This window comes from Anabrus simplex, chromosome 7 (genome assembly GCF_040414725.1).
Source record: "Anabrus simplex isolate iqAnaSimp1 chromosome 7, ASM4041472v1, whole genome shotgun sequence".
Taxonomy (NCBI): domain Eukaryota; kingdom Metazoa; phylum Arthropoda; class Insecta; order Orthoptera; family Tettigoniidae; genus Anabrus; species Anabrus simplex.
Window position 1 is genome coordinate 56991752 of NC_090271.1, and position 125051 is coordinate 57116802.

At 43.4% G+C, this 125051-nt stretch overlaps 1 protein-coding gene across 1 annotated transcript; it reads right to left on the bottom strand.

Annotated features, from left to right (window-relative positions):
• Positions 1 to 50014: 50014 nt before the first annotated feature.
• LOC136877691 (uncharacterized) lies at positions 50015 to 111276 on the bottom strand. Its single transcript, XM_067151902.2, has 2 exons — positions 110757 to 111276; positions 50015 to 50352 (listed from the first exon to the last, which is right to left on the bottom strand). Exons 1-2 carry the CDS (start codon positions 111274 to 111276, stop codon positions 50015 to 50017), a joined length of 858 nt encoding a protein of 285 aa, XP_067008003.2.
• Between the last annotated feature and the right edge of the window lie 13775 nt (positions 111277 to 125051).

A 125051-nucleotide genomic window follows, 5' to 3' on the forward strand; every position in this document is an offset into this window, starting at 1 on the left:
TATGAATATGAGAAACAGATTAGAGTAGATTTAGGATATAGTAGTTACGTAGAAATGAAAAGATTAACACAGGATAGGGTGGAATGGAGTACTGCATCAAACAATTCTATGGGCTGATGAACCAAAGAACAACAGTAAACATATTCAGGGAATTTGGAGGAAATTAAAAATTCAGGCTGGACATATTTTTGGAAGCTAATGGGAACAATATGGGAACACCTAATCGATGCCTGCAGAGCTGTAAATTAGCAGCCACAAAATAGCTCTCACTGAATAGAAGGAGGTCAGTGTGACAGATGAGGTGTGAAGGCGCTGTCCGTTCCGGTCTGCCTTCAACAGATCAATGTGTGTCTCTCGAGAGTAACAAACAACAATCTGCTTGAGTCTCATAAATCTATGGAGATAACGTCCACAGGGATAGTGACTCAACAACTCAATCCTCGTCTCGAACTAGGATTTAACACATTCATCGCCAACACACTTTTCGGGAACTTTGAATTACTTCAGATTAATAGGGAGATGATTATTTCTTTCTATCGAAAATGTGAAAATCCTCACAGGGCTGTGTCCAACAAGATAGAAGTACGGTACAATATTGTTCCTTTTTTAACTTTATTTTAAATAAGGGACATGTTTCGTCTCTTCCTTGTGAGACATCTTCAGCCTAAAAAAATTTATATAAACACATGATACTCTTAACACTAAAAAACAATGACATATCCTTAAAACGTTAAAGAGTCAAGTTGACTCAATCTGTGACATGTAAACACAGTTTTAAAACAGTTCGTGTCGTTAAAAGTTGTCTTAAGACCAATTACTAAATGGGGAAAGTCCCATTGAGTTTTGATACTCAAAATAAAATGAATATGGTGATCGCAGCGTTCGTCCGCCTCTGTGGTGTAGTGGTCAGTGTGATTAGCTGCCACCCTCGGAGGCCCGGGTTCGATTCCCGGCTCTGCCACGAAAATTGAAAAGTAGTACGAGGGCTGGAACGGGGTCCACTCAGCCTCGGGAGGTCAACTGAGTAGACGTGGGTTCGATTCCCACCTCCGCCACCCTGGAAGTGGTTTTCCGTGGTTTCCCACTTCTTCTCCAGGCAAATGCCGGGATGATACCTAACTTAAGGCCACGGCCGCTACCTTCCGTCTTCCTTGTCTATCCCTTCCAATCTTCCCATCCCCCCCCCGCAAGGGCCCGGTTCAGCATAGCGGGTGAGGCCGCCTGGTCGGGGTATTGGTCATCCTCCCTAGTTGTATCCCCCGACCCAGAGTCTGAAGCTCCATGACACTGTCCTTGAGGCGGTAGAGGTGGGATCCCTCGCTGAGTCCGAGGGAAAAACCGACCCTGAAGAGTAAACAGATAAAGAAGAAGAAGAAGATCACAGCGTTCTAAAATCGGAATTAAATCTTGAAATTAGGTCGATTTCATCTCAAGTTCGAAGCTTGAATACGTATATTCTATGTCTGGTTGAACAGGGCTTGTATTTTAGCTGGAATTACTCAACATGTCGGATTATTGGTGTATGAAAGATTTCTCCGCCCTGTTTATTCACACAGAGCCACGCACGAGCCAGCCGGACAAGAGAGAGAGATAAACAGGGCAATGAAATCTATCATACACCAATAATATATGGATTGCGCGAATTGTCCGGATACATAATCCGACATGTTGAGTAATTCCATTTAAAAACACAAGCCCTGTTTAACCAGACATATATAGGGCTGCAATCGGCTAGTAATAGCCACACGAAATTATATTACCAGACATATACGTATTCAAGCTTCCAATCTGAGATGACATCGAACTAATTTCAGATTTATATCCGATTTTAAAACGCTGTGATGATCATATTAATCTTATTTTTAGTATCAAAACTCAATGGGGCTTTCACCATTTAGTAATTGGTCTTTAGACAATTTTTAACAGCACGAACTGATTTAAGACAGTGTTTACCTGTGACAGAATGAGTCGTCTTGACTCTTTAACATTTTAAGGATATGTTGTTGTTTTTTAGTGTTAAGAATATCATGTGCTTATCATAATATTTTAGACTGAAGATGTCTCACGGGGAAGAGCCGAAACATGCCCCTTTTTTAAAATAAAGTAAAAAAGGAAGAATATTTTACTGTATTGTAAAGGTAGAGTCACTCAATTATTAAGACTTTCTATCTTGTTGGACACAGCCCGGAGGCCCCGGGTTAGATTCCCGGCCAGGACAGGGATTTTTCTCTCGACGTGAGGGCTGGTTCAAGGTCCACTCAGCCAACGTGATTAGAAATGAGGAGCTATCTGACGTTGAGATGGCGCCCCCGGTCTCAAAAGCCCAGAAAAACGGCCGAGAGGATGCGTCGTGTTGACTACACGGCCCCTCGTAATCTGCAGGCCTTCGGGCTGAGCAGCGGTCGCTGGACAGGCCAAAGCCCTTTCAAGGGCGTTCAATGCCGTGGAGTTTGGATTTGTCTATCTTGTTGAGGCTGGCAATACGGATTAATTATGAAATTTATTTCTTGGGGGCCGTGTCCATGTCATGGCCGCAAGTTATGACGTAATATACGTGTCACGTGGTAGATAGTCATTACTAATCTGCAAGTGTCAGATTCCCTGTGAATTGTTTACCGGTACCTGCTCTTTTCTTAAATCATTTCAAAGAAGTTCGAAATTTATCGAACATTTCCCTTCACTAATTTGTCCAATCCTCTAACTCCTCTTCCTATAAATTAACATTTACCCCAATTTGCCCTCTTGACTCCCCCTGTGCGTGGAGCGGTAGAATAACACCCACGGTGTCCCCTGCCTGTCCGTAAGAGAGATTGAAAAGGGCCCCAGGGGCTCTTAACTTGGGAGCGTGAGTTGGTGACCACACAGCCCTTTAGCTGAGTCTTGGCATTGCTTCCAGTTACTTTGTGCCAAGTTTTCACTTTCATCTATCCTATCCAACTTCCCTTCGTCAACTCTTCTTCTTTTCCAACCCCGACGGTATTAGAGCACTCGAGGCCTAGGGAGTCTTTCATTTTCATGGCCCCTGTCTTTCTTTGGTCGATACCTTCATTTTTGAAGTGTCCGATACCTGCCGGTTGTTCTTTCTGATTAGTGTTACATAGAGGATAGTTGCCCAGTTGTACTTCTTCTTAAAACAATAATCACCATCACCACCAATTCCAAATTATCTTCCTCATCCGTGACAAGTCCTCGGTAAGCCTTTCGACGCTCAGCACTGATGAACTCTGACAAGCCACTTTGTTTTCTCGAACGCATTTTCAATCATTTTGATGACATTTATCGTCCATATGTCACGACAGTTGAAGGAAACATCTTCAAAACACAACGTTCTCAATGGTCTCTATTTGATGCTTTTAGGCATATGATTGAAAAACTCGCCGGGATGAATCAAACAACACCTCAGACGAGTTGCTACCGTGTTACATTCAGTGTTATATAGGTATTGTTATGCACGTGGCACGGTCATTTTCGTACCTCAAGATGGTAGTTTCAAACCCTATTGCCGGCGGCCCTGAGGGTAGTTTCCTGTAGTTACCAAATTTCTCATCAGGTAAATGCCGAGGATTAGGGAGGTCAATTGAGTAGAGATGGTGGGGGAGGGGATGTTCGATACCCACTTCAGGCATCCTTGAAGTGATTTTCCGTGGTTTCCCATTCTCCTACAGGAAAATGCCAGGATGGTACCCAACTTAAGGCCACGGCAGATTCCTTCCCTCTTCTTTGTCTATCCCTTTCAATCTTCACATCCCCCCACAAGGCCTCTGTTCAGCATAGCAGGTGAGGCTACCAGAGCGAGGTACTCGTCTTGCTTCCCAGTTGTATCGCCGACCCAAAGTCTCACGCTCCAGGACACTGCCCTTGAGGCGGTAGAGGTGGGATCCGTCGCTGAGTGCGAGGGAAAAACCAACCTTGGAGGCTAAACGTATTAAGAAAGAATAAATAATAATAATAATAATAATAATAATAATAATAATAATAATAATAATAATAATAATCATCATCATCATCATCATCATCTGTTTACCCTCCAGGTTCGGCTTTTCCCTCGGACTCGGCGAGGGATCCCACCTCTACCGCCTCAAGGGCAGTGTCCTGGAGCTTCAGACTCTTGGTCGGGGGATACAACTGGGGAGTATGACCAGTAACTCGCCCAGGCGGCCTCACCTGCTATGCTGAACAGGGGCCTTGTGGGGGGATGGGAAGATTGGAAGGGATAGACAAGGAAGAGGGAAGAAAGCGGCCGTGGCCTTAAGTTAGGTACCATCCCGGCATTCGCCTGGAGGAGAAGTGGGAAACCACGGAAAACCACTTCCAGGATGGCTGAGGTGGGAATCGAACCCACCTCTACTCAGTTGACCTCCCGAGGCTGAGTGGACCCCGTTCCAGCCCTCATACCACTTTTCAAATTTCGTGGCAGAGCCGGGAATCGAACCCGGGCCTCCGGGGGGTGGCAGCTAATCACACTAACCACTACACCACAGAGGCGGACAATAACAATAATAATAATAATAATAATAATAATAATAATAATAATAATAATAATAATAATAATAATAATAATAATCTCAGGATCTCCGTGTTTTTCTTTCTTTGCTAACAACCCAATAGATTTAGCTAGAAATTGTCTAACTTTTTGGACATGTCTTCCTCCTCACAATTATCAACTCGCCACTCAGAAACGGACTTCCGCTCCCCGCCAGATATTATTATATTTCCAGGCAAAGCAAAGTTGAATGAAGGCTCCTTTGACTTTGTTGACACGGCTTTCTCAATAACGTATTGATTCTCATCTCGCGACTTTTGTATCACTCTGCCGAGGACGGAAGGGATATTACTTGCCCGCTTGACTGCTTGACTGACTTATACGCGCTCCTTTATTTTTCCCTCGTGTACTGTGAACATGAAATAAAATTTCAGACAGCTAATCTCTAGAGAGTTTTTTTTTTTTTCAATTCGCTTTACGCCGCACCGACTCACATATGTCTTATGACGACGATGGGTGTGAGATTGGTGTGAGAATGGAAAACCATCTTCAAGTCTGCCGACAGTTGGGGTTCGAACACACTATCCCCCCGATGCAAGCTCACAGCTGCGCGCACCTAACGTCATGGCCCGGTAGATGGTTATTGGACCGTGTAGAACTTGTCACCCTCCAGCCAGGAACACGGTTAGCCCAGCTCTAGAGTAGCAGTGTTGACCTATCGATGCGCTATTATTCCTTAATGTAGATGTTCTAGTAACATATGCCATATACGAGGGTTGATTCATAAGTCACGGCAACAGCTATTCTTTCCCACTTGCTGTATTACCGGTCACTGAAGGGCCATTGAACAACTCACAACCAAAGGAAAGTTTGTGTAAAAATGTAATAATCAATCTCCGCTATTATTCGCCGTACGGTATAAGAGTGTAAAACGTAAAATGTCATAAATTATATTTGAAAAAAGCTATTTAGACTGTCGAACAGTCAAGTTTCGGATCGGTTGCCGGCGTCACTTGTTGCGAGACGCAGCTTTTGCTTCATTCAAAAGGTGACATTAATAGGCTGTGTTAATTGTTCGTGAAGATCCACCTGCAAAACGCCCGCGGAGTCCCAGAAAACGGTTGCAAGCACATTTCTAGCAGATGGGCGTGTTTTGGCCTTGATCGGACCTGCTTCTTCTCTTCGCCGCCACTCCGTGCTTGCTTGCTTTGACTGTGGGGTGTAATGATGCACCCAAATTTCATCACAATTCACAACACGACGCAAGAAAATATCTCCTTCCTCCTCGTAGCGACGTCTCTAACAAACTTCCTGACGTAAAGATTTTTCTTCCTGGTTGAGGAGACAAGGAGCCCACCTGGCAGACAATTTTCTGAATTGGAGTTCATCTCGGATGATGGTTTGAACATTTCCTTAACTTATCCCTACGGCTAAAACAATTTGCGACATTTTTATTCGCCGATCTTCACCACGAATGGCAACAATGTTGACTGCAGTGACGCTTGTCCGCGGTCTCCTTTCATGAGGTTCACTTTACACAGCTTCTCTTCCTGCCACAAATTATTTAGCCCAGTCATACACTCGGGTCTGCGAAAGTGTTTCTTCCCCAAACTGTGCGCGGAGCCGTCTCCACATTTCGGAAGGTTTGGTGCCCTGTTTTGCGAGAAATTTGATAATGATGCGTTCCGCAACAGACGTATGCACCTCTTGCTTACTCATGGCATACTGAAGCAGCCTAGCTCTCCACCCCACCGTCTTTCGCGAGCGCAAATCCCTTCTCCAGACACCTTCACCAACATCCTGGCAAAGCCCCGCCTCAGAATTATTACTAATAGTAGCTGTACATTCAAATTCCCGCTTATATTTAATCCGCCTTGGTATAAATATTACACTATAACATACCCATAAAAACACAATATTAAACAAGGAATCAAATACATACTATTGAACAAAGAATGAGATGTTTCGTTCTTCAAAGAACATCATCAGATTCTATCAAATCACATTCAAATGTTTCAAACATTTATGTTTATTTCTGCTTAATACTTAGGAACTTGAAGTCTAGAACTTACAGTATGTGTCACTGTTATTCGTACAGGCTTCAGTTTCTTATCGAGTCTCGTATATTCACAGTAACGATTGGAAAACTTAAATAAATCGTACATTACGGGCAAAAACATGATTTGGAAATGATAATTCGTTAGTCAAAACCATACTTATCTACATACAGGCACGAAGATTTTATATGAATATGCCGGCATCGACAAACGGGTGTACCAGTTGTATTCGTACACATGGACAGGATGAAGCGCACAGTTTACTTGCGATGCATGGAAAAGTCTCAGTGACGGCATACGACTAGTCAAGTGTGTTAGTCTCCTTCCTAATGTATCTGTGGTGGACATGGGTAGTAGTGCAGAGTTAAGTACGGAACTTAAGAACACTGTGTATATCAACTGCCACTTCAAGGATTTTCATTACGAAAAATTGGAGAGCTGGTCAATAGAATACATTCTAAGGTGCAATATGTGGTTGATAAATGTAAATAGACACTACAATATTAAGAACACCCCAAGGAAACCCAGGAGAAAGTGTTTAACTGAAAGGAAAGAACATTTTCTGTTCGGCTGCTAAAGTCAGATTCCAAATTAAGTACACCAGTACTGATGCAACTCACGGAGGAACGACGGAAAGAAGATCAGCAACTCCACCATCCGTCGGATCCTGTATCGGCATGGGTACTAGGGAAGAATTCCATGGAAAAAGGCCATTCGTAAGTTGAAAAAACAGACGGCTTAGACTGACATTCGCTAAGGAGCATGTGTATAAAGAGAAATCATTCTGGAATGACGTTATTTGGTATGGTGAGACAAAAATGAACCTATTCGGGTCAGATGGCATCCACAGACTATGGAGAAAAATTGGTACGGACAATTATTTGGCAAATACACTCCCAACTGTAAAATACGGTGGGCTGTATGTTAGCCAGAGGTGTGCGTAACATATATTTCATTGACGGAATAATGAACAAGGAGGGCTATAATGCAATCCTATGGGAAACGTTAAGCAGAGTACCGAAAAAAATGGGGTTTCCACCTGTTTATATGTTCCAGCATGATAATGACCCAAAACGCACTGCTGACATTAATATGACATGGTTGATCTGGAATATTCCTAAGCAGTTAAGAACACCTCCCAAGTCTCCGGATTAAAATCCCATCGAAGATCTTTGGGCTACGTTAGAGAGGAATATCTGTAGTGTACCATTACGTTACATTAGCGGCCGTAAATGTCATGGAAACAGTGGACAAATATGGCGTACAATAGCTTCAGGCAATGTGCAAATGCACAGAGTAGAGATATAGTAAATCGATATCGACCGGTCGCAAAGAAAAGAGTCTCAAGATTAAATAATGTTGGACCATAAAAAATTTGAATGGAACCGATTCTTGACTACCTTGAGAAAAGTTACGAGTTGAAGAGGATCAGCACAACTTACTGAAGGAAAAGAAAAAGATTAGCGCAACGTTAAATATTAAAGTAATAATATACGGACATCGTTGAGGACTTTATCTGCAAAATATCGGCAGGAAAAACGAAGATTTGAAGGAGAATATTTATTATTGCAACAGCCAAATTCAGAAGCAAAAAGAGACTACAGCCGAGTCGAACATTGCCTAAATCAATATTTTAGCGGCAAATTTATGCTAAGGAAGGCATAATTTATTGTTTCCAAGTGGGAAACAACATCTGTTTAGGCTAAAGAATTAACAAAAAGTAGGCCGAATTATCAAATTAAGAAAGATATTTACGACCAATACGAGAATCACAAGGCAATTTACGTATTGAATAACCTACTATTCACCAGTGAAATATGCATTCTACCATGTATTTGTTGTTTTATCATTTCATGAAAACTGGTGACAAGATGGAGTCAGCTTAAACAGATGGAATTGATCGCTCAAGATGAAATAGCTCAAGCCAAGATTCCCAGCCGGAGCCGCAGATGACGTAATCTTTGGACTGCAAGGGCTGCCTGTTCCAAGATGTCCTAGACCAGGAGAAATCCAGCAGCAAAATCCCGTTACGAGATAAGTATTATGAGTTGCATCGTATTGAATTTGAAATCAGTTGATGAAAAATATTTCGTATGTGTGCAGGAGTGCTAGATATAAGAGATTTAGTGCCAATGAGCGGATACTAGAGTATAAATGCCAATTATTAACCGATGATATGTGCCAATTTCTGCAGTATAACTATGGTGCTTATGAGATAATTTTAGGTTAATGGAAACAAGGCAAATACTTTAATATGATAATACCGGACAGCTTGCTGTTTTCAGTGAGAAAGTCGATAGTGCTGCTACCTACATGGCTTGGTGTGACCAACTCTTCAATAACATATTGTCATCTGTATGATTCTTGGCGCACTGCCGTGTTGTTTATAATGTATCAGTGTTTGTCACTAAATAATCTTACATTGCAGTTATATTCCAAGAAAAGTGTTATGCGCTGAACAAATTACCCACAAGCTAATGGGCATGGGAACTGATAAGGACAGCAAGTATTAAAAAAGTTATGACCTCGCATCTGTGTTGAGGTTACATTCTATGACCCTTATATTAAGAAAATCAATCAAATACTCTACTGAAATGCTAGTGGGACGTAACAACAATAATATTAACATATATGGAACTCTAGTATACTCAAACTTGAGGGTCCACATTGTTAAACAGTACCATAAATTTCACAAACGAAAACTTGTGGGCCTGTAGCGTAATGGTTATCGCGGTAGTCTTGAAACTGAAAATTGAAGGCCATAAGTTTCGAATCCAGTCATTTTTTACTATAAGATAATAATAATAATAATAATAATAATAATAATAATAATAATAATAATAATAATAATAATAATAATAATAATAATTTTCTTTACGTCCCACTAAGTACTTTTACGGTTTTCGGAGACGCCGAAATGCCGGTATATAGTCCCCCAGGAATTCTTTTACATGCCAGTAAATCTACTTACACGAGGCTGACGTATTTGAGCACCTTCAAATACCACCGGACTGAGCCAGGATCGAACCTACCAAATTTGGATCAGAAAGCCATGGCATCAACCGTCTGAGCCACTCAGACCGGCGTAAGAAAATTCTTCTTCTTTATCTGTTTACCCTCCAGGGTCGGTTTTTCCCTCGGACTCAGCCATGGATCCCACCTCTACCGCCTCAAGGGCAGTGTCCTGGAGCTTCAGAATCTGGGTCGGAGGATATAACTGGGGAGGATGACCAGTACCTCGCCCAGGCGGCCTCACCTGCTATGCTGAACAGGGGCCTTGCGGGGGCATAGGGAGATTGGAAGGGATAGGCAAGGAAGAGGGAAGGAAGCGGCCGTGGCCTTAAGTTAGGTACCATCCCGGCATTTGCCTGGAGAAGGATGGCCACTTCCAGGATGGCTGATGTGGGAATCGAACCCACCTCTATTCAGTTGACCTCCCGAGGCTGAGAGGACCCCGTTCCAGCCCTCGTACCACTTTTCATTTTCGTGGCAGAGCCTGGAATCGAACCCGGGCCTTCGGGGGTATTAGTTAATGACATGAACCACTACACCACAGAAGCGGGCAAGACAATTATTTCAGTGTATTACAGGCATAGGCTTGAGCACCAGTCCAACTAATTTAATACGTGTGTATGGTAATGCTTCATGCATAAATTTGTGAAAGAGGCTTTAGGAAATTCTGAACACTTCTTCCTTGTCAAGAACATCCTAGTTCACTCACCGTAACCCCAATGTATTATGTATTTCTGTCTTCAGAGGTAAAACAGAAAATTCAAAGTACAGCAAAAACGAGAGACCAGTGTGAGCTGAGTTCTCCTGTAGCATTCGGGAAGATCGGCCTATCGAAGAATAAGAATACGAAGAAGAAGAGAAGAGGAAGAAGTCAAAATAATGGATCAGAACTCCTGTTCCTTAATTACAGCTTCTCTTTCCCAAAATTGCAATAAATCATGGATGTTGTTAAGTTATCTGCCCGCTCTGGCGCTTTGGCTGAATGGTTAGCGCTTCGTGCCTCCCGTTCTTCATTCTTCGGAGCGTTGGATCTCTTCCATTTCCCTTCTGATTAGTGTTAATAGAGGATGGCTGGCCAGTTGTACTTCCTATCAAAATTAATCACCACCACGGAAAGGTCAGCGTACTGGCCTTCGGTTCAGAGGACCCTGGTACGATTCCCGACTGAGTCGGAGATTTTATTCGCGTCTGTTAATTCCTGTAGATCGGGGGCTACGGGTTTGTGTTCGTATTCATACGCATCTTCAAATATATACAACATATCACACGAGAAACAACCACAGAAACACGAGGTAGTGAATATATATCCCTCCACATACGATTGGTGGTAGGAAAGGCATCCGGCCGCAAAACTAGGCTAAGTCCATATAACGTCCTTCGCCAGGCTAGAAAAAACTGGAGAGAGTAGGTAGTTGTTAAATATTTCCCCCAGAGGATGGTTGGATCCTCAAACAAATGCTGCTTTTAATTTTCAAGACATAGCGAAAGGCACGGGTAACATAATGCTCGTTTGGAGGTTTATGAAAGAGGCATTTCATATTTTAAAATGTCATTCTTAATTATTATGATTATTCAATTTATTATTTTAACAAAAATATTTCCATTGAGTGTAGTGCATTCCTCTCAACTGTAGCATAGACGAGTATGCAGTTCACACCAACACGCTAGATGTCACCACCATCGCTGTTCGCACTCGACTCAATGCTGTTGAGATAGAGCTGTCCGGTATTGGTGTATTAAAGTATTTGAACAAGGTCAGATTGAGCACATATGCATGTGTAGTGCTAATCTATACGAGCAGACCGTGAAACGTTAAACCAGTTGTGGTTGTGGAAAATGCATGCGAGATACGAGACGTAACCTAATATTTGAGGTCAATATGAGTTGAAGTCATGGCCAGTATGATAATTGAATAATAAGGAAATGTTGAAATATTACGGAGTTGCAGTGTGTGAAAGAATATTCAGGCTATTAAGTATTTCTACCGTAACACAGAGGTTATTTAAATGGAGTTAAATGAATATGTTTTTAAATATGGAGGTATATATAAAGGAAATGGAATATTAATGTGGCAAGATGTAGTTAGAATGAGGAGATATGTTTTCTGTTCGTTGCATGAGTAAGGGATAGCTGATTGAATTGCGAATTCCTGTGTTACATATAATATTTATATTAGGATTAGCACTGCAAGTGAAGGATTCAGGCCATGTTAAGTTGAGTGTATGACTTGAGCCAAACATAATATGTGTTGTAGTGACTTTCGAGCTAAGGTATTGATAGGTTACTTGTTTGTTATACGTTAAGTAATATAAATATACAAGAATAAAATGGAGTCTCGCATGTATAAATATTTGAAGTTCAGCGCGTCAACGCTAATATGAAGAACGGTTTTCTTTGACAAAATCTTGGCACAGCGAAGAGATATTTGAGAATAAGTAAATACATTGGTATATGATTAGGAATTCGTGGCACGATTTTCGCAGGTTAGACTGACTTACTATTATATCTATGGCACTCTGTAGTAAGGATATTTGGTTTATTATGTACATATGATGGTGTACAGTTTTAATTTACTCAATTTTGGCTATGATAGGAATGTTAATAACTGCATTGGTGTTTTTGAACCCAGATTTAAACAACGTAATGCTTATCTCGTAACGTGATGAGTCAGAAGTGAGAATCCAAACAAGTATCCAAATAAATTCAGACAAATAGACCGAAAAGAAAGATGAAACCTAAATGATGCCCCAAAGACAATCCCAAACAGTAATAACAGGAAGATTTTACACTCCCCTTTGATGAATAAAGTTTTGGTCCCTACCTTTCCCCATGAATCAACTTAAATACTGAAAATATGATATATTATTGAAGGTTAACGTAAATGTAAACAAATATAATGGTAATTTAAAGATTTTTCAACTATGTTTATCTCAGAAGTCAAGAATTTAAGAATGATCTTTGTAACTTCGTATGATTTTCTTTTCTTTATTGCCGATAGATGCATTGATATTCCACTTTATAATATATTAGCATGTTAATAAACTAGATATAGTATTAATATTGCGTTTCTATTCCTAAAGTAACTTATAGTACGTAGTAATAAGATAATATATGGATCAATTGAGTTTGTTTATGCCGAATACTAAGCGTTGATCAGGCAATTTCCTAAATGTATGGAGACTGAATGACTGGTTGAGCATATAGCTACTCTTCAACGGAATCTACGACTTATCTAAAGTATATGGGAATACAATGAAAGTAATTTACCCTGAGAAACGAATATGCACCATATTGTTACTGCTCGTGTTCATACATGATATCCCAGTTTTCATGTAAATTATCTGTAAATGATATACTACAGAGTCTAGGTATGATTCATTACCCGATGTTGTGAATTTCGTAGCCGGAGCAATGTTTAAACAGGTGTATATTTACTTAATGCTCCAACGCGGCGCAATAGAGGAAGTCACCGCGGGAATATTAATAAACCAATCGGTGCAGTAGGAAACGTGTGCGTACGAAGGAGGAATTTAAAAGCGTGATTCTTCAGGAATGGCAGAAAATCAGCTCTGAAATATGCAAGAAATTAGTGTATCTATGCGGCGACGATGTCAGGAAGTTAAAAAATTCTAGGGGACATTCCACTAGATACTAACAAATTTCAGGAACCCTTTACTTTTTGTTTATTTCAAGTGTTCAGTTTGTTTGTAGGAATAGGAAAGATACATGATTATGTGCGCGCTTTTCTTTATTAGAAGCTGTATGTTCTGTTAACATGGTTGCATACAGATATAGTAGATATATGTTTTCTGAAGGCTTTTTTGAATATATGTTCAGTGAATAAAATCATTTTCAGTTTATTATTTTCTGGCAGTGCGTTGAGGTACTAAAGCAAACAGCCCGTACGAATAGAATAGCTACATACTGTGTCTTAATTATGCCCTCCTTTGTCCCTAAGCCAGCATTTACAGCGAGGTTTCTAGAACAGCCTCACTCTCGACTCTGCTAAATGTAACTAAAGTTTTCCAGTCTGTCGAACAAACAAGTTCAATATAAATATCACACTATAACATACCTGTAAAATACAGTAACAACACTATATACCAACGACTGCAAGAAGACTGCAAACAGTTTTTTGAGATGGAGAACAGACAATGGTATAATGGTAAAAATGTCCGACTCGTTGGCTGAATGGTCACCGTACTAGCCTTACGTTCTGAGGGTCCCGAGTTCGGTTCCCGGCCGGGTAGGGGATTTTAACCATCATTGGTTAATTCCAATGGCTCGGGGGCTGGGTGTTTGTACTGTCCCCAACATCCCTGCAACTCGCACACCACACATAACACTATCCTCCACCACAATAACACGCAGTTACCTACACATGGCAGACGCCGCCCACCCTCATCGGAGGGCTGCACTCGGCTAGAAATAGCCACACGAATTTTAATTTTAATGGTAAAAATATGTGAAAAGACAGGTTGTTTCACCAAGAAGAAAAGTCCTCTCAATTACTGTGTTGATGGGGTGATAATACCTCATGGGTTCACTATAAGTACGAGGGCTAATTTTTCTTCAACCTCCGATCGGTCGCGAAATTCAAACCACAGTGAGAATCCGACAAAGTGTTGTACAGACGTGTTGCGCAGTGTCTCTAGTATGCCTGTCGGCGTCATCACGACACACTAGTCAGTTCTGAGCACGTAAACATGCCTAGGGCAATAGAGTCTCCCGCCAAGTGTGAAGTGTGTGCTGTCATTAGATTTCTTCATGCTGAGGGGTACAATGCTGCCGAAATTCGACGAATGAGAAATGAGTACGGTGGAACGTTCACGAGTGACAGCGAAGTGCGGCAAAGGTGCAAGAACTTCGGATCTGGATGGACAGACGTTCATGATGCAGGCGGTCAGAGAAGAAAGCGAGTGTCAACCAATGATCTTATTCAGGGAGTGGATCAGGCGATTCGAGAAAATTGCATTGCACCCCTCAGCATCAGCCAACGGCCGTAGCCGTGTTGAAACACCGGATCCCGTGAGATCTCCGAAGTTAAGCAACATTATGCGTGGTCAGGAGTTGGATGGGTTGCCACGCGCTGTTGGTAAGGGAATGGAGGAGCGGAAAGGAACTGGCCACCCTACTGCACGTAAACTCCGGCTCAGGAACACCTCTGCGGAGGTTCGGACCTGCCTTCGGGCAGACCTCAGCATGAAGAAATCGATTGATACCACGCACTTTACACTTGGCGAGAGACTCTTATTTTCCCAGGCATGTTCATGTGCTCACTGCGCGCTCAGAACTGACAAGTGTGTGGTGGGGAGGCGGTCGACAGGCATACTAGAGACACTCCGCAACACATTTGCACAACGCTCCATCGGATTCTCACTGTGGTTTTAATTTCGCGACCGATCGGAAGTTGAAAAAAGGTAGCCCTCGTATGTAGGGGCTAATGTAAGGAGCAATGTTCATTCGGGTAATCATATAAACAGGATGTACTGTAAATAAAGGTTATATTGTTATAACGGTATTTAGGGGTTGAAGTAACGGTGTAAAAGAGAGGACGTACAAGTCTCTGGTGAGACCCCAATTGGAGCATGGTTCTAGTGTATGGAACCCATACCAGGATTGCTTGATTCGAGAAATGGGAACTGTCCAGAGGAAAGCAGCCCTATTTGTTCTGGGTGATTTCAGACAAAATAGTAATGTTAGGAAAATGTTGCAAACTTCGGCCAGGGGAGAATTGGGGTTAAGGAGATGAATTGCTCGACTAAGTGGTAGGCCTGTCTTCCGAGCCGTCAGTGGAGAAATGGCGAGGAATGCCATCAGTAGACGAATAAGTTTGGGTGGAGCTTTTAGACGTAGGACAGATCGTAATATGCAGATAAATTTGTAATTCAAGATTCATTTACAGTAAGGGGAATTGGAAAAATATATCAAGGGAGATGTTCGATTGATTTACAAATTTTTTGAAATCACTTAAGAAAATACTAGAAAATAACAGATAGGGACATGAGTGATAGCACTAAATGCAGACCAGTGTTGACTGATTAAGCGTACTTGAATTGACTATACAAATAATTTATATGGCCTAACGTACACTCCGTTTATCCCTGACTTTACATACCGAGTTTCAATAGTTTAAGTGAATCTTTGTCCCCCTAATCTCATGAGAAAACAAAGTAGGAGGTAAAACAGTGGTGGTGATGATTATTGTTTTAAGAGGAAGTACAACTGGGCAATCATTCCTTTTTTCATCGCTTTTCCCACACCTGTGGGGTCACGGGTGCGAACTGTGTCGCATATGTGGATTTGGCCCTGTTTTACGGCGGGATGCTCTTCCTGAGACCAACCTTATATAGAGGGATGTAATCACTATTGCGTGTTTCTGTGGTGGTTGGTAGTGTAGTGTCTTGTCTGAATATGAAGAGAGAAGTGGTGGAACAAACACAAGCATCCAGTCCCCGGGCCAGATGAATTAATCCGAAGCGATTACAATCACCGACCCGAACGGGAATCGAACTCGGGACCCTTTGAAGAGAAGGCCTCAAGTTGACCATTCAGCTAATGTGTCGGACGAAATACAACTGGGTATTAACACTAATAAATTCGCACTAGTATATTTTTTCCGCTACATGTAAAGTACAGAACCATGGACGGACATGGTTTTGAGCTTACAAGACGAGCCAGTGCAGATTCTTGGGTTGTTCCCGTCTTACACGCCAATTATAGGGAATGTTGAGTTGGACCCATGTTCAGCTCGGAGTGAGTGTCGAATTGCCCCCAGTAGTCACAACTTTTGGAAATCATTTATAATATAAGAGGGTAATCCCAAAAATAAGGTCTACTTTTATATAAATACGGAACTCTGATCGTGTAGCTGTTGGTCACAATATTGTGAAGAGTGTTTCCCGCGCTCGCATATAAACATCCGCACGCCGCGCTCAGGCACTCAGTCTTGGCTTGACAGCCGTTGAGAATGGAGCTCCCGTTGGATGTTACCGCCAAGTGCATCGATGTCAAAAAAGTGGTGTAGAGAGTTTGCAGCCGGTCGGACTGAAATTCACGACGAACAAATGAGCGGGAGACCGTCAATTTCCGTCGAGACAGTCGTGAAGGTTCTGAGCAGATCATGCGTGAAGATCGGCGGATCACCGTGGATGATCTTTGCACTTTGGTTCCTGAGGTTTCCCGAAGCGCCGCTCACAGAAATTTAATGGAAAAGTTGAAATACCAGAAGGTGTGCGCAAAATGGGCGCCAGCACCGATGACGTGGTGAAAGATGAAGTTCACAACTTCCTGAACTGCATGGTGGCGAGCTGGTATGACATGGACATATAAAAACTGTCACAGCGTCTACAAAAATGCATCGACCGAAATGGTGATAATGTAGAAAAATAGCTAACTGTTCAAGCTATAAAATTATGTAAAATTGTAGAAATAAATAGGTCTATCTATTTATAAAAAATAGGAGACCTTGTTTTTGGGATTACTATCGTATGATCGCCTATGTGGTGTAGTGGTTAGTGTTATTAGCTGCCACCCCCCTGAGGCATGGGTTCCATTCCCGGCTCGGCCACGAAATTTGAGAAGTGGTACGAGGGATGAAACGGGGTCCACGCAGCCTCGGGAGGAAAAATGTGTAAACATTCAAAGGACATTCAGATAAACACGAGCGGCTGAACATTAACAAATGGAGAAACCTCAGCCATCCTCGAAGTGGTTTTCTGCGGTTTCCCAATTCTCCTCCAGGAAAATGGCACCTAACTCAAGGCCACAGTCGCTTCCTTCGCTCTCCCTTACCTATCGCTCCCAATCTTCCCATCCCTCCACGAGGCCCCTGTTCAGCTTAGCACGTGAGACCGCCTGGGCGAGGTACTGGTCCTCCCCCACTTGTATTCCTCCGACCCAAAGTCTCACGCTACAGGACACTGCCCTTGAGGCAGTAGAGAGGGGATCCCTCGCCGAGTCCGAGGGAAAAATCTACCTTCAAGGGTAAACGGATTAATCAAGAAAGAAAGAAAGAAAGAAAGGAAAGGGTAAGAAAGCGCCACAAGCCCTAACTTGGACACTGCTAAATTCAAAAATAAATAAAGTTAAAAAATTGCAGTGTGAAGACTTGGAGGATTTGGAGCATCTTATGTGTACTTCAGTTCGACCCGCCAATTCCAGGAACAAGTCCACAGAATGTGCTTTGTGAAGCATTTTATTTCGTTCTTTCCGAGACCCTACCCTAATACGCTGGTGGATAGGGTAACATTTCTTACATTCCGTCGGTTTCACTTATGAAATATCAAGTGGTCGTATATTTTAGAATGTAAAGCGGTAACCACATTTCTTGAATATTTTCTCCAACATAAAAGTGACAACGTGCTTGCTGTACTCTTATTAAATTCTATCCGCTTGCTTTACTCAGGGAAACAGGCAGACGTGGCTACTCACGGCATAAATTCACTCTTGTCTGAAGCAACACAATTATTTCACAAGTGCTTGCTGATCCTTCGTTTCTCCGAAGGGGACAATGTCCTATTATGCCCGCTAACTCAATTTCGAGCGTTTCAGACTTTCTAATGAATGTCACTACTTCAAGTCTCCCCCGCTATGAGTGGCTGACAGCCAAGAGTTCGAGATGACCAACTGAGCTGGCTAAGCGGCAAGTGTCGTATAACTGTAGATTTGCATTGGAGAGGTGGTGGGTTCGAACTCCACCATCGATAGCCTCAAAGACTTTTCTATTGGCGTATGGCTAACAAGGAGAGGCCAGACTCTCCGTCCAACCTCTTTCAACGACGGCTATTACTAAATATTTTCATTCCTCCCCTGAGCGGGGGGAGGCGGACCTCTTAGACGGTGACGCCGTCTCTCAGGCCGGGAGATTTGTTACGGTGAAGGAGATTCTGGGAGAAGGTGAGGGGGTTGGCGGCCGTGGCCTATACTAGGAACTGTCCTGGCATTCGTTTCAGTGCAGGAGAATGGAAAACCATGGAAAACCATTCTCAGGACAACCAACGGTTGGAGCCAGTCGTGAGGTCCAGCCCTTTCCCGTCTAGCGAATACAGAGGCGTAGGGCCACGGTTGGCCGTTCGGAGTGCAGAGCTGTCGGATCACGGACCAGTCGTGGCCACTTATGGGCCAAGACCCACTCTGCATCTACCGCCCCGATTACATTGAGCTTCGATGTACCTGTTGGGGGACACTCAATAGTAACTCGTGCAGAAGGGTTTAGGTCAATACGCTTTCGTTTCCAAAAAATTGAGCTCAAATGTTATGACGCGGGATCTAATTCGGACCAAGAGGAGATGACATAACACTAAAAGGTGAGCAAATTTTACTTCAACATGTCAGGTCCGCAACCTAATAATTTCGTAAAAATTGATAAATCCCAGATTTCAATGCAACACACAATTATATACCTGGAGAATTACACCCCAGTCAACCGGCCCGGAGGCCGAGTGGTCAATAGTTGTCTGCGAACCTCGGAGGCGTCAGTTGGGATCTTTCTGCAGCTATATTTTTCTGTACATTTTTTTAATATTTGGCTTTACGTCGCACCGACACGGATAGGTCTTATGGCGATAATGGGATAAGAAAGGGCTAGGAGTGTGAAGGAAGTGGCTGCCGACGGTGGGGCTGAAACCCACTAACTCCTGAATACAAGCTAACAGTTGCACGCCCCTAACCGCACGGCCAACTCGCTCAGTAAAATCTATTAATAAATTATTATTTGAGGGAGTCCGCCTCTGTAGCGTAGGGGTTAGCGTGATTAGCTGGCAACCCCGGAGGCCAAGCGTTCGATTCACGCCTATGCCAGGAAATTTGGAAACAGGTACGAGGGCCGGAACGGGGCCCACTCAGCCTCGGGAGGTCAGCTGAGTAAAAGAGGGTTCGAATCCCTCCTCAGCGTTGGTTTTCTCCCGGACTCAGCGAGGGATCCCACCTCTACTGCCACAAGAACAGTGTCCTGGAGTGTGAGGCATTTATTCGGGGATACAGCTAGGAAGGAGGACCAGTGCCTCGCCCAGACGGCTTTGCTTACTATGATGAACAGGGGTATTGTGGTGGATGGGAAGATTGGAAGGGATAGACAAGGAAGAGGGAAGGAAGTGGTCGTGGCCTTAAGTTAGGGACCATCCATGCAGTTGCCTGGAGGAGAAGTGCGAAACTACGGAAAACCACTTTGAGGATGGCTGGGGGAAGGACTGACTCTTCATCTCTTCAAATTTTGTGTCAGAGCCAGGAATCGAACCCGCGCGTCCGAGGGTGGCAGCTAATCACACTAACCACTGCACAACAGAGGCGGGTATATAACTTGTACAAACATAATTAGTCCGCCTCTGTGGTGTAGTGGTTAGTGTGATTAGCTGCCACCCCCGGAGGCCCGGGTTCGATTCCCGGCTCTGCCGCGAAATTTGAAAAGTGGCATGAGGGCTGGAACGGGGTCCACTCAGCCTCGGGAGGTCAACTGAGTAGAGGAGGGTTCGATTCCCACCTCAGCCATCCTGGAAGTGGTTTTCCGTGGTTTCCCACTTCTCCTCCAGGCAAATGCCGGGATGGTACCTAACTTAAGGCTACGGCCGCTTCCTTCCCTCTTCCTTGCCTATCCCTTCCAATCTTCCCATCCCTCCACAAGGCCCCTGTTCAGCATAGCAGGTGAGGCCGCCTGGGCGAGGTACTGGTCATTCTCCCCAGTTGTATCCCCGACCAAGAGTCTGAAGCTCCAGGACACTGCCCTTGAGGCGGTAGAGGTGGGATCCCTCGCTGTGTCCGAGGGAAAAGCCGACCCTGGAGGGTAAACAGATGATGATGATGATGATGACAAACATAATTATATTTTGTGTTAGATAGTTTTGCAGTGCTCACTTCCTGCAGCTAATCATAGTGCAGATATTAATTCAGAGTGGAGCAGGGCGATGGAGTTCAAAAGGATAAGAAGAATTTAGCTGAGCGTACATTCGATCCACGGATCTCCGGGTTATGGGCCCATACAGGTCCACTGCCCCATTCTGCTGCATGACCGTCTATCACTCGTAGCGCTATATCCACCAACAGACAAATTAAATGAGATTAACAAGAATTTCGCCGAGCATGGTTTTCGATCCACCGACCTACTTGTTATGGGCCCAGCACACTTCCAGTACTCCACTTTGCTGCATGCCTGTTTACCACTCGTGGAGCTATATACCAGCCCTCAGACACACTAAATATTAACAAAAATTTAGCAGAGCGTGGTTTCGATCAACGGACCTCTGCATTATGGGCCCAACACGTTTCCACTGCGCCACTCTGCTGCATGCCTGCCTACCCCTCGTAGAGGTATATACCAGCCCCGACTCTCAGACATATTAAACGAGATTAACAAAAATTCACCAGAGCGTGGTTTCGATCCACCTACCACTCGGCTTTTGACCCAGAATGCTCCCACTGCGCTAATCTACTGGGTCCCTGGCGCCTCCTCGTAGGGCTATATACCTTCTCCGACTAACTCAGGCACAATAAATGGGATTAACAAGAATTTAACAGAGCGTGATGCCGATCCACGAATCTCTGAGTTACGGGCCCAGCACATTTGCACTGCGCCACTCTAGAGCTTTATACCAACGCCGAATAACTAAGACACATTAAATGAGATTAACAAGAATTTACCACAGCGTGGTTACGATCCACTGACCTCTGGGTTATGGGCCCAACACGCTTCCACTGCGCCACAAAAATGCATGCCTGCATACCACTCGTAGAGCTATAAACCAGCCCTCATTCACATTAAATGAGAATAAAAATTATTAACACAGCGAGGTTTCGATCCACGTACATGAGGATTGTGGCCCCAGCACGCTTGCATTGCGCCACCCCGTTGCTTGCTTGTTTGCCACTCGTAGGGCTACATACCACCCCTCAGGCACATTAAATGAGATTAAGAAGAATTTAGCGGAGCGTGTTTTCGATCCACGGACCTCTGGGTTATGGGCCCAGCACGCTTCCACTGCGCCATTCTGCTACGTCCCTGCCCGCTCCTCGTAGAGCTATATACCTTCCGCGACTAACTCAGGCACATTAAATGAGATTAACAAATGCTTAGCAGAGCGTGGTTTCGATCCACGGACCTCTGGGTTATGGGCCCAGCACGCTTCCACTGCGCCACTCTGCTGCATGTCTGCCTACCACTCGTAGAGCTATAAACCAGCCCTCATTCACATTAAATGAGAATAATGAATATTTAGCAGAGCGTGGTTTCGATCCACGGACTTCCGGTTATGGGCCCAGCACGCTTCCACTGCGCTACTCTGCTGCATGGCCGGCCACCACTCGTAGAACTATGTACCAGCTGTGACTAACTCGGGCATATTAAATGAGATTAACAATAATTAAGCAGATCGTGGTTTCGATCCACGGACCTCTGGGTTATGGGTGCGGCACGCTTCCACTGCACCATTGTGCTGCATGCCTGTCTGCCACTCGTAGAGATATATACCAGCCCCGACTCTCAGGCATATTTAATGAGATTAACGAGAATTTAGCAGCGCGAGGTTTCGATCCAAGGACCTCTCGGTTACCGACCCAGAATGTTTCCACTGCGCCATTCTGCTGCGTCCCTGCCGGCTGCTCGTAGAGCTGTATACCTTCCGCGACTAACTCAGGCACATTAAATGAGATTAACAAAAGTTTAGCAGAGCGTGGTTTCGATCCACGGACCTCTGGGTTATGGGCCCAGCACGCTTCCACTGCGCCACTCTGCTGCTTGCTTGTCTGCCAATCGTAGAACAATATACCGTTCCTCAGACACATTATATGAGATTAACAAGAATTTAGCAGAGCGTGGTTTCGATCCACGGACCTCTGGGTTATGGGCCCAGCACTGCGCCACTCTGCTGCATGTCTCCCTATCACTTGTATGCATGTCTCCCTATCACTCGTAGAGCTACACATAAGTACTGACTGACTCAGACTTCCGGTGGCTTTCTTTCTCTTGCAGTCTCCATACCAACCATGCACTTAAAAGTGGACTACATTTTTTTGGCGGGGCGTGGTTTCAATACGCGGGCCGTTCCCGTACTGGCATAGCACTTTTCCACCGCGCCATTCTGACGCATGCTTATGTTTTTCACACTGAACTTCGTAGCTCCGCTGGACTAATTTATGATATTAGAGGAACACGTGGGCCTCCTTTGAGGTGTAGTGGTTAGTGTTATTAGCTGCCTCTCCTGAAGACCTGAGTTCGATTCCCGGCTTTGCCACGAAATTTGCAAAGTGGTACGTGGACGGGAACGGGGTCCACTCAGCCTCGGGATGTCCGCTTTTCTCTCGTACCCAGTGAGACATTGAGTCATGGGATACAACTGGGGAGGATCACCAATTTTTTTTTTTTTGCTATGGGCTTTACGTCGCACCGACACAGACAGGTCTTATGACGACGATGGGATAGGAAAGGCCTAGGAGGTGGAAGGAAGCGACTGTCTCGTGTCAGCACTTCTTCGTCAGCCTCAGTTATGCCATTCCTGATTTTCTCTCATATTGCATTGTCATGAAGAACGTCTATTAACTGATTAGTTTTCATTTTTTATGCCTTTTGTATGCCAGTGTTTTGTAAACTTCGCGTGTTCCGTTTATAGTGGATCGATTTCATATTCTTCCTTAGCATTATGTCACACTTGGCTTGAACGAGTTTGTTTTCGCTGCCCGCATCAGGTCCTGGACAGCTATGACTGGATTTAATCTGGTTTCGATATCTCTGTCTGACTAATATATAATCAATCTGATATCGTGCATTATCTCCAGGTTTTTTTCCATGTGTATCTCCTTCGGACAGGTACATCAAAGAATACGTTTGTTATAACAATGTCATGTTGTTCACAAACTTCTAAAAGTCTCTGAACTTTTGTTGTCTATGTTGTTAAGTTTGGAATTTATTGTGCTGAGTTTATTTGGGTCAGCCTCTGTGGTGTAGTGGTCAGTGTGATGATCTGCCACCCGCAGAGGCCCGGATCCGATTCCCAGCTCTTCCATAAAGTTTGAAAAGTGATACGAGGGCTGGAATGGGGTCCACTCAACCTCGGGAGGTCAACTGAGTAGTGGGAGTTCGATTACCTCCTCAGCTATCTTCGAAGTGGCTTTCCATGGTTTCCCACTTCTCCTCCAGGCAAAGGCCGGGATAGTACGTAACTTAAGGCCAGGGCCGCTTCCTTCCCACTTCCTTGTGTATCACTTCCAATCTTCCCATCCTCCCACAAGGCCCCTGTTCAGCATAGCAGGTGAGGCCGACTGGGCGGGGTACTGGTCCTTCTGCCCAGTTGTATCCCTGATCCAAAATCTCAAGCTCCAGGACAGTGCCCTTGAGGTGGCAGAGGTGGGATTCCTCGCTGAGTCCAAAGGAAAATCCAACCCTGGAGGGTAAACTGATTAAGAAAGAAAGAAAGAAAGAAAGAAAGAAAGAAAGAAAGAAAGAGTTATTCAGCTTACTTTTTATATATTTAAATTTCTTTGATTACGAGCTTTATTTGAGCACAGTTTTTCTAACGTTTTGTATATGCGAAGGTGTCCTATGGCTATCTGTGTTGGTTTCAGTAATTCGTACTCATGGTAAATCTCATTTGTTCATGTTCCCTAATCCGAATTTACCAGCATATTTCAAGCTGTTATGTGAACCAACAGAGGCACTGAAATCGCCCATTATGACCAAATAGCCTTTATTTCATACGAGCTCAAACAAACTCTTCTGGTGTCGAAATGGGAAACCGCGAAAAGTCGTCGTGGAAAGTAGGGTTCAAACTCACCATCTCCCGAATCTCACATAAGAGTTACACACCACAAACCTCGTAACGTTGTTGCTCGGTGCAACATAAACTCCAAGTCATATAACGCAACTAATACTGAGGAAACGAGGTGTTCGAAAACTTGATCAGCTCCTCTAAAAGCAGTCAATGAACAATCTCTTGCTCAGTCTAAGCAGTAATCATCTTTGGACAATGATAATCGTATGCAACTATTAACCGTGTCTGCCTCTGTGGTGTAGTGGTTAGCGTGGTCAGCTGCCACCCCGGAGGCTCTGGTTCAATTCCCGGCTCTGCCACGAGACTTGAAAAGTGGTACGGGGGCTGGAACGGGGTTCACTCAGCCTCAGGAAGTCAACTGAGTGGAGGTGGGTTCGATTACCACCTCAGTCATCCTCGAAATAGTTTTCCGTGGTTTCTCACTTCTCCTCCAGGCAAATGCCGGGATGACACCTAACATAAGGCCTGTCCGTTCCTATCTTCCCATCGCTCCACAAAGCCCCTGTTCAGCATAGCAGGTGAGGCCCTCCTGGGGGAGGTAATGGTCCTCCTTCTTAGTTGTATCCCCGACCCAAAGTCTCGCGCTCCAGGACACTGCCCTTGAGGCGGGAGAGGTGGGATCCTTCGCTGAGTCCCAGAGAAAAGCCGACCCTGAAGGGTAAAGAGATTAAGAAAGAAAGAAAGAAGTTATTGTTGTATAGTTGGGGACAAACCATGACGACCTCAGTTCCTGGAAGCGAGCTGAAAGCCAGTAGTCAATCACACTCTACACCCTGCTGAGTTAACGAGCTCTAAGTGATCCTTGTTTGTTTTGGAGAGGCTGCCAAACCATTTTCTTCCTCACTCTCTGTAGTATTTACCCTTTCTTCATGTAGAGTGCATTTGCGTTTGGCAACTCTGGCTGCAGCAGAGATAGTAAATCCTATAAGTCGCTAATAGACACAGAGCTGTCGCTGGAATATAGTGGTGTGAGGCGAGGTCGTCATGATTTGTCCCCAACTATACTCCATTTATTTTGCCCTCGTATTAATTTGAACATTCCGTTTTCCTCTACCCGTACAGGAAACTACCAGACTGTACAGCTAAAAGTAGATTTGATGGATTTCATGTGCTAATTTTGGGTTCTAAGTTTGTGGTTCTACTGTAGAAGTGATTTCTTCTCCCATGTAAAAGCCCGCCATCGGCAACGGTGACGCATTCAGAAGAAAATCATTACAGACACTATCGTGTGAATACTGCTAATGATGTTGATAAGACGGAATTGTCTGCCCAGTGGCCATGGTTGTTTAGGCATGAATGCTGCATGGTCGGATGCCGTGATTTGCCGGTTCGAATCCCGTGAGTGGAATAACTTTTTTCCATCAGAATGTTGGCAGGCAGTGTAGAAGAGACGTTCCGATATACTAAAACATCGATATTTCGTTCGACATAGATAATTAAAGTATCGATATCTCTATGATATCAAAATAAAATATCGATATCTATTTATTTTCCGAGATACACTTATTTGAAATTATATTGAAGTTCTTTAAATTTAGAATTGCGGGAGTTCCAAGAAAAATAATATAATTAAGAGAATCAAATCTTTCTTTCTTTCTTGCCTGGAGGAGAAGTGGGAAACCACGGAAAACCACTTCGAGGATGAATGAGGTGGGAATCGAAACCCCTCTACTCAGATGATCTCCCGAGGCTGAGTGGACCCCGTTCCAGCCCTCGTACCACTTTTTCATATTTCGTGGCAGAGGCGGGAATTGAACCCGTTCCTCCGGGGGTGGCAGCTAATCATGCAAACCACTACACCACAGAGGCGGCTTTATTAATGCTGTTTAGAATATTAACAAGGTAATACAGTCTTGCCTAAGCCACGGACGAGTGAGGTCGCGTTGAGCGGAGGGTCCCGGGAGTGGGAGGTGTGGGTGAAAGTGCCGAGAGCTGGAAGGTTGTGGAGAAGTGTGCCGACAATGATTAGCATAGAGCAGTACAGGGCGACGGTAGGAAGATGGCAGGGAAGAATGAAGAAAGAAGAAATGAAATTAGGAAGGTGTTATACGGATTTGGAGAGAAAAGGTGAATTATTGCTATCAGCGGCGGTGATTTTAATTTTGCTATGTATTGGGGGGGTCGAATTGAACCCAGGCCCGACCCCTAGTAGAAATGAAGAAAGGGAAAATATGGACGCATTCAAAAGAGCTGTAAAAGAGGTGGTGGAAGAAGTTGGCCCTTTTGAGCAAATTAAAAATATGATTAAGGAACAAACCAGGGAATTTGAAAGAATGGAGGTATGGTTAAGAGAGAAAACGGAAGACATAACAGTACAAGTGAGACATAACACCGGAGAAGTGGCAGCATTAAGGGAAGAAATAGGACGAATAGAAAAGGAGAACTTGAAGCTGAAAATAGAAGTGGAAGCAAATACTTTATATCGAAGAAAGAAGTGCTTATTTATCTATGGTGTGCCTGAAGAGTTGAGAGAAGACAAAGTACTGACAACTTACAAAGTTGTGGACTTAATACAGGGGAAGTTGAAACTTAATTTTAGTGAAGTAGATATAGATGATGTGCAGAGGGTGGGAAAAATTAGGGGCAAAAGGCCTATCAAACTAGAACTGTTTTCTACGTTGATGGCTGATGCTGTGGTAAGAAGTGCGAGTAACATGCAAAGAGAGAAAATATGGATCAAGAGAAACGTTGGATGGGAGACGATTAGGAACGAGAAAATACTTAGAAAACACAAGATTCGTGCAATAAATCAAGGTTTGAGAGCGACTATTAAAGGGCAAGAGCTAGTGGTAGCAGGCAGAAATTGGAAGAAAATTTGGACTGTAAATGGACTGATTGACTTAGACAGGAGGATAAAAGAAGACGAAGAAAAAGTGAGTAGTGCAACGGAAGGTAGGAAAGTGAGGAGTGATATCAGTATTAGTATGGACTTAGAGATGAAGGCAAAGCGGGCTGAAGAAGAAGGGAGCAGTGCAGCGAGTAGTGGAGAGAATAGGCAAAATACAAGAAGTAACAGTGTAAGTGTAATTATAGGAAGTAGTTCTGAAAAGGGTCAAGAGAGACAGAGCGAGGTGCTAAGTGGAAGTACGATCAACGGTAAGGAAAGAGCAGTGGGCGGACAATGCAGGAGAGAGGCTGAAGAACAAAGGGGTAATGAGGGAAAGGAGAATGAGCAACAAGAAGCCGAGAGAGCTGGGTGTAGTGGTGTAGTTAGACAAGATCAGGGTATAAAAGTAAGTCCAAAGTTAACCTATGAGTACCTCGCACAGAATTTGAATTTGAGCAGAGGGAGAGATAGAAGATATACGGACAATATGATGAGAGCTAGGTTAAAAGTAGTAAAAAACAATAATATAGTGAGTAAGTAAGTAATTAAGGGCGTGGAGGCTGAAATGTTGTGATGGAGAAGTGGTATACAAGTTATGATATGTTAAAGGGTTGAAAGATGGTGTCGGAGAAGTGGTGGTATAATATGGTGGATGGCAGTTTGTTGTTATTTGGAGCTGGAGGAGTGATGCTAAATGTGGTGTTGGATAAGTGTTGTAATTTGGCTATTTGTAAATTTTGGTTCGGTGGAAGATGGAGTTTTAGGGAGGTAATTATGATGGGTAATAGGATGAATATGAGTGTATGGCAAATTGAGCAAATTATGATATGTTACAGAGTTTAAATGTGGTGTGGGAGAAATGGTGGTATAAGAGGGTGAAGTGTAGTGTTGGAAGTATTGAAGGCTTAGTATTTAAGTTATGCTATGTTATAGGGTTGAAATGTGGTGTTGATGGCTATTTAATTTTTGGAGATGGAAACAGGTGAGTTTATTATCATTTTGTATTGTATTGGTGACTGGTATAAATGCGGAGTGATGGCAGACGAGTGTGTGTTAGGGCTGATAGCCTAGTATTTATGATTAGGTGATGTATGGTTTGCTATTATGTGTATTGAGGTGGTTTATTTACGGATGATTGCGTGGGAGTTGGGAGGTGGTATATTGTATTGGTGTTTGAATTTTTGGAGCTGGAGAGAGGCGAGTTTATTATCATTTTGTAAATTTTTGGTTTGTTTGTAATATAGCGAGCAAATGTTGTGATGACGAGTGTGTGCTAGGGCTGAAATGTGGTGTTGGAAGTAGAGGTGGTAAATGTGGAAATGTGGTGTTGGAAAGGTATGGAGAAGTGGGGGTGTACTCATGAGTAAGTTGTATTGAATGTGATGATGGTATATGAGTGGGTGGTATTTGTGGATGTTGAAATGTGGTGTTGGAAAAGTATGAAGTGTAGTAATGTAATTTGGCTATTTGTAAATTTTGGTCTGGTGGAAGATGGAGTTTTCGGTAGGTAATTATGATGGGTAATAAGAGGAGTATGAGTGTAGGGTAAATTGAATAAGTTAGGATATGTGATATGTCTGTTAAATAGATTGAAATTAGAGAAGTTGGAAGTGGTGATATGAGATAGTGGAAAGCAGAAGGTGAGTGTAATTGTCGGAGAAGTAGAAGTGGTATATATAGAAATGAGGTGTTGGAAATGTGGTTATGAGGTGATGTATGGTGTGGTATTGAGATGGTTTATTTACGGCTGAATTCGTAGGAGTTAGGAGGTGGTATTGTGTCTGGTATGAGTATTGAATTTTTCAGAGTTGGAGAGAGATGATTTATGATCATTTTGTAAATTTTGGTTTGTTGGTGCAGAAGGGTCGAAGAAATATGTTGTGGGAGAGGTGTCGAAATTTCAATGTTATTATGGAGTGGTATGACGGAAGGAAATGAAATGAAGCAATATTACCGAGGTTTTGTGAAAGTTGTGGTATGGTGGATTGGAATGTAATGACGGAATATTGTTGTTATTTTGGCTGGTTTGGTATGTAGTCGCGTAATGTTGCTGTGGTAGTTTATTTTGGAGTAGGTCAGGGAACAATAAAGCTGATGTAAATGCTGAAGGTAAACATAGGCATGGTTGGCCTGAGCACACCAAAGCAGAGTAGGTCAAACAGAAAAAAACAATGGCGGTGTGGGAATGTGCTGAGTAAGAAAGGACAGTTGGTGGAAGGTGTAATCTTGCTCCGGGATCACATATGTGATATATTGCAAGTAAGGCAAACGGTTCATAGAGGGAATCTACCGTTGGCCAGTTGATTATTAATATTATTATTCCTTTATTATTATTATTTTATTATATTATTATTCCTTTATTATTATTATTTTATTATATTATTATTATTATTATTATTATTATTATTATTATTATTATTATTATTATTATTATTATTATTATTATTATTATTATTATATTATTTGTTTGTTTATTTATTCAGCTATTTATTTAGTTGTAGGGTGGCTTAGGTAAGACTCTATTGTGAACATGTATTGGGGCTAAACGCCTGTGATGTTCATCAATAAATTGTACTTGTAACAAGGTAATTTATCTATTTCTTACTGGGGACTGTTTTGTATTCTTGAATAAACTGGAAGTAAAGTTCGGCTATGTCTTTAATACTTGTTCATGTCAAAGGGTAGAGAGCATTGATCTTAGTATGTTACCACGAAAATTAAAGGGAAAACGAAAAAAACTGACTTACCTGGTTTTTCCCCGGGATGAGTGATATGTGCTGCGGGTCAGTATTCCTCACACAATATTATCATATAGAGGTTTCCGCAGGCGCAACGACGATATCTTGCGAAGACCAGGCTTTTGGCATGCAGTCTAGTGATCAGAAATTATATACCACCACCTCTCCTACCCTCCCGGCCAACAGTCTTCTGGTGAAATTCTTTTCCACCGAAGGGATTCAGGCGTCTCGACGATCACGGCCACTGGACCATCTGGGTTCGGAGCCCAAGACGCTCCTCTGCTCAACTCTCCAGGCATGTAACACTCATACATTTTAAAGTTTCCTGTTTCCAGCTATGGCCCTACTTGCTGCCAGCATTGACAGCCGATGCTGTAAACTGTGTCTGGCCGGTGAAAGTACTGCATCCTACACTTCCTCTGTCGAGTGATAGATATGGTTACTGGTTTCTCACCAATACCACCGCAAATTTAATCACGGCCATTGCATGTGGGATTCTTGAAATGAAAAGTTCTGTCTCTTTGATTAGGTTACCCCATAAAACTAAAAATTCATGGTTATGGTCACAGTCATATTAACTCTTAAATGCATGATATTTTAAAAATGGACATATTCTGCCGGGGGTCCATGTGGAGTATTAGCATAATCACTCTTCCGATCCCCCTGTGGGTGGGGGCGGTAGAATAAGAACCACGGTATTCCCTCTTTGTCGTAAGAGGCGACTAAAAGGGGCCCCAGAGGCTCTTAACTTAGCAGCGTGAGTTGGCGAACGCGGGGTCCTTTGCTGAGTCCTGGCATTAATTCCACTTACTTGTGCGAGGCTCCTCACGTTCATCAATCCTATCCGACCTCCCTTGTACAACTCTTGTTCTTTTCCGACCCCGGTGGTATTAGAGAACTCGAGGCTTAGGGAGTCTTTCATTTTCACGCCCTTTGAGGCCCTTTACTTTCTTTGGCCGATATCTTCATTTTTCGAAGTGTCGGATACCTTCCATTTTTCTTTCTGATTAGTGTAATATAGAGGGTGGTTGCCTAGTTGTACTTACTCTTAAAACAATAATCACCACCACCACTCAATTTTCCGACACAATTGTACCATGGCAACCAGTCTTAGTCTACGTATGCTATAGGTCAGATACGTAATCTTGTCACTGTACGCGTCCCACCTGTTACTAAAGAGCTTGAGAAAATCTCATATCAAGAAGACCCCGTTCTACTCCTCTGTCCATAATTAAAATCCTTCGACTGGCCGGAAAACGAACCAAGGACCTTGGAAAAGACAGGCACGCTACCTCTGCACCACAGGGCTAGCTAATAATAATAATAATAATAATAATAATAATAATAATAATAATAATAATAATAATAATAAGTGTACCGGGAGGTACACCTCAACTCCGTTTATTCAAAATAAGGGCCTTAATAAACTCTTCTATCGACCAAAATGTGAAAGTGCGACTACATTAACTTGAGACTTCAGTCGGAAGATGTCACCACTGAAATACTAAGTAATTGTGTTATTGTGAAGTTTCCTAAACTGATTGAATTTCTCCTTATTTTGTTTTGCTACGCATCAAGAAGTTTGGACATTTTTCCACAGATGTCACTACCAAAAAAATATGATCATGCACTCTGGTGTACGGTGGAATAACTTAAAGAAGTTTCGTATTTCTAGGTTTTCATAAATGAATCTATATTCATTTATTTTTGGGTTGGCAATACTTCTTTCCCTTTCCGCCCGTTTTGAATCTGGCCAATCATGAATTTTTGTAATTAATTTTCAACCAATCCCGCATTTCTTGTTCACTTTGAATTACCCAATAAAAATTGAGAGGGTGTGACCAGATTATTCCTGAATTCTCTCGAACCTTGCCTGAGGGTATATAAGTTGCGGCTTTTCGAGTTTCCTTGTCAATTGATCGCCGTCTTTCTAAGTATGTGTGTTAAGGCAGGAGGCGGGGCGCCTCTTTCTTCGGCCGGCAGAACATCTACCAGGTAATGGCCACATAAATTCTATCTTTCTTGCTGTCTCCGCAACTTTACCTGAGGGGAAGGTCCGAATCTTAACTATGTAACTATTCTAAAATATAAATTTTCTTTCGGCTAATGTAAAACTTCGTAAAATCTTTAACTGTAAATCGAGGATAGAGAGTGAGTTACCCTCTCGAGCTCCCCTTCATCTTGGTTTGAGGTGACTACGATTTCGCAACCTTTCTTTCCTGTAATGTATTACAGTTATTTCCATGCGCGCCACCTCAGTAGTTTGGGACTAGCCCCGGTTTCATCGGCCGAGAGCCCTGTAGATTTTAATATTTCATTATCTGAGAGCGCAGTCTATGCCTCCGTTCTGGTTGTGTTCGGGCCGTTTATTTAACCTGTTTTTTTTCACAAAGGCCCTGTAGGTTGGGTACTAGATACCCCTGTAAAAAATATTTCTATTTGTAATTTGTGCCTTGTGAGGCCAGAGAGAGTAACATTTTGATGTAATATTGCCTTGAGCGGGCTGTAAGAAACTGAGAGCGTGTTAGCTCTTTTCAAAGTTTTGTAATAGTAAAGAGTGCCTCTGGAAGGCTAGATATTGTATTTAGGGAGCAAGTGCTCTTGAATTAGGGGATTTCTGCCCTTGACTAAATTGTTCCTCATTTTGAATTGAAATTTTGGTATTGAGCTCGTAGCTCAGGAATTGTAAAACTAGGGGCTTGAAGCCCAGAATTGTTAACGTTCTGAATCTTGGATTTTTCCAAATCTCTTTTCAAGATTGGCATTGTACCTGATTTTTTTTTCATTGTGACTTCACCTAGTGGAAATTTGTTAATTTTTTTAACATTGAAAGAAATATAACCTTTGTTAAAATTTTAATTCAATTCTTGGTATTGTAGTTAGAACCGTTCAAACCCGCACCTTCTTTCACCATCTCTGCGTTCCACAGATACCCCGGAATAAATAATAATAATAATAATAATAATAATAATAATAATAATAATAATAATAATAATAATAATAATAATAATAATAATAATCGACATATAAATTAAGAGTTTTGTCTGTACAATGCTCAGTTATGTCCATAGTAACAAGGAAATTCACTTTTTACTTTTCCGTAATGTCTGTCCGTCTGTATGTATGTACACGCATCACGAGAAAACATATGAAGAGAACTTAATGAAAATCGGTATGAGTACAGTATGAAGTCACCGAACAGGAGCTCTCATTCCACACAAACAAGAGTACAAATGAATATAACATTCTGCTTGTCATCGTTCATAAGATTGAAAAAAATGCTAATGCTATACGCCGCGCCGCTTACTTGATCGTTGACAGTTACTAGCACTCAGTAACGTAGCCAGCATCGGCCGATTGGGGGGGGGGGTTATAATTACAAAATGATGACAGAACGTAATGAATGTGCGTGCGCGCGTGTGGTGCGTAAACATGAGCGTCATTGTGAGGACACTGATACAAGTGAATTATGTTGATATTCAGATTGCAGTACCGATTTCTTTCTTTCTTTCTTTCTTTCTTTCTTTCTTCCTTAATCCGTTTACCCTCCAGGGTCTGTTTTTTCCTCGGACTCAGCGAGGGATCCCACCTCTACCGCCTCAAGGGTAGTATCATCTGGAAGGCGAGAATTTAGGTCGGGTTATAAAACTGGGGAGGAGGACCAGTACCATGCTCAGGCGGCCTCACTGCTATGCTGAACATGAGCCTTGTGGAAGAATGGGAAGTTTGGAAGGGATAGGCACGGAAGATGGAAGGAAGCGGCCGTCGCCTTAAGTTAGGCATTTGGCTGGAGGAGAAAAGGCAAACCACAGAAAACCACTTCCAATATGGCTGAGGTGGGAATCGAACATACCTCTACTCAGTTAACCTTCCGAGGCTGAGTGGACCCCGTTCCACCCCTCGTACCACTTTTTCAAATTTCGTAGCAGAGCCGGGAATGGAACCTCTGAGGGGGGGGGGGCGGGGCAGCTAATCACACTAACCACTTCACCACAGATGCGGACTTACTGTTTACTTTCTTTTTTATAAATATCCATAAGGGGTTTTCGAACCCCCTCTTCCGACTACACCACTGCTAACACTGATACACCTAGAAAGTGTTTCATTCTGTAGAGGATTTGTAATAAATTGATTACATTCTTCTTATTATTCTTATTCTTTCTTTCCTTCTTTAATCTTTCTTCCTTTCTTAATCTGTTTACCCACCAGGGTTGGTTTTCCCCTCGGACTCAGCGAAGGATCCCACCTCTACCGCCTCAAGGGCAGTGTCCTGGAGCTTCAGACTCTGGGTCGGGGGATACAACCGGGGAAGATGACCAGTACCTTGCCCAGGCGGCCTCACTTGCTATGACGAACAGGAGCCTCGGGGGGATGGGAAGATTGGAAGGGATAGACAAGGAAGAGGGAAGGAAGCGAGCGTGGCCTTAAGTTAGGAACAATCGCGGCATTTGCCTGGAGGAGAAGTGGGAAAGAACGGAAAACCACTTCCAGGATGGCTGAGGTGGGAATCGAATCCACCTCTACTATGTTGACCTCTCGAGGCTGAGTGGACCCCGCTCCAGCCCACATATCACTCAAATTTCGTGGCAGGGCCAGGAATCGAACCCGGGCCTCCGGGCGGTAGCAGCTAATCACGGTAACCACTACACTACAGAGACGGACATTCTTCTTCTTATGATCTTAAATTATTGACTTGTGTTATAAAATTCTGTTTTTTTTTTCTTCTTCATCATCTGTTTACCCTTCAGGGTCGGTTTTTCCCTCGGACTCAGCGAAGGATCCAACCTCTACCGCCTCAAGGGCAGTGTCCTGGAGCTTCATATTCTGAGTCGGGGATACAACTGGGGAGGATGACCAGTACCTCGCCGAGGCGGCCTCACCTATGCTGAGCAGGAGCCTTGTGGGAGGATGGGAAGTTTGGAAAGGACAGGCAAGGAAGAGTGAAGGAAGTGACCATGGCCTTAAGTTAGGTACCATCCCGCATTTGCCTGGAGGAGAAGTGGGAAACCACGGAAAACCACTTCCAGGATGGCTGAGGGGGGAATCCATCCCCCACTCCCTCTACTCAGTTGACCTCCCGAGGCTGAGTGGACCCCGTTCCAGCCCTCGCATCTCTTTTCAAATTTCGTGGCAGAGCCGGGAATCGAGCCTCCGGGGGTGTCAGCTAATCACACTAACCACTACACCACAGAGACGGACAAATTATTATTATTATTATTATTATTATTATTATTATTATTATACCTCGGATGTGTAGGTGGTAATAGGTTAGAATGTAAAGTAATTTGGTTTGTAGGAAGTGTCATGCAACCCGTTGTACCATAATGTAGAAAGATTAGCATAAATTAAAGGAGTTCTATATGCTGTACCCCTAATATCTGTGCAAATCTCATAGCATACCGCTGTACAGTGTAGGGTATACTTGTTACTGGCTTAAATTAGTTTGCATTCTAACCTATCAGCACCTATTAATCATCATCATCATCTGTTTACCCTCCAGGGTCGGCTTTTCCCTCGGACTCAGCGAAGGATCCCACCTCTACCGCCTCAAGGGCAGTGTCCCGGAGCTTCATACTCTTGGTCGGTGATACAACTGGGGAGAATGACCAGTACCTCCTCAGGCGGCCTCACCTGCTATGCTGAACAGGGGCCTTGTGGAGGGATGGGAAGATTGGAAGGGATAGGCAAGGAAGAGGGAAGGAAGCGGCCGTGGCCTTATGTTATGTACCATCCCGGCATTCGCCTGGAGGAGAAGTGGGAAACCACGGAAAACCACTTCGAGGATGGCTGAGGTGGGAATCGAACCCACCTCTACTCAGTTGACCTCCCGAGGCTGAGTGGACCCCGTTCCAGCCCTCATACCACTTTTCAAATTTCGTGGCAGAGCCGGGAATCGAACCTGGGCCTCCGAGGGTGGCAGCTAATCACGCTAACCACTACACCACAGAGGCGGACAGCACCTATTAATCCGGACTCTAATTATTATCTTAAACTGTTGCTTGTGTTATAAAATTATGGTTCATTATCCCTAAATATTTTGTATCCCAGGAATGAATTTGAGATAGTTAAGTTGTTACTTTTCCTGAAGAAGCTAGCTTTTTCCTTCTATTGCACAGGGTCTTGGCTATGTCTATATTCTTTCATTCCATTCACGATTGCAATAACCACGCCCAGGCTGAAACACGAGTTTGACAGGCAGTCTGTTTTAGTGTCTTACAACCGCGGTTAGATGGCAGCACAACCTGATGTCCACCACCAAGGTCTGTCTAGGGAGGTCAAGTCACGAATGCTACTTATGGAGCCGCCATATTGGGTCTTTAAGCGAGCGTAACCAAAGGCAAGTGTATTCGAATTTAGAGGATTTCGGTACCGTACACTGAAATAAAAACAAAATACCAACCAATTTTGATAAAGAATTTAATTGGGCGTCTCCTGGCCATGTATATATAACTGTATAACACTTAAATGATATGAATACATTCACAGCTATTTGAATAGGAAGATAATTAACAGAGCCTGATATTCTATTTTTTTTTCTTTTTTGAGAAACAAGAATCAACAGAAAAGCTCATGTTCTTCTCTTTTACTTCCTTACAACTTGGTCTTACTGTGTTTCTTATATCATCTGTCAAATACGTAATCTTATTGACAGAAACATAGAAATCTGTACACCGAGCTCGATAGCTGCAGTCGCTTAATTGCGGACAGTATCCAGTATTCGGGAGATAGTAGGTTCGAACCCCACTATCGGCAGCCCTGAAAATGGTTTTCCGTGGTTTCCCATTTTCACACCAGGCAAATGCTGGGGCTGTACCTTAATTAAGGCCACGGCCGATTCCTTCCCACTCCTAGCCCTATCCTGTCCCATCGTCGCCATAAGACCTATCTGAGTCGGTGCGACGTAAAGCAACTAGCAAAAAAAAAAAGAAAAAAAAAAGAAAAAGAAAAGAAATCTGTACAGTATCTGTGTCATATTATGATTACCGGTACATGAAATACTGAACTTGAAGTACTGTATTTTAAGTACTAAACGACGGTTGTAATAAATTACCTTCAGCGTTTTCTTTATTAAGAGAGTAATTTCCGATACTGCGTTTCTAAAAGGTTACCCCAGTATGTTGACAAACACTGAATGCCTCTTGAGTTGAGTGCATTAAATTATGTATGGTAACTGTTGCTATCCATTCGTGTGGTATTTCTTTCGGTTCTAAGGCAAAAATATTCTGCACGTATACAACAAGAGTGATGTTCTTACCTACTCTTAACTACTTTATTGATAACCCAAGCAGCTATACAGTACAAAGTGGTGGTGGTGATTATTGTTTTAAGATAAAGTACAACTGGACAACCATCCTCTATAAACACTAATCAGAAGAAAACAAATGGAAGGGGACCAAAACTTCGAAAAATGAAGGTTTCGACAAAAGAAAGATGAAGGCCACAAAGTGCGTGGAAATGAAAAAAACTTACTAGGCCTCGAATGCGCTAATGCCGTCGAGGTCGGAAAAGAACAAGTGTTGACCAGGGCAGGTCGGATGGGCTAGAATAGTGAAAGCAATGTCAAGACTCAGCTAAGGGCCTCGTAGTCACAACCCAAAATAGATTTCCCCCCGTAGGTGGGGGCAATAGAACAACAACTACGGTATCCCCTGCCTGTCATAAGAGGCGACTGAAAGGGGCGTCAGGCTCTCCTAAGGAGGGAGCGTGTGTTGGCCACCATGGGGCTCTTAGCTGAGTCCTGATATTCGTGCATATAATAATAATAATAATAATAATAATAATAATAATAATAATAATAATAATAATAATAATAATAATAATAATAATAATGGTTAAGAAAATTAAAGCCATTGGTAGACGCGATTTCATAAGAAATAGAAATTCAGTCACTATTAAGTTGAGTTAACCTAGGTTAGGCTATTTTAGGGATTACATTAGGATATAATGTTAGGCTACGGTACATTAAATTACAGTAGTTAGTTAGTGCGAGTGAAGCGAGTGTTGTGATTTTTAAGTATTTGTCCAGCCATATAATGTACTGTACTCTATAGAGCATTTAAGATGAATGAAATTTAGCTGTCAATAATAACTACAGTACAGTATAAGACTGCTATTATCAATGCAATTGTTGTAATGATGGCCAGCTGGACATAAATTGTTGGTTTGAAGTGATAGGCTATTGTTTGTTGTGATTATAATTGGTAACTGAACAGGAACAAGCATTTCAAATATCTGTGAAACATTTCTACGTTGCATGTAGGGTTAGAATAATACTGTCTGTAGTTTACATGAAAAGGAATGGAATGAAATGGGGTTTGGTTTTTAGTGCCAGGAGCGTCTGAGGACAAGTAATTTGCACTGGAAGGGTCATGTTGATGACGTTGTTGGGAAAGCATACAGATCGTTACATGTCATAATGAGGCTACTTAAAGGATGCAACAAAGAATTAAAAGAAAAAGTTACTTAAGTATGGTTCGTCCATTATTGGAATATGCAAACAGTGTTTGGGATCCTCACCAAGAATACCTAATAAAAGAACTAGATGGTGTGCAGAGGAAAGCAGCAAGATTTGTAACAGGGGATTTCAGGAGAAAGAGTAGTGTATCAGAAATGTTAAAGGAACTTGGGTGGGAAACTTTAAGTAAGAGAAGGGAGAAAAGTAGACTTATAGGATTATATAGAGCCTATACAGGAGAAGAAGCATGGAGAGATATCCGTGAGAGGCTTCAGTTGGAAAATAATTATATTGGTAGAACTGACCACAAGTACAAAATTAGAAGGAATTTTAGCAGAAGCGATTGGGGTAAATTTCCTTTCATTGGGAAGGGCGTGAAGGAGTGGAACAGTTTACCAGGGGTAGTGTTTGATCCTTTTCCAAAATCTGTACAGATATTCAAGAAGAGAATAAACAACAACAGAGATAATAAATTAAATGTTAGAGGGCATTCGACCAGTGCAGGATATTGTAAATAATAAATGTGTGTGATTAAATTAATTCCATCCCCTGGTCTAAGTTGTTTGGACAGCCCAAGTAGGGGACTGCCTGTAGGGGTGAAGTACAGTGGGGACTTCGAGGGCCCTGGGACCGCTACGGTAGCTGTGAAGGCCCTTCAGGAACTCTGAAAAGTGGTGGCAAAAGGGGCTCTGGTTAAGACGCAGCAGGTCGTTATGCTACTTAGGTTCCAAAATGGGTAATATATAAATATGTAAATAAATTCAATGTTAATTTTAATCTTATACCAGTTGTATAGTATTATTAGAAGTAATTTCACATACCGTACTGTATATGAGTTGACTATGTTTGTAAGATATTATAAGTAGAATTTTGTAAACAATATAAATTTATTAAGGATGATGTGTGTGTTTAATAGAAAAAATTATTAGCGTAAATTGTATAATATTGTATTCTAGGAAAATTTTCTTCGTCTCCTGTTAATTTAAAATTTAGTGCTTGACAATAATGTATTTTAGTGTACCATTTGCCACCGAGGTAGACACCTCATTTGCAAATAAAGAGATTTTGATTTGATTTTGATTTTTGAAGTTCGGCTCGCCAGGTGCAGGTCTTTTGATCTGACTCCCGTAGGCGACCTGCGCGTTGTGATGAGGATGAAATGAAGATAAAGACGACACATACACCCAGCTCCCGTGCCAGAGAAATTAACCAATTATGGTTAAAATTCCTGAACCTGCCGAGAATCGAACCTGGGACCTCTGTGACCAAAGGCCAGCACACTAACCATTTAGCCCTGGAGCCGGACACATGAAAAGGAAATTTTCATACACATCAATACTAGTATTACACATTTCCTGTTACTTTTCTTGCTTGTTTTGAAAGACAATTCTCTTTCTTTGGGAGGTTTCCTATTATATGTCAAAGACTTAGGTGGATTAGGGACTTTGAAAATTGTTGGGATGGAATTCCACTTGAGTAGTTTCCGTCCATCTGCCCTCTTTAGTTCAAATTGCGATTCTTCAAAATGATGCTAGAAGAAAATACACCGGGCGAGTTGGCCGTGCGGTTAGAAGCGCGCGGCTGTGAGCTTGCATTCGGGAGATAGTGGGTTCGAACCCCACTGTCGGTAGCCCTGAAGATGGTTTTCCGTGGTTTCCCATTTTCACACCAGGCAAATGCTGGGGCTGTACTTTCATTAAGGCCACGGCCGCTTCCTTCCAACTCCTAGGCCTTTCCTCTCCCATCGTCGCCATAAGACCTATCTGTGTCGGTACGACGTAAAGCTACTAAAAAAAACATAATTAGACCTATAAATATAAAACATCGTTCATATAAACATACTGTTATTCAGGAATAATACGAATGTATAACTTCACTAACCTCGCACAAAAAGCAATTATCTGTAGGTTGCCATTTGCCACGCCTACAGTTTTGTACCCATTGAGCTCTCCTTTGATTATCTCTCGGGAAGCGAAACACTCTAATTCTGTCAGTTGTCTTATTTTGACAATTTAGTGCGGCGCAGTATCCCGTTTTCCTTCAAAATACAAGTAATAACTCACATTATTACATCGGGCACGCCCACGTAACAACGATATTTGAGACCCAATATGGCGCCACCGCAAAGGATTGTGGTAGCGTGACCAGACCTCCCTAGACAGACCTTGTCCACCACATTAGGAGGAAAGTGACTGTAATATTGCATCAGCAGTGCTGTTTCTCCTTATCTGAAACAGAATACCTAAGACGCTGTAGCAGAGTGGCGCAGTGGAAGCGTGCTGGGCCCATAACCCAGAGGTCCGTGGATCGAAACCACGCTCTGCTAGTACTTTTTAAAATGTAGACTTACATTACATAGAAAGAAGATTTTAAGACGCTTTAGTGTTTGGCTAGAAGGAGTATATCGCCGAGGATATTTAAATAACGAGAATGTTTAATGTCTCAACTGCCAGATAAAAGAGGAGGCTAGATTTTGCAAAAAGGTCATTAAAATGTGAAATAGCGGTTCAAAGTTAGGCAAAAATTGTTCTCTTGCCGAACGGAGTGTCTCAGGCGGTTGCGGCGCTGGCCTTCCGATTCCGACTTGGCAGGTTCGATCCTGGCTCATTCCGATGGTATTTGAAGGTGCTCAAATACGTCATCCTCGTGCCGGTAGATTTACTGGCACGTAAAAGAACTCCTGCGCGACTAAATTCAGGCACCTCGGCATCTCCGAAAATCGTAAAGGTAGTTAGTGGACGCAGAGCAAATAACATTATTAAAATTGTTCTAAGAATGTGCCGTCACACGTATACTCTGTTATAAGATGGCGCTGTGTTGACTTGCGCGCTCAGTTGGAGGGTAGCTGTCGTTGTGAATACATCGTGGTCAGTTGGATAGAACAACAAATTTTCTCGAACATTACTTTACTTTAAATGTTGCGACCAGGAACTATCCCAGCACACTGGGCAATTCATTTATTGCCCGTAATAACACTCCCGAACTTTTAAATTACGCATTAGACCCGAGTTGTTTCCCACACTCCAAGTATACTATTGAATAACATGAAAAAAAAAATGAAATGGCGTATGGCTTTTAGTGCCGGTACCTAGTGTCCGAGGACAAGTTCGGCTCGTCAGATGCAGTCTTTTGATTTGACTCCCATAGGCGACCTGCGCGTCGTGATGAGTATGAAATGACGATGAAGACGACACACATCCCCAGCCCCTGTGCCAGCGAAATTAACCAATTATGGTTAAAATTCCCGACCCTGTCGGAAATCGAACCCGGGACCCCTGTGACCAAAGGCCAGCACGCTAACCATTTAGCCACGGAGCCGATTGAAATGTATTACCTACATAATATTTGTCTTCTTCTTCTCCTTGAACTCCAGGGTCGGTTTTTCCCTCGGACTCAACGAGGGATCCCACTTCTACCGCCTCAAGGGCAGTGTTCTGGAGCTTCAGACTCTGGGTCGGGGATACAACTGGGGGAATGACCAGTACCTCGCCCAGGCGGCCTCACCTGCTATACTGAACAGGGACCTTGTGGAGGGATGGGAAGATTGGAAGGGACAGGCAAGGAAGAGTGAAGGAAGCGGCCGTGGCCTTAAATTAGGTACCATCCCGGCATTTGCCTGGAGGAGAAGTGGGAAACCGTGGAAAACCACTTCCAGGATGGCAGAGGAGGGAATCGAACCCCCCCGTCTACTCAGTTGACCTCCCGAGGCTGAGTGGACCCCGTTCCAGCCCTCTTACCACTTTCCAAATTTCGTGGCAGAGCCGGGAATTGAACCCGGGCCTCCGGGGGAGGCAGCTAATCACACTAACCGCTATACCATAGCGGCGACACTTATTGGCCGTACTATTACTCGTAATATTACTCGCGAACTCTTAAATTATATACGGTAATTTATTTCTACTATCACAGACCCATACTACACCAAGTTATTTCCCACACTCCAAGTGTACCACTTACTATTGAATAAAATGTATTACCTACATAACATTTGTCTTTTATTTCTAACTAGCAGAAGTAAGGGTTATCAGAAACTGGCTTGAGTTACTCATACGGTTATGTCTCAAAACTCACGGGCTAAAATTAGTTACAAATAGTATCAAAACTCACGACTACAACCTGGTAGCTAAGGTAAACATTCTAATGAGTCTCAAAATTCACGACTCCGGACAACAGTTGCTTGCGATGCCCGCACGAGGTATGAGGTGCGCGGTGACTCACGCTTCCCTTACGACAGGCAAGGGATACTATGGGTGTTATTCTAGCACCCTATCCCACAGGGGAAAAACAATGGCTGGTGAATGAAAGAGACCGAGGTGTATTATTATTAAAATATTTTGCACCGGACGAGTTGGCCATGCGCGTAGAGGCGCGCGGCTGTGAGCTTGCATCCGGGAGATAGTAGGTTCGAATCCCACTATCGGCAGCCCTGTAAATGTTATTCCGTGGTTTCCCATTTTCACACCAGGCAAATGCTGGGGCTGTACCTTAATTAAGGCCACGGCCGCTTCCTTCCAACTCCTAGGCCTTTCCTATCCCATCGTAGCCATAAGATCTATCTGTGTCGGTGCGACATAAAGCCCCTAGCAAAAAATATATATACTGTATATATATTTTGTTGTTGTCTTAAAGCTAATATAATGCGTTTTATACCTTTCACATAATAATGACGTGTGGCCTCCGGGAAGGTCTGGTGCAGGTCTTTAGAGTTGACGCCGTATGGGTGACCTGCACGTCTGTGAGGATGAGGCCCTACCTAAGATGAAGTCTAATGCTGAATACGGCACGAATACCCAGTCCCCGAGCCATAGGAATTAACTAATGAAAGTTAAAATTTCCGACTCGACCAGAAATCGAACCCGGGAGCCCCTGGACCCCCTGGACCCATTTGACCAAAGACCAGCATGCAAACAATTTATGCATGCAGCCGGACGACATAAAATTAAAGTATGTATATTGCCCGCTGCTAGTTAAAAGAAACTGTCAGTTGGTAGTACTGGGCTTAGTTGCATTATGCGGTCAGAAAGCGGTATTTACTTGAATAACGAATTTCATTTAGAGATATTAAAGAACAAGAAAGTTAATTCACTCATTTAGTTTCAACATTTGGAGATTCATTTGGAAAAAAAAAAGCGTATTCCTAGAATTCATCGATTCGCTTATTTCAATAGATTGTCTACCTGACACACTTAAACCGAAAAAAATATACATGACGCATCCGATTATTCTGTGCGATATAACTGAATGATATTTGAAACTCATTCGATTATTTAAATGTATTATTCATTTGATTATTTAAATAATCAGATGGAAGTAACTCGATTATTAAAAGTATTCCATTATCCCATCACTAATAGGGTGGACATTTATCCATTCAAAGAAGAACTGGCTCTGCTCGTGAGGTTTAGACTGGCTCAGGTGGAGAAACCTGTTCTTCCTAATCCTCTTCCTGGAATTCGTGAGTGACTTCATTAGATATTTATATCACTGATGTATTTATTTAAGTACGTAGAAATTATTTGTCATGTTAGAAATTATAGTGTAAGTATACTGCCGCTAGATAGTACCACAAATATAAATATTATTGAATGTACTTGTTTGATCCGACATTTCGTAACTTTACAAATGTGTACCAATTATGGGTGGCAAATCTCGCGGTTGTAGAACCCATGAGCTGACGTTGCCATTTTTACGGCTTGTCATTTCTTCATCGGATTCCTAGAGCAGGGGTAGTGTGGTGCCAATATCTCCATACCGGTTGGTTTTATGGTCTTAAAACATGGTTTTCGGCCCCGTACGGCTTGCCGAATTATGTTCTTTGCGTCAAGGGGCTTGAAATGAGCTTTGTCTCGTCCCTGTACGACAAATTCTTTATTTTATATATCCCCCGTCAACCCCCTCTAACTGTTTTGAAAATTTAAAAGTAGCCTAAGTTACTCCTTATGCCATCAGCTATCTGCCAGTGAAAGTCCTGTCAAAATCGGTCCAACCGTTTCGGAGATTTGCCGGAACAAACAGTCAGACAGACAAAAATTGTAAAAAATGGTTTTTAGTTATACGTGCCGTATATACTTTAATATAAACTTAGTAAAATGCTGTTATTTTGACATTACAAACAGAGACTTCAATTTTATTTATTTGTATATAGAGAGAAGTAAGTCTACAAAACACTAAAAACGCTGCAGCCGTTACCATACTGACAGCCTACCGCTATATTTTTTTCTTTGCATGATGAAATTCCATCGCATGGGTTTCTCTGTCACTGTTGGCGAAGATGTGTGCTAAATGCGTCGATAAACATGGCCAGTAAATACAGTTGAACTTCATTAATGCGGACTTATTGAGATTCTACGTTGTCCCAATTAATGAAAGTCCGGATTAAACAAAATAACTTATGAAATGAACCATGGCACATACACTTAAGAAAATTGAAATTGCAACAAGTTGAAAGCAATGGTCGTTTGTGTTGATTTTCAAAATATGGAACGATGCCATATAGGTATGTAAACGGTAAAAGTTTCAGACCCATTGGATTGTTGCTACTGCTCTCCCCACGTGATTGGTCGCGGAGGAATCAACTGCAGTATACGGACTCTAGTGTAGCATAGTTGACTTGTAGTCTGTGCAGTGAAGTGTTCCCCGTCAAACATGCCTCGACGACAGAGAAGAGCACGCTATTAACAACTGTCGCCGTTTGACAGAGCTCGGATAATTGGACTGTTTGAGGCTGGATTATCGCTAAGGACTGTCGCTGCACGTATTGGCCGACAGGCATCTACGGTACAACATGTATGGCAGCAGTGGTCAAATTAAGGTACCCACACTCGTAGACCTGGCACAGGCCCAGCACGACAGACAACTGTGAGAGAGGATCGCCGCATCATTCGGATGGGCCGGATGAAACCCCATGCAAATGCCGCGCAAATTCGAGCAGGTGTGGCACCCCACGTTACACAACAAACAGTTGGTAATCGCCTGCGTGAAGACGGCGTACGAGCCCGTGTCCCTGCAGAAGGTGTTCCATTGACCCCACAACAGCGACGTGTAAAGCTGGCCTGGTGTCGAGAAAGATCGACGTGGGTCGACGAATGGCATAGGGTCGTCTTTAGTGATGAATCGACCGAGCTCGATAGCTGCAGTCGCTTAAATGCGGCCAGTACCCAGCATTTGGGAGATAGTAGGTTCGAACCCCACTGTCGGCAGCCCTGAAAATGGTTTTCCGTGGTTTCCCATTTTCACACCAGGCAAATGCTGGGGCTGTACCTTAATTAAGGCCACGGCCGCTTCCTTCCCACTCCTAGCCCTTTCCTGTCCCATCGTCGCCGTAAGACCTATCTGTGTCGGTGCGACGTAAAACAACTAGCAAAAAAAGTGATGAATCGCGCTTCTGTCTTGCCCGCAGTGATCGCCGGAATCGTGTGCGCCGACCTACCGGGGAGAGGGGCCGCCCGGATCTTATTGTCGATCTTATTGGCCAACACCAAGCATTGTGGTCTGGGGAGCTATTGGCTTTAATGTGAAATCACAATTAATGCTTATTGAGGGCACTATGACTGCTCGACACTACGTTGATAGGGTACTCAATCCAGTGGTTGTCCCTACGACGGCGAACATTGCTAATGAGATGTTTCAGCAGGACAATGCCCGGGTTCACAATGCACGCATCTCCAGAGAAGCTCTCCACGACATCACAACCTTAGAATGGCCCGCCAAATCCCCGGACCTCAGTCCTATTGAGCATGTGTGGGACATGATGGGTCGACAACTGGCCAACCGTCCTCAGCCACCCACAACTCTGGAACAACTGACCCGTGCAGTACAGCAAGCATGGGCCACAATTCCTCAGGAAGCGATCCAGGGGCTTATTGACTCAATGCCTCGACGAATTCATCAATGTATTGCAGCTCGTGGTGGGCACATCCTGTATTGATTGTTGTCCAAACATGCGGTCAGAGGGACCTGAAAGTGTAATCATCGAATCACAACCAAACACTCGTCCTGCGTGTTCAGTTGCAGCAATGTAGCATCACTCCTTCTGGGTGTTGTAATTTCTATTTTCTTCAGTGTATTTGAACACTCTATTCAGTAAAAAGAACGACATAGTACAATACTTTAAATGTTAGAAATTCCTTCTTTCTTAATCTGTTTACCCTCCAGGGTTGGTTTTTCCCTCGAACTGCCTCAAAGTCAGTGTCCTGGAGCGTGAGACTTTGGGTCGGGGGATACAACTGGGGAGATGGACCAGTACCTCGCCCAGGCGACGTTACCTGCTGTGTTGAACAGGGACATTGTGGGGTGATGAGAAGAGTGGAAGGGGTAGGCAACCAGTGCCTCGCCCAGACGACCTCACCTGCTGTGCTGAACAGGGGTTTTAGGGGGTAGGGGAAGTTCGGAGTGCATAGACAAGGAAGAGGGAAGGAAGCGGCGTGGCCTTAAGTTAGGTACCATCCCGGCATTTACCTGGAGTAGAAGTGGGAAAACACGGAAAACCACTTCCAGGATGGTTGAGGTGGGAATCGAACTCACTTCTACTCATTTGACCTCCCGAGGCTGAGTGGACCCCGTTCCAACCATCGTACCACTTTTCAAATTTTGTGGCAGAGCCGGGAATCAAACTCAGGCCTCCGGGTTTGGCAGCTAATTACACTAACCACTACACCACAGAGGCGGTGAGGTTCTACTGAATAAATCTTGAAAAGTGTAACATACCTACATCGTGGTATATTGACATAAAAGTTAAGGACATAACACATTCAAGTTATGATAAGAGAAAGAAGAATCGAGAGTTGTACCCTATGGTGTAGTTGTCTGTCATTTTTTAAATATTATCTTCTTAGTTTTCATTTCCAACCGTGAAGGGGTAAGGCGGGTGGCTTACAGAGTGACGCCGTCACCAGCAAGGTGGTGATTTGAAGTGTGATAAAGCCTGGAGAAGTGACCGGCTGTGGCCTGTAGTAGGAAATGTCCCAGCATTTTCGTAAAAGTGAGAATGGGAAGCCACAGCTAACTACTGATACTTTTCCTGAAGGAACTAGCTCTTTTCGATAAAGTATGTGTCGGTGAAGTTTATTAACTGATGTATCTTAGAATTATTGGCGTGTAATAGAGATCTTATTGTCCGCCGGCGCTGTGGTGTAATAGTGAGTGTGATTAGTTGACACCCCCGGAGGCCCGGGTTCGAATCCCGGCACTGCCAAGAAATTTGAACATTTGTGCGAGGGCTGCAACGGGATCCACTCAATCTCCGGAGGTCAGCTGAGTAGATAGGGGGGCTCGATTCCCACCTCAGCGATCCTCGTAATGGTTTTCCGTGGTTTCGTACTTTTCCTCCAGACAAATGCTGAGATGGTACCTAACTTAAGGCCACGGCCACTATTTTTCCCTCTTCCTTGTCTATCCCTTCCAAACTTCCCATCCCACCACAAGGCCCCTGTTCAGTAAAGCAGGTGAGGCCGCCTGGGCGAGGTACTGGTCATTCCCCCAGTTATATCCCCCGACCCAGAGTCTGAAGCTCCAGAACACTGCCCTTGGGGCGATAGAGGTGGGATCCCTCGCTGAATCCGATGGAAAAACCAACCCTGGAAGGTAAAAAAAGAAATATTTTTGAGTTTGTCTCCCACTAACGACTTTTGGCAGTTTTCGGAGACGCCGAGTTGCGGGAAGTTATTTTACGTGCCAATAAACCTAACGACACACCGCTGACGTATTTGACTACCTACAAAACCCGCCAGACTGAGCCAGGATGAACCTGCCAAGTTGCGGTGAGAAGGCTAGCGCCTCGACCGGCTGAACCACTCAGCCCGGCTTTACCTATAAAATATGTTTCGATGAAGTTTAATAACTGCTGTATCACTATCGCAACTAAATTATTGGGTGTAAAAGGATCTGTCGGGGCTTTCGCTTTAGTGCAGGAGAATGGAAAATGGATACAATAGACTACTCAAGCAGATTTTCTACGAGCAGAAGAAACGCATCTTGGTAACCAAGCGGAAGGTGGGATAGAAAGTGAAAAGTCTGTTCGGGACAATAAATGAAACTCATTACTAATTCGAACAAAATGCAAGTTTTATAGGAGCAAATCACTGCCCGTATTTTTAATCAAATGTAATAAAAAGCTATAGCAGAGCGTGATTTCGATCCACGGACCTCTGGGTTATGGGCCCAGCACGCTTCCACTGCGCCACTCTGCTCCACGGAATAAAACGCTTTCGTCTACTTTAATAACGAGAGCAGATGGTGCAACAAAACGCAGCCAGGCCTAACGGGTTATTCTGACATCTTGTGCACCGCAACAGCCGAAATGCCGGAATTGTAATAGTTTCAACGCGGATACTACCCTTGTAAGCGATGGTGGTAATAATATTTCTTTCTTAAAGTTATACATAATTTAACTTCATATAAGTAAATTCACAATAGCCTTCTTTCTTTCTTAATCCGTTGGATTCCCCCCCCCCCCCCGACTTAAGAACAGTGTCCTGGAGCGTGAGATTTTGGGTAGGGCGAATACAAGCGGAAAGGAGGACCAGTACCTCACCCAGGCTGCCTCACCTGCTATGCTGAACAGGGGCCTTGTGGGGGGGGGATATGAAGATTGGAAGGGATAGACAGGGAAGGGGGAAGGAAGCGACCAACCCAGGCGGCCTCACCTCTCTTATGCTGAACAGGGGCCTAGGTGGGGATGGGAAGATATTTTTTTTACTAGGGGCTTTACGTCGCACCGACACAGATAGGTCTTATGGCGACAATGGGATAGGAAAGGCCTAGGAGTTGGAAGGAAGCGGCCGTGGCCTTAATTAAGGTACAGCCCCAGCATTTGCCTGGTGTGAAAATGGGAAATCACGGAAAACCCTCTTCAGGGCTGCCGATAGTGGGATTCGAACCTACTATCTCCCGGATGCAAGCTCACGGCCGCGCACCTCTACGCGCACGGCCAACTCGCCCGGTGATAGGAAGATTGGAAGGAATAGACAAGGATGAGGGAAGGAAGCGACCGTGGCCTTAAGTTGGGTACCATCCCGGCATCTTGCCTACACGAGAAGTGGGAAACCACAGAAAACGCCCTCTACTCACTTGGGTCCCGTTCAGGTCATCGTACCACTTTTCAAATTTCGTGGCAGAGCCCGTAATCGAACCCGGGCCTCCGGGGGTTGAAGCTAATCACACTAACCATTACACCACAGAAACGAACAATATTCGTTTATCATGTTGCAATTTACGTGGTCAAATATACAAGAGTCCATCCTGGAAGTTGCTTTCCGTGGTTCCCCTCTTCTCCTCCAGGCAAATGCCGGGATGGTACCTAACTTAAGGCCACGGCCGCTTCCTTCCCTCATCCTTGTCTATCCCTTCCAATCTTACCATCCCCCACCTAGGCCCCTGTTCAGCATAAGAGGTGAGGCCGCCTGGGCGAGGTACTGGTCATCGCCCCCAGTTCTTTCCCCGACCCAATGTCTCACGCTCTAGGACACTGCCCTTGAGGCGGTAGAGGTGAGATCCCTCGCTGAGTTCGATGGAAAAACCAACCCTGGAGGGTAACCAGATTAAGAAAGAAAGAAAATATACAAGAGGACAGGAACGCTAACTTGCGAATGCCAAATAAATAAATAAATTAATTAATTAATTAAAGAAAGAAAGAAAGAAAGAATCTCTACCATCACATGGCGAGAACTTCCAGGATATATGCACTTACCTAGTATCCATTGTAAGCCCGATAGGCCACATTATTGTGACGTCGTGAAGGGTAGTCTTTATAATGAGGCGGAGCCGCGAATCCGGGCCCAGAACTGAATTCAGAGGCACTGTCGAAGTCAGCACTGTATCCTGTGTGCACAGCGTGAGTGTGGTGGTGTGGAGGAGGCCTACAGTACTTAACGTAACTGAGCAGCCCAGGCAGGAGGACTGCCCCCAACACCAGAAGCTTCTTTATGAACAACACGCCTAAAAGTGTAGGCACCAATAAGGCCTTGATCTTGAAGGCGAGAGCCAGTGGCAGCAACAGAGCGAGCTTCTTCTTCTTTCCGCGGCCCTCTGAAACAAGGCATAGTAACAATCGTAAACACAGTACGTCATAGCAATTCGTTCCGTAACGTAAGGTGGTGCTTATTGTTTTAAGAGGAAGTTCAACTAACTCTAATCAGGACGAAAAACGGGAGGAGTCCAACTCTTCGAAAGTGCCACGAAGGCCATGAAAATGAGACACTCCCTAGGATGGAAATGAAATGTGGGGGTTTGGGAAAATCAATAAAAGTACTTGGAATATGGTGTTAAAAGAGGAGGAATATAAGAAAGGTATGTTAAGGATCTCCGTGAAAGTAATGGAGATGTTGGTGTCGACGAAATGAAATTGGCAGGACTCAAACAACACACGCTCCTAAGTTAAGAGCCCCTCATGTTTTGTGATTTCCTGTATTTATTTTGTATCAGTGAATGCTGTCTCACTTCGGCCCGAGTCCTTGGTTGAATGGTCAGCGGTTAAGGTCTTCGGTTCAGAGGATGCCGGGTACGGGAATTTAATCGTGTATGATTAATTCTTCTGGTCCGGGGACTAAGTATTTGTGTTTGTTCCAACACTCTCCTCTTCACATTCAGACAATACACCACATTACCAACCACCACAGAAACACGCAATAGTGATTACATCCCTCCACATAGAGTTGGCATCAAGAATGGCATACGGCCAAAAACAGAGTCATGTCTACATGTAGAACATAGTTCGCTCCCGCGATTCCCCACTTGTGGGAAAAGTGGTAGTAGAAGAAGAAGAATGGTGATTCACTTAGATGTATGCTCACATGCTCCAATACCTTTGAAATGTAGAAATAATTTCTATAATTAAATCCGTGGTAGCACTTCACTAACGGGGGTGCATGTTTAGGAATAGCCTACAAAAATGACGTGAAACGATATCTGAGAGATCTTTGCTTTATGCTTGCCAGGTACCCACCAAATCTCCCCCAAAATTATTCTTACATATATAGAATAAAACATAGACTATGCAAATGTATGAATTGTGGCCATTTTCTCTGTTTCTACTGAGCGAATGTGATGGAGAGCAGGTTACTATTGTGTCCGAGAGAACTCGCATCATGTCTGGGCGCAGGGCTACCAAACAGACGAGTTTGTAACTGTCATGGTGTGTGCCGGATGCGAGTACTGTATCCGTGATTCAAGTTTTGTCTACCAGAGGTCTGTAGACCGCTTCGTGGGTCTAACCTGGGTATTTTTGCTTATCCCACTGATCTCTTATATATGGATCGCTGATGGCAGCTCTCCGCTGCAGGAGAAAGTACGCCAAGTTGAGCGCGCAGTCCGCCATGTTGGTGTACCCATCCTAGAGCTCTCCTTATGGGGAAGCAATGATAATATAATCAATTTTAAATCACAATTAATGGCGCATTGGAATAATTAAAATATAGGGACATGTTAATTCAAAGCATAAGGATATTGGGAACACTGACACGTCATTCCGAGGTCAGTAAATCTCCGGAATAGCAATAAAAATGAGTGTATAATTAACGGCCGATTAATATTAACTTAGGTATTGAATACATGCAATTAGCGATCAGTAACGCAATACCAGTGAAAAACAGTTTCTGGAAACATTGCTGTAAATTGTATGCCACGAAATTATGCATTCTTTTTCGTATTTTGAGCCAAATTCTCAGTTTTTCTTTTTATTCATACAAAAATAGCCCAATTCTTCCTCTTTCAGAAAATGTTTTTTTAGTCATTCCGGCTTGTTTAAAGCTTGTAGAAGCCATTTAATATGAGCCCGCAGGCCCACTTCTCCTATAATGGCATAATGATAGTTTACTGTGTATTATTCGCTGGATATTTAAGTATTTCGCGGCGTATTTGCCGTAGAAGTACACCTGGGCATGCTGACAGTCACTTGTTTACTACGTAATGAATACAATTACGTTGTGTTAGGAAATATTTTTATTTGAACTGACGGAGAGAACGTTGTACCTCTTCCAAATAATACTCGATTTATATCTGCCACACATGTATACTTTGATAGTTTAAGTATATTATGTACCGTATTTCTATTATTATTATTTAGGAATTCGTATTTGTGTTAATCGTTGTAGTACAAGCATGGCTCCCTTGTTTGTTTATATTTTACTAACATGCAGAAGTAACATGTGGTTTCAATTCAGCGAGTGAAATATCTAGTGATTTTTCATTGATGTGTTTCATCTTAATTCCTTTGTAAATGTGCGATTTATGGCGTAGAGTTCATAGTGCGTCGTTTTAGTGTTTAGAAAAGTGGTAATTATAGCGTTAACCACGTGAGGTCTAATCACGCCACCGTAACGCTTAACTGATATGTAAACACATCCAAATATTACAAATATATAGTGATACTTAACACTTTTCATACAAAAAGGAAAGGATATATTCCAAGGGAAGAGCATTTGTCACCATCTTGAATAATTTAAATCAATTAATCATAAGGAGCACACTTAAATCGGGATTTAAAAACACTCCGTAATGCTCTTCTTATGGAAGACAACCTTGTTTTGCCCTACACCAGCTGATCGCTCATGCTTGGCCGGTAGAAATATAGGGAGCGACCTCTATATCTGTTTGTTTGCTCGAAGGAACTAAGCATAAACAAAGCAAGCGCGCTCCTCATGGTCTACTGCACCGTGCGCTTGCTGCCATCTTACTACGCTAGTCATCTTCTATTCGGCTTACTGCTACCCAAGCTACCAGCCATCCATGTATAGAGATCAGTGGCTTGTCCCTAGACCTATGGTGTAACCAAAGGAGAGCAATGGTCTTGCAACGCCGAAGATGGCAGCCTAGTGTAGCGTATTCTGACGTCGTGCGAGCCACGCCATTTTGGATTCCTAACCCACCTTTTGCAATCCCCTTAGTAAAGTTTTAGCAAATATATTAATTATAGAAACTGTATCGCGCAGCCTATAGATAATTGTTACATTCCCCCTAACTACTTGTCGCAGTGTTTGGATTAAGGCCAGTAGTACTACGTACATACCTGTCCTACGTCTTTCCCGTGGCACAGTCAAAGAAAAGCTGAATGTGTTATTGCGACATTAAACAGCTGTCTCTGTTTGATAGTTTAAATATATTATGTATCGTATTTGTATTATTTACATTTAGGAATTCGTATTTGTGTTAATCGTAGTAGTACAAGCATGGCTCCCTTTTTTGTTTATATTTTACTAACATGCAGAAGTAACATGTGGTTTCAATACAGCGAGTGAAATATCTAGTGATTTTTCATTGATGTGTTTCATCTTAATTCCTTTTTAAATGTGCGATTTATAGCGTAGAGTCTTCAGCGCGGAGGCTGGCTGGATCCCCAAACAGCACCAAGCACCAACAAAGGTTAAGCAAAACCGCAGAAACTGATGGCGGCGTTGTAATAAGGCATGATGAGGAGTTAGGCAGTTTGCCGTTGCTTTCCTCTCTGAGCAAGAAAGTGCTATTGCAGCATGGCCGATCCCACGAACACTTCAGCAGTTTTCATACTGCAACAGGTATAAGTGGACTGAGACTTCGGTAGAAGCTACACTTTGTTCTGGCTTGTGCCATGAGACAGATGGACTAGTACTTTCTTTAACAGGGAATAGCAACAAACTGGCAATGTTGTTGTTGTTGTTACTGTTTGAGTCATCAGTCCATAGACTGGTTTGATGCAGCTCTCCATGTCACACTCTCCTGTGCTAACAATTTATTTATTTCTACGTAACTACTACATCTACTCTAATCTGTTTGCCATATTTATACCTTGGTCTAGCCCTACCGTTTTTATCGCCTACACTTCCGTCAAAAACCAACTGAACAAGTCCTGGGTGTCTTAGGATGTGACCCCCTGTGGGTGGGGGCGGTAGAATAACACCCACGGTATCCCCTGCCTGTCGTAAGGGGCTCTGAACTTTGAAGCGTGGGTTGGCGACCACGGGGCCCTCTGCTGAGTCCTGGCATTATTTCCACTTACTTGTGCCAGTCTCCTCACTTTCATCTATCCTATCCGACATCCCTTGGTCAACACTTGTTCTTTTCTGACCCCGACGCTATTAGGTTTGCGAGGGCTAGGGAGTGTTTCATTTTCACGCCCTTCGTGGCCCTTGTCTTCCTTTGGCCGATATCTTCATTTTTCGAAGTGTCGGATCCCTTCCATTTTCCCCTCTGATTAGTGTTATATAGAGGATGGTTGCCTAGTTGTACTTCCTCTTAAAACAATAATCACCACCACCACCACCACCACCACCACCGTCTTAAGATGTGTCCTATCATTCTCTCTCTTCTTCTCGTCAAATTTCACCAAATTGTTCTCCTCTCACTAATTCGACGCAGTATTTTGTTTGTGATTCGAACAACCCATCTCAGGTGGTGGTGGTGCTAACACCACATTTTAGAAGCTTCCATTCTCTTCCTTTCTGAGCTAGTTATCGTCCATGTTTTACTTCCATACAGTGCCATGCTCGAGACGAAAGTCTTCGAAAACGTCCTTCTAAATCCTATATCAATGTTCAAAGTGAGCAAATTTCTTTTCTTAAGAAAGGCCTTCCTTGCTTGTGCTAGTCTGCATTTTATGTCCTCCTTACTTCTGACATAATTAGTTGTTCTACTCCCCTTCTTCTTCTTCTTCTTCTTCTTCTTCTTCTTCTTCTTCTTCTTCTTCTTTATCTGTTTACCCTCCAGGGTCGGTTTTTCCCTCGGAATCAGCGAGGGGTCGCTCAAGGCAGTGTCCTGGAGCTTCAAACTCTGGGTCGGGGGATACAACTGGGGATAATGACCAGTACCTCGCCCAGGCGGCCTCATCTGCTATGCTGAACAGGGGGGATGGGAAGATTGGAAGGGATAGACAAGGAAGAGGGAAGGAAGCGGCTGTGGCCTTCAGTTAGGTAACATCCCAGCATTTGCCTGGAGGAGAAGTGGGAAACCACGGAAAACAACTTCCAGGATGGCTGAGGTGGGAATCGAACCCACCTCGACTCAGTTGACCTCCCGAGGCTGAGTGGACCCCGTTTCAGCCCTCGTAACACTTTTCAAATTCCGTAGCAGAGCCGGGAATCGAACCGGGTCTCCGGGGATGGCAGCTAATCACACTAATCACTACACCACAGAGGAGGACTATTCTGCTCCAAAAGAAACCATGTTAATTTACTCCCTTTAAGACTTCATTCCGCTGCACTCCGTTGCTTTTGTTTTGGATTTATTTATTTTTATCCTGTACTCCTTACCCAAGACGGAGTCCATACCATTCAACAAGTTCTCTAGATTTTCTGCAGACTCAGATAGAATAACAATCATCATCATCAATGTCCCATTCCAGTCGCCCGGGTGTGGTTAAAAAACCTCCTCCACTCCTTTCTGTCCTCCCACTTTTCTTGCTCCATTACTGCCGCCACATCCAATCCAGTTTCTCTAATGTCCTTCCAAATCTGATCCATCCACCTTCTTCTCCGTCTTCCAACTGGTCTCTTTCCCTTAACTTCGCTTTTCAATCCCCTTCTTGGTGTGAAAATGGAAAACCATTGGAAAAAACATCTTCCGAGCTGCCGACAGTGGGGTTCGAAACCAGAATATCCCGAATTCAAGATCACAGCTAACTTGCTCGGTATGGTAATTACTGTTTTAAGAAGAACATCATCGGGTTCCGAAAATAACAAGAGTTGACGAGGGAGGTCGGATAGGAGAGATGAAAGTGAGGAGCCTGGTACAAGTACGTGGAAGCAATACCAGGAGTCAATTAAGAGCCCCGTGGTCGCCGAGTGACGCTCCCAAGTTAAAGGCTCCGGGGGCCCCTTTCAGTCGCCTTTTTCGACAAGGCAGGGGATATCGCGGATATTATTCTAGCGCCCCACCCACGGCAAATTCATGCGAGTAGCGGATATCGAGCTGACAAGGAGAAGCTTTATCCCGCACTCAAGGGACGAGCAAGGAACTAAAACAGCTGCTTTGTCCCGACCTCTACCATGCAAGGCTCGGACGATAGTAGAGGTAAATCTCAGATTTTTTATTTCCTCTCCTTGGATTGTGATTTATTTTCCAAAATTCCTTTTTGATTTTCTTTATCGTCTGTTATATGTAAACACTAAAATGGAGAGGGTACAAAGTGCAGCTTGTCTCACTCCTTTCGGAATTGCTGCTTCTTTTCCATAGAAACTGGCAACAACTAAAGGCCTTTGTGTGAGTCCTAGCAATTTCATTTCAGTAGCACCAACATCTCCATCCCTTTCTTACATCCCTCCTCTTGTAACATCATATTCCAAGTACTTTTATTCATCCCCCCCCCCCACCACACACACATTTCATTTCCATTGAGACTATCAGTCCCTCACCCGACACGGGGATGAAAGATCACGCGAGATGACAATCAAGTCATTCCTTGCACATGAATAAGTTCTATCAGTCTGTGAATGTGAAAAAGGAGAGTTTGAATATAGAGCTAGTTATTTGTTCAAGTGAAATGAATTCCAGACCTGCCTCCATATCGTGTACCTCAGGAAAAGAATGTAATTTTGAGAGCTAGATAAAAAAATTCTCCTTTCTTAACAGCCGAGTATTCAACCATACCTGGTTTGTTCAGGTCCGCTAAGATCAATATTACCTTGTTAGAAACTTTCATACATTTTCAAAGAAACTGGGCAAGTGATCAGTTTAAATAATGCAAAATGACTCGTTAGGTAGAAATAGCACATACAGTGAGATGGTGGTAGTGGTGATTAATGTTTGTAAGTTATTTGTTTTAACTATTTGTTTTACGTCTCAGCGACACTGGTCTTACGGCGACGATGGGATAAAAAAAAGACTGGGAGTGGGAAGAGAGTAGCGTGGTCTTAATTATGTACCCAAGCATTTACCTGGTGTGAAAATGGAAAACCATTGGAAAAACCATCTTCAGAACTTCCGACAGTAGGATTCGAACCCATAATGCCCCGAATGCAAGCTCACAGCTGCGCGACCCTAACCGCGCGGTCCACTCACTCGGTGTTTTAAGAAGAAACAACTGGGCAACCATCCTCTATTAACACTAATCAGAGGGAAAATGAGGAAAAGGTCCGACAGGGCGTGAAAAATGAAAAGACTCGGTAGGCCTCGACACCTAAAACCATCGGGTTCGGGAAAGAACAAGAGATTATTATTTTTTTTTACAAGTTGCTTTACGTCGCACTGACACACATAGGTCTTATGGCGACGATGGGATAGGAAATGTCTAGGACTGGGAAGGAAGCGGCCGTGGCCTTAATTAAGGTACAGCTCCAGCATTTGCCTGGTGTGAAAATGGGAAACCACGAAAAACCATCTTCAGGGCTGCCGACAGTAGGGTTCGAACCCACTATCTCTCGGATTCAAGCTCACAGCTGCGCACTCCTAACCTCACGACCAACTTACCCGGTAAGAACAAGACTTGACGAGGGAGGTCGGATAGGATAGATGAAAGTGAGGAGCCTGGTACAAGTACGTGGAAGCAATGCAGGAGTCATTTAAGAGCCCCGTGGTTGCCAACTGACTCTTTTACGACAAGGCAGGGGATATCGCGGATTTTATTCTAGAACCCCCCACCCCTACCCATAGGAGTTAAGGCCAAACTCATGCGAGGCGCGCTTATCAGGCTGACAGGAAGGATAGGCTTTACCCGCACTCAAGGGACGAGCAAGGAACTACAACAGCTTCTTTGTCCGATCCTCTGTCCTGCAAGGCTCGGCCGTTGGTAGAGGTCAGAACTGCTGCTAGAGAGACACGTGATTTACTTGACACGCTCAGTGATTGTGATTAAAAAGTCCATAGTAGCCTCTTCATGACACGAATGTGTGTGTCTGTTGTGCAGTTAGTGGACGAAGAATAACTGGACCTATATTTTCTTTGTATGCACTGACCTACAAACGATACCTGGACACCGTCTTGCAACCCTTCTTATGTATTGACTGAGGAAGAGAGAGGCTACACCTACTTTTATCAATTCGGTGCTACGGCCCATACTTCACGAACTTCTATGGCTGCAATTAGACATATACTCAGTGACCGGATGGCCAGCTCGTTCTCTAGATCTCACTATTTCTGGGTAATTTTGAAACAGAAAGTCTATCGGAACAATCTGCGTACGGCTGAGGCTCTGGAAAATGAAACAAGGAGAGTGATAAGTGAAATATCTGAAGACGAATTACGACACGTGTCACAGAATTTCCTTCGAAAGATCTGTATAAACGAAAATGGAAATAATTTTCAGTAGCTGCTATGTAATTAGATAAGTAAAATCATTACCTGATTTTCATTTCCTTCCTGTTTCTTCTAATAACGAGGCTGTTTCCTATTTCCCTGTTGTTGAGGAGAATAGCGACTGTCTCCAGCGGGAAGGACTACACATAACCATGCACATACATACGATTCCGCATTATTCTGAAATTTGGAAATGATCGCAACATGTACGACCCTCTGTGAAAAACATTTCTTCTTATAGAACTTTGTCGAGGTCACTCGTCCCGTATCTTAACAGCCTCTGATCACATCTAAACGGTAAAGGCGCGCTCGGCTCACCCGTAAGGACGTGGGTTCCATTCACCGTCAGGAAGTCCAAAAAATTTAAGATACGAGATTTTCACTTTCTGAGGTGCATATGGTCCTGAGGTTCACTCGGCCTACACCAAAAATGAGTACCAGGTTAATTCCTGGGGGCAAAGGCAGCTGGGCGTAGAGCTAACCACTCTACCCCATCAAGTGCCGATGTTTCGAGGAGTGGAAGCCTTTCAAGGGCCAAGGGCCTTCATGACCTGTACGAAGATGACTTTCCTTTTTTTCTTCTTTTTTTCTTTTCTTTGTCCGGTCACATCTAAAAATATTTTGTTAATATCCTGGTAACTCCGATATCCAATCATCACCCTCATGGTCATTGCTATATGCTGACGATGACCTACTCACTGCTCAGGAGCGTCAAGATATTCTAGAGCAGTTTCGCACTAAGGCGAATACCGGGACAGTTCTTAGTACAGGCCGCGGCCGCCTACGCACTCACCTTCTCCGTATCACATCTCCTGGCCTGAGAGATGGCGTAAGCGTCTAGGAGGCCCGCCGTCCCCTTCAGGGACTGAATAAAAATGTTTTAGTAGTAGAATGAAAGACTAACAGCACACAGACTTCGACTAAATACCAAGAATACTAAGTGCGTGGAGTGCGATCCGCAGACGAATGGAACCATTCAGATAGATGGCCAAGATCTCAACAAAGTAAAACAGTTCTTTGGTCAACGATGAGCGTGACACTATTCCAGACGCCCGTGCAAGAGTAAATACGGCCTGCATGAAGCTGCGGCAAACTACTGGTGTTCTCTGCGATCGTTGGGTACCAGTCCATCTGAAGTCCAAGCGGTACAGGACTGTTGCTCGCCCACTTGCTCTGTATGGCTTTGAATGATGGTCAGTAACAGTCAAGCACGAACAAGCACTTCATGTCATGGAGATGCGCATGCTTCGCTCCTGAATACTGGCGGGTATTTTTATTCGCATCCACCCCATCTGGAAGCCCAAGAAGACATGTGTTATATTCATCTTGTTCCAAGCGATGCGCTTAATAGAACCAAGAGGAGATTGGCTTGCAAAACAGCGGACCCTGCTCCGCTGCGTGACAAACGCTAAGAAGATGGTGAAAATTATGATGACCGTATATTAAACGTGAATAATCGTCTTGGTGTACCGTATATTAAAATAATACTGACCGAGATTGATAGCTGCAGTCGCTTAGGGTGGCCAGTATCCAGTATTCGGGAGATAGTGGGTTCGAACCCCACTGTCGGCAGTCCTGAAGATGGTTTTCCGTGGTTTCCCACTTTCACGCCAGGAAAATGCTGGGACTGTACCTACATTAAGGCCACGAACGCTTCCTTCCCACTCCTAACCCTTTCCTATCACGTCGTAGCCATAAGACCTATCTGTGTCGGTGCGACGTAAAAAAACTTATAAAAAATAATAGTGAAGTAAAAATGCACGATCCATTAACGAACTCACAGATCTTATTAGCTCTTATCGCTTAGTAACGTGACAAAAGAAGGCGAGTTCTTTTAAATTTTGGGTCGGTAGATGCAGAGTGTCCGCCTCTGTGGTGTAGTGGTTAGTGTGATTACCTGCCACCCTTGGAGGCCCGGGTTCGATTTCCGGCTCTGCCACAAAATTTGAAAAGTGGTACGATGGCTGGAACGGGGTCCACTCAGCCTCGGGAGGTCAACTGAGTAGAGGTGGGTTCGATTCCCACGTCAGCCATCATATCCTCGAAGTGGTATTACGTGGCTTCCCACTTCTCCTCCAGGCAAATGCCGGGATGGTACCTAACTTTAGGACACGGCCGCTTCCTTCCCACTTCCTTGTCTATCTCTTCCAATCTTCCCATCCCCCAACAAGGCCCCTGTTCAGCATAGCAGGTGAGGCAGCCTGGGCGAGGTACCGGTCATCCTCCCAGTTGTATCCCCCGATCCAGAGTCTGAAGCTCCAGGACACTGCCCTTGAGGCGGTAGAGGTGGGATCCCTCGCTGAGTCCGAGATAAAAACTGAACCTGGAGGGTAAACAGATTAAGAAGAAGATGCAGAGTGGGTCTCGGCTCACAAGTGGCCGCGGCTGGTCCGTGGTCCAACAGCTCTGCACTCTGACCGGCTAACCGAGCAGGGAAAGGGTGGCCACGGCTTCACCGTGGCTCTACGCCATTTGTCTTCGGGAGACGGGACAGGGCTGGACCTCACGGCTGGCCCCAACCGTCGGCTGTCTTGAGAATTGTTTTCGTGGTTTCCATTCTCCTGCAGTAAGTTGAATGCCAGTACAGTTCCTAGTATAGGCCACGGCCGCCAACCCCCTCACCTTCTCCGAGCATCTCCTTCACCGTAACAAATCTCCCGGCCTGAGAGACGGCGTCACCGCCTACGAGACCCGCCTCCCCCTTGCGGGGAGGAATGAAAACATTTTACTCGTAGTACTAGTAGTAGTGTAGAGCCTCCGTGGCTCAGACGGCAGCGCGTCGGCCTCTCACCGCTGGATACCGTGGTTCAAATCCCGGTCACTCCATGTGAGATTTGTGCTGGATAAAGCGGAGGCGGGACAGGTTTTTCTCCGGTTCCTCCGGTTTTCCCTGTCATTTTTCATTCCAGCAACACTCTCCATTCTCATTTATCAGTCATTAATATATCACTTAGGGAGTGGCGACCCCATTGACCCCGGTCAATGACTGGCAAACAGGTTGTAGGTTTTCATTTAGTAGTAGGTAGTAGCTGAATTTTGTAATTATATCAGCCATTATTATGTACCATGTGCCCCGTTAGCTCAGTACTTTCTACTTACAAGTTTCCCGTATGCACTTTTTTTTTTTTTTTTTTTTTTTTTTTTTGCTAATGGTTTTACGTCGCACCGACACAGATAGGTCTTACGGCGACGATGGGATAGGAAAGGCCTAGGAGTTGGAAGGTACAACCTCAGCACTTGCCTGGTGTGAAAATGGGGAAACCACGGAAATCTATCTTCAGGGCAGCGGACAGTGGGATTCGAACCCACTCTCTCCCGGATGCAAGTTCACAGCCGCGCGCCTCTAACCGCACGGCCAACTCGCCCGGTGTATTCACTATTGACGAATGGGATATCTAATAACTGATTTTCAAAGGGGCACTACTGCCTGCAGGTAGGTTACATCAGAATACGAAGAGATAACAATCCGACGGATATTTCCCAGCGCTATCCGTGTAATGCGCCCCGTTGCGCTAGTAAGTCTCGTTTTGGAACACACAGCAGTAGGCTGGTATCTGGTACTGTACGGTAGAACTACAGTTGTTTTCAACATATCGGCAATGGCTGATGTGTTCAGTAACGATGAACACACAGAATAATTGTGATCTATGGAGAATCTGGTCGGAATGCAGCCGAGCTGTGTGCGCAAAAGATTCCAAATAGCCGTAAGGCTACTATACACGCATTTCGCCCAACAGACTTGCAATTAAGAGCTAGTCGATCGTTCAAGGCACACACCAGCAACTCTTTTAAATGTTCCATACATTTCTAAGCTAGCCAAATTAACTTATTTACATAATCCTTTCCGCAATGTGTTCTTTGTTTCAATACTCTCAGGCCTTTTTTTTTTTTTGTTTTTTTGAAAAATTTCCACACCGAATGTTGTAAGGGCTTAGGTAAAACTCTGCATTGACTCACATTAGCGCTCGTAATGGTAGAAAAAGGCAAACTGCTAATCTAATTGACCGGATAACGATGATTAAGGAAAGGATTGTGTCCGCCACTGTGGTGTAGTGGTTAGCGTGATTATCTGCCACCCTCGGAGGTCCGGGTTCGATTCCAGGCTCTGCCACGAAATTTGAAAAGTGGTACGAGGGCTGGAACGGGGTCCACTCAGCCTCGGGAGGTCAACTGAGTGGAGGTGGGTTCGATTCCCACCTCAGCCATCCTTGAAGTGGTTTCCGTGGTTTCCCACTTCTCCTCCAGGCAAATGCCGGGATGGTACCTAACTTAAGGCCATGGCCACTTCCTTCCCTCTTCCTTGCCTGTCCCGTCCCAATCTTCCCATCCCTCCACAAGGCCCCTGTTCGGCATAGCAGGTGAGGCCGCCTGGGAGAGGTACTGGTCATCCTCCCCAGTTGTAACCCCCGACCCAGAGTCTCAAGCTCCAGGACACTGCCCTTGAGGCGGTAGATGTGGGATCCCTCGCTGAGTCCGAGGGAAAAACCGACCCTGGAGGGAATACAGATTAAGAACAAGAAGAAGAAGAGGAGGATTGTAACTTTTAGGAATAAATAAAGAATATATTCTCATACTTCATTATATTTTATTTGCCTAAAATTCATAGCTCATATCCCTAGGCCGTTTTCAACAGTGAGTTGCTTGCCTGAAGGGTTAGAACTGTGGATTCTATTTTTACATTTCCTATTGCATATTTCTTGCCCTTCTTTTCGTTTTTTTTTTTCTTCTTACAAATAACACTGAATATGCACACTGAAACATTTACCAACAGAAATATTAGCACATACCTTGCTGATGCAGTTAATGGAAATAATATTTACAAGTTTTAATGATTAATCTTGTTTTGAATTGACTTCTGCTTTCATATTAAGCATCCCATTGATAATTAGTGCACCGGGCGAGTTGGCCGTGCGCGTAGAGGCGCGCGGCTGCGAGCTTGCATCCGGGAGATAGTAGGTTCGAATCCCACTGTCGGCAGCCCTGAATATGGTTTTCCGTGGTTTCCCATTTTCACACCAGGCAAATGCTGGGGCTGTACCTTCATTAAGGCCACGGCCGATTCCTTCCAACTCCTAGGCCTATCCTACCCCATCGTCGCCAAAAGACCTATCTGTGTCGGTGCGACGTAAAGCCCCTAGCAAAATAATAATAATAATAATAATAAGTGCTTGCGGGATACTTAGGCTATAAGTATAACATACAGGACTGGAGAACCGCCTGGTATGGCCTTTACAAAGGTGAATCAATGAATTGTGGGTTTCATTATCTTCGTAACTGTGATTGTGAATAACACATGAAATACGAGGTCGGCTTCTTCAACCTCGGATGGGCTATAAAAAGAAATTTAACATAACAAAATGACTTTATCAGTAAATATTTAGTAGTTTCATACTTATTTTTCCACATAATCGCCAAAACGATTTTGGGCATTTGTCGTATCGTGACACCAGCTTTCCGATGCCCTCTGCAAAGAAGTCTGCCGCCATAGAGATGATATGCGTCAGGACAGCCTCCTGAAGCTCTTCATTTGTACGCCACAAATGGAGGTTTACGACCAGTTTACGACCAGTGAACTTTCTACAGCTATCGCAAACATTTCAAAGTCTTGCCTAGGATACCGGAAACTTTGTTCACGTTGGGTCCCAGCAACGTTGACAAAATGAGGATGGTTGCCTAGTTGTACTTCCTCTTACAACAATAATCACCACCACTGAACATCGCAAAACTCAGCGGATGGCGTCAGTTTCTCACGCGTTACCATAGTGAGGAAAAAGCAAAAAAGTGAAGTCATCAACGTACAGGCCATGAAGGCCCTTAACCTCGGTACTTGATGGGGTAGAAAGGTTAGTTCTATGCCCGGCCGTCTTTGCTCCCAGGATTTAACCTGGTACTCATTGTTGGTGTAGGCTGAGTGAACCTCAGAGCTATGTGCACCTCCGGAAGTGGAAGTCTCGTTTATTAAATTTTTGGACTTCCTGACGGGGAATCGAACCCACGTCCTTCCGGGTAAACCAAACAGGGCTTTACCGCCTCGGCCAGGCATACCCTACCATAGTGAGGAGGAAGAGTTAAAGTCTATCGTTACCGGCGATGAAACTTGGGTCCTGTATGACATTCCAGAAAACAAAGAACAGTCTAAGCAGTGGATGCATCCTTCTTCTCCAAACAATCCAAAAACAATTTAAACTGACACTGAGCGATAGGAAAGCAATGGCTACCTTTCTTTTTGGGAGGAGGGGAGGTTACCGTAAAAGTGTTTTGTTAGTGGACGTACAGAGCAGGAGGCTGTCGAGGCGCACTTTACCTCACTGGCGGCAGACTACTTTGCAGAGGGCATCGGAAAGAAATAAGTATGAAACTGCTAAACTTTGAGTGATAAAATCATTTTGTTACGTCAATGTCAATTTTTTATAGCCCATCGGAGGTTGAAAAAGAAAACAGTCCTCGTATATCCAAAACATCAGCTGAGAAGTTTTGCCAGGTCCTCGCGCCAGATGGTGCGCATCGTTGAGTCGCGATATATCGCGAACTATCCCGTAGCTTTCTCTACTATTTTTGGTACTGTACTTCAGTCCCTTCAGTCTACTTGCTGTCTATCGTCATATTTCAGTGATAACAGAATTAGTACGGCTGTTAAGTACGTGATTCAGAGTTACCCGTGCATGGCGTCCTTCCGGTCAAATATAACCGCAGCCTCGTTTGTTTGCTGTATGGAGTTCCAATTATCCTCTTTTAATTGCTAGCAGAGAATAAAACTCACGTAGGTCTGTTTACCACTTCAGTAGATATTAATAATAATAGAAGTATCACCGTATTCCAATTAACGGACGTAATTGGAAGTCTTATTTGCAGAAAAACATTAAACGAGCATTCCATTTACGAAGTCATTTTGTAAGTTCCTTTTGTAGTAACATCGAATGTGACAACATATACATGGTTACTCTTTTGTAGATCTGAACAGTAATTGACTCAGTAATTGGTAGTATTTTCTACAGTCGGTACAGGGAAATCCATGGTTGTCTCTACATAAAATTGAGTTCGTTAAATACGGGATAAAACTTGTTCCTGTGAGAATATATTATCGTATAAGAAAGCTCAAATATTACGAGAGTGGCGTGAGAGTTCCCTGACTGTTATCAGTTCTAAACTGATGCAGTTGAGAAGAAGATGCAGTTATTTCGAGTGTTCTTCCAACATTTCACGGCGGATTTCTTTTTCAAATGCAATATTCAATGCATAGAATTATAGGAAGAATGATAGAATCATAAGAATACCAGTAACAATAAATGTGCAAAAACCTGAAAGTACTATATATGAAGATCCGCCAGAAGTTGTATTGTACTTCAATTGAATTCATCAAACTTTCTTTTTACAGCTTAATTCCATTTTTGTCCGCCTCTGTGGTGTAGTGGTTAGTGTGATTAGCTGCCACCCCCAGACGCCCGGGTTCGATTCCCGGCTCTGCCACTGAATTTGGAAAAGTGGTACGAGGCTGGAACGGGGTTCACTCAGCCTCGGGAAATCAATTGAGTAGTGGGGGGTTCGATTCTCTCCTCAGCCATCCTGGAAGTGGTTTTCCGTGGTTTCCCACTTCTCCTCCAGGCAAATGCCGGGATGGTACCTAACTTAAGGCCACGGCCGCTTCCTTCCCTCTTCCTTGTCTATCCCTTCCAAACTTCCCATCCCCCCACAAGGCCCCTGTTCAGCATAGCAGGTACGGCCGCCTGGGCGAGGTACTGGTCATCCTCCCCAGTTGTATCCCCCGACCCAGAGTCTGAAGCTCCAGGACACTGCCCTTGAGGCGCTAGAAGTGGGATACCTTGCTGAGTCCGAGGGAAAAAAACGACCCTGGAGGGCAAACAGATTACGAACGAATTCCATTTTTTTTGGGGTTTATTTTTAAATACTTCGCTTAATGAGAAGTCTTTTATCGTTTTCCCAAAACGCGCTAGAGAATCATTGGATGGAATATAATTTTTAGAAACTTCATGAAGCGCGCGCAAAACACGCCGTAGCCATCAAAAGAGTCTTGATATTTTTTCGCAACAGCACAGCTGCGATGTTTCTGTGTACCACTTAAAATGTCTTTTTACACCATTTTATTTTTCTTAGTCTTCAAATCTTTTAATTCAGGAGTTGGTCTGCAATTCGAAATATTCCTTTCTCACTAAATGTACGAGATCCTAAGGAACGAGGCTCTGTATAACAGTCACAATCACAGCAGAATACTTCGTCAGTTAATATAGGAGCCATGCTACGGGAATATAAGGGAAGGAAGAAGAACACGGTTTGCCTTTGTGTCTAACCGGCAAATAATGCAGAACACCAAGCACGACATGCTCTCACCGTGGTACTGAAGCTCACTAACACCCAGAATGGGTGAGTTTGCCGTTAAAGCGCTGCAGGCAATTTGTGGAGTTAATCGGAATCACTGAAGACGTTTTATGTATGTATTGTATACCAGTTCAATTCTTCAGCGCTAGATTGCAACCGGCAACCATAACGTTTACGACATGTTGTACGGGAATCTGATAGATTTAGATTGTTGATAGAAAATACAAATTATATGGTAAGGAATACACTTAATTTCTATTTTTCTGCATGTTTCCGACAGCAACACCGGTAACTAGACGCCACGCCCCTAGAGATCATACACTTTGAGGCCGAGAAAAGACACAATGTTACCGATATCGTTGAAAGGACCACACAATATCTAATTCACACTCACAATAATGGAAAAAAAAATTGTCCAGAGGACGCCGATGGAAATATTACTTTTGACTAGTAAGAACAGCACCTGTCTCTGAATATGAAGACAATCTATGGAAGATAGCAGATATATTTCACAAAGTGGTCTCGTGGAAAGAGGTAACATAACGATCAACTTAAGAGTGCAGGAAGGATCCGACTTAACGAATAAGATATCCTGAGTCCAACCAGCTTTCACTCATGTAAAGCAAAGCTGGTCTGAAAACAGACCGATGTAAAGATAGTTTCGTCCGGGAGCTGACTTCCATCTTACAGAATACTCTTGATCGCAACTGCAAGCTCACTGAATTGGATTTGCTGCACCTTGGTTCAATCTAATGTATTATACTACTATGCTGCGAGAACACACACCCTAAATACATGAAATCATCTACCTGTTCCAACTTTATATCACCAATCTGACATTCAATTCTCTTGGATTTCTTACCTACTGACATCATTTAGCATTAGAAAGGCTAATTTTCTTACCATAAGTTACTCATTGCGCATACAGTATTTTCAAGTTCAAGATATTAGACTGCAGGCTTTCGGCACAATCTACCATTAAGACCAAGTCGTCAGCATAGGCCAAACTCCTTACTACATTTCCACCTAAATGAATCCCTCCAGGCCAATTTATACCTTTCGGCAGATGATTCATGTACACTACGAACAACAAAGGTGAAAGATTACAGCCTTGTCTAACTCCTGTAAGTACCTTGAAGTATAATTTTACTTATAATAGTTACTTTTCACAAAACGTAAATTTTAATCGTAATTTTGTTACTTTCATTGACCTGTCTCAGTCTTGTCCTTGGCTTTGACAATATGAAAGTGACTGAGGTATGAACGATGCTAGTAATGCCATTCTTTATGCACCCAGTCCCTGTTATGAATGGTGAGAAAATGTTGCTCATACTGTAGGGTCGGTTGGTGCATCCATTTCAGTGGGCTTGGCAGACTGACATGTAATAGCAATAATAGCAACTTCTGGCTCAGTGAGGAAAGCAACGCGAATGTACACTGACTGACAGAGCAAATGCAACACCAAGGAGGAGTGGTTCGAAAGGGATGAAAGTTGGGGAAAAAACAGAGACGGCACGGACGAATAATTGATGTTTATTTCAAACCGATATGCAGGTTACACAATGCGCACGGCATCGACTCAGTAGGATGTAGGACCACCGCGAGCGGCGATGCACGCAGAAACACGTCGAGGTACAGAGTCAATAAGAGTGCGGATGGTGTCCTGAGGGATGGTTCTCCATTCTCTGTCAACCATTTGCCACAGTTGGTCGTCCGTACGAGGCTGGGGCAGAGTTTGCAAACGGCGTCCAATGAGATCCCACACGTGTTCGATTGATGAGAGATCCGGAGAGTACGCTGGCCACGGAAGCATCTGTACACCTCGTAGAGCCTGTTGGGAGATGCGAGCAGTGTGTGGGCGGGCATTATCCTGCTGAAACAGAGCATTGGGCAGCCCCTGAAGGTACGGGAGTGCCACCGGCCGCAGCACATGCTGCACGTAGCGGTGGGCATTTAACGTGCCTTGAATACGCACTAGAGGTGACGTGAAATCATACGCAATAGCGCCCCAAACCATGATGCCGCGTTGTCTAGCGGTAGGGCGCTCCACAGTTACTGCCGGATTTGACCTTTCTCCACGCCGACGCCACACTCGTCTGCGGTGACTATCACTGACAGAACAGAAGCGTGACTCATCGGAGAACACGACGTTCCGCCATTCCCTCATCCAAGTCGCTCTAGCCCGGCACCATGCCAGGCGTGCACGTCTATGCTGTGGAGTCAATGGTAGTCTTCTGAGAGGACGCCGGGAGTGCAGGCCTTCTTCAACCAATCGACGGGAAATTGTTCTGGTCGATATTGGAACAGCCAGGGTGTCTTGCACATGCTGAAGAATGGCGGTTGACGTGGCGTGCGGGGCTGCCACCGCTTGGCGGCGGATGCGCCGATCCTCGCGTGCTGACGTCACTCGGGCTGCGCCTGGACCCCTCGCACGTGCCACATGTCCCTGCGCCAACCATCTTCGCCACAGGCGCTGCACCGTGGACACATCCCTATGGGTATCGGCTGCGATTTGACGAAGCGACCAACCTGCCTTTCTCAGCCCGATCACCATACCCCTCGTAAAGTCGTCTGTCTGCTGGAAATGCCTCCGTTGACGGCGGCCTGGCATTCTTAGCTATACACGTGTCCTGTGGCACACGACAACACGTTCTACAATGACTGTCGGCTGAGAAATCACGGTACGAAGTGGGCCATTCGCCAACGCCGTGTCCCATTTATCGTTCGCTACGTGCGCAGCACAGCGGCGCATTTCACATCATGAGCATACCTCAGTGACGTCAGTCTACCCTGCAATTGGCATAAAGTTCTGACCACTCCTTCTTGGTGTTGCATTTGCTCTGTCAGTCAGTGTACCTCACTCCTCATTTCGCTTGTACGCCTCTTCAGTGAGGCCTAGGCCATTTGTAACAACTAATGGTGGAGCTGTTGAGGATCCAAGCAGCCTTCTGGCTGAGGACTGAACATAAATGCTGTAGACATCAAGCGACGAAAACGGTACGGCATAAAAGTAATCAGGCTGAATTACTTTTACCTGAGAAATATTTTAGTGATTTACAATTACGAATTACTTTTTCATCAAGTAATGAATAGAATTGTTTGCCTCTGTGGTGTAGTGGTTAGTGTGATTAGCTGCCATCTCTGGAGGCCAGGGTTCGATTCCAGGCTCTGCCACGAAATTTGAAAAGTGGGTTTGATTCCCACCTGAGCCATCCTGGAAGTGGTTTACCGTGGTTCCCCACTTCTCCTCCAGGAAAATGCCGGGATGGTGCCTAACTTAAGGCCACGGCCAATTCCTTCCAATCTCCCCATCCCCCACAAGCCATAGCTGGTGAGGCCACCTAGACTAGGTACTGGTCCTTCCCTCCAGTTGTATCTCCCCAACCCAGAGGCTCCAGGACGGAAGAGGTGGGATCCCTCGCTAAGACTGCGGGGAGAAACACCCCTGGAGAGTACACGGTTTTTTTAAAAGAAAATGAATAGAATTACAATTAGTTCAAAGAATACCAGTCTTTAGGAAATGTCATAAATATTCTGATTCGTTACTTGGTTTGCAAAATGAAGTGAGGATGTGAAAAAAAAATTGTCGACGGGTACACAACACATGCGTACTTATGGAATGTTAACGATGTAAATTTTAAAATTAAATTTAAAAGCATTTCTGTACTTGAATCTATCCTGCAAGGAATTCATACGAATGGACTGACATTCTATTAGGAATACCTACATTTACGAACTCGGGAAGGTAGAGAAAAATGAAATGTCCAGTAGTGGCCCGGAAGAATGCTTCAGCATTTCTGATTCCTTATTGAGAGACATATATCCCAAAACCAGGAGTTATGTCCTAAAACACACATAAAGTAATTAACATGAATTGTATTTCATAAAGGCGCATTGAAATTAAATGACTTCCTTAGAGTCAAAATAATTGAGCACGTGTGCACAATTTTTAGCAAAGTTTTACAATGTTGTATAAAATCTTGTGGTTGTGAATCTTACTAAGTTTCTGTAGATGTCGTGGATGTAAAGATGCATGTGGAAATATAAACGCTTGATTTGGTTCAGTTATTCGGTAGTGCAACCGTCAAATAGGTTAAAAACAAGCAAGGAAAGATGTTCCCCCAACTCCTCGGTAATTCTGTACATAATTCAAAATAAGCAATAGCTGGGTGCATTCCAACATCGGCACTCTTACAAGATTTTTCACAACATTTAAAGTGTCAATTCGGACATACGACAAAAAAAAAATAAAGGCACTAACAGCACACCAAACACTAACCATTCTATCATAATGAGAGACTTCATAAACACCATTAGGATTTTCTGCACACCAATAGCTAGAGTTATGACTGTTCACACGACCATTAAGATGAAACCAGAACTTTACGGTGTTGCAATCAGGGGCGAAGCGTCAGGGGAGACAGGGTAGACAGCGTGTACCCTCAACATTTTGTGAAAGAAATATTGTCTAGTTAATTCAATTACTTTTTAGAACATTAATTATTTCCAGATTCGTGGCATTATTGTATTCCCCGCTTTACTTATTTTCGTCTCACTTCGGCAATGCTAAGGCTCGTGCCAGTTACACGAAGCACGTAGGCGAAAGTAGACGCTGTCCATTCTGTGTATTTTCCCTTTGATTTTCAAAGCTTTCAGATAGAGCAACACTAACGCTATCTGTAGGTGCTAACTGCGGAACTATGACTTTCCTATAGCGAGATGTCTCCGCCCAGTAGACAGACTTACCAGCGTCTCGTCTTGCTCTCATTGGCTAGTATTTGGATCTCTCTTTTGAAGGTGCTCTTATTGGCTACTGTTGTATGTCCGGCGCTCTCTTCTCGCTCCGCCAGCCAGCTGTACGCGCGCCTGTGTATCATTCTGCTAGCTTCGACGCGCAGCCCTCAGTGCGCGTGCCTGACCATCGAGTGTACTATAAATAGGAGCTCCCTGACTGCTCACTTGCCCACTTGCCCCGGTGTCCAGCTCCAGAATACACCCTACGTCGAGCACGGAGGCTACTCCTCTTGAAAATGTGCTTCGACCAGGTGGACTGAATTTCTGGCAGTACGAGGTTTCACCTCTGGTCACCGCTCCCTTACCTGTTTCCGCTGCCTATGTTCCGTAATTCTTTTACAAGCCATTTTCATTCCCTAACTTATGCAAGCTACCTTAGTTTCGCTAGGTGGAATTTCTTCAATCAATTGAACTTGCTTTTTAGGAATTCAGGCACTTCAACAAACAAGGACTCTCATGAACATTTATGTTAGTGTGCCAGATAGTTCTCGACTATCAACGTGTCAATTCACAAAGACTATCTTTTCAAGATAGAAGTGTATATAAAGACTGCAAACCTGTACATATTGTATAAAGACAGACTTTTCTCAAGATTCAATATTCCTTTTGCTTCAAAATAAATTTCAGTTATTTGTGTAAATATTATAAAGTGAAGCAAATAAAAGTTGTGTTCTGTAAACTTCAACCTTGGTTACAACACAACTCTATGGCGACGAGGTAAAAAGCAACAAACTACACGTCATCAGCCCCAATCGCCAACTCTATAGCAACGAGGTACACACGACACTACAATTCAACAGGCCCAGTTGTCAACTCTACGGCGACGTGCTAAACAACAACGACACTCCAACCAGTTCTGACACACAGCTTACCTTACTCATTCTTGCACGCATCTCGCAATGGCTACTGCGGAACAACTCGCTACGGTCTTCCAAGCCTTACAGCAGCAACAACAACAGTTTATGCAACAACAACAGGCAGCATTAATTCAGGCTATTCAAGCTATTTCTGTCTCTACACAGCCATCAGCTATTCCTCCGTTCTCTGCTTTTGATCCAGCTAAGGAAGAATGGTCAGTTTATTTAGCCCGTTTACAACAGCATTTCATCTGCCATTATGTCACCGATGATCAACGCCGCCGCGCACTATTTCTTAGTTCGGTTGGCAATGCTACGTGTGAATTACTCCGTAAATTAAGTCCGGAAGAACACTTATCTGAGGTACCCTTCACGCAGCTCTTGGCCCGTCTCACGGAACACTATGCCAAAGCTCCTCACATAGTGGCTGCTCGCTATAAATTTTTTCAGAGCAGAAAGCAACCCCATCAGACACATACTGAATGGATAACTGAATTGCGTGGTCTTGCTAAACCCTGCCAGTTCATCTGCTCCAAGGACGGTTGTGGTTCATCCTACACTGATTCTCTCATTCGGGACATGATAATTTTACATACTCCTGAAAACAAAATACGTTTTGACGCTGTCAAGCAGAGTAACCCTTCTCTAGAAGACGTCCAGCGTATTGCTACGATTTATGAGCTGACTACCAAGACTGCCGCAGCCATAGCTTCTCCACACGAAGTTGCACAAGTCTCGCCTCAGGCCCGCAAGTCCTCTGCTACAGTGAACCGTACGGATAAGGCGCTCTCCACCAAGCATTCTCGCCAGGTTCCCTCTCGTAATGCTACACGGAAGCCCAATTCTAAAAGCACCTCGAGCCTCCTGCCTTCCTGCCGAGGTTGTTTCAAGCATCATGAACGTCGTAACTGTCGTTTTTTCAAAGCTACTTGTGAACGATGTAATAAACTTGGACACATTCAGACTGTCTGTCAAAGTTCGCTCCGCCCTGCTAAGACTACTGCAGCGCGCCGGAAGCATATACAGCCCCGCCAAGACATGGAAGTTGATCAGATCAATCTTATTCTTCCCACAAAGGATTCTCACAAAATCATCATTCCTCTATCATTCTCTGATCGATCTGTCGATTTTCAATTAGACACTGGATCACCTGTCTCTCTTATTAACCTGACTACCTACCACGACTTAGGTTCACCTTCATGCTCTCCAGCTGACATCCAGCTCGTGACATTTAACAAGAAGAAAATTGACATCAAAGGTCAAATTAAGCTTCAGGCTAGTTATAAAGGAATTCAGAAGGCCATTCCTCTTCTCGTAGTTAACAACTACACTGCATCAAACATTATGGGCATGGATCTATTTAACTTATTTGGTTTCCAGATACATGACAACATTAACGTTGTATCTACATTGCATCCTACTTCTGATGTTACCGCTCTCCTAGCGCAGTTTCCTGAAGTCTTCGACTCTCAGCTCGGAACAGCAAAAGACTATACAGCTCACATACAGCTGAAATCCGGAGCTAAGCCTCGCTTCCTCAAAGCACGTCCAGTACCCCTAGCACTTCAAGACCAGGTCATGAAAGAATTAGAAAGATGGATACAAACTGGAATTGTCGTACCAGTTACTTCTAGTCAATGGGCTACTCCACTCGTGGTAATCAAGAAACCTGATGGTAATGTTCGACTTTGTGGCGATTTTCGATCTACAGTCAACGCACAACTCGAAACCGATATCTTTCCTATTCCACGTCCAGAAGACTTATTCCGTCGTCTCTCTGGTGGACAATTCTTCTCTCGAGTTGATCTTAAAGAAGCATATCTCCAGCTACTTTTAGACGAAGAATCTAAGAAATTTCTCACACTCAACACTCCTCTAGGACTGCTCCAGCTCCAGCGGCTCCCATTCGGTGTTTCATCCTCAGCGGCTATTTTTCAGCGCTATTTGGCTCAACTCACCGCCTCAATTCCCGGTTGTGCTAACTACCTGGATGATATTATTGTTACTGGAAAAGATCATCAGGAACATCTAACCAATCTCAGCCTTCTTCTCCAGAAATTGAAAGACAATGGCCTACGAGCGAATCTCGCTAAATGTACCTTCTTTCAGCCTCAAGTTCACTACCTTGGACATATACTTGATAAGAATGGAATTCGTCCTAGTATACAGAATGTCTCCGCGATAGTAAACATGCCAGCACCTCAGAACCTCAAGCAGCTTCAGTCCTTCATAGGCAAAGCGAACTATTATAATAAGTTCATTCCACGCTTCGCTACAGTGGCAGCTCCATTAAACGCTCTACGTAAAAAAGGTGTTAAATTTCAGTGGACTCCGCAATGCCAACAGGCATGGAAAACAATCAACAACGCCTTAATTCAAGCTATACAACTCACTCATTTTCAGCCCGACAAGATCATAACGCTAGCTACTGACGCTTCAGACTACGGTGTCGGTGCCGTTCTCTCCCAGAAGGATCGTAATGGACAAGAACGCCCCATCGCCTTCGCTTCGAAAACACTTAATGACCATCAACGTCGATACTCACAGATAGAGAAAGAAGCTTTAGCCATCATCTTTGGTATTCGCCGTTTCAATGAATATCTTTATGGCAACCATTTCCTGATCATTACCGATCATAAGCCTCTCGTACACTTATTCCATCCTGGTAATAAGATCCCAGAGAATTCCCTCAGAAAGCTTCAAAGATGGTCCATGTTCCTTTCTGATTATTCCTATCAGATTGTATATCGAGCCACATCCCAGCATTGTAATGCTGATGCCCTCTCCCGCTTACCCGTTGGTCCTGATACTGCCTTCGATTCTCAAGAATCTGAATGTCTTCAGTTGGACATAGAACTTGAAGATACTGTATCCAGTTTTCCTATTGATGCTACCTGCATAGCTAAAGCTACGGATAAGGACAGTACACTTGCTACTGTACGTACTTACATCCGCAACGGTTGGCCTCTTCAGAGCACACTTCCTGCCCACCTGGCACCTTATCATCGTATGCAGCATCGTCTCACGACTCGTGCCGGAGTTGTACTACTAGAAGCAGGCACCATCTTCCGAGTGGTTATCCCACTTAGCCTACAGAAACAAGTTCTCGAGTTATTACACCAAAGCCATTGGGGTATCTCCAGAACAAAGCAACTCGCCCGTCAACACTGCTACTGGCCCGGTATTGATGCCGCCATCGAAAAGCTAATACGTCATTGTGAGCAATGTCAAACGAATCAGAACGCCCCGTCTTCTGATCTTGCTTCATGGCCTCCTGCTACTACTCCATGGGAACGAGTTCACATCGATTTCGCAGGTCCTTTCCTCAATTCCATGTGGTTAATAGTCATCGATTCACTGTCAAACTTTCCATATGTCGTGGATATGCATTCGACTACTACAACCGAAGCTACCATTCGTGCTCTCCAGAAAATCTTTACTACAGAAGGTTTACCGCAAGTACTCATTTCGGACAACGGACCTCAATTTACAGCTACTGCTTTTCAGAACTTTTGTACACATAATGGCATTCGTCATATCCTAGCACCACCTTTTCACCCTCAATCTAATGGTGAAGCTGAACGCTTCGTACAAACATTTAAAAGAAGTATGAAGAAAGCTGTCTCTTCAGGCTTAACTAAAGACCAAGCCTTGCTCCAACTCTTAAACACCTACAGAACTCTACCCGGCGCTGATAATATCACTCCTGCACAGAAGCTCAATGGACGACCTCACAGAACTTTACTTTCTCTGTTACAGCCTCTTCCGGCCCAGCATAAGACCTCACCAACGAAGTTCTCCCTCAACGACAAGGTCTACACCAGGACATTCAAATCCAACCCACTCTGGATACCTGGAGTCATCTGCAGATCTTTGGGTCATCGTCTCTACGAGATACAGACTACGGAGAAACGTATCTGCCGCCATCAAGATCAGATACGTCTGCGCTACCGCCCCTGTCCAGCCATTGATGCTATTGCTAAACCAGATAAATCTATTGCTGAAAGAGCTTTAGATCATTTAATAACAATGGGTTCCTTTCAGGACGAGACAGCGCCACTCCGCCCAGTTCCAGCTCCGGACAATACAACAGAGATATCAGCAGCTCCGCCCCAGCATCGCAGTCGCCGCCAGCGCCGCCGCCGTTTCACGCCGTACCGGCGTATTTAGGAGGGGAGGGTGTTGTATGTCCGGCGCTCTCTTCTCGCTCCGCCAGCCAGCTGTACGCGCGCCTGTGTATCATTCTGCTAGCTTCGACGCGCAGCCCTCAGTGCGCGTGCCTGACCATCGAGTGTACTATAAATAGGAGCTCCCTGACTGCTCACTTGCCCACTTGCCCCGGTGTCCAGCTCCAGAATACACCCTACGTCGAGCACGGAGGCTACTCCTCTTGAAAATGTGCTTCGACCAGGTGGACTGAATTTCTGGCAGTACGAGGTTTCACCTCTGGTCACCGCTCCCTTACCTGTTTCCGCTGCCTATGTTCCGTAATTCTTTTACAAGCCATTTTCATTCCCTAACTTATGCAAGCTACCTTAGTTTCGCTAGGTGGAATTTCTTCAATCAATTGAACTTGCTTTTTAGGAATTCAGGCACTTCAACAAACAAGGACTCTCATGAACATTTATGTTAGTGTGCCAGATAGTTCTCGACTATCAACGTGTCAATTCACAAAGACTATCTTTTCAAGATAGAAGTGTATATAAAGACTGCAAACCTGTACATATTGTATAAAGACAGACTTTTCTCAAGATTCAATATTCCTTTTGCTTCAAAATAAATTTCAGTTATTTGTGTAAATATTATAAAGTGAAGCAAATAAAAGTTGTGTTCTGTAAACTTCAACCTTGGTTACAACAGCTACCATCTTAGACATGCTTTTGATGTTATTAATTTGAATTTACTTTATTATAAGACACGTCTAAAATAAATTAATAATATTTAAATACGAAGTACAGTAAACTTACACCTAATAAATGAATGACAGCATCAAAACCCTTCAAGTACATGCATTTTCTTGCCCGCCAATATTAGTTGCGGTATTATAACCCCAACAGTCTTAATAAGGTACTCCAGAGTACGCATATGGAAAAAATTGCTTAACTTGATGCTGTATATTCCGTTAACGTCAGTTTCTAGTGAACGCGCTATGAGTGCATTTAAATGAATTAAAACGTATTTAAGGAATTGGATGACCAACCAGAGACTGTCTAACTTGGGAACTCTAGCTACAGAGAAGAAATTTCTGTGGAATCTTAGCAAGACGCCTGACTTCAAGACGAGAGTAATAGATATATTTGCCGAAATGACGGACAGGCGGATTAAACTCATTTTGAAGAATATTGTTTAAGGTGACTTGTACGAACAACTATTTATTTCTTATTTCTCTTATTAAATCTACATAACAAAGAAATATATTGCTATTTTTATTCCGAAAGTATGTTGTTATTTGACAACTCCCGTGGCCTATTTCGTCTATATTTAAAAATAAAGCAAGTGAACGTAGGGTTATAGGTTGTTATATGGTTTGTCTTATTTTCAGAGTCATTAATATAATACTGAATACAGATGTATGCGTCGAAAACGAAATTCCGTATAATAATATGATTAAAACAGTTTAAATGAAAGAAATCTCTGTCTACCCCCTTACTTAGTTCACGCTTCGCCACTGGTTGCAATGATAACTGTCGCACCATATTAACAGTTGAGATTCAGACTGGTGACTCATGCTTGCCAGGTCGAACACGTGCAGACTGCCTGCAAGGTCAAGAACTACGTGCGCGCCTCTCACACTGCAGCTGCCGTAGCGCCGAGTTCAAACACCGCGCATTCGCTCTGGGTTTAAATGAGAGACTGTATTAATAAGATTTTCTACTCTTCACTCTCTAGCTATTATCATGTCACTTGTACAGGGAAAGCTAGTTAAAAATAAGCTAAGCTAAGGTTTTCATTTCCCTCCTTGAAGGGGAGGGCTGGGGCACCTAGAAGATGACGCCTTCTGTCTGGCACAGTTTAAACTAAACTGCATGTCTCTCAGTTACGCTCCGAAAGGTGGAATGTGCGAGTGGGACTCGCCTACATCGAGACTGCGGGTAGGAGTTCACTGTACTCGCCAACCAGGTGGGTTGAGCCGGAGTGGAACAGAGTTTTGTTCATCTCTAGTTCATACCTTTCGGGGGCCTCGGGTTCAATTATCGGGCGAATCGGGGATTTTAACTTCGTCCGGTTAATTTCTCTGGCTCGGGGGCTGGGTGTTTGTGCAGATCTTAAATGTACAAGTTCAATTCATGAAGTCAATTCATAATTATTTTTATTTTATTTATTTATTTATTTATTTATTTATTTATTTATTTATTTTAATTTTATTACCAACATACGACGACTTTAGTCAGGTTTATGGAGTTTTTCTTCTTTATGTCAACCCAGTACTGTTTCATCCTGCCTGCAGTATCTGCTGGGTGGATTGAGTAGCTCAGTAGTTGCTGCTGCCGGTCCCAAGCCAGGAAAAAAGAGGAGGATTGGCTTAAAGGCGAAAATTACAGCCAGAAAATGAACATCTTGAGGCAATAAAGGGCACGACGGTTCCACATGTTAGTGGCGGTACCCCAATAGCGCCGGTTTCACATGTTAGTGGCGGTAAATAAATATCCTCTGCGGCTAACAACCGTAGTTGTAAATCGGAGCTTGCTCTACTTAAGGTTGAAGACCTTTGATAGTCAGATATGGAAAAGTCTTTTAGTAAAATAATTCCACCGTTCATCTATATCTATACTAATATTATAAAGAGGAAAAATTTGTATGTTTGTAATGAACAGGCTCAAAAACTACTGAACCGATTTTAAAAATTACTTCACCTATAGAAAGCTACATTGCCAGTGAGTAACATGGGCTGTATTTTATTTTCAAAACAATTCGAGGTGGGGGGCACGGGGGGATATAAAAATAATGGGCTAATATAGGAAAAATATCGAATTTGGCGTAGGCCTATAGGGATGAGACAAAGCTCAATTTAATCCTCTTGACGCAAAGAACAAAACTCGGTAAATCATACGGGCCCGAAAAACATGTTTTAAGGCCCTAAAACCAACCGTTACGGAGATATTGGCACCACAGTACCCCTGCTCTAGGAATCGGATAAAGTAATGAACTGCCGTAACCATGGCAACGTCAGCTCCAGGATTCTACAGCAGCAAAATTATCTACAATAAATCACAAAAACCTAAAATGTTACAGACATGAAAATTGATATCTGGAATCCCCTTTAAAAATAAAATAACACAAATATTCATTTTCAGAAAATCCACTTAGTGGGGGGGGGGGAAGAAGTGAGGAAGGAGTTGAATTATTTATATGAGGACACATATATCTCAAAAAATGAATATGTTACAGACTTTAAAATTGGCACTTGGAATCTCCTTTAAAAATGAACACACTTTTTTTGGAAAATCCACTTAAGGGGGTGAAGAGAATAAAAAGCGGGTGAATTTTAAAAATGAGTATCTTCTTCTTCTATCGCTTTACCCACACCTGTGAGGTTGCGGGTGCGAACTGTGTAGCACATGTGGATTTGACCCTGTTTTACGGCTGGATACCCTTCCTGACGGCAACCGTATATGTAGGGATGTAATCTATACTTCTATACTAATATTACAAAGAGGAAATATTTGTATATTTGTTTGTAACGGATAGACTCAAAAACTACTGAACCAATTTTAAAAATTACTTCACCTATAGAAAGCTACATTGCCAGTGAGTAACATGGGCTGTATTTTATTTTCAAAACAATTCTAGAGGGGGGGGGGTGACGGGAGGAGATATAAAAATATTAAAATAATGGGCTAATATAGACGAAATCGAATTTGTCGTACAAGGACGAGATAAAGCTCCTTTTAAGCCCCTTGACGCAAAGAACAAAACTCGGTAAACCCTTCGGGCCCTAAAAACATGTTTTAAAGACCGAAAACCAACCGTTACGGAGATATTGGAACCACACTACCCCTGCTCTAGGAATCAGATAAAGAAACGAAATACCTTAACCATGGCAACGTCAGCTCCAGGATGCTACAGCACCTAGATTATGCATGTACGTTTGGGCATAGCCGCCAACCAAAATTGATACACATATGACTTACTATCTGGAAAAAAAATAAACTGTTCTGTAAGACGCTCATAGTACTCCTTTGGACGGGGATGGAAAGGGAGTGAAGTATAAAAATAATAGCCCCGGAGATCTCCGTAGTACAGCGACCAGCAGTTGCCGACGGGCCTCCGTTTTTACGTACTGGCTTAGGTTTCAGCATTTTGCGGAGTCTGTTTCCTATAGTGTAGTGTACTTTTTATCAAATCATGGAGTAGTAGGATCACTGATATTATTAGTGCCGATATTTTGGTCCACTTTTACGATCATTGTAACCATGAAAACAACCTATATACTGTACACAATTGTCAAGATGGTGCGCCCATGACTTGAAAAAAATGTCTCAACATTTATACTCAGATTCATTATATGATGTGCAACATGAGTGACAAGCCCTGAGAATTATAATTCTCGATAATTATAGTAGTTTCTTTTATGCATCGCGTATTTCCTTGATCATTTGCAATAGTTACGAAATGTCAGATCAAACAAATACAGTCAATAATATTTATATTTGTGGTACTATCTAGCGGAAGTATACTTACACTAAACCTGCAGCTTTGTGAAGGGAGCAGGTATACCCAGGTATATCCAAACATGACAAAAGTAATTTCTACGTACTTAAGTAAATACACCAGTGATATAAATATCTAATGAAGTCGCTCACACCGATAGTATGAATAACTAAAGCCAGTTCCTGATAACCCGTGCGAAGAACGGGTACTTCTGCTAGTAATTAATAATAAGAAAAATACAGAATTGTAGCTTGGTGCATAGTTGATAAGACCAAAAGACAAAATTCAATTTTAAAAAAAAGTTCATTCCTACTTCAAGGACGGTAATCCCAGCTAAGCCTACGAATCGCTAAACAAGTATCTCAAGATTTAACCTCAGTTCTTTTCCACTTCTTGAACACACGAACGCCAACTTGTGAAACTGTGCAGTGTTAAGGCAAACTTCCGGAGAGGCTTCCATTGACTAAACAAACTCAAGGGGCCGGTGTACAACAGGTAATAACAAAGTTATGAACATCTGTGCTCTAAAAAAGAAGTGCCATCCGTGGTTATTCATTGTGGAGTGAAATAACGTCAGACCACTCATTTAATTTTCTCCGATGACGAAGCAGTGTTTCTGGTTTCTGTTCCGTTGAAGTGTCCTTCCTGCCATTTACCGGACAGTAACGATGCAAACGCTTTGACTAAAATCAGAACAACTACACCGGCGAATTTATGCATATATCATTGCTAACGGAGGGCATTTTTATCATTATTCATGTAAGAAGGAGTTTCATGTGGTATGCTGGTGCATTCTGTTCATGTGAGTTTCCCACGAAGAAGCTCGCCCCCCGCAATCATTGAAAATGGGGCCCTCCTTTCCTGATAATGAAAGTTACAAGTTTATTTCGTTGTACAGTGTTGTATAGTATAACAATGAACAACAACGACGCAACAATAATAATAATAATAATAATAATAATAATATAATAATTTAGTTTTTAAATCCGAAGGAATTAAAACAATACACTTAAATGGTACGAACACACACACACATAAGAAGTGCATATTCCAATTATAGTAACCAAAACACGCTGACTGTCACAATATTAAGAAATAATCTTGTTCCTAAGACCAAATAATTTACAACTCAACCGTCCATCGTAAGCCTACTTAGCTACATTGACTGCCCAGAGTTATAAACAGGCTCGAAACTTCAGTATTTGGAGTTTGGATAAACAGGGTGTCTTTGTTTTCGAATCTTCTCTGACTACTGGGTTCTCAGAACTGGCTAATTACTTCAAAAGCCTCGTTGATTATTGTGAGTGACAGCAAGGGATGGTTATTCTTAAAACAGGTTGGGAAACCCACTTTATTTCAGAAATAACTACCGTACTCCTATTGATGAGAGAAGCTCCGCACTACGACGGCCTAAGTTTGGAATAACCCTCTGTAATACAAATAATACTGTGTTATTTGTGCTGCAGCTTCATCAGTATGTAACATTATTCTTCAGGTACTGAATTAAGAAACAGTCATGGGCCCCTCACAAGCCATGGGCCCGCACACCCCGTGACGTCTGCGGAGTCCTTATCGCCGTCACTGTTAAAGTAGAAGTGTAGAGTTCTAACACGGAAATTATTTCCATACCCATGCCCATACAGCATTTTCTTCTACTTGTGGGGAATGTGTCCTGAAAGTTTGGCCTACCCTAAATGTTATACGTAACCTTACTTCCTGTTAATATGTTACTTTCCATAGAACTATAATTTTTTTATGGTGAGATATAAAATTATGTATCCAACTTCTGTAGCATGGACTTTTTCGCACTCTTTCTCCCCTTCTTACTTAATCTGTTTACCCTCCAGGGTTGGTTTTTCCCTCGGACTCAGCAAGGGATCCCACCTCTACCGTTTCAAGGGCAGTGTCCTGGAGCGTGAGACTTTGGGTTGGAGGATATAACTGGGAAGGAGGACTAGTACCTCGCCTAGGTGGCCTCACTTGCTATGCTGAACAGGGGCCTTGTGAGATTGGAAGGGATAGACAAGGAAGAGGGAAGGAATCGGCGATGACCTCAAGTTCGGCAGCACAATTCTATCCTCGCCGCTAGATAGGAGCTTCATCCATTCCATTCAAATGACTGGAAACAGGCTCTGGATTTTCATTTCATTTATCAGCATCACCAACCCTTATATGCCCCGTTCACGTTGGTTCGAAGTTCACTGTCGGCAGCCCTGAAGATGATTTTCCGCGGTTTCCCATTTTCACAACAGGCAAATGCTGGGGCTGTACCATAATTAAGGCTACGGCCGCTTCCTTCCCATTCCTAGGCCTTTCCTATCCCACCGTCGCCATAAGACCTACTGTTTCTATGTCGGTGCGACGTAGCCTAAACCAAATTCTAAAAAAAAGGAGAAGTACGACACAAGAGAAATCCAAAAAGAAAGTAGTAGTCTAATGGAATTTATTCGAACGAAGTCAAGTGATGAAGGAAATATTAGGTAAGGAAATGAAGACTTAAAGGAAAAAGATCAATATTCTTACTTAGGTAGTAGAATTACTAACGAATGCAGGAGTAAGAATGTTATAAAATGCAGACTAGCAAAAAGAACGAAGACGTTTCTTTTTGTATTTGCTCACATCAAATAGAGATATGTTTATTAGAAAGATGTTTTTGAAGACTTAAGTGTGGAACGTGGCATTGTACGGAAGTGAAACATGACCAACAACTAGCTTATAAAGAAATAGAATGAAAGCTCTTGAAGTGTTGAAGGTGAAATAAGCAGATCGAATCACAGATGAAGAAATGCTGATTTTAGTTACAGAGATCGATTTGGCGAAATTTGAACAGAGGAAGAGGTAGAATGACTGGACCACCCCGGTGAAAGTCTAATGGGGCTTATGGTTCCAATCTGTAGCTAGCTTCAGTTAGTTTCCGTCCCCGATTTTAGATGGCGCTGGAGGTCATTCATAACGTGTAGATAGTTGTAGAAAGGTTCTGTAGATGGCAGGCAAGTAGACATGAAATGAGCTATATTAATAATTAAGGGCAGTTTGTCTCGAAGTGAAGTATTTCAAGTCGAACGTCAATCAGTGGGCCCTTCTAAAAAAGAATTAGCCGCGTCACGTCAAGTTTTATGGAGATAATATTGCTGGATTGCACTGAATCCGACTTTTCCCAATCGATTAACCTTGTTCGAACTTATATCGATTTCAATCGATAGTTCCCATGATGCTACAGTATTTGTGTTGTTGAATTCCAAGTGCTCATGTGCTTGTGTGTAAATCTTAGTTCCTTGTGCTTGTTTATTTGAAATATATCTTCGCCAGTCCTCCTGAAATCCTGTATTTCCAGTTTAAGTACATCTCAGGGGCTGAAAGCTGAATGGTTCTATTATAGTAGTTCTATATATTTCCTGTCTCAGTGCATTTAATTCTGTTATTTTTATTTTCATGTGGTACTTGGACATTGATGTGATACCCCATTCTCGTGCATATGGTGTGCTCTGCCGTCTTGCTTTCGAAGGGATTTCTTATTTCTTATAATATCAGCTTTGTGTTAATATGTCAATCATTCATTTCAGGTTAAAGCTGCTTTGAGGTGTGTGGTATTTTGTCAGTTACATAGTATGCCATACGAACTAGGGGTATCAGATCATTATTTACAACATAGTAAGTGCTTGGAAATAAAAATATATATGAATTACAATGTATTGGGCATGGAAGTAGTAGAACTGCATTATTATCGACGGGGCGTGGAGGGGCGATGGGCAGGGGAAAGGAAGGGGAGGAGCTGTAAGCATACCCGACTGTGCGTCACTGCGCGATCTGTCGATAATAGCAGTAAAATAGTGCACAAAATGCGCACTGTGGCGCCATCTCTGATCGGGGACTGAAACTACTAGCGCTGAGTGGCTTGGTACCGAAATTTATCATTTCATCTCTATTCTATTCTATCCTCTTTGGACTGGACACACCTTGATATATCCAGTACTATTTCGCTTAGTTCATGAAGAAAGGACAGGGGTATAAAACCTCGGGGAAAACCAAGGCATGAATATGATAAACATATTGGAGTACAATAGATATACAATTCAGTATTACGTAGATATCGAAAGGTCAGAATAGAATGGATTAGTAAGCAGACCTGCATCAAACCAGTCTATGGTCTGGGACAACAACAACATACGTAAACTTATGCATGAACATTCAAGCACAAAGTGTTAATTCGTCTGTGCCATACCTACTGGATTTCGAGACTGTGTTCACCCGAGGGCTGCTCGATGTGATTGTCTGATTGAACTGCAGAGAGGTCACGTCATTTCAAATACGGATCAACAATATTGCCTGCCGTCAGAATACACAAAGGGGGCAGCCAATAAACTGCTCAGTAACATTAACACCTGAACTTATTGATCTGTGAAATAAACTTCATTAGCTTCTGTGTCTCACTGGTCATCGTCATTAACCTTCAGTTGTCTGCGTATTCTCATTTTCCACTCAACTTAACCCACAGAGAGCGACCCATATTCTCCTATTACCGACCCTATCCAGTCTGTGTAGAAGTGTTAATCAGGGCGGACAGTGTGGCTTTATGTTTCCCAACTGCGAGCTTGTTTCGTAGAAATAGTCCACGTTTCAAGCTGCGAATAAAACATATTATTTTCCAGTCCGCTGCGGTGAATTAAACAAACAATGAGAAAAATTCTGCACACAATAAAATCCTCATGAAGATTTTTCTCACATGTGCATACCAGTATCATTATTATTTTTAACTGTGTTTATAAAAATTTGCTTAACGTTGCACTGACATGGTATGGTAAAAAGTAAACTCGTGTCAATCAATCAATACTGATCTGCATTTAGGGCAGTTGCTCAGGTGGCAGAATCCCTATCTGTTGCTTTCCTAGCCTTTTCCTAAATGATTTCAAAGAAATTGGAAATTTATTGAACGTCTCCCTTGGTAAGTTATTCCAATCCCTAACTCTCCTTCCTATAAATGAATATTTGCCCACATCTCATCCTGAGATTGAGCAGCCCCCGTTAAAGGTGAGCTGCACGTCCATTTTAACCACATACCAGCACTCCTGCCATTCTTAAATTTCTGGCAGTACCGGGAATCGAACCCGGGCCCCCGAGGACGGCAGCCAATAACTCTAACCGTTACGCTACGGAGGCGGACAAACTCGTGTCCTCATCCCGAGGTGGTGCAGCTCTTTTCAGGCACACCCCCATTGGAGGTGAGCTGCGTGTACCATTTCAACCACATACCAGCCCTCCTGCCATTCTTAAATTTCTGCCAGTACCGGCAATCGAACCCAGGCCCCCGAGGACGGCAGCTAATAACACTAACCGTTACGCTACGGAGGCGGACATGGTATGGTGTTTTATGGCGACGATGGGGTAGGAAAGGGCTAGGAGTTGGAGGGAAGCGACTGTATCCTTAATTATGGCACAGCCCCAGCATTTGCCTGGTGTGAAAATGGAAAACCGGGGAAAGCCATCTTCAGGGCTGCCGACAGTGTGGTTCGAACCCACTATCTCCCAAATGCAAGCCGATAGCTTCGTGACCAAACCACGCAGCCACCTGCTCGATATTATTATTACACAGTTCAAAAAATAGGGGAAATGTTTTGTAACGTCTGGTATGTGAACATTAATTTGGTAGATGGGGTTTCAATGGTCGTACAGCATACCTTCAGACCTTTGCTACTCAGGATATGTCAAATCGAAGTTATACTCCATCTGTAAGCGCAGCCATGTATTAAACTTTCATCAAGCACATTCTGCTACAGTATGTTTTGGCCCTGAATTCGTACTCATGCACGACAATGCCAGGGCTCGTGTAGCGCGTATCACCAGAGCTGTCTTGCGAGAACTGTATATTCAAGAGATGGAATGGCCAGCAGTGAGTCCCGACCTTAATCCCATCGAGCATGTGTGGGATAGGCTTGACAAAAGTGATCGTGGGCGTCCTGTTTCACCACAGACTCTCCAAGACCTCGAACAGGCTCTCATTGAAGAATGGGACCTGACACCGCGACGTGATCTCCATCCACTTATACGGAGCATGCCACGTAGGTGCCAAGCTGTGATAAATGCTCGTGGAGGACATACACCATACTGAAGCTCTCCAACTGCAAATCCACCCTGGAGGTCTGTTATCACTTTGTTTCCGCCCCCATTTTGGACATTTCCGTTTGTGTTCTGAAAATGAACGCGAATCTATCGATGTTCTTTCGTAAACTTCAACGGTAAAGAATTAAAGCTTTAGTTGGTAATATACCTGGGTGTGAACTATTGTTTTGTGGAACATGGCATACGTACAAAAACATTTTCCCCTATTTTTTGAACTGTGTATTATGTCTGGGTTCTTATCTGAATGGCCATTATCTCGGAGCCTTCGTTTTAGAAGGACCTGGGAGGATTCCCTTCCGGATAAGGGATTTTAACAGCATCTTCCCAATTCCTGTGACTCGGAGACTGTGTCTGTGTTTGTCCCAACTCCGAATACACACAACTTCATATACCAATTTACAATTGGCTTTACGTCGTACTGACACAGATAGGTCTTATGGCGACGATGGGACAGGGAAGGGCTAGGAGTGGGAAGGAAGCGATCGTGGCCTTAATTAAGGCAATGGTTTTCAAGTTGCTTTACGTCCTACCGACATAGATATGTCTTATGGCGACGATGGGACAAGGAAGGCCTAGGAGTGGGAAGGAAGCAGCCGTGGCCTAAATTAAGGTACAGCCACAGCATTTGCCTGGTATGAAAATGAGACACCACGAAAAACAATCTTCAGGCCTGCCGGCAGTGGGGCTCGAACGCACTATCTCCCGAATACTGGACAATGGCCGCACTTAAGCGACTGCAGCTATCGAGCTTGGTCCTTAATTAGGGTACAGCCCCAGCATTTGCCTGGTGTGAAAATGGGAAACAACGGAAAACCAACTTCAGGACTGCCGACAGTGAGGTTCGAACCCATTATCTCCCGAATCCTGGATACCGGCTGCACTTAAGCGACTACAGCTATCGACCTCGGTAATTCATATACCAGGTGGTGGTGGTGATGGTGGTGATTATAGTTTTAAGAGGAAGTACAAGTAGGCAACCATCCTCTATTAACACTAATCAGAGGGAAAAATAGAAAGGGTACGACAATTCGAAAATGAAGATATCGGATAAAGGAAAGCAACGAAGGACATGAAGATGAAAGACACCCTAGGCTTCGCTACCTAGTATCGTCGGGGTCGGAAAAATATAAGATTTGACCAATGGAGGTCGGATAGGATATGTGAAATTAAGGAGCGTGGCACAAGTAAGTGGGAGCAATGCCAGGACTCAGCTAAGGGCCCCGTGGTCACCAATCCACGTTCCCACCACAGAATAACCTAATAGTGAATGCATCCCTCCACATAGGGTTGATTATTATTGTACCGGGCGGTACACCTCCACTCCGCTAATTTAAAATGTGCGCCTGTGGAAACTCCTCTGCTGGAGGAAGTCTGAACTTTATTTACCCTATTAATTTTCTAGTTTCTCAGAAGATGTCACCACCTGGAAATTTTTGAGTTTGTGAACTGTGTCATTTTCGACGTACTTTTGTTTTGCTTGAAGTAAGAAGTGTGAACTTTCTCTTCTAGAGGACACCACTGAAAAACTACAATAGTGCACCCTAGTGGGAAGAAAAATAACTGTTCTTTGGAGAAAATTTTATTTCCAAAGTTTGTTCTTTGTTAAATTTCTTTCTGTTATTGTTTAAGTTGGCTGTATACCCCTCTCTTTCCCCTTGTTTTGCATTTGACCAATCCCGAATTTCTGTTATTAATTTCTGACCAATCATTGGTATCTTCCCCCAACTTGAATATGTTTCTATACCCTAGCCAATAAAAGTTTGTGGGAGGGTGTTTTCTTTCCCCTAACACCTAGAACCTTCCGCGAGAGGATATAAACTGCTGATTTTTGGGTCTCCGGGCCACTTCTGTTCCATCTTTCAGTGTATTAAGTACATAGCAGGAGGCGGGAAGCGCCTCTTTCTCCGGCAGCGGTCAACTATAAGGTAATGGCCGATTAATATATTCTTTCTTTGCTAGCTCAGCAGTTTAACTCTCGGGGCGGGTGCGAAGCGTTCCACCATGTAACCTTTTCCTAAAATGTAAATGTAACTACTCTTTTCATCTATTCTCTTGGAAAGCTACATTCTGGGATAGAGAGTGCTAACCCTCTCGAGCTCCCACTCATATTGTTTTGAGGTGAACTTATTTTTCTCAACCTATTCTTCGTTAATGTAAAACAAATTGTTCTCTTCTTAAGTCACCTCTTTAGTATGGGATTAGCCCTTGTATTAACGGCCTAGCGCCAAGTAGGTCTTAATCTAGTGTATTAGGAGTGCAAGTTCGCCTCCTCTCAAATTGTTATTTTAGAGGTCATTTAATTAACATTCTTTTTGTTTAATAGACCTCTGTAGATTGGGTATTCTACCCCTGTGTTTATGTCCGTTGAGGACAGCTTGAAGGTGGAGTTTGGTGTGGCCTGGGAGAGGCTTAAATTTGAGAGCGAGTGGCTCTTTTGAAAATTGTATGTTGTATGCCTCGAGGAGGCTTTTCAGTGTAATTTGGAGCAAGGGCTCCTGGGTATGAATGGGGTTTTCTGCCCCTCTGTTAAAACTTGTGTTTGGGGTAAAACTGAGCTGATTGCCCAAGCATTGTGAACTCGGGGCGCGAAGCCCAAATTCTGTAAATATTGTAACTACCTTATTTTGACTTGCTATTCTGTACCTGCCATGCTTGTTACTTATTTATTTTGAAAAGAAAATATAACCGTATTAAATTTTAAATTTACTTTACAGGCACTATAATTTCGTAGCTTGAGATCCATTCACACCCGCACCTTCTTTCACCTCTACCTACCGCTAAAACACGGTAACAATTATGAAGAGCATTCGGCCACAAAAAGGACCACCTCCATGTGTGCAATACAGGATGTAAGAAAGGTTGTGGAGTGGAGAAAGAAAAGGAGAAGAAGAGGAATTATAATTCAGATTTTTCGCGTTTCCCTGACACTTAGTTACATTAGGCGGGATTACTACCCAAACCTCGGTAAATACAATTAACCTTTTATTATTATTATTATTATTATTATTATTATTATTATTATTATTATTATTATTATTATTATTATTATTATTATTATTATTATTATTATTATTATTATGAGTCGATGGCCAACTAGGGACCATATAAGTAATTCCTTGTAATTTCAATTTTCTTTGGCGCCAGTATTCCTGCCCTCAGAGGAAGGCAAATAAACGCCTCTATATACTTCATCAGTGTTCTGCCATATGGCAGGTCTTCACATAGCAGCTCTCCACGCAGTCCTGTCTCTTGCCATCCTCTTTGTTTCCTCATACTTGTATTCTATCCTGGTACCGTCCAGCATGTGATATCTTCTCCGTCCTCTTTGTCTTTTTCCATTTACCGTTCTTTCTATAGTATCTATAAGCAAGCAGTCTCTCCTCATCCAATGACCAATTCAATTGTGCTTTCTCTTCTTGATTACTTTTAATATATTTCTCCCTTCCCCAACTCTTCTCAAGACTTCTTCATCCTTTACTTTTTCTATCCATTGTATACTTTCCATTCTTCTCGAAATCCACATCTCAAATGCTTCCAGTCTTCTTCCGTCTTCTTTTCGCAATGTCCATGTCTCAGGTGCATACAGTGCCACACTCCATACAAAGCACTTCACGAATCGCTTCCTCAAGTCTCTATCCGTGCTCCCACAAAAAGTCTACTCTTCTTATTAAATGCTTCCTTCGCAATCGCAGTACGAGTTTTCACCTCTCGACTGCACCTCATGTCCTCTGTTATTACACTTTCCAAGTATTTGAAATCGTCCACCTGTTCTATTATTTCCTGGCCTAACTTTATGGTTGTCTTCACTTTTCTTGTGCTTATCACCATACATTTTGTCTTTTCCTTATTAATACCCATTCCAAATTCTTCACAGACAGCATTTAGATCCGTTAGCACCGTCATCATAGCTCGTTCACTCTCTGCCAGTAAGACCATGTCATCAGCAAATCTAATACATTCTATTCTTCTACCACCAACTTTCACTCCTCTTTTTTCATTCATGCCTTTCTGGATAATTTCTTCCAAATATATGTAAAAAAGTATGGGGGAGAGACAGCAGCCTTGCCTTACTCCCCATCCAATTGTAGTAATAGCAAATAATGAAGAAGATAACCTACAACCTGTTTTCCAGTCATTGACCGGGCCAGGGATGGATGAATGAATCCTCCATCTTGCGGCGAGGATAGGAATTGTGCCGGTTGCCGAAGCCTGTCGCACTCCTCTGGGGCAATAATTAATGACTCACAGATGAGATGAAATGATAGTGGAGATTGTTGCTAGATTGAAAGATGACAGGGAAAACCGGAGTGCCCGGAGAAAAACAAGTTCCGACCCCGCTTTGTCCACCACAAGTCTCACATGGAGTGACCGAATCGCAAATAATAATGCATTATAATGAAAGACCAAAATGTAGCCTACCAAACGACCTCTTTAGACAACGTGGGCAGAGTAGAGGAAATAGAGAGCACAGTGTTACCGGCTTCACTACACTAGTCGCTGCTAAGTACACCCAGCGTAACAAATTCATTCATTAGCGGATATGTTTATCACTAGAGCCAGGATTTTTAGGCAATAAGGCAGATCGCACACTTGTCTGTATTGCACGGGTGGCATATTAGTGGTATGATAGCAGGAAGGCTACCACCAAAGGAACAAATGCAGTACCGCACACAGTCAGGAGAAGCGCCAGTCTTGCCATTGACATACATCATCTAGTTTTTTAAATACGCTACAGAGCAAGAGAAGCACTACAGCATTCTACGCAGTTTTCAGTTTACTTCATCCGGAAATGAGATACAATCCTGAATTTAACATCTGACTAGCGCAGTTCAAGGAAGAGTAAAGTGATCGTTGCAAGTACTCATCGAGTAATTTCTCAAATATAATACGAAAACAGGAGTAATTCCGGAAAGCAGTGGGACAGACAATATACGAAGAAGGTTACTGTATCTATTCAGTGCAACTATTTGTAGAGGTTTTTTTTTTTTTTTTTTTGGCAAGTTGCTTTACGTCGCACCGACACAGATAGGTCTTATGACGACGATGGGACAGGGATGGACTAGGAATGGGAAGGAAGCAGCCGTTGCCTTAATTAAGGTACAGCCCCAGCATTTGCCTGGTGTGAAAATGGGAAACTACGGAAAACCATTTTCAGGGCTGCCAACAGTGGGGTTCGAACCTACTATCTCCCGAATACTGGATTCTGGTCGCACTTAAGCGACTGCAGCTATCGAGCTCGGTATTTGTAGAGTGTAGTACGCACTTTAATATTTACATGCTTCATATTATCATTACATAATTTTTTTACTATGTAGAAAATGCCGTGTTAAACTTACCTGTACATAAGTTTGTTGAGTAGGTTTTGAAAACTAACCTCAATATTACTACACTAGCAAATATTTTTAAGTTTTGGAACTTCCGCGAATTATCCGCATGCAGATAATCAAGTGTCTACAGTATACCATAATGTGTGTATATTTTAGGTGTGCACGCAGTAAAATAATTGTTTAATGCAAATTAAAAACATTACATTTTTAAGGTTAGCTACAAAGCCAGTCCTGAAGTGGGACTGGATCTGCAGTGAAATAGTCTTGTATAAGCCGTGTGCACTGCTAGCAACATAATACTATATCCTCTTCTGAAGAGAACTTTCTGTAATATTTACTGTAGTTACGAATGAAGCTTTCTAAACAAGCATGTGCATTTTGGTGGGTATTAGCTCTCTGACATGGCAACATACAGATGCGTGTGCAGCGATGGACTCTGTCAGACAGATGCCATTCCAGCTGAGGTACAGAACATGCGCATGCAACTTGCACAAAACAGATACAGTCCGCAAAACTTTAGATGGCACTTCGTTTTACGGGGTTGAGGAGTAAGGAGGGAGCTACCCCGGTTCCGGTAATACTGCCAACTGAATGGAAATGAAATCTGAATTGAATCGATAGTATGATCGATCGATATGAATTTTCTAAACCGTCGTTTCCGTGTAGGAGTTCTAGGTTGTTCCTGTGATGTACCTTGATCTTCGTCACTCATGTGCAAGTTTTGACTTTGCTGTGTAAATAACAACAGTTTTTAAAGTGTTGCAATTATACCGCCAGATGTCTCATGGCGGTGCATAATGATTCATATTTTTTGTGTCAGAGGTTGCCAATATGAATCTCGAAGATAACCGAGGTCTACCGATTCAGAACTAGGGAGCCGAAGTATCAGTAAAAGTTTCGCGTACTGTATGTGTGCGGTAAGTTGGGTTATATTTCCATCACCTTCTATGATTTGTTTACCAACCACTTTAAAATTATTAGCTTTAATTGTAAGAGTATTAGAGGGTTGATTTGGATATGAGGTATCTAAATTTTCTTTGTCTTATAACTTATTATCCTTAAAGACATTTATGATATCTAATTTTTTAGGATCAATATGGTTTATGCCTTTTATTAGAACATAAAAGCAAAAAATAATCTAAAAACAGGAGAGAAATAATATATTAAATAATTTGATGCTACAGGATATGTTCCCTCCTTAGAAAATAACTTAATTGCATCAGCAAAAGGTTGTGGCCGTAATTTTCCTTATTTTTGACGTAGAAATTGCTTTACTTCTTCCTGTTATCATTATTATAAATTGATCAAATATTTTATCATGATCAATTATTAGTACAATATTTCTACTAATCCTATTATTAGGATTATATCACGAATGAAACCAAGGGCTGCCTTATAGGTTAGAATGCAAACATTCTGAAGCGAAGAATAATGTACTGTATCATGCACAACGGTTCTGCTATGAGATTTGCAGATACATTACGGCTAAGGCCCAACAGAACCCCTAGAATTTATGTTACTCTCGCTAAATTACGGAATAGAGGGCTAGATGGCACTTTCTAATAACCACAGTGGTTTGCATTCAAAAACAATTTCTGCCAAAAACTCTAATGTCTATTTACCACTAGGGTTTGGATGTTTATGACCTAAAGAAGTACAACAAATGCAAGCAGATATGCCCTAAAACTAGTACGATTTGACCTTCTTTTTCTTCTTCTTGATCTGTTTACCCTCTACGGTCGGTTTTTCCCTCGGACTCAGAGAGGGACCTCACCTCTGCCGCCTCAAGGGCAGTGTCCTGGAGCTTCACACTCAGGTTCGGGGGATACAACTGGGGGGATGACCAGTACCTCGCCCAGGTGGCCTCACTTGCTATGCTGAACAGCGGTCTTGCGGGGGGATGGGAAGATTGGAAGGGATAGACAAGGAAGAGGGAAGGAAGCAGCCGTGGCCTTAAGTTAGGTACCATCCCGGCATTTTGCCTGGAGGAGACGTGGGAAACCACGGAGAACCACTTCCAGGATGGTTGAGTTGGGAATCGAACCCACCTCTACTCAGTTGACCTCCCGAGGCTGAGTAGACCCCGTTGCAGCCCTCGCAACAATGTTCAAATTTCGTGGCATAGCCGGGAGTCGAACCCGGGCCTCCGGAGGTGGCAGCTAACTTAATCACACTAACCACTACACCACAGAGTCCGATTAGAGTACTACTAACATTGAACGTGTCAAAAAGTGATTAGCGGCAATTTAGTAGACACATTTAATCACGCAAACTGACAGAGCTTCAGTAGGTACGTTAAAACTTTATACAATTTGCTTTTCGTCGCACCGACACAGAGAAGTCTTATGACGACGCGAGATAGGAAAGGACTAGCAGTGAAAGGAAACGGCCGTGGCCTTAATTAAGATACAGCCCCAGCATTTGCGTAGTTTGAAAATGGGAACCTATGGAAAATAATCTTCAGGGCTGCCGATAATGGGATTGGAACCTACTATAGCCTGCATACAAGCTCATAGCTGCGCTTCCCTAACCGCACGGCCAACTCGCTCGGTAATCGAAGTATTAGCATGCTTTTTGTTATCTATCGGTGTACATGCAAGCACAGTGTGTGTATTGCTGTACATCCTCCACAGTGTCCATTTCAATCACAACAGCCTTGTAGCAGGCTGTCTCCCTGTAGCATTGCGTTAAGCGAGGAGGTGGGGGATACCATGCTTTGTTTATATCGGGACACCATTTCTGTGCTCGCGTGAACATTCGTCCAGCGTTACTTTCTCGGAATCACGTCATCTAAACATCCTACCTATCTGTTTCGGGAAAAGAAATACAAATAAATATACTCGATGCAGATAACATGTTCCTCGTTAAAAACAACGCCTCAATTTGAATAAAAATATTCAAAATATAATCAAATATGACCTCGTATCATTAAAATTAGCAAAATGTGACCAAAACAATAAAAATGGCCTAAATATACATTTATATGTAATTTCCAGTTGCTTTAAACGGGGTATGAACCTGTTATTCACATTTATTTCACAGATTTCGGGTAAAATGAACTCAGGAAAAAAATATGACTTTTCTTTAACATCCAAACCTAATTTTCTTTCTTTTTCTTTCTTTCTTAATGATTTTACCCTCCAGGGTTTGTTTTTCCCTCGGACTCACCGAGCGATCCCACCTCTACCACATAAAGGGCACTGTCCTGGAGCGCTCGAGACTTTTGGTCGGGGGATACGACTGGGGAGAAGGACCAAAAACTCGCTCAGGTGGTCTCACCTGCTATGCTGAACCGGGCCCTCGTGACAGGATGAGAAGATCGGAAGGGATAGACAAGGAAGAGGGAAGGAAGCGGCCTTGGGTTTAAGTTATGTATCATCCCGGCATTTGCCTGGAAGGGAAGTAGAAAATCGCGGGAAACCACTTCGAGGATGGTTGAGGTGGGAGTCGAACAGCCCCCACCCCAACTCAGTTGACCTCCCGAGGCTGAGTGGACCCCGTTCCAGCCCTCATGCCACTCTCCAAATTTCGTGGCGGAGCCGGGAATCGAACCCAGACCTCGGGGGATGGCAACTAATCACGTTAACGACTACACCACAGATGTGGACACCTCAGTTACCACCGATAGTATAGCAGACGATAGGTTACAGAGCGCCGGGCTGAGTGGCTCAGAGGGTTGAGGCGCTGGCCTTATCTCAGTCCGGTGGTATTTTAAGGTGCTCAAATTCGTCAGCCACGTGCCGGTAAAATAACTCCTGCGGGACTACATTTCGGCACCTCGGCGTCTCCGAAAACCGTAAAAGTAGTTAGCAGGACGTAAAGCTAACTAGCATTATGAACCATATCGCTTCATGGTGATAGAAATAACATTTAACGCATCAGGAACACTGTATCGGGAGTCGAAATTGGAAAGGCGCGAAGGGGGGCAAAGCAAGCCAGATCGGGCGTGGCAAGATGAGAGAGCAACGAAGCCAGAGTAAAGGATAGAACGACTCGAATGCTGTTTGGTGATTCACATATACCACCCTGATAAGAAGAAACGTGGCAGAAAGCAGGCCTGGCAAGATATGAAATTAGGACGATAACTACTCATGTGGACGGAATTCGAAGAAGCTAAAACAACCAAAAATTTTGTTATAATGTACTGAGTGCTCTGGACTGGTTTGATGTGCTAATAGTCATTGCCCTTCTTTACTTGATTCGAGCGGGATGAGCGTGGGAACCAAGCTCTCATCTGCACAAAGAAATAGCGTTTGTTTGTTGGGTTTTCCCTTATGTGGTGTCTCTATCAGAACTGGTAAAGAGGGAGCACTGAGTGGAGATAGCATTCTTTCATTCTTTCTCGCTGTGGAAGTCGGACGTGAGGGAGGCTGCATCGTGAACTTGTAGAAATCACACAAAGAATCTATATTAGAATATTTAGTGTCGGTCAATCTTATTAGTTGTAGCCTGGAGAAGTAGCCAGTGCACGATTTTAGGAATTTATAAATTAATAAACTTTGATCTAGAGGTTCGTGTGCGGTAGCGTGCTGTAATGTTTATCATATACAGTACTTTCTACTTGTTAGGTAGTGGCTTAAATCCGAACTCATGATACGCTGAACTAGGAGCGACCGGAGTGCGCAAACAGGCATCTTAATTGTGTGTATAAACTGCAGTTGTTGGCGGTACGGGAGCCTGTGACAAGAGCTGTTAAGCTCGAGACCTTCCAACAATTCATCATTCAAGCAGACGGCATCGCGATGGACCACACCAAGGAACTGAGTCGAAGACCAGCTACCCAGGACGTCGTTAGCGAGATGTTGGGTTAAATCCAATATACCAGAGTCCGGCATGGAGGAGCCGTGAGGTCGCAATGTAACAGATAAGTTTGAACAGATATTTTTAGCATGAGAGAGGGACAGTTTAGCATCGCATACTTTTTCTTTGTAAATAAACGTTCACTAAGCCCATATTGCGATCGTATAATTATGCTTAAGACTAATGCATGTGTATTCAGCGTTCTTTTAGCTTTGTGTCATTTGTTTATGGTAATGAGGGTGATAGGATTAAATTAGGTTGGTTATATAGTCATGTAATGTAGTGTTATTCTTATTGGGAAGTGATGTATAGAAGTTGTGGGGCTAGGATCTTTAAAATTTAAAGGACGGAGATGCCTTACAAGTGTCGAGTGGGGAGACTCTTACTGGAGTACCAGGCGACCTAAAGAATACGGATTGCGCGGTATGTAAATGAGCATGAGTTTAACAGGTATGCAGAAGAAGCCGCGAACAATGTATCCCAACGTTGCATTAGAAAGAGTTTTCAAGCTCTCACATGGTTATGCACGTGGCGTGAACCGGGGTCTATTGCATGAAGAGAGGAGATGTACGGAGTGTATTCCGGATAATTTGGATGGCCTGAAGCTAGGTCAAGCAGGTAGGCCTGTGAATTACGAGTCTGAAGAAAGGTGACTCAAAAACAGAGAGATATGCTCTTTATTATGTGTTATTGAGAGGTCATAAGCGCCCGCAGTCTGTCCCGAGTGGAAGGGATGAAATTTCGCTCAGCAGAGAGCTATATTGGAATGTTAGTTGGAGGGAGGCCCGTTTGCCACGTGATGAAACCCAAATGTGAGGGTGGCTTGGCCATGTATCTGCAGATGTAATGTTTTTGTTTGAAACAGAGAGAGTGAGACGACCTTGCCGATCCCCCAAGTAAAGAGAGGTCATTAACATCGCCCAGTAAGACGACCCAGAGAGGCGATTATATCACCTCGACCGCAAGGCCAGTGTATTTCCGTGTGTGTTTATTTCAGATCCTGTGGTATATTTGTGACTTGTTTAATCGTGTTTAATTGTGTCTCTTTATTGTTGTTTGTCATTTTATTGTATGACGTTAGATGGCAAGCACTTATGCATTCTAGGGGTTGCGAGTTCTAATCACGTTCTTGACTATGAGCTCGGGCTCATATTGGCTTCAGTGTCTTTTGGTGGTATCAGAAAGTCCTATATAAGCATTCATGTGGATTTTGTATCCCGGATTTATGGGAATAATGTTAATCTTAATTTTATTTTGTATGCGAAGTGTTCTGTTGCTTATCTCGTGTACCAGGACGTTTAATTACGACGAATAGTCGAATCTGTTCAAACTTATCAAAATATACAGTGTAGTGTTTATGTAACGCCCCACGGTTTCCACTATTGGTTTTGACTTGATTGCCACTTGATGGCCACCTACGATCAGTTGTAACATATTTCTGTATCGTATTAAGGAAGTTATAATTTTTAACCCAATTTTTATGTTTTTTATTAATTTTTTGGTTTAAGTAAGTTTTTATCCTCATTCACTCACACAAATGCAATTCCTGTCCTACTTACATCTTTAAGATTTTATTTAGCGGTATTTTGGAGATCAAGATTACGAATGTTCCGCGGGCTTTGCCGCTGAACTAGCCAGGTCAGAAGAGGACAGAAAATATTGGTAAATTATGCCTTCTCACGTGTTAACCCACCTTTTGTATTATTTATTTATTTGTTACCGACCCAGTAAGGTCCAATTCATTAATGATTAGCTTACAGAGTACTCGTACTTTCTCCGCCACGTATGGATCTTGGCTAAATGATATACTAATATAAATGATATTGCCAGTATGCAACCAGTTCAACTGTCCTGGTACTTTATTAGGAAAGGATAAGCTATTTCGAGAACTACGACATATTTTCATTCATACGTTATCAATTCCAAAGCCTTTCCTTTACTGAAATGAAGATAGCTACATAAAAGCTTTGTTAATTTATTCAGCTTTTGCTGCTGCAGCGAATATTTAAATGTGTTTGGGAAATGGTATTCAGTTTCATCGCTCTCTGTGTACTTTTAGAGAGTATATACGATAATGTTCAACAAAAAATGTACATACTTTTTGTGCCAGTCAGCTATATATACATGTTCAGTACCGACTACGACGAGATGCATATAATCCAGCGACCGGGTTTGTTCGGCAATGCACAACGGGTTATATAGGTAATATTACAACTGGTCGAGCAAAAATATCCACCCCCATAACAAAAGTATTGCGATACATTCCTGGTACTTTCTAAAGAATTGGAGAAAACATTGTTGTGATTTAAGCAGGAACTATAGACACTGGCTGCTTCCTTGTGAGAATGATAACTCCCGGAGCGGCTTGGAAACGTTCCTCAGTGCTAGAGGATCCACCTTCGTGTCAAGAGGAAGACCAGAATTATCTTTCCTTGCGATAACGGGCCGATGACCTTCGATGTTAGGCCCCTTAAAACACCAAGCAAGCCTTGCGATAACTTAATCCCTCAATGTAGTATTTACGAGATTTATAATATAACTACTAAGCTGGAATTAATATGGTGTAATTAGGTAGGGAATACTTCAGCGATTATTCACTAAGTTCGAACTAAATAATAATAATAATAATAATAATAATAATAATAATAATAATAATAATAATAATAATAATAATAATAATAATAATAATAATAATATCCCCCTCTGTGCTGTAGTGGTTAGTGTACTTAGCTGCCACACCCGGAGGCCCGAGTTCGATTCCTGGCTCTGCCACGAAATTTGAAAAGTGGTACGAGGGCTGGAACGGGACCCACTCAGCCTCGGGAGGTCAACTGAGTAGAGGGGGTTCGACTCCCACCTCAGCCATCTTTGAAGGCGTTTTCCGTGGTTTCCCAGTTCTCCTACAGGCAAATTCCGGGGTGGTACCTAACTTAAGGCCACAGCCGCTTCCTTGTCTATCCCTTCAAATCTTCCCATCCCGCTACAAGGCTCCTGTTCAACACAGCAGGTGAGGCCGCCTTGGGGAGGTTTAGGTCGTCCTGCCCTGTTGTATCCCCCGACCCACGCCTTGAGCGTGAGATTTTGGGTCGGAGGGATATGAGTGAGGAGGACCAGTACCTCGCCCAGGTGGCCTCACTTGCTATACCGAACAGGGGCCTGTGAGGTGGGGTGAAGATTAAAAGAGATAGACAAGGAAGAGGGAAGGAAGCGACCGTGGCCTTAAGTTAGACACCATCCCAACATTTGCCTGGAGGAGAAATGCGAAAGCGCAAAAGACCACTTCGAGAATGGCTTAGGTGGGAATCGAACGCCCCCTCAACTCAGTTGACCTTCCGAGGCTAAGTGGACCCCGTTCTAGCCCTCGTACCACTTTTCAAATTTCGTGGCAGTGCCGAGAATCGAACCTGGCCTCCGGGGGTGGTAGCTAATCACGCTAACCACTACACCACAGAGGTGGACCCATCCTTTTTCAAGAATTTTAATAATGTCCTTGACAATAGAAATTTAATCAAAAAGAACTCCCAAGTCTATTGTTTTTTTTAATCAGCCATAGGAATCCACACTTCCTATTCTGGCGTATAGTTTCCATTTTTCCATTTATTTGTTTTACGCCACAGCGACATAGATAGGTCTTATTATGACGATGGGATTGGAAAAGGCTAGGAGTGGGAAGGAAGCGGCCGTGGCCTTAATTAAGGTGCAGCCCCAGCATTTGCCTTGTGTGAAAATGGGAAAGCACGGAAATTCATCTTGATGGCTGCCGACAATGGGGCTTGAATTCACTATATCCCGGATGCAAGCTCACAGCTGCGCGGGCACAATGTTTAACAAAATCTAGCAGGAGTTGTAAGCTTTATAGCGCACGCTCCGCATCCCCTGGTTTAATAGTCTGTCATACAATGAATGGACAAAGGAACGAAATCTTTTTTTCTTTCTAGAATTTGTTTTACGTCGCACCGACACAGATAGTTTTTTGGCGACGATGGGATAGGAAAGGCCTATGAATGGTAAGGAACCGGCCGAGGCCTTAATTAAGGTACAACCGTAGCATTTGCCTGGTATGAAAATGGGAAAGCACGGAAAACCATCTTCAGGGCTGGCGACAATGGGGCTTCAATCCACTATCTCACGTATGCGAGCTCACAGCTCGCGTCCTTAACCGCACGACCAACTCGCCCGGTATGAGCGAAATAGTCTCTTTCCATTCTCATTATCTTAGATTAGAGTTGTTTCGAGATATTTTACAGGTATAATGAGAGAGTTAGCTTCTTTCCTGTGTCTAAACTGTCTAATGTTAAAATGGAAAACCGCAGAATTTGAAGACCACGGACAATGGGGTTTGAACTCACAGCTTTGTGACATACACCGCGTAGCCATCTCGCTCAATGTTTAGTTAAGTATGATCTCCTAAAACTTCAGACTGATAATTTCCTTTCTTTAGTGACAAGCAACTCAGCTTAGGCGAGAACAACTGAGATGCCATCTGATGGTCTAGAAAGCCAAGAATAATGGTCGAGAGGATACGTCGCGCTGATCACGCCTTACCTCGCAATATGCAGGCCTTCGGGGTGAGCAGTGGTCACTTGGTAGGCCAAAGCCCTTGGGGTTTAGTGACTAACAGCGACTTGCTCCTCGGCTGAATGGTCTGAGCAGTGGCGTTCGGTTTAGAAGGTCCTGTAATCAATACCCATCCGAGCCATGGATTTTAACTGCATATAATCAATTTCTCTGGCTCGGGGACTGGGTATTTGTAATCGTCTTAACATACAGCTCTTCATTTACATATAACACACCACACTACCAACTAGAGGCGTATTTAGACCTAGGCAGCTGCCTAGGGTGCTTTTTAAGCTGTTATTGTTTATTTTTTACTTTAATTTTTAACATTTCATCCACAACTCTTTAAAAAAAAGAGAACACGCAATTACTTAACTCTCAATGAAATGGATATGGATAATGTCGCCAACATTCGGCTTAAACTGAATAAACGCTCCGGCAACAGAAAAAAGACAAGAAATAAGAACCTCGTCCTTTAACGCTTGTGCTTGAAAACCATATTCAAGAATTGTTTCCTCATTTAGACATGCATTAAGGATACTTTTCCTCCCCTCCCCATGGCGCAAGAGCCTCAAACCTCGAACCAGCCCTCAGATAAAAGAAAAATTCCCTGACCTGGCCGGGAATCGTACCCGAGGCCTCCGGGCAAGACACAGTCACGCTACCCCTAAACCGTGGGGCTGGCACGTTTTTCTGTCGACTACTGCAACGAATTGTGTGTCCAAATGCTCTTTCTCGCTTCTCAAAAGAATTGAGAATTGTTTACATCACTCGTGTCATATGATCGAGCCAACAGTCTTGCTGTCTATTCTCTTCATGAAGTCTGACACAACACAGCAAACACAGCAACGCGATTATGAAGATGTGATCAACGAATTTGCAACAAAGAAAGCCTTGATTTTGGTGAATTCAATATTCATGTATTATTATTATTATTATTATTATTATTATTATTATTATTATTATTATTATTATTATTATTATTATTATTATTATTCAGCTACATGCAGATGTAAGCTACTCCACGGAACATCATCTTTCTTTCTTAACCCATTTACCCTACATGGTTGGTTTTTCCCTCGGACTTAGCGAGGGATCCCACCTCTACTACCTCAAGGTCAGTGTCCTGGAGCATGGCACTTTGGGTCGGGAAGATACAGTACAACTGGGAAGGAGGACCACTACCTCGTCCAGCCGGCTGCACCTGCTATGCTGAGCAAGGTCCTTGCGGGGGATGGGGGGATGGAAAGATCGGAAGGAATGGACGAGGAACGGGAAAGGGAGCTGCCGTGGCCTTAAGTTAGGTTCCATCCCGGCATCTGCCTGGAGAAGAAATAGGAAACCACTGAAAACCACTTCGAGAATGGCTGAGGCGGGAATCGAACCCCATCTTCTCAGTTGACCTTCCGAGGCTGAGTTGACCCCGATCCATCCCCGTACGACTTTTTAAATTTCGTGGCAGAGCCGGGAATCGAACCCGGGCCTCTGGAGGTAACCACTACACCACATAGGCCACCCATGTCGAAATAAGGAGCGTAAATATTTTTCTTTGCCTAGGGATGCGGGACAAGTAGCCAAATTCGCCCCTGATACCAACCACTAGGGAAACACGCAATAATGCATTCATACCACCATTATGGGTTGGTGACAAGAAGAGCATCCAGCCGTAAAACAGAACCAGATCCAGGAGGAGGAGGAAGAAGAAGAAGAATTGCAAGGGGTGCAACACGTTCTACAGCAAAGCCGTCTGCTGCAAAAGAAGTACTGGGCTGTGAAAAAGGAGTTGGAAGACATTTATTTTTGTAAAGATAATCGAATTTTACAAAGCAAATGTTTTATCCTGCAGCTACATTTTAATGTCACAATTATGTTCCTTGAAAAAGAAACCACAGGGAATGCGCTGGACCGTTGAAGGAAATATTTTATCACTGTCCATTTACTGCCGGAGCCCAGAATATTACCCACTCCTGCGTAATATTTTTGTTGTCCCTTGTAAATGAACACATATTTCCTTGATCACAAAAGTAATTTTATATAATAGAATCCACCTTTTCAATACATAAGTTGCAACAAAGTGGAAGATTGTGAGAGTTAGAGAGCGGGCCCGCGTTTCAATATTTAAATCTCACTTATTTTATGTATGAAATGAAAACGTTCCCTAGCAGAGCACGACTTGGAACCACGGGTTATGAGCACAGTATGCGTGCCAGCCTGATTAGCGTATAAGTTAGATCTATAAATATTAAATGTTCCTAGACACGCAATAGCGGATACAGCCGATGCAATACGCGGCTGTGGATGTGTTTTGCTTCTTGCCGCAATAATTTCACGCAAGACTAGCCTCAGCTCCACTCATCTGGCACATACGTGCACATTTTTATCTTCTCTCACAATACACCAACGTCTTTGAACGAGGAGAACTGAGTGCGTGTAGCCAGTCGCCGGTAGAATACAGGCGGATATGAAATTGTTTTGCGGATCATTATTATGAGTCTCAGCCCGGGTCCGCAGCGTAACGGTTAGTGCTATTAGTTGCCGTCCTCAGGGGTTCGGATTCTATTCCCGGTACTGTCAGACATTGACAGGAGGATTGATATATGGTTAAAATTGTACAGCAGCTCACCTCCATTGCGGATACGTCCGGCTCCATGACTAAATGGTTAGCATGCTGGCCTTTGGTCCAGAGGATACCGGGTTCGATTCCCGGCCGGTTCGGGGATTTTAATGTTTCTTCCTTCCTTAATCCGTTTAACCTCCAGGGTTGCTTTTTCCCTCGGACTCAGCGAGGGATCCCACCTCTACCGCCACAAGGGCAGTGTCCTGTAGCGTGAGACATTGGGTCGGGGATACAACTGGGGAGAATGACCAGTACCTCGCCCAGGCGGCCTCACCTGCTATGCTGAACAGGGGCCTTGGTGAGGGATGGGAAGATTGGAAGGGATAGACAAGGAAGAGGGAAAGAAGCGGCCGTAGCCTTAAGTTAGGTACCATTCCGGCATTTACCTGAAGAAGTGGGGAACTACGGGAAACCACTTCGAGGATGGCTGAAATGGGAATCGAACCCACCTCTACTCATTTGACCTCCCAAGGCTGAGTGGATCCCGTTTCAGCCTTTGTACTACTTTTCAAATTTCGTGGCAGAGCCGGGAATCGAACCCGAGCCTCCGGGGGTGGCACCTAATCACACTAACCACTATACCACAGAGGCGGACGATTTTAACGTTAATTGGTTAATTCCAGTGGCTGGGGGAACTGTGTGTGTGTGGCGTATTCAGCATCAAAAATCATCCTAAGTCGGGCCCTAATCCTCACCTCCATGCTTGCTGTTAGTACTCTAATAATATTTAATGTTCTCATTGTAAGCGGTAAATTTTGCAATTTTTTGGTAAAATTGTACAATTTTAATGTTGTGCTTGAGTGTAAGAAAGGGCTCTGAGCCTTAATTTCACCACGAATAAAGGCGTTATCATTCTTTCTATCTATTTTTCTTTCTTTATTTTTTACATTCTTAATCCGTTTACTGTTCACGGTTGGTTTTTCCCTCGGACTCAGAGAGGGATTCCACTTCTACCACCTCAAGGGCAGTGTCCTGGAGCGTCAGACTTTGGTCCGGGGATACAACTGGTGTGGAGGACCAGTACATCGCCCAGGCATCCTCACCTGCTATGTTTAACAGGGGTCTTGTTAGGGGATGGGAAAATTGGAAGGGATAGACATGAAAGAGGGAAAGAAGCGGCCGCGGCCCTTAAGTTACGTACCACCCTGGCATTTGCCTGGATGAGAAGTGGGAAACCACGGAAAAATACCCTCTCCACTCAGTTGACTCCCGAGGCTGAATGGACCCCGTACCAGCCCTCGTACCAATTTTCACATTTCATGGCAGAGCCTGGAATCGAACCCGGATCTCCGAGGGTGGCAGCTAATCACAGCAACCACTACACCACATAGGCGGACTATCTAATTTTAAGGTTGTTTTTGTTTCTACAAACTATGCCATAAAAATACTATCCTACAGAGATAAGTAGGCCGTATAGCTTTGTAAGCTCAACAGTTCTTCCACACACATCTAGCGTTGACGGTTCAGCTAGTAATTTATAAGGCAAGAAAGCATTCGGACGGCAGCATTTTCTTTGATTTACTAAAATCACCACTGCTCGATTTTCGTTTAATATTTCACAACCTAAACCTTCCTCGATACGTGCTTTATACAATGGTGAAAACCGCATGAAAATTATTTCTGTGGCTCTCCAGGAAAATCAGCAAAAACACAGACATCTATCGGGAACTTGATTTTAAAATAAATATGTATGTGGGGTTGAGCCCAACTTGGCAGGTTCGATCGTGGCTCAGTTCGGTGGTATTTGAAGGTGCTCGAATACATCAGTCTCGTGTCGGTAGATTTACTGGTACGTAAAAGAATGACTGCAGGGCAAATTCAGGCGCCTCGGCGTCTCCGAATACATTCAAGTGGGACGTAAAAATTAATATAATTATTATTACAAAATATGTGTAGACATGAAGCCTGGGTGTCCAACCCCATGGCCGAGTATTAGTGTCTTGGCCTGAGTATTTGTGCCGTCTCTACCACACCTACTACTCAAATACGACACACAACTCTATATTTTACCTCACTAACACGCAGTATCCTATACACGGCAGAAGCCGCCCACACTGGTCGCAGGGTCTGACTTGCAAGTGCTGCAACAGGTGCGTTCCAGGATCCTCCAAAATATCGGAAGATCTTCCAGTTTTGAAAAATATCACAGAAAATGTAAAATTATAAATGGAAATCTTTAGATTTTTCCTCCCTCACTTTATAGAAACAAGCTACTCGGCAGAACTCTTTTACAAGGCTGCATATCAATACAGTATTACCGATATTTCTTTAACTTCCCCTCAACTGCTATCAGATTTAACAGAATTTGGGAAGCAATGCTGATATTTTAGGCTGAAAATGAGTTAGTTAATGTGCCAGTGCTCCGGGCCTCTAGCGTATAAGCACTCTTAAATGAAAGCTGACTGACCTGGGATATCATTACATGTCCTATCACATAATTCCCATGGGCAATCGAAGATCAAAATCCTACTAGGATTTCGAAATTGGCACTATGTCTCTACGTCTGACGATGAACTACATCTAAGAGGACAAAGGAAAATAAAAGGGGGAGGGGATCGATGATCTATATATAAAGTCCGTTTAAACATCATCATCATCATCATCATCATCATCAGAATATGAGCCTCCATGGCTCAGGCGGCCCCTCACCACTGGGTTCCGTGGTTCAAATCCCGGTCACGCCATGTGAGATTTGTGCTGGACAACGCGGAGGCGGGACAGGTTTTTCTGCAGGTACTCCGGTTGTTCCTGTCATTTTTCATTCCAGCAACACTCTCCAATATCATTTCATCCGTCAGTCATTAATCATTGCCGCAGAGGAGTGCGACATGCTTCGGCAGCCGGCACAATTTCTATCCTCGCCGCTAGATGGGGGCTTAATTCATTACATTTTTGAACCGGTCGAATGACTGGAAAGAGGCTGTTGATTTCAATTTTCATCATCAGAAGGAGAGATGTCCTCCGATAAAAGTTACTCGTTCAATGTTAATTGTGTGATAATTTATTCATTAAAATAATACAGATTGGCATGATTCTAAACATCTTACGGAAATTTTGACTAATATTCCGAAATTCTTGAGTCCTGTCTTTCTAAACATGGAAACACTGTGCAATGGTCTTTCTGTAAAGTCTTCTGCTTCTACAAGAAGAAAGGCCATTCGAAGATTGGAAGATAGAGGGTTCCACTCTCGCAAAATCGGTAAGAAGTTCAATTTGCTTCACGTCGCATCGACACAGATAGTCTTACGGCGACGATGGGATAGAAAAGTACCAAGAATGGGAAGGAAGCGTACGTGGCCTTAATTAAGGCACAGTCCCAGCAATTGCACATGTTCGGCACAATTCACATCCACGACCCCACAAGAGTGTAGAAATGGTAGAACTTGCCTCTCATACACCTACTCGTTTTAATTTGTATTGTTCACTTATTTCCTCCTTTCACACGTTCAACATTTAAGTTACTCATTGAACAACGTAAAATACCTGAGTGTTTAACTCATATCTGCGCACTACTTCATGTTTGGTACCTTGTACTTGCTATCCTCTGGCAGGTAATTTTATCTTCACCTACCCTCATGTTAGTCATAAAATCATCCAATAATCCAACCTCATGCAACCTTTACCCATTTAGATATACCTGACTTAGTGTGATTAGCTGCCACCCCAGGAGACCCGAGTTCGATTCCCGGCTCTGCCACGAAATTTAAAAAGTGGTACGAGGGCTGGAATGGGGTCCACTCAGCCTCGGGAGGTCAACTGAGTAGAGGGGGATGGGATGTTCGATTCCCTCCTCAGCCATCCTCGAAGTGGTTTTCCGTGGTTTTCCATTTCTCCTCCAGGCAAATGCAGGGATGGTACCTAACTTAAGGCCACGGCTGCTTCCTTCCCTCTTCCTTGCCTATTTCTTCCAATTTTCCCATCCCCCACAAGGCCTCTGTTCAACATAGCAGGTGAGGTACTGGCCCTCCTCCCCAGATTTATCGAGAGACCCAAAGTCTCACTCTCCAGTACACCGCCCATGAGGCGGTAGAAGTGGGATCCCTCGCCGAGTTCGAGGGAAAAGTCAACCCAGGAGAGTAAACGGATTAAGAAAGAAGAAAGAACGAACGTAACCGAATTCAATGTACAGGATTTGATGGTGGTGATTATTGTTTTAAGTTCAATTGGACAACCATCCTCTATCCTCTATTCGTAAAATGAAGATATCGGCCAAAGAAACACAAGGGCCACTAAGGGCGTGACAACGAAAGACTCCCTAGGCCTCGAAAACTGTAAAACACGTAACTTGTATATTATATTTATGCTGAAAATTAATTATTAATTTCATATTTTAATCGATTCGATACAGTGATAACTATTAGATGTTTCTTCCAATATACTGATATTCACAAAACCTCTTAAGGCCTATATTCTTGTTAATAACAAATTGTCTCTGTAAGAGATTCACATGCTTAAAATCATATTGATATTAACTAAAGATAATTACGACCAGCAACATATTAGGTACTTTCATTTCCCACAAAAATATGTATTTCTGTTAAACAACTTGACATGCGAGGTTCAATTATTATTATTTTTTGCTAGGGCTTTACTTCGCACCGACACAGATAGGTCTTATGGCGGCGATGGGACAGGGAAGGCCTAGGAGTTGGAAGGAAACCACCGCGGCCTTAATTAAGGTACAGCCCCAGCATTTGCCTGGGGGGAACCACGGAAAACCATCTTCAGGGCTGCCTGTAGTGAGATTCGAATCTACTATCTCCCGGATGCAAGCTCACAGCCAGGTGGTTCAAATTTTACATGCTTGTTTTGACTGAGGGGTAGGGCTTGATGACAAAATATAAATATCTCTGAAACCGTTGTACACACGATAGTGAAACTTCACGTGGTGAAGTCTTAGAATTTACATGAGAAGTGGTATTAAAACAATACACCTCTGCAATGTCCTGACCGGGGGTGTAGCCTGATGACGAAACTATTAATTTCTCTGAAAGCGTTACACATACGAGGTTGAAATTGCACATGATGGTCGCTCCTCTATGTATAGGATTTTAAGCAAGAAGTAGTGTTAAATCAATACCCCCCTAAAGGGTTTGGATTCGGGGTGAATACTGATGAAAATATTTCTCCTCTGAAGGGTTTACATGGAGCTGACTCTAAACATCACAATATTCCTTCTACCGAAACTATTTCACGTACCAACTTAAACATTTATTTGGAGGTTGGTCCTCTATGTCCTAAATGTTAATTAAGAAATATTTTTAAAACATATTTTTCGACGGACAAGTCAAAATTTCTCAGATTGGTCGCTTCTGCGCCCTAGGTATTAAATAAGATAGGTTCGAATTCGAAACACAAGGGTAACGAAGGACGTGACAACGAAGACTCCCTAGGCCTCGAGAACTGTATGTAAAACACGTAATTTGTATATTATATTTATGTTGAAAAGTAATTATTATTTTTTATATTTTAATCGATCCGATATAGTGATAACTATTAGATGTGTCTTCCAATATACTGATATTCACATAACCTCTTATATTCTTGTTAATAACTAATTGTCTATGTAAGAGATTCACATGCTTAAAATGATATTGATATTAAGAAACTTTTAGATCCGAAAATAAATAATAATTCCTCCAAAACGTTTGACGTACGAACTGAGGGTGTATTTTACGGGCTCGGCCGACAGCGGAATTGCCAAAGTTTGAAACCTTCAATGATACCTTTCAGCTGTCCGACTCGTTGGCTAAACGGTCAGCGTACTGGCCTTCAGTTCAGAGGGTCCCGGGTTCGATTCCCGGCCGCGTCGGGGATTTTAACCTTAATTGGTTAATTCCAATGGCACGGGGACTGGGTGTATGTGTTGTCTTCATCATCATTTCATCCTCATCACGACGCGCAGGTCACCTACGGGTGTCAAATAGAAAGACCTGCACCTGGCGAGCCGAACCCGTCCTGGGATATCCCGGCACTAAAAGCCATACGACATTTAATTTCATAACTTTCAGCTTAAAACGGTAGCAAAGCACGGGTATCTTGCTAGTATGCACATAAAATGCACGTTTGCAGCCGCAGTTAGATTTGGTCACCCCTGCTCTCTTTATTAGTACTGAGTAACTGTAAATAGTTGGTGACACTAGACGTGTTTATCTGTAATATACTAAACAGCCTTACCTTCTTCTAGCTGCTGATTCTCATCCACGAGACGTGGGGCATCCTCATCCAGTCCCCTGGCTCCAGGCGTCGCAACGGGCAAGTCCACGGACACAGCTCTGGCCATGATGAATCTCTCCATGCGCCGCAGTGCGAATCCGAACACCTTGTCCAGCTCAGAATCCGTACTTCTGGGCTGTGAGTCAGGGAATAGTGGAGAAGATGGTTCAGAAGGCTTGCGAGGAATAGTAACGAGCTTCACAGCATTCCCTAGCACAATAGCGTCGTTATGTCCTTGGTATGGCGATGTAATGTCGTACAGATATTTGAGTGCCTTATACTTGGCACATTTTAAACTAGTGCGGTATTGTAAACAAGTGTCGTAAGCCTCGTCTAAGTACATATCCCCTGACGAGAAGTTCCTGTATAAACTGTCATTGTTGAAATCGCTGTCCAGTCCACTACTGTTATTAACGTAGAGACCTCTAGCGGATGATAAAATAAACACTACGAGCACCGCCAGCACTAAATGGTTCACCATGATGAATAGAGAAATAAGCGAGTCAACTCACTGTCAGGTGCACAGAGACTACCCAGTCATGTGGATCCGCACGTCTTATATTGGCTGCAGGGAATAAGGTCAGGCTGAAGAATTAAGGTCAACCCTCGGAGGATGGGCATTGTGACCACTAGGAGAGAACCAATAGGCGAACAGTGTGACTGGCCTACTGCCGTTCGCATTTCCATTTCACTACAAATGACTGATAATCATATCACCTACTTTCTTGTCACATCTCTTGGTTATGACTTTCGAGTATTCATACAGGCAGAAGCATTATTTGTTACAGAATAGCCACGCTGAGTAACTCAGATGGTCGGGCGCTGGCCTTCTTACTCCAAGTTGGCCGGTTCGACCCTGGCTGAGTCCGGTGGTATCTGAAGGAGTTCAAACACGCCAGCCTTTTGTCAGTAGATTTGCAAGTAAAACGCTCCTGAAGGTAAAAATTCCGTCACTTCGGCGTCTCCAAAAATCGTTAAAGTAGTTAGTGGGATGTAAAAACAATAACAAAAAAATGAATATCACGCAGGAATGTTTCCGTAGATACGTATGTGACGACCGTATCGTCTCAAAATATCCGAGTTTCCAATGATGGTTCTGTTTTAAAACACCTTATATGTACACAGAACTACTATAATGAACTCAAAGTAATACGAAAATGTGCGAAAAGTTTCGATGTTAGCATCAGCCGGACGCCACGCCTCCTTCTAAAAATGGTATCTTAACCTTGAGGTAATGAAATGGCGTATGGCTTTTAGTGCCGGGAGTGTCCGACGACAAGTTCGGCTCGCCACATGCAGGTCTTTATATTTGACTCCCGTAGGCGACCTGCGCGTCGTGATGAGGATGAAATGATGATGAAGACGACACGAACACCCAGCCCCCGTGCCAGAGAAATTAACCAATTATGGTTAAAATTCCTGACCCTGCCGGGAATCGAACCCGGGACCCCTGTTGCCAAAGGCCAGTACGCTAACCATTTAGCCATGGAGCCGGACAATCTTGAGGTGAGCCTGCCGTATAGCCTTGCACAGGGTGTTAGTAAACCCACGCCGTGAACCCGCGCAAATTTGGGCCTGGTCCCATTTTTAAATGCAGCTATTGCTTTGTCATATATGTACCATGTTGATTATTTACAAATTTCACTATGAAAATATTTATAATTTCTTCCGAACGTTTGTGCAGGTTTCAGGCCATTTTGATCACGTAGGAGATTTTTTTTCTCAAAAATATGTCTATGTCTCTTCATTTTCGTCATATTTAGCTGTAAACATTTTAGTTCTTTCGTCTAAAATGGGATAGTTATTTCTTCTCTTCGTACCTTCGAGATTGATATCCATCACGTCTCCTCGACTCGCTCGCATCTCTTGGCCAGAGAGAGGGCGTAACCCTCAAGGTGGCCCGCCCCACCCCTTCAGGGTGGGAATGAAATTTTAAAAAATTGATATCCGTGCTGGCTATTTAAAAATCAGATGTTTCAAGTTTTTTCAAACTAGATTCCAACTCTTTGAAGCGAGGATAACATTTTTTGTCTTTTCTTTACCACTTGCTTTGCGTCGCACCGACACAGATAGGTCTTATGGCGACGATGGGACAGGAAAGAACTAGGAGTAGGAAGGAATCGGCCGTGGCCTTAATTAAGGTACAGCCATCTTCAGGGCTGCCGACAGTGGGGCACAAACACACTATCTCCCGGATGCAAGCTCACAGCTACGCGCCCTTAACCGCACGGACAACTCACCCGGTTTTATCACTCTTTGGAACATAGAATTCCACTCCTCAAGGGATTTGTTTATTTGGTGTCTTTTCCCATGACAATTCCATAACTCAAGTTCAGCCACTGGTCGACGAAGTAGCCGAAAAATTCTTCCAAATAAAATGAATAGAAATAAAAGATGTCCGCCTTTGTTGTGTAGTGGTTAGTGTGATTAGCTGCCCGGGGGCCCGGGTTCGATTCCAGGCTCTGCCACGATATTTGAAAAGTGTTTCGAAGGTTGCAACGGGGTCCGCTCAGCCTCAGGAGGTCAAATGAGTAGAGCTGGCTTCGATTCCCACCTCAGCCAACCTGGAAGTGGTTTTCCGTGGTTTCCCACTTCTCCTCCAGGCAAATGTCGGGATGGTACCTAACTCAAGGCCACGGTCGCTTCCTTCCCTCTTCCTTGTCTATCCCTTCCAATCTTCCCATCCCCATACAAAGCCCCTGTTCAGCATAGCAGGTGAGGCCGCCTGGGCGAGGTACTGGTCTTTCTCCCCAGTTGTATTTCCCGACCCAATGTCTCACGTTCCAGGACACTGTCTTTGAGGCGGTAGAGGCAGGATCCCTCGCTGAGTCCGAGGAAAAACCAACCCTGGAGGGTAAGAGATTAAGAAAGAAAGAAAGAAAGAAAGAAAGAAAGAAAGAAATAACCCTCACCGTAGCGAAGTACGGACACAGAACTAATGAATTTAAAAACTGCTTGTTTTTAAACGCCTGCCAGATATGCAGCTACCTGGTTATAATGAGACCCATTAACTTATTTACTTCGGCTACATATTTCTGTGAATTTCTTCTTCTGATATTTTGAGACTGCACCGTGACTGTTACGAATCCCTTGCATAACCTCCCATAGTTTCGAGCTTTGATCAATTTTGTTTAAACATTAAAAAAATCAAAACGCTTGAGTTTTTCAATTGGGCAACACCTGCTAAAATTTAAGTGTAATTTTGCTACATGGTCAATTTTAACAACAAAAATAAATCATTGCATACAAATAAAATAAACGAATTAAATGGCAATATTTAAAAATAGAAGACACCAAAAAAGTGTGAAAGATAAAATAAGAGACATAAAATGGTAAGCAGAGCAACCGCATCCAAAACAGGACTTGTGACTAAATTTTGACTCGTGTAATCGCCAGTAACCCTACCGGCCCTCCCCTACGCGCACAACCGAGGAGAGACCTGCCTTAGCTGCCAGTGTGTTTGACGGATACCGCTCCTGTGGGTGTGGGCGTAGAATAACATCCACGGTATCCCCTGCCTGTTGTAAGAGGCGACTAAAAGGGCCCCAGGGGCTCTTAACTTGGGAGCGTGGGTTGGCGATCAAGGGTCCCTTAACTGAGTCCTGACATTGCTCCTACTTACTTGTGCCAGGCTCCTCACTATAATCTATCCTATCCGACCTCTTTTGATCAACTTTTGTTATTTTCCGACCCCGACGCTATTAGATATCAAGGCCTAGGGACTCTCTTATTTTCACGATTTTCGTGACCCTTGTGTCTCTTTAGCCGATAAATTCCATATTTTTCCTCTGATCAATGTTAATAGAGGATAGTTGCCCAGTTCCTCTTAAAAAAATAATCACCACCAAACACAGTCACTTTGTTGAAGATTAGCTGGATCCTCAACAACTGTGCCATCAGCTCCTATAGATGACTTGGGCGTCAACTGAAGAGAGATACGATGGAAATGAAAAGTGGGGTCGTTTCCCGTTGTTTTCCGCACAGAGCCAGAAGTTGTTATTGCACATCAGTCTGCCGAGCCCACTGAAATGCGTGCACCAACCAACCCTCTGAGCGATAGTTTTACACCATTCATAACAGGGACTGGTTTCGTAAGGAATAACATTACTGTCGCTCATACCTTGCTCACTTTCATGTTGTTAAAGCCAAGGATAAGAATGAGACAGATCAATGAAACTAACAAATTTGTTCTATCCCATAGGAGAAGACACAGTGCACTGTAAACACTAGGTCTCGCCAGGATAAAAGGCATTAACTGTCTGTAAGAGGTGTATTTATTTTTTCTAGTTGCTTTACATCGCACCAGTACAGATAGGCCTAGGTCTTATGGGGACGATGGGAGAGGAAAAGCCTAGAAATGGGAGGAAGCGGCCGTGGTCGTCTTAATTAAGGTATATCCCCAGCATTTGCCTTTTGTGAAAATGGGAAACCACGGAAAACCATCTTCAGGGTTGCCGACAGTGGGGTTCGAACCCACTATCTCCCGGATGCGAGATGTGTAAATTAACATCAAGTGGGGTACTACAACTACATTATTCGTACATTGCCAAAGCATCTAAGAAGTGGAGGTTCGACAGTGAATGGGAAGAACTGTTTTACTACTAATAAAGAAAATACCGAGCTCGATAGCTGCAGTCGCTTAAGTGCGGCCAGTATCCAGTATTCGGGAGATAGTGGGTTCGAACCCCACTGTCGGCAGCTCTGAAGATGGTTTTCTGTGGTTTCCCATTTTCACACCAGGCAAATGCTGGGGATGTACCTTAATTAAGGCCACGGTCGCTTCCTTCCCACTCCAAGCCCTTCCCTGTCCCATCGTCGCCATGAAACCTATCTGTGTCGGTGCGACGTAAAAGCAACTTGTAAAATAATAATAATAATAATAATATGAGCTGTACCATCTCGGGATGAGGTCATGAGTTTACTTTTACGTTCTTCTTCTTCTTCTTCTTCTTCTTATTTTTTTATTTGTTATTTCAAACTAAGGAGCGCGTTTGAACTTATTATAACATTTTTGGTTTTTCTTCTTCTCGTCCCACATCCTCTCCCTGTGTTCCTTTATACGTTGTTTAGTCCATGCTGTATTTAGTCGGGTGGACTTGAGAGAAAATTCGTGTTTATTGAATTAAGGTTCTGAATTGTATTCTATCTGTTAATGGGTTAATGACACTTTCACTTAGGTCTTCACTGATTTCGTTTAGCCAGTTATTGATAAGGCTAAGTTTAACATTTTCTTCGTGAGCCTGTTATTATCCATTCTATACAAGTGACCATAAAATTGTAATCACCGCTTCCTGATTGTATATGTGATTTTTTCTGTGACTTGGTAGATTTAGTGTGATTTCTTTTTTATCCAAAGGTAATTTTCCCATTTTGGTCCTAAGCTTTCCTGAGGATTTTTCTTTCTTGCTATTTGGTCCTAAGATTTTCCTGAGGATTTTTCTTTCTTGTTATTTGGTCCTAATATTTTCCAGAGGATTTTTCTTTCTTGGTATTTGGTCCTAAGATTTTCCTGATGAAATTTCTTTCTTGTTATTTGGTCCTAAACTTTTCCTGAAGATGTTTCTTTCTTGCTATTTGGTCCTAAGATTTTCCTGCGGATTTTTCTTTCTTGTTATTTGGTCCTAAGATTTTTCTGGGGATTTTTCATTTTTGTTTTCCAATTATCTTTATTTGAGATCTGTCACCAATTATAATAGTTTCAGATGCATCACGTGCTTCTGTTTTAACTTCTTTTTCTTAATCTGTTTACTCTCCAGGGTTGGTTTTTCCCTCGGTCTCAGCGAGAGATCCCGCCTCTACCGCCTCAAGGGTAGTGCCCTGGAGCGTGAGACATTGGTTCGGGGGATACAACTGGGGAGAATGACCAGTAACTCGCCCAGGTGGTCTCACTTGCTATGCTGAACAGGGGCCTTGTGGGGGATGGGAGATTGGAAGGGATAGACAAGGAAGAGGGAAGGCGATCCCGGCATTTGCCTGGAGGAGAAGTGGGAAACCACGGAAAAACACTTCCAGAATGGCTGATGTGGGAATCGAACCCACCTCTACTCATTTGACCTCCCGAGGCTGAGTGGACCCCGTTCCAGCCCTCGTGCCACTTTTCAAATTTCGTGGCAGAGGCGGGAATCTAACCCGGGCCTCCGGGGGTGGCAGCTAATCACACTAACCACAACACCACAGAGGTGGACTCTGTTTTAACTACTGTGTTATAATGTCGTCATTTTGCTTTTTTTTAAATGCAGTTCTTTTATTGTACCTGTTCCAAACAATTTTGTATGCTCTTTGAATTTTTCCAATTCCTTCTTTGTTAGTTTGCAAATTTAACCCTGCTGGTTCAACTAGATACTTAAATTTGTCTACTTGAGCGATATTTCCATATTTGCTTCTGCGGGCCAATTCCTTCTCGCTGTATTTTTGCCTCTATGGCTACGTCATTGCCTTACTCACAATAGTCGACCGAATCCAAAATCTTCACTATTTCTATCGAAAGTTTTCTAAAGGAGGGTTTCCGTGCTTATGCCAACATCTTTACTAGGTTCTGCACAACATACCTGTGCGAAGAGCTGTTTTCTACGTGGAAATTATGTGAAAGCTAGATCCATTCTTCCATGTCAGTCGCCCTTCTCGCCCCTCCCCCGCACACACACACACACACACACACACACACACACACACACACACACACACACACACACAAACACCTGTCCGACATTAACCAGAGCGCAGAACCTGACTCCAAAATTTGGAACTCTCCTTCAACAAAAAAGATGCCAGACATTTCGAAGTCACCCCGAATAAATATGAAAAATATGCAAATACAGTCAACAGCTTCCGTGGCTCAGGCGGCAGTGTGTCGGCCCTCTCACCGCTGGGTTCCGTGGTTCAAATCCCAGTCACTCCATGTAAGATTTGTGCTGGACAAAGCAGAGGCGGGACAGGCTTTTCTCCGGGTACTCTGGTTTTATCCGTCATCTTTCTTTCCAACAACACTCTCCACTATAATTTCATTTCATCTGTCAGTCATTAACCATTGCCCCAGAGGAATGCGACAGGCTTCGGCAGTCGGCACTATTCCTATCCTCGCCGCAAGATGGGGGCTTCATTAATTCCATCCCTGACCCGGTCACTGACTGGAAAACAGGTTGTAGGTTCCCTTCATGTAAATACAGTGTTTAAAATGCGTACCGTCTTGTGCTTTATTTATTCTTTTGGGCTGTAACAGAACCGTCCAAACCAAACCAAACCAAACCCATGGAACTACAGCCGTTGAAGGACCTTGGCCTACCAAGCGACCGCTGCTCAGCCCGAAAGCCTGCAGATTACGAGGGGTCGTGTGATCACCACGACGAATCCTCTCGGCCGTTATTCTTGGCTTTCTAGACCGGGGCCCCTATCTCACCGTCAGATAGCTCCTCAATTATAATCACGTAGGCTGAGTGGACCTCGAACCAGCCCTCAGGTCCAGGTAAAAATCCCTGACCTGGCCGGAAATCGAACCCGGGGCCTCCGGGTAAGAGGCAGGCACGCTACCCCTACACCACGGGGCCGGCTAACAAAACCGTCACACTTAGTTAAATGCGGAGTGTTTAAAAAATGCACGGTACCCAGCGTGTACACCCTCCCCCCAGCCCTTGAAGCGCCTTGGCCTACCAAGCGACCGCTGCTCAGTCTGAAGGCCTGCAGATTACGAGGTGTCGTGTGGTCAGCACGACGAATCCTCGCAGCCGTTATTCTTGCCTTTCTAGATCGGGCCAGCGTGTAGTTGCGCGGTTTGAATCACGTAGCTATCACCTTACACTCGGGAGATTGTGGGTTCGAACCCCAATATCGGCAGTCCTACAGATGGTTTTCATGGTCTCCCCAGACAAATTATGGGGTTGTACATTAATAAAGGTCACAGTTGCTTCCTGCCCGCTCCTATTCCTACTCCATGTCGCCATGAGACCTATTTGTATCGGTGCGACGTAAAGCAAGTTGTATATTAAAAATACGAGTACACACCAAAATCGCAGGGTTGGTTTCCTGATATGTAGAGGAGACAAAAAGGTTTTATGAAGATGGATCCAGAAATTCGTAAATTCTGACATGTCAGACTCTCAAATATCGTAAAATGGAATGCTTTTTGCTAGAATGTAATATGAATTTCCCGTAAAAATTCACTGTGTTGAATACCCTACAAGTAATTTTCGAAATGCCTACCCACCTGGTTACTGTAGGATTCTGCTCGTTGCCTCATTGCGTTACGAACAAGCTCAGAAATATGTGGTGTTGTACATATAGTTTGATAAGCCTGCTTCCGTGAAGCGTTACTTCATCTGAGCGGTAGTCGCGTACGCCAACGACTTAAGGTATCCCCACACAAATAAGTCCAACGGGTTTAGATCAGGTGAGCTTTAAGGTCAACAATATTGGTCCTATCCAGTGAAGATACGCATGAAGGTATTTACGGAAACAAAGGCTAAAAGGTGGAGGAGCGTCGTCGTGCATGAAGTACATCTCTCGACGGTGTGCTAGTGGTATGTCTTCCCATGAGAGTCTATCTCAGAAATTATGGATTTCTGGACGTGAGGTTTTCACCGGGTTCGAACTGAATAAATTGGCATTGCCTTACAATCCATTATTTTAATTCACAAACATAAATTCTCCATTGTTTGTATTATGTTGCAGCTCGTGTTGCTAACGTACACTTTGGAAACATTTACATGGGATTGCTCGACTGAACTGCCTCCCGGTGGGGAAGGCTGTACCCTACGTCTCCACCGTGCACGGTGCGGCGCGTAGCGGTCGTGACCCAATGTTGTCCTTGACTATTACCGTAAAGCAGCCCAGTTGTACGGCCTGTTTTAGGCTGATGACACACGGAGCGGTTTTTGCCGACTGTGACGAAACCACTGCCTGCTCGAACTGCATCTAAAATGACTGCTTATAAACAGTCATCGGGTGCGTATCGAGCAGGCAGTGAACAAAACACATTAGTGAGCGTGACGTTAGGTGAGGAAGCTAGCTAAAATTACCGAAAAATAAAGGATTGTTCTTATTCTTATTCCAAAAGTCTACTTACTCTATATGTCCTTTTACGTGTATATTATTGAATTTCAAAGATACTTCATGATATCTAATACAAGAATACCTACCAATGATGCAATCGCCGCGTAAATTCAGCCACGCCCGACTAGAGCGAAGCATCAAGTCGGCCGTGATTCAGCTGAATGTATTAAATATATGGCGCTAGAGCGCGCACAAAGTCTTCAAAACCACGGCCGACTTGATGCGTCGCTCTAGCTAGCTCCTTACCGGCCTTGACAATCGGGTCCACGCACTGTAATCGGAGTAGTTGCACAGCTCGACACGCGGCGCTGGCGGCCGACCTATTTGCGGTAGAAACGCATACTTGTTTATGGAAAATATATTGACTTTGGTTGCCGATTTATAGTAATTTAGAGCTATGCAGAATGTTACATGGGTTAATACTGTTAAAATGATTAATCCTAAAGGTTATTTTCGTTGATATTTGCCAAAATGATGTCCTGAAATGAAACTACGGGGAGATGACTTAGTCCAGCTGACGTTCTGATATTGACTCTGATTGCCGATGTATCTTAATTTAGGGAATAAAATAGTATGCTACATTGACTACTATTGTTAAAATTATTAATCCTAAAGGCTACTTTCATTTATATGTGCCAAAACAACGTCGTGAAATGAAACTACGGAGGATGGAGTAGTCCAACTGACGTTCCTTAATTGTGAGGAATAATAGTAATCGTTTTTATTATCATGGCATTTAGATACATAGCAGAACTTACCACAATACTTTTGTCTTCTGATGTTAATATTGAGATTAAGAGTCACTGTTCAATTAGAGTTTTAAAATTCTTCAAGCGCTGCTCTCAGGAAGGGGGCTGGACAAAACATAAGAGTCTTACTTTTTCCGTATTCGTTGTATGCAGAACATAAATATTTTGACTCAAACATGTTTAAATGATAATTTCAATATATGTAGTTTCAGATTACATTTCATTCATATTAAATACCGGGCAAGCTAGCCATGCTAAATTCAGAAAATAAATTTTACTTGACATGCAGTAGGGTGGAACAAGTTGGCCGCGCGGCGTGCAGCTGTGAGTTTGCATCCGGGAGATAGTGGGTTCGAACCCCACTGTCGGCAGCTCTGGAGATGGTTTTCCGTGGTTTCCCATTTTCAAATCAGGCTGTACCTCAATTAAGGCCACGGCCGATTCCTTCACCCTGCTAGCCCTTTCCTATTCCACCAGCGCCATAAGACCTATCTGTGTCGGTGCGACGTAAAACAAATAGCGAAAGAAGAAGATTTTTAAATAAAAATTCAGTGAGAGAAAAGTATTTTGAGTAAATAAATTGTAAACTGTTCTCTGCTCGATGATGATGATGTTTGTTGTCTAAAGGGGTCTAACATCTAGGTCATCGGCCCCATTGCTCAGGTAACAACACTTCATACGTTGGCCTTACCATCATAGCAGTAGTAATTTTTACTTGTCAATGTTTAAATGTTAAAGTTCAGATTATCTTGAACAAAAATGTGTTGTGTTGCTGTCATATGGCAAATGCGACACCGCCTAAAGGATTATTCTATGAAAGAAAATTCATGGGTAAAAATACCTGATTAGCGTGATTAGCGGCCACTCACGGAGGCCCGGGTTCGATTCCTGGCCCTGCCACGAAATTTCAAAAGTGGTACGAAGGCTGGAACGGGGTCCACTCAGGCTAGGGAGGTCAATTGTGTAGAGGGGGGTATCGATTTCCACCTCAGACATCCTCGAAGTGGTTTTCCATAGCTTCCCACTTCTCCTCCAAGCAAATGCCTGGATGGTAACTAACTTAAGGCCAAGGCTGCTTCCTTCCCTCTTCCTTGGCTATGCCTTCCAATCTTCCCATCCCCAACACAAGGCCCCTGTTCAGCATAGAAGTTGCGGCCGCCTGGGCGTGGTACTAGTCATCCTTCCCAGTTGTATCCCCCAACCCGCAGTCTCACGCTCCAGGATACTACCCTTGAGGTGGTAGAGGTGGGATCCCTCACTGAGTCCGAGAGAAAAGCCAACGCTGGAGGGGTAAGCAGAGTAAGCAAAAAGAAAGTACGAAGGTAAATACCCGACATAGAAACGGAAAAATAAGATGAGAGTGTTACCTGCTTTTAGCCACTCCGTAGTTTTGTCGTGGTCTACAGAGAATTCGTGAAATGATAGTGTCCCTTTGCTTTTTTTTCCTGTTCGGAATACAAAAAAAGGCACACAGCAATATGTATTCGAATATTTCTTAACACAGTTAAAGAAAAGCAAATCAACACACCATTAAAAAATGAATTAGCACATAAATTAAAATCCTTGTTCAGGACGAAGTTACAGCGAGAAATCACTTTGTTCTTGTTTCCATAAAATTTGTGCTCGAAGTACGAAAAGGTGCGCAAGAATGTCTTAAATTCCAAGATTTGTTAAACACAATTTAAAAAATATAATCACCACACTACACAATAAAAAATCAACTCACTAGCGCATAACTATCAGATCTCATTATCAAGCCAACAAGTACCTCATTGCGAACACATTGCCAACATTTACGACAGAAAAACCAAAAAATAAAACTGGAAATGCGACAATTTGCTATATACAGCTTCCTGTCAGTGGGTAGTAGGCCAGCGCTCCAGCGGCATTATGGTGAAACTTTCCAATTACAGCTTTATGCTGGGCTTCACAAGCGATTGTCAAGGCCGGTATAAGGAGCGCAGCGAGGTATAAGCTCGCTGCACCGCCAGCTACACGACAGGCCGAGTCGGCAAATCTGCCGCCTGTCGACGAGCACCGCTCTGTCTGTTTCATCCCATCTGATACAATAGAAACATGCGCCGACTCGGCGAAAACCGCTCCGTGTGTCATCAGCCTTAGGGGATATACACTTTATGATACCAGAAATAGGCGGTCTGTTGTACGGATTATCGTTGTCAAACGTTGCATACCGCGTCCCCTGATTTGGACTTCCGTAAACAAATATTTCTTAGTACTTACATGTCCAATACAGAGCCGCAGCTAGGCATTATGATATGGAGTTATGGTGGCGGTGATTTTTGTTTTAAGGGTAGACAACCACAACCACCTCCTCTTAACACTAATCAGAAAATAAAATAAAGAAATGATACACTTTTTTTTAATTTCGTGTGGCAATTTCTAGCCGAGTGCAGCCCTTTTAAGGCAGACCCTCCGATGAGGGTGGGTGGCATCTGCCATGTGTAGGCAACTGCGTGTTATTGTGGTGGAGGATAGTGTTATGTGTGGTGAATGATACACTGCAAGAATGGAAGATATCTGAAAATGACAAGCCATGCTCCAAAGTTCAGAGACTCTGGTCCACCTCGTAGTCGACTCTTACGACTCGCAGGGGACACCGTGGCTGAATTCTACCACCAACTGACCCCTCAACCAATAGTAGGTTTTGGGTTAAGACCTACGTTTTGATTGACTTAAGTGACTAGCAATATTTTGAGCTTTGCCTATGAAAGATGAACCTTCTGAACAATTTCCAACCCAGTGGAACATAGGAAATCCTTTTTTCTAAAAACGAATCGGTGTTTTCATTGAAGTGTCGGGTTTATTTTGGAGAAAGACAAGAACAAGTTTTACACTCAAACAGTGAAAGAATAATTTCGTATATTGCCACTAATTCAACTCTGAAACCCCGTCTTTAGATATATTATTATTATTATTATTATTATTATTATTATTATTATTATTATTATTATTTGATGACACAGGATTGGTCTTATGGCGATGATGAGATAGGAAGGGCTAGGAGTGGGAAGGGAGCGACCGTGACGTTATTTAAGGTAAAGCCCAAGCATTTGTCTGGTTTGGAAATGGGAAACCGCGGAAAACCATCTTCAGAGCTGCCGGCAGTGGGGGTCGAACCCATTATCTACCAAATGCAAGCTGATAGCTGCGTGATCCAAACCGCACAACCAGTTGCTCGGTAGAGATAATAATAATAATAATAATAATAATAATAATAATAATAATAATAATAATAATACTCGTATGGCACCAACTACCGAGTGTGCTATATTTTACATGACATTTAGAATGCCTGCGTGTCAATTTCAACGTTCCCTCTTACTCTACAAGATGGCAGAGAAGCGAATCTCCGATGTGCGGTTTGTGGCCAAGTTTTAATTAGTTTAGTCGGGTAAACACCAAACGTGTCACCAGAGATGTTTTACATGCCGACATCGTGCGACGTCTAGAAATGAATGGAGCCCTTCAAAAATCCGACTACCTCCGCCAGGGTAGAACCTGTGATCTTAGAATTCAGAGGTTTACATTCATACACAGAGAAATGAAGACACCCAACCTAAACAATTTGGGCACATTTGACACTCATACCAATAACTGAAAATTTTAGTGGTAGGCATCGACCAATATGGACGCTGGTACGGAGACCGGTGCAATAAGAACTCTGCATCCCGGCGGGCGATTTGTAAACACCACTGCAGGGTACAGACTCGAACCTGTGTCTCACACCGTGATACTTTTAGCAAGCCGTGGCGAGAATTTTTTATCTCCCTACCGCAATGCTCCTGTCCCAGTAGCAACTACATGGAACGAATCGGTAAATAACGGAAAAATCATCTCAAATTACAGTACAGTATATGTTACCAATCGTAACTTCATTGTTAGATACAGCCTTGGGGTATTCTGAACTGCGCTCTCCAGATGCTGGGTTTAGAAACGTCTTCTATTCTTATGAACATGCAGAAAGTATCCCTTATTTGCAGTTCCTTGCCTCTCGATCATGCCCTAGTATTCCTATTTAAAGCAACCATACTACATTATTCCGCCAGCTCTTCCTACTATCCTGAGGACTCCGAGCCATTTGAATAAGTTTCAGTTAAACCAGGATGTGAGAAATAATAGACTTACGCTTCACTTCAAGAGAGACAACGTAATGAAAATCTTACCCAACGTTGCTATAATTCGAAAATACAACAAAAGAAGTGGTGTCCCAATGAATAGAGCAAATCATTCTTCTTCCTGACCTTCTCGTAACTACGATGGGTCGGTAACTATACGTAGATTGAGACCAGTTTTACTAACGGATGCCCTTCCTGATGCCAATTCTATGTGGAGATATATATACTGACTATTGCGTATATCTGTGTGGTTTGTAGTATGATATGTTATATCGTCGTTGCGCCTGCGAAACGGCTATTTTTAGAGAAATACTGACCCGCAGCAC

Bases quoted from the DNA above. Each gene is read 5' to 3' on its own strand.
- LOC136877691 (XM_067151902.2), bottom strand. From the start codon at position 111,276: ATGGTGAACCATTTAGTGCTGGCGGTGCTCGTAGTGTTTATTTTATCA. The intron at 50,353-110,756 runs GTAAGGCTGTTT...GCCTTGTTTCAG, and splicing joins GAATCAGCAGCTAGAAGAAG to AGGGCCGCGGAAAGAAGAAG.